At 45.6% G+C, this 120,384-nt stretch overlaps 1 protein-coding gene and 1 long non-coding RNA gene across 4 annotated transcripts; both read right to left on the reverse strand.

Annotated features, from left to right (window-relative positions):
* Window positions 1–9,310: 9,310 nt before the first annotated feature.
* PTGIS (prostaglandin I2 synthase) lies at window positions 9,311–97,965 on the reverse strand. Of its 3 annotated transcripts, none has more exons than XM_005304597.5 (10): window positions 97,785–97,965; window positions 37,517–37,640; window positions 36,383–36,561; window positions 31,452–31,595; window positions 28,039–28,193; window positions 26,227–26,408; window positions 21,121–21,289; window positions 18,814–18,995; window positions 10,338–10,489; window positions 9,311–9,485 (listed from the first exon to the last, which is right to left on the reverse strand). In XM_005304597.5, exons 1-10 carry the CDS (start codon window positions 97,829–97,831, stop codon window positions 9,341–9,343), a joined length of 1,479 nt encoding a protein of 492 aa, XP_005304654.3. In that variant the 5' UTR covers window positions 97,832–97,965; the 3' UTR covers window positions 9,311–9,340. The 3 variants fall into 3 exon arrangements, with proteins under 3 accessions (XP_005304654.3, XP_065422037.1, XP_005304652.2); XM_065565965.1 differs by lacking the exon at window positions 97,785–97,965 and adding an exon at window positions 42,510–42,541; XM_005304595.5 differs by lacking the exon at window positions 97,785–97,965 and adding an exon at window positions 40,937–41,586.
* Window positions 45,957–51,171, reverse strand: LOC101949349 (uncharacterized). Its single transcript, XR_010592273.1, has 2 exons — window positions 50,617–51,171; window positions 45,957–47,129 (listed from the first exon to the last, which is right to left on the reverse strand). It is a non-coding gene; the product is annotated as an uncharacterized LOC101949349 (long non-coding RNA).
* Window positions 97,966–120,384: the final 22,419 nt, after the last annotated feature.

Below are 120,384 nucleotides of genomic sequence, written 5' to 3' on the forward strand. Positions count from 1 at the left end.
CAACACCGGACGGACGTGCCGCCCCTTTCTATTGGCCGCCCCAGGCACCTGCTTCCTTCGCTTGTGCCTGGAACTGGCCCTGACTGTACCCCAGTTTCCTCTCCACATGCTCTTTATTCTTTCACCTGCTTCTCTTGGAGCCAGTCACCACTATTCTTTAATCAGACAGAGAGGTCACGGTTGAGCAGTATAAAGAAATTCAATTCTCCCAGGACTGAGTGCACTGTTTTCTGGGTAGAATTTGCATTGTTTTCCATTCCTAATGTGTGTATTTTATTAATCACATTTTAATTAATTGGAGCAAGAAGATCATTTTTAAAACAACTCATCTAACACTATTTCCCCCCACCCCCAAAGTGCCCCCTTCATTGTGTGATGTAGAAGACTAAAATAAACTATCTCTGAAGGTTGACTGGGATTACTTTGCATGGGACACCACCATTCCCCATGAATTCTAATGATTCCTTTTAAATGTGCCCATTTTTGTCACATGCACAAGGTAGCTGATGATGGTGTTCCCATTCTTGGCTCGAACAATATATATCATTAAACAATTCAAGATGTCATTAAACAATTTTTAAAAAATGAGGCCAGGGTTAAATAATATCAATTAAGCATCTGATTCTGAGCTCCTTACTCAAGCTATCGAGTGCCTACTCACACAAGTAGCTCCATTAATTACTATTGGGAATAACTGCTTATCAGTGTGAGTAAGAGGTGTGCAAACTGGCTCACAATAAAGTGAAATGGGATAAAAGGCAAAAGGAAAAACACCAAGAAAAGCAACATCACAGGCCAGATTCTGAAAGCCTTACGTGTGTAGTGTATCACTGCACTTCACTGATGTCAACAGGACCACTTGAGGAGTAAGGTGCTATCTATCAGGAGTAAGGGTATCAGGCTTTAGGCCAGGGCTAACAACACCAGGCCAAACAACACAAATCAAGTCAGTGGTGACTAGCTATAGACTTTAGTAACAAAAAGTGAGGACTGAAAAACAGGTCACATTTTATTAATTGGGACTAACAAAACATATGCCAGTCACCACACAGCTAAGGTGGGTTCTGTGTAGCTTGAAAGCTTGTCTCTCTCATCAACAGAAGTTGGTCCAGTAAAAGATATTACCTCACCTACCTCGGCTCTCTATTATCCTACGGCTACAACAACACTGCAAACAGGCATCACACAGATCACTGTTGTGTTGTGTTCTAGCTTTCCCCCATGCTTCATCTTCTTAAGGCTGCAAACTCTTCTGGGCAGAGATGATCTCTTCCTATTATTTGTACAGTGCCTACCACAAGGGGGCTCCCATCCTACCTGAGGCACTGCAGCAAGCAAAATAAAAATAGTAATGCACGTTTCTTAAGAAAAGCCATAAGGAGAAATTGTTATGGATTATTTTTTAAAAACTGGCATCTGTCTGCTTTTGTCTTTCACTGTGCATTAAATATTGACAATTGAGCAGATTGATGCAAAGGAAGAGTCTAATGTAGGAGGCCCTAAATTGAAATATTACAGTAGAATGGATAGATTGTCTCTAACAAACCCAGAAGCTCCTGATAGTGCATTTTGAATGCCTAATTAGGAGGCAATTTGAACAATCTATAATTGTCCTCTAAATGAAGTACTGTAGACTTTTGGTCACATTTTAGCGACTCTATCTCTAATGGAATCTGCACTATAGCAGGCTGTTTCAATACATACTTTAGCCACAAACCACATGAGCCATCTGGCTCTTGATATTTGGGTGACTTTTTATGGTAAATAAGAAGTCAAGCTTTCATACTTTCCCCTAGTAAAGGATCACTGCAACTGAAGCCCTTGACATAATCTTTCATGGCACAGAAAGAAACTTAGCATCATTATTCTTTCCTTGGGTCCCTGCAGCTGCTACCAATCCATACTAGTAGCATATTACTTCTCCTTCCATACCAGCTCAGCTATTCTGATTAGTTTATTTGTAGGGGCAGGAAGAACCCCCAGGCTCCATCCCTTCCCCCCACCCTCTAGCTATGTAGGAATGAAGGGGGTAGTGGCTTTGTTAAATCCGTTCTCCTCCATTTACCCCCACCCCGCCCTGCCCTGCCCTCATACACACATGCCCATGCACACTGGAGAAGCTTCCCAGAAGAGTAAGAGGTCTCCTTACATTCCACTATGTCCCAGCACAGCCACAAAGTTATTGGCCCTTAATAACTAGCAATGAGCGAACCTCATACATTTCAGTCTGAGGTTTGATTCTAATTTGATACACACCAGCTTGCCCATTCTACAAATTACGGCCATTTAGATCATATCTATAGCTTATCTATCTATCTATCTATAAACAAAGGTGGCTCCTGAGTGTCAGAATCAGGAATTCGGCATGTCTCAGCCCCATGCTAAGTACACGTAAAGTCTATCTTGATCAGTTCACTCAAAATTCAAACAACACCTGCTGAGATGCAGGGTAAGGCCAGTTCAATGTAATTTGTTCATAGAAAGATTTAGAGAAGCCTAACAGCTGTAATCCTTTTTAGAACCTGTAACAGAAGTATCCTCTCAATGTAATATTTTAAGCTTCATAATACAGCTATCATTTATTTATAATCTACCTGATTAACGGACTTGTATGCTTTTTTGCCAGAAATGTGCATTGTACAATGCTCATTAATTTTGGAGTATCACATACAGATGCAGGTTTATTCCTAATGACAGTTCCTTGCCATATCACACCTATAACATTATGAAAAATTACTGGGTTATCTTTTCATCCAAATACAAACGAAAAGCCTTCAGAAATTCAGAGGATTGTGTCACTGTGCAATCTCAGTTACCTTTTCTCATCTCTTGATTATTTTCGAATGTGAGCTTTTATCGGGGGAGGGGGGGTAAGAAGCAAACAGAATCTTAACTTTCTAGCTAAAGTGGCAAAAAAACTATACTGAAGCCACTTGCTTGACCCTGTGAGATGCTGAGCACTGCAGTTCCGTTACTTCACTGCATTGTTCCAGAGTTTTGAGCACCGAACACCTTGCAGAAATCACTCAGTGCCTTTCAGTATTGAGAATTTAATCTGCAAGGTTCTAAACAATAGTTTTCCTTGAAAAAAATGCCTTGTTTTCTTCCAATGCTCATGATTCATTTGCTTTTCACACCCTGAGCTTTTTCAACAGGATCATTCCATTAACTTAAAATAGCACTGGTCATATTAATGAAAGTTAAACACTTTTCTCCTTTTGCGACAGTGTCAGGCTCATCTCTGTTTTTGCAACGGTCAGATACATTTATATACAAGTTAGTTTTATCATTTATTTTTTAGAAGGATTACAGTAAGATGCTATGTACCATAGTTAATGTCCTGTAGGGAACATTCCTGAATGGACAGGGCACTGCCTAGATCAGCTAATCGTACTTTTCCATTTCTAACCACTCATATTGTAGGCAGTGCTGTGCTATACCATGGATACAGAATGTAGAGCAATTAGGCCAACCCAAAAGGGTGATTTCAAGCATCCTTGACTAAAGGAAGGCCTTACAGTTAAGGCAATGGACTGGGACTCGAGATCTATATAGCTCCTGATGCTGACACAGACTCCCTGTGGTCACCTAATCTTTCTGTGCCTCAGCTCCCCGTCTGTAAAATGGGGATAATGACACTTCTTGACTCAGTAGGGGGCGGTATGAGGATAAATCCATTAACACCCATGCTTAGATATTACGGTGATGAGGGCCATCTAAGGTCCTAGATAGAGTTGCAGCCTGATCTGGATCAGAAATTTGTGTCAGCTCAGCAGCTTACGTGACTCTCACCCTCTTGGTTCACCGTCCGTTATGGAATGGAATAATTTTCTCTTCTTTTTGGTCCCCTTGTTCTCACCCTGTTTTAAGTCATGAAGAATTTTACTTTATTACATTAAACTATATGTCAGGAGTGAGGGCTTGGCTACACTTGCGAGTTACAGCGCAATAAAGGAGCCCTGGGTGCCCTAGCTCACTCCCCGTCCACACTGGCAAGGCACATAGAGCGCTCTGACTCCGCGGCTACAGCGCGGCTGGTACTCCACCTCGGCGAGAGGAATAACGTTTGATGCACCCCCACTGGAGCGCCCCAGCGTCAGTGTGAACGAGGTGTTGCATTACTGCGCTCTGATCGGCCTCCGGAAACGTCCCATAATCCCCTTAAGTCAAGTGGCCACTCTTGTCTTTGTTTTGAATCGCAGCAGGAATGCGGATATGCCCTTTGAAAGCTCCGTGGCTGACACCCGGCTGCTTATCTGCCCCAAGACAAAGCAACCATTAGTGTGGAATGCTGTGAGTGAGAGAGAGTGAGGCGGGGGGAGAGGGGGGTTGCTGCTGTCTGAACTTACAAGACAGCATGCTGACATGCTCTCAGCCCCCCAAAACCCACTCTCTCTGCCCCCACATACACACAACACACTCCCTGTCACACTCCACCCCACCCCATTTGAAAAGCACGTTGCAGTCACTTGCATGCTGGGATAGCTGCCCATAATGCACTGCTCCCAATGTCGCCGCAAATGTGGCCACGCCAGTGTGCGTGAAGCTGTCAGTGTGGACAGACTGCAGCGCTTTCCCTACTGCACTCTCTGAAGGCTGGTTTAACTCACAGCACTCTACATCTGCAAATGTAGCCATGCCCTAAGTCCCAGGGCCAGATCACGGTCTGTGTTGAGCGGCTACGTTGGAGTGGAGCCTCTCCTCAAGTACACCAGGAAGATACAGCAATAGAGTAGTAGGCAGGCCTAGCAGCTTCCTGACAGCTAGGGAGGAGATCCAGACAGCTTGCTCAGTGACACACCCTGGCGCCAATGGAACAGGCTAATTGTTTGGGTGCATGTCCTGTTCCTATGCACCATTCTTTATGGAGCAGTAATAAAGTACACCCAACCCCCCTTCCTCTTTCCAGCCAGCACAGCCAGCCACCCTTAGCCATCCTGCCTGTGTGACCACAATGGCTAATGGCTCTCCAGTGTGCCCAGAAAGCGCTACAATCCATCTGTGCCCTTGCACCAATGAGACAGGACATTGCCTTAAAGAAGGGGATCCATTGTTTAAGGTCCTCTTGATCTCACTGCAGAAGCTACAGAGCTGACTATCGCTGCTGTGGTATCACGGTGGGCAAAGATAACCTGTTAGGTATTAGGCCCTAAACTACTTAGGAGCTTATAGGTCAAACATGGTCCTTTCTGGATCTGTGGTACCAGATGTGACAGAGCTCCTCCTTACCAGACTCTGGTGACTAAGAGCTGCTAGTTCTGGGATTCATCTGGTCAGCATAAACCTTATTCTTCTAAAGAAATTTGGATGTACTAACAATTTAAGAGAGAGATTATCAGCTCCATTCAAGTGCTTTTCCCAGCTGTAATTTAGACTCATTTCTCCAGCCAGCAGTTGCTGTGTTTAAAATGTAGATTTTTAAAGAGATTGCTTTAGGAAGGCAAAGGGCAGCAGGTAATAGGGCTATTACCAGGTTGAATATAATGAGTATTGTAATGTATATAACGCTAAAGGAAATATCCAAGCTACAATAATGTGTTATCTTAGTTAAGGTGGGTTGATATCCCCAGCCACACTGCAGAAGAGAGGTTTAAATAAACCTCTACTGTAATAGCAAGATTTTTAGGCTGTATATTGCTTTCAGGGCCATAAAGACAAGTGCTGTCTTCTGTAATGAAAAAGTTTTGTTAAAACTTCACTCACAAAGTTTTGAGGTAAAATGGTTGGTTCTTACAGTGCCACAGTGTCAAATGTTATCAGCTCTCTTTTGTGGATATGGCTGACTTGTAACCAGGGACACCCAGAGGATTCAGGGGGCCTGGGGCAAAGCAATTTTGGGGGCCCCTTCCATAAAAAAAAGTTGCAATACTATAGAATACTATATTCTCATGGGGGCCCCTGCGGCCCCAGGGCAAATTGCCCCACTTTTCCCCCTCCACGCTCCCTCCCCCCCCCCGGGGCAGCCCTGGGAAAAATAAATATTTAAAAACCTTCCGCATCTCGGTACAAACCCAGTTTTGAGAAAACTTCTTTTCAAGTCACCTTTACAAGGTATCACTGGTTCTCAGCATCAGCTAGTTCTAAAAGGCACTAAAGCTCATTAAAAGGGCTGGACAAATATTTTCCGTCAAAACTTTTTTTGGATCAAAAACTAGGGGTTTTTTAAAAGCAGAATAAACCACGGACAATGTCTGCTTTCCTTCAAAATTTGTTGTGGTTTTTTTAATTGAAAAGCTGAAATTAGTCTGCCAAAACCTGAACATGGTTTGGGGTTTCAGAAGTGTGTGGCCAAATATTTGCTGCTTGCTGTGTTTGATTGTTTAAAGAATTCTGGCTAATAGCCATTAATGGACTTAACCTCCATGAATGTATCTGTTTCCTAGAGACTGTCTCCATGGGGTCCCTCACAAACTGTACGGTTACTGTAGGTTTGTCTTTAGTATAGCTTATGTACATACTCCACAAACTTAGCATTTGAGCTTGTTCCAGAATCTGGGATGAGCCTATGTTGTGAAAACTGAAATGCTCAAAATAGCACATGCATATGAATGGACACAGGGTGCTAAAATCAAATTAACCCAGGGGTTCTCAAACTGGGGGTTGGGACCCCTCAGGGGGTCACAAGGTTATTACTGGGGGTCGCGAGCTGTCAGCCTCCACCTCAAACCCCGCTTTGCCTCCAGCATTTAGAATATGTTAAATATATATATATAAAGTGTTTTTAATTTATAAGGGGGGTCGCACTCAGAGGTTTGCTATGTGAAAGGGGTCACCAGTACAAACGTTTGAAAACCACTGAATTAACCCCTCTGGAGCCTCGGGGAATGCAGGGGAGGGGGGTCTCTCTTGGTAGGGTTGGGAAGGAGGTAGGTGGTGTATGATATTGCTCTTCTCATGTGATCCCTCCCCCATGGCTCTCTTGGCTCTATCACTGTTAATCTAAAGTGGCTAATTTTAAATGAGGCTACCCTCCACTGACATGAATCTCCCTATGGCACTGAAATTAAATGTAGACTATAATTTGGCATTTGAGAAGTGAAAGGGATGGTAGCCCTCAGGGAAAAGATAACAGCTTAGCTCTTTGTGTTAAATAGCTGTCTACAAGCCTCAAACTGCTGAATGAGCTTTAGGGTAGGGAAGGCTGTGCCTCCCCAAACAGCCTGGCCCTGCCCCCTATCTGACTCCCACCCACTTCCTGCCCCCCGAGTGCCCCCCTCAGAATCCCCGACCCATCCTGCTCCTTGCCCCCTGACCGCCCCCCAACCACCACCCCGGGACCCCCCTCCACCAACCTCCTCGTACCCCGCCTGCACCGACCCCTATCCACCCCTGCCGCCGAGTCCTGACAGACGCCTGGAATGCCCACGATCCAACCACCTGTTCCCCATCCCCTGACTGCCCCCAGCAGCACTGTCCAGGGCCACTCCTGGGTTACCGCCTCCTCTCCCCTCTCTTGGAGCCTCAGCGCACCTCGTCCAGGAGCTGCCCTGGCCCCTGGACAGCGCTGCAGTGGCGTGGTTCCGGCGGGACAGGAGCTCGCAGCCCCTCCCCCTTAACACGCGGCTCTGACTCAGTGGGAGGAGCTCAGGTCCCGCCGCTGCAGCGCTGTCCAGGGCCGCTCCTGACACGGCGCGCTGAGGCGCCGGGGGATGGGGGAAGGCGGAGGCGGGGCCAGGGGCCCCTGTGGGGGCCCGGGGCAAATTACCCCATTTGCCCCCTCTCCTCCCACCCCGGGCGGCCCTCCTTGTGACTGTCAGGATGGTATTGCCCATGAAAACTGAATATAAAAGTGTCTGATCATGTCAGTACGTATTGTATTTTAATGCATATGCACAAGGGGGCAAAATTAAAGTTGCATAGATAACTTTCATTCTAGCATTTCCAAACTTTGTGTCTGATTTTGCAACCTTACCATTCTCTTAATATAGCTTTTTGTCTAACTAAAAGAATAACTTTATTTATATGCATATGTGTTTGTGTGGGGGGGGAGATTCTTGGGTCGATGTGTATGCATATATCTTCTTTCTGCTAAAATAAACAAAACAGCATAACATTTCTCAATTCATAGACCTTAAATGGCATAGACCTGCTTATGTCTTTCTCAAAGCACCCAGGAGTAGATGAAAGATTTCCAGATATTTGTAGTCATTAAACAAAAAGATTAATGATTTTCCATTAGAAATTGAATTAAAAAATAAAGGATTCCAAGATATTTTCCTTACAAAAATAAATTGAGAGGAGAATATGTGCAAATTAAGCAGCTCTTGTTCAGAAATGATCCCAGGAACAGATGCAATGGCTTTGCACTGCACTGTCAGGGGATTCTGGACACAAACGAAGCATAAACAGACTCAGAAGGGTCAGCCTCATACAATGGGAATCCTTCAGTGGCATAGAGTCAGTGCAGAGGCTTCAATGTCAACTCTCCTTCTTGTTGCCTCTCCCTGCTACCAATGCAGTTGGTGTGGCTAGAGGAAAGGGGGCACAGGGCAGCAGCTCTTTGGAGCCATCAACATCTTCCATAAATTAGAACAGCCTGAAGGGACCAGCCTGCATTCAAGAGCTCCAAGATTAGGAGAGTGCAAATGGCAAACATTAGGTCACTTTCCAACATTCTCTTCTGCATCACACACCCCTCCTACCTACCTGTGTTGTGTGCAATTTGTCCAGGCAGCCCATAATCTGGGCCGTAAACCTATGATCTGGAATGCCCCCTTATCTGATTATTTTGACTGCTGAAGGTAATTCCACTAAGACACCATATGCTTAATGATGCTGACTCACTCAAGTGTATCTTCCTTTCCAAAGTTCTCTCTCATGCTGGGGTGCAGGAAGACCACTCCTCTGTATGGACGCCAAGGCCCAGCTACTCAGAAATAAAAATTCAGCTGTGTCATGACTCTGCTAGATATATTTAGTCGTACCCAAGGATTTGCCAGAAATTCCATGAATGTGCAAAATTGGTTGAGAGTTACACACAATAGCTTATGACAGCCATATTCTCCCTTGAAATGTGCTTCCATGACGTAAAGTTCGCTTTGACTATATCTAGTGATTAGTTACTAAAAATGACTGTATGGTATGTTGAAGCACCCCTATTAACTAGAGTCATTTAGCATTAAAGCTGTAGTCTAGCAGGTACAAAGCCAACATAATGGTGACTTTTTTTTTCTTCTAATGTTCTTTCTAACTGCTACCATTACCCCAGCCCAATGGATTAATTAATAAAGCCAAAATATACTACTTGGATCTAGAACCAGTTCGATGACAGTTCTCAGAAAAACCAGAGGAACACAGAGGAGACCAGTTGGATGATGGAAGGGAAGCCATTGCTATTTTACTAATCTTTCAATTTATATTGAATCATGATGTCATTCTCCGGCTGTAACATTCCGAAGCCGTATCTTCCCTTGTCAAACCCTGGGATTTTTGCTTCAGGATCTTTCAGTTCCAAGTCAAAATTGGTTAACAAGATGAAAACAAACCTAAAATGATAAAATGACCAGGTCAGTAAAGTATATGATATCGACAACCTACTAGTTGTTCTATGCTTAGAAGGCAAATATAGAGGGAATTGGTAATTCTGCCTATAGTTAAGGTTGCCTGATACTTCCTATTATTAACACCCAGTTTTCAGTTGCTTACGACTTTGCCAAACTTTAACCATTTGGATGGAACTTTTCCCTGCCAGGTGCCTGCCACAGGCTGAATTATTCTGGAAAATTTCAGAAAAGATGGTTTAGCCATTTCCAAGAATGACATTAGGGAAAAATACATTGTACAAAGTGAAGAAGTGCTATTGACAAATAGTATGTGATCATATCATTAAAGATTGTATCATAATGCATGCAATGGGGCCCAATGCAGGTTGCACGGGAAAACTTAATTCTGGACTTTCCGAAGTTTTGTATCCTTAATATAACTTTGACTTTACAACCTTCATGTAGTTTTGTGTGTGCAGTGTATGTATGAAGCTACAGTAGAATGGGAGACCTGGGAGCATTTCCTCTCTACCACCACAGTATACTATGCGGCATAACTAACTAATTCACAAGTCATTAGGAGATTTTGTTATCTATGGTGTTAAAAAAATACTTATTTAAAAAATAAATAAAATGTTTTCCCAAAGAGTTTATATGGGTTATTGAGGAGTAGATACAGAGTTTACAAATGGTCTCACCCTGTATTTATACAAAGTAGATGCAAAATATTATGTTTTGCTATTTTTTTTTAAATAGAGGTCCAAATTTTATAGAACAAGACGGTTCTTATCCTGGATATTAAAATTACAAGTGGCCAGAATAACTAAGTTTCATAGACTCTCTGCATTTACTTACTGTTTGATGCTATTGACTGCATGGAACTTTCCAATACATGTGTTAATTCCTGCTCCCCATGGCATGTTGTAATATTTGAGCCTTTCCCCTCCTTTATAGAAATCCCTTTTCTCTGTGTTGTCTGCATTGAGGAATCTGTCGTATTTAAATTTCTGAAAAATAAGAACACATTTTTCTCACAGTTATTCTCTGTCCCATGGGAGCAGATGGCTATCTCTGAACACAGAGGCGATCACTTGCTGTATATTTGTATTCTGATATCACCTGAAATGCTGTTGTAGGGAGATAATTAAAGGCTTTCTAATCACTGATTGGAAGACACTCTGAGAAGTAGGGGAGCCTATGATGAAACACCTGTCAGAGATGGTCTAGATAATACTTAATCCTGACATGAGTGCAGGGGATTGGACTAGATGACCTTTTGAGGTCACTTCCAGTCCTATGATTCCATGCTTTCCAAACGAAGATTGGAGAATATAGGTCAAAAGAGCAGTGTGCTGTGGAAAACACAGATATGGGCTTCCCTATCTAGGGAGACCTAACTAGGTTTTAGAGACATGAGAAGACTTTTCAAGGAACCCTGGTATGGACTGGGAGAGAGAGAGCAGAGCAAAGCACAACAGCATGGGTTCTGAGATGGGAGATTACCCCAACCTCTGACCTTCCAAATGTGTGTTCCCTACCCTGCAGTCGTTGGGTATGTATGAGCATAGGAAGAAATGGTTTTCTTCATTTTTTAATCTATTTTCTCTCATAAATAAGTTATACATTCTTTATCTTCAACTGTAACTTGGACGTGATTGTTAATGTGAAAGAGAACCATTGTTGACTGTCCTAAGGAGCTGGGGGAGCCTCTACCTTCTGAGTGTGAGTCCACCAACCCTGCAGTGCCAAGCTCCACTGGGGATGGCACAAACTGAGGCTTGGAAAGGGCCCGAGTTTCTCTCCATAAAGAGAAAGGTACAAAGGCTTATGCTGGCATATGTGGAGACCCTGAGCCATAGGTGTATGATGATCCACCATAACAGACACAATCAAGAGTTTCTTCCACACTGGCAAACAGCTTTGAAATGGGGAGTCTTCAATGATCTCATCCAGCTGGAAACAAACCCAATCATTCCCAGATGCTCACCTTTGAAATCATGCAAACATCTGTCCTGCTCTAAACCTTGCCTGCCTGCAGAACAAACACAATCATGAAGACTGCGTATTTTCAGCTTGGTGACTCATATGCTGAATCCTTTAGTCATGCAAAGTAATGCAAACACATAGTTCACTGGTCTATCATTCCTGCTCGGAATTCTGCTTTTTTGCCTATTTTAATGTAATGGTTAAAGGGCCTATAATCAACGAACATGAAAATCCACTATTGGGGCTGATCTTTCTCACCTATTAGGGCACCAGCTGATTGTCCTAGCATTGCTCATGTGGACCAAAACCTATTTCCTTAAAAGGGAGTTTCCCCTGAATAAAGACTGTGGGAATTAGCCCTGACTAACAAATACACTGAAGGATAGAGGAGTACAGAATAGCCTGAGTATGTTAAATTTGTGCACTTGTGTTGACAAATTCTGAAAAATCATTAGGAGAGGCAGCTTGGTCCAGTGTCGTGGGCACCAAACCAGGAATCAGGAGATGTGGGTTCTACTTCTCGCTCTACCAGTGACTGACTGTGTGGCCTCAAGCAAGTCACTTGACCTCTCTCTGTCTCCTTTCCCCATTTGTAACATGGCGATAGTGACACTTGCCTACATTGATGTGCCTACTAATACATATCTATCTCTGCAGAATGAAGGGCTTGAGGCAGCCCTGCTGGGAATCAAACCTGGAATTCCAGAGAGCCTGTTTCAAATATAGGTTCCTAAGTGATTCATTTAGTTGCACATGGGAAGTTTAATTAGTGCTAACTATCCACAGAGCAAGCAAACAAACTGTACTGGACACAACACCTCTCTGGTGTACGTACTTGGCTGCTGAACTACTCTGTGAGATTCCTAAGGACACTCAAAGCTCTGCAGTGTGCATTGGCAACATGAATGGTGTTTTTCACTATGGCTCCATGGCAGGGCTGTGTGCTGGATTGTGACATCAGCTCATATCTTTCACTTGGGCAGCCAGCAGGGTTCAGGCTTATCTTGGGGGGTAAGTGCATTTCAGCCAGAAAATAGTTGCAGGTGACAGCTGTTTACTTCCCTAGCAAGGCCAGTCTTTGGAGTAGCACTAGTCTTGGCCTCCTTGTATCTGCAGAGGCAGCACCAATATTCTGAGGCCATGTTCTGGGAGCTCAAATAGGAAAATATTGGTCCACAAGAAGAAGCAATAGGGAGCTGACAGGACCCAGCCTAGATGAGTTATCCAGCTGACAGGACCCAGCCTAGATGAGTTATCCAGCTGGAGCCAGGAATTGTCCTGTAGAATCAATGCACTGATACCTGAAGTGGGGGACACCATTACAGAAAGTGCTAAACATGCTGTGATCCTTTCCCATGTTTGGTCTCTAGGCTTTCAGTGTGCAGCAAAGCCTCTGGAATCAGACCTTTCTCTCACTTCATTTTCCAGCAATTACACGAGCTGTCTCTGCAACGGAAGTGTTTGCAGAACTAAGTAAGCTAGGTTGCTCTCGGCTTTTTCACTCCTCCAAGCTTTGTTGCCCCCTCTCCCTATGATAGTCAATGGTAGAGTCAGTAACGGTTCTTTTTGGTTCAGTTTTCCCTTGCAGTACTCTTGGCTAGCATCTCAACCCGCTGAATGTTTTCTCTGGCACGTTCTTCGGCAGGACTATTATATAATCCCAGCAAACACTGATTCCTAGATTTCAAGGCCAGAGGGGACCTTTATGATAATCTATGAAGATGTCCTGCATAACACAGGCCATAGGAGACTTCCCCCCCCCCCCCAGTAATTCTTGCATAGGGCCCATGAGGCAGACCCTCAGTTGTAAGTTGTCAAAGCTACAGTAAAGCTAATGGAGCTATGTTAATTTACACTAGCAGAAGATCTGTGCCCATAGCTTGTGGGTGAGCTATAGCATGTCTTTCAGCAAAATGTCCAGTGTGGATTTTTAAATAAAATAATCAAATAATAATAAATATGGAGATATACCTATCTCATAGAACTGGAAGGGACCCTGAAAGGTCATTGAGTCCAGCTACCCGCCTTCACTAGCAGGACCAATCACTGATTTTTTGCCCCAGATCCCTAAGTGGCTCCCTCAAGGATTGAACTCACAACCCTGGATTTAGCAGGCCAATGCTCAAACCACTGAGCTATCCCTGCCCCCCCATTTAAAGACTGTGAATGATGGAGGATCCACCACACCCCTAGGTCTTCAGCATGATCTTGTTATGCTTCATCTAATTATGCCTTTTTCTGCTCGATTAAAGAGCTGTTTGCGGTCAGAAATCTCTTTTCCGTGTAGGTACTTCTAGACTGTGATCAAATATTGTCTCGGAGCCAGCTGCAGCAGGGCCAGTCTCCTAGCAACACACTGGACACAGGGATCCTAATGGGGGCTGCCTGATTGACTTCACTTCCTGATTGATGGAGGGGCGGAGCTAGCTACTATTTAATCCAGCAACAGCCAGTGCTCGCTGGCTGCTCAACATGTTCCCTACCCACAGCTGGCTTGGTCCTGCTTCCTGCACTTACTACTTCTCTGCCTGCCCCTGTTCCCTCGTCAACTCATGCCCTTCTCCGTCGTTGACACCGCAGCTCTGCTCTCTGACCAGATCTCTGGCTCACCCATTGGTTCTGGCATTCAGCTTCTGATCCTTGGCCCTGACGCTCAGCTTTGTTCTTAATTATAGCTCCAGGTATTTTGTGGCCTCGAACCTTGACTCCAGTTCAGCTCCATTCTAACCTCCAGGACTGGCTAACCCTATGGCTCTGTCCATTAGGCCCAACTGCCCATGTCCTGGTCTTGTCCTTGACAAGTATAAAGGAACAAAAAGATTTTTGTAGCCTGGGAAGCATCTCAGCAACTCAGCGTCATAAATGGAGAAACACATTTCATGCTAGGAGAAGCTATAAATTCCCCCAGATTAATGGGCATAGACAGAAATCCACTAACAGCTTGAATTTAGTGCTGGTGGAAAGCGATGAATTGACAACCCTGGAGACTGAAGTCCTGAGTTTATCCACAAAACAGGAGCTGCATGTGCAACGATGGTGCAAGTTTTCCTCACCCTGTCCTATTGATGCACCTCAACTCTAAGCTATAGGACCTGTCTCTAGGGAGACAGACTTAGTTCACTGGAGCCCTTATGTGTGATTCAGCTGCAGGATTTGGAAGCAGGCAGGGCCGGCTCCAGGCACCAGCGAAGGAAGCAGGTGCCTGGGGCGGCCAATAGAAAGGGGCATCAGTGCGTCCGTTGTCAGGGCGGCACGTCCGGATCGGCAGTGGCGACATTTCAGCAGCAGCTCAATCGGCCCGCTCCGGGTCGGCAGTAATTTGGCGGCGGGTCCTTCACTCGCTGTCTTCCTCTTCAACAGCACTTCGGCAGCAGCTCGATCGGGTTCTTTTATTTATTTATTTTCACCGCTTGGGGCGGCAAAAAAGCTGGAGCCGGGACTGGGAGCAGGTCACTTTACCACACCAACAAACCAGTTCACTTGGGGTTTTTTTTCCAATGAACCCTTCAGTGGAAAAATGGCATCAGGTCCCTGTATACATTTGCATGGAATAAGCTCAACTTCAAATGACAACCGAGCTGCCAAGATTTGCTCCCTGCACACCACAACTTTGACTCTCTTCCAGCAGTATCGCGAGAGCATTAAAAACGACACAACGCGTCAAAGAGCCAGACATGACATACGGCGCTGAGCTGCTATTGCTATTGAGAAAGGAGTGGTGACTCGAGGGGGAAAATGAGTCCAATTTTCTCCAGTCTTGCCTGATGATCTTTCATCTTAAATCAACCTGTCATAGGGCTTTGTTGTGTTAAACTAATATTTGGAATCCGAACACTCTGTCTCTGAATGGAGCACAGTAACCTAACCAGTTATAAAAGGTCTTTTGACCTTGCAAACTGTATCTAATAGCATTTACATTGCTGTGATGCTGACATCATTTCTGACATTTTGGCCCACGGCAGACTACGTAGAGAAAGCAAAAACAGCTTGTTTCTTTGTTACCAAATACCCCTTAAGCCCCCTGCTAATTGCTAACACATGTTTCTATATTTAAAGATTGCATCAAGTTGTTATGGCAACTGGATAGTGGAATTCCAGTTGTCATAACAAGTCAGCCTTGTCCTCATGTACCATTGTTTCCACAATTTCATTTTTAGAGCTCAAGTTTACATAACTTACCAGCCTTTCCCATAACACTGAATCCGAAGGAGAAAAGTAAAGTAACTCATTTGATCTTTTTTCAAGGCAAGCTTTTCCCCTTAAAATGAGAAGCAGATTAAAGGAACATGATAGAAGGTGCTCTTAAACCTAAACAGCATTTATTAAAACAAAAGCCAATTGCAGAAATCCTTGGAACCCTCCAAGATGCTGGAGAACCAGGATCTAGATCCAGTTGGTAGCAACCAAATGTTGTTAGCCTCAGCTGGTCATTCTTGAATGGGCCATTTCAACTTGGTTCCAGCTGCAAACAGGACCACTATGGTAGTTGGTACCCATTGGCAGGAACAGCAGAGAAGGTACTGCCTGAACCGCCCATGTGGAATGAACTCTTTCATGCCCACTGGTCTCTCCCATCAGGTCAAGCCCGAGGCACTCTTACAGCATGGTAAGAGAAATCAGCACTGCTGTGGCCCATGCTGTACCTGTTCTGTTTGGCCAAAGGAGAGAAGACTTTGGTCTCTATACCTAGCTGTGTACTTTTATGATCTTCATGTCCATAGTATCCGAATCTCTAGGGGTGTCAGGCCAAATCTCACCTGAGCATTGAATATTCACACTGTTCTTAAAAAGAATACCTATAAAGCACAACAAGACACGTTAAAGAAACATCATGGTTGTGCTGCCCTCATTCAGATGCTGGCTACTATCCCTGCTGAAAGAAACCTCATTCCAGTTTGGCTTCTAACTACATTTTGTGCTGTAGAAACTGCATCGTATGTCCAAGTCTCTGATTTACAGTTGTAAGTTAATGGGACTCTTCACCCAGTCAACCAGAGTCTTGCCGTTAATTCCTGCTGAATTCTTGGTTTCATCTCTCAAAAGTGCCTGAAACGCTGGGCGTGCTCCACATAGTACTACCCCTTCTTCCAACACCAGCATCCCTGCTCTGCTGAGTTGCAGCAGACGTCCAGGACCTTCTAGGTCAGCTTCCCAGTAGAGAAGTCTAGTCACACAGAGTCTGGCATGCTCTAAGTGTAATGTGCTTTATTTACACACACACACAAGTCCTGAAATGAGATCACCCAAACAGCATGCAAGGCAATCCCCTCCTCCAGGACTCTCGGTCCTGGTTTACAGGGAGCGACTCTGCTTCAAGACTTAACTCTAGTCAGAGCCCAAGGCTGAAAGCAATCACTCCTGCTGCTCGCAAAGCATCCTCTCCCCAGGCTGACTTTACAAAAAACCTCACATAACCCTAAGCTAACAATACAACAACCTATCTTCCCAATTGCTCACAGTCTTCCAAAGTGTGTTTTTGAGCTTATATGTTACAGCACCACCTGGTGATGCCTGCCAAAACAAGAAATAAATAAATAAATTAAATAACAACAGGCAGGGCTGGCTCTAGGCACCAGCTAAGGAAGCAGGTGCGTGGGGAGGCAAATCTGAAGGGGCGGCACGCCGTCCATTCTTGGTGCGGCACTCCGCCTTTTTGTTTTGTTTTGTTTTCTTTCCCCACTTTGGCGGCAGCTTTTTCTTTTTTCCTTCCTCGGCAGCAGTTCGGTGGCAACTTATCCATTTTTTCTTCTTCGGTGGCACTGCTGCGGCTGTGTTTTTTTGTGTTTTTTTTTTTTTTGCTTCACCACTTGGGGCAGCAAAAAAGGTAAAGCCGGCCCTGATAAGAGGTGTTATAGTATTAATATTGGAATAGTGATTCTGATATTAAACTACTCTGCCACTGAACCCAGAGTAACTGAGTGATAGATTTTCAAGATGAAAGTGACAGTCAGAGAGTGAAGCAATACAGTTGGAACAGCAGCCATCGGATCCTTTGCAACCTGTCACTAAAGCAGCAGGTGGTTGTTATGGGAGGGGGAAGTCATTCGCCCACACTGGAAAGCACTAAACAGGATTCCCCCAAATCGGAGAGAAGATAGCCAGCAGTAATTACAGTGCTAGCAGTTTCTGAAGAAGTTAGAAGCCCATCTGGGGCATCGCCCAAAACGTGAATGTCTGGATTGTGCTAATATTCCTTTGTGATGTATCCAATCTCTACACATTCTGCAGGGAAGGTGTGGGGTTAGCGTTATAGGGACAGGAGGATGGGAATGGGAAATGGTCCATATAGCCTGTAGTAATTACTGAGATTGAACTGTAGAAGAGCCCTTTCCCTCTCCTATGCAGTGCTAACCACTATAAGGACCCCTTTGCATCCTACAGATGACAGGGAAAGAGATCCCTCTGTGCATTCCTATGTAATGGGATTATATTAAAACTGTTCTCTAGATCTGGTTACATATAACAGAGTTACAAATAACTCAGCCCTTTCTGCTCACAGTAGTTCCAATGTTCAGTACTGTACATTCAATGTTAAAGGAACTCAAGTACTTCACAAGAATTTGACCACACAAACTATAGATGAGGAGGATAAGCAGTCCAGCTTTTCAGAAAGGGGAGAGGACAGCTTCCACTAGACGAGTATGCAACCAGTACACAAACAACCATAGGAACTGCACTGAGATCCAGCTCTCAAATACTGGATTGTGGCAACATTAAATGAATCAGATGGAGCTTTTCTGAAATTTAATTTTAATCAGGGCAAAATAAAGTCCAGGCTATTTAAATACTAGCCATTTCAGGCCACATTTGCAGAGTTCAAGTGCAGAATTGCATGCACAGCTCAGGTAACTGCATGCACAAATGACCAGAATTGGTCCCTCTCACATGCTGTTGCCTCATTTGCCTGTGTTCTAGTTGGCCACAGTCAATGTGAGGATCAAACCCGAGACACCAAATGCACAAGACCCCACTACTTCAGCTAAAAGAGCAACCTTGCTAGCTGTCAAAAGGTAGCAGGCTCTTTGCTTGGTCAAGCCACTAGAGGGAAGCTTGAGCAAGTTCACTAAACCAGCATATCACCGTAGGCATGCATGCAAATTAGGCACACAAATGTCCACTTAAACTCTTTGAAAATCTAGTCCTTATTTTTAGAATTTAGTTAACCTAAAAGGGCATCTATTCAAACTGGCATGTTAAAGATGCCAAGTTCAGGTTCAATAATGCAGCCTCCTGCATTATATGCTCAGCTCAATCGTTTTAGATAAACCAATAAAGCTGGGACACTGAGAAGGAGCAGCACAGAATATTGTCACAAGAATTAAGAATCAGAATGACACAAAGTTACCTCTGGCTCCTCATAGATTTCGGAGTCCATCTGTGGGCTTAAATATGGAAAAAGACAGAGTCTGTCTTCTTTTCTCAGGCTGAACTTCCTGCCATCTGCCAGTCTCAGTTGCATGTCTGCAAGTACTTCTCTGCTGATAAAAGGGGCTGCTGTCAAACGCAGCGTTTCATTCAATACACTGTCTGCACAAGAGGAAAAGCAAAGAGAGAATTACTGCATGCAATAAACAGGAGTGAGCTAACTGCAGGCTGCTTGCTTTACATTTATGCATAATGAATGGAATTGAATACCTGCAAAAAATAAATTGCGTAATGAAGTTCTAATGAAGTGGATGGCAGAATTTACTGGGTCAAGTATCCAAGTATTCAAATGGCAGATATACGTTAGACTTAGAGGGTTTATATCTCCTTTCCCTGGGAAACTGAACTAGACATAAAGGAGAGACCACAGAAATACTAGCCATGTCTTCAAGGGCTTTCTCTGCAATTCTCCTGCAAAACATGTGAATCCAACTATTTCCTGCATCTCAGTCACTCAGGAGCTAACTGCTTTGTTACTGAATAATGTGTGCAGCTTTCTGATTACAGAGTGGCCTGTGCAGTTAACATATATATGGTCAAAACCAAGGAGAAATCCCTCTCTCATTTAAAATCCATGTTTGACTATGTAGGTTGCTCAGCCTATACAAATTCAAGGTAGAACCGCCCGTTAACATTACTCTGCTAGACACCAAAAATCATGGACAGAACAGAGATATTGTTGAAATAAACCATAAATCCAATCTGTAATCCACTAACCTCCCTCTTTTTGTCCTATGACTTCAGAGGTGTTAACGGGACCCTCTACCTTGAATGGTCCCTTACAATATATGCTAACTAGTTATGCTAAACAATCTGTTCCACCTTGCATTTTGCTGTGATGCTGGGAGTTCCTTTCTCAAGCTCTGTGTGTGGTGCGAAAGCTTGTCCCTCTCACCAACAGAAATTGGTTCAATAAAAGATATTGCCTCACCCGCCTTGTGTCTTTGTTATTAATACTAAGAATTAGAACGGTCAGAAATTTTTCACAAAATAATGTATTTATTGGAAAATCCTGATTTTGTTGAAATGGAACAAATTTCTTGTTTTGAAAGGTTTTGGAAAAAAAAAGTTTTGAAGTTGTCAAACTGTCTTGTTTCACCATTTTTAAAATGAAAAGGCTTGTTTCTTCAGTACAAAAGGATTTATTGTTTAGAAATTTAAATTAATTTATAGTAAAAATATGTAAAAATAAATTTTAAAAAAGGTCAAAAAGTGTTTAAAAATTTTAAAAATGCAACATTTCAATTGGTCCAATTAAAAAACTAGTTGGATTTTGTGTTTGTGGAAATTTTCAAGATTTCAGCTTTTTGCCCCAGTTCAGGATAGGAAAATGTTTCAAAATCTTGAAAATCCAGGAAAATCGTTTCCTTCTCACCTCTATAAGAATGTTCACTTTCATCAAAACCACAATTGAGTATTAAAATAGATTCAGATTTCTTCTCACTGCAGCCATTATATCCAGTCATTAACCCAATGTAAAAGATTATGCTTCATATACTAACACAGTGACTCCCACCTCTCTAACAACACTTCTTGAAAGAAGTTATCACTAAATCTGTTCAGTGTGGCTATTAAAACTGGGATGACAGCTCACAACAGCATTACTTACTCTCACTATGCAGAGAGCAGGTTAAAGATCAGAATGTATCATGTAGATGCATTTTATTTAATAGAAAAGAGGTGAGCAATGCACATGCTAGATAATAGAAAACATAACCAAGGCGAAGAGGTGTTCCCCAAAGTATGCAGAAAATAAGATTTACATTTCCCAAACGCTGTTTAAAAACCAGCTTCTATGGCTTAAATATTATATCTAGCTTTGTCACTGAAGAATGGTGTACAATGAAACTGTTTTACTTTGCAGTTAGCATCAGTCTAGTTAATTTAACACTTGTAAAACCTTGAATAGTACCTAGCAGGCTGTAGGCCAGGTTTTTAAATCTTTAAGGGGGACAATTGTGAGAGCAAAGTGAGAATGCCAGTTGCATGCCTACATTTTGACATTCATTTACTTGGGATTTCTTCTACAACAGCTAGACACAGCTGTATGCAGATTTTCTCTGATTTACATGAGCAAGCACGTTAACTGCATGTGCAAATTAGGGCCATGATTGCATACACATTTTGCGCCTGCAATTTTGGCCTAAACTCCTTGTAAATGGCCTAAACTACCAAAGAGAATTGGAGTCAAATGGTACACAGATGTCCCCGAAAGAGATGTACTAACCAAAAACAGGAGTGCTGTCCAGCATCTCTTGGCTAATGCCTTGCATCTGTTTCATTGTTCGTCCTCTGATTCTAATTACTTTTTCTAATTCACCTTGAACTGCTGCCATGGCTGCAGGGTGCTTTAGAAGAAACAGGAGAAGCCAAAAAACTGCAGGACCTGCATTACCCTAAAAACAAAAACGGCCAGAAGGAATCAGAGTTATCACAATTGTGAGCAGATGTATTGGAACAAACAGAATTTCCATTACATCACAAAAGGAAAACATAAGTCAATGTCAATTCAATTTTCATTACAAGCAAAATCTTTTCAGTCAATAAGTGAAAGGAATGTGTTGGCAACGCTGAAAATTAACATAAAACAGTTCTTGAAGGACTGATTTTAAAGGATAAGTATCCTTCAAGCTCTTGTACATTATTAATGAGAGTATCCCAGAACAAAATGGCTGCCTCAGAAATGTGAAAGATCTCACCATTCTGCCGTTAAAAAAGTGCATGGCAGAATTTACTGGGTCAAGTATCCTACAGTCAGCAAGGCAACCTAGTGTATGGCAGTAGCAGACAGCGAAAGCATAAAATGTAAGCCACTGTAGGAAACCTGTACTCATTTTAATAAGATTCTCTGAAGCAACAGGAGAAGTTTACAAAGACAATAATAGGCAAGGAGTTACCTATCAATGTTTCAGCTACTGTATAGAAAAGTACTTATATGCCCATGAGATAAATACTCTCACTCCCCTTTTCATCCAGTGAGGGGAAATCTATCATAGGAATCATGTCCCACCTATTGTATTGTGGTGAGTGGGATGTAATATAAACAGAGAATGATTTCAGAGAGCCTGCACAAAGCTTATGCACCAATTAAGTCCCACATAACCCTATTTTAGTGAGTTTGGTTCCATTTCATCTGCAGTCAGCAGCTCTCACTAAGTTATATTGTGTCTAAATCTATCCCAGGACCTGAAGAAGAACTCTGTGTAAGCTTAAAAACTTGTCTCTCTCACCAACAGAAGTTGTCCAATAAAATATATCACCTCACCCACCTTGTCTCTCTAATTTTAATTCATAAGTGTTGAACACTTGGGTTTGGTGATACTGTCTTTTGGCCTCCTAAAGTGTAGATTGTAAGATCCTCAGGGCAGGGGCTGTCTTTTCGTTCTGTGTTTATACAGCACCTAGTACACTGGAGTTCTGGTCCTTGACCGGGGTCCCTACGTGTTACCACAATACAAATAATAATCATCATAATAAAAGCCACTATTAAGTGAGAGCTCAGCTAGAGTGACATAGCTGTTCCAGAGTGCAAGAGGAAATATGCCCCCATGTCAAACCAGCAAAGAGAAGTACTTGATGGGCCAGCACTGTATATATTCATTCTTGTTTTTAAAACTATTGTGGTGATTAAGTGAAAAGCACAGTAGCATCGGTGTCAATATGGAGTGCAGATACAGTACATTAAACCTAAGTAATTTAAAGAGAAGAGTATACAATTTAATAATTCATTCTGTTTTGGTAAGTGCAATGACATTTTATCCTGCCTAATTTTCAAGCAGGGCAGTTTACTTTTTAATTAAAATAGAGGCATTTATAAATGCATATGACCATTTAATTATTCGTGTTGCAAGGGAACAGACATAGTCATGCATTAGAAAGAATAAAGTCTCTCTCCTCTTCCTGGAGATTATATTCCAGAAAACTACATGAGCTGAGTAAATTCTCCTTGTGATTAAAGAGAGTTTTGGCCCACTGCACAGTGCAATGTCATTGGAGGAAGAGTTGTTTGCTGAGATCAAACCAAAAAAAGAACAAAGCACTGAAAAGTCAAGTCAATGCTGAATTTATTTCAGTGACTGTTTTAAAGCAAATGCCTTCCCAGCAATTATGTATATTACTGAGGCAGATAACAGGAGCTCACTTCTCTTCCTAGTTCGCAGTGTTGTTGTAGCCGTGTTGGTCCCAGGATATTAGAGAGACAAGGAGGGTTAGGTAATATTTTTACTGGACCAACTTCTGTGGCTGAGAGAGACAAAGTACCGAGCTTACACAGAGCTCTTCTTCAGGTCAGTCCCAGATCCGTGTAAACTCGAAAGTTTGTCTCTCTCACCAACAGAAGTTGGTCCAATAAAAGATATTATCTCATCCACCTAGTCTCTCTAGTTCTCTTCTGTATTACTGCAGGCAAAATGCCCACTGGTGGGCCTGATCCGAAGCCCACTGAAGCCAATGAGAATCTTTCCATTGGCTTCCATGGCATTTGGATGAAGTCTTAAATGAGTGTAAAATTATCACTGTAACAAACAACAGAACTGAATTTTACAAAGCAAAGAAACGATTATTACACAAAAGAGAGGCTACCGATGGGATATTATCAGTTGATTAAGGCCCACAACTGCCATTTGTGCCTTTGAATCTCTCTCCCCATCATTTTTTTTTATTATTAAAAACTGAGCCCTACTTTTTCATTCAAATACACCACGCAATTTGTGGAGCAAGGCTAACTTTTTTCTAGAGCAAAAACACAGAGGTAACACTGCAGAAAACTGAATTAAGGAAAATCAGTATTACAGTGGGATTTTGAAGCTATATCCCTCTAAGATACAGACAGAAGGCCTGATCCAAGGGGACTTTCCATTAACTTCAATGGATTTTCAATCAGGCCCGTAAATAATAAACCATTTTGATAAACTGAGATCATTATAAGGAATGTATACACCATATCATAATATTAATACCTAACTCTTATCACTTTTGCCCAGTAGATCTGAAAGTGCTTTACCAAGGAGGTCAATACTATTGCCCCCATTTTACAGATGGGGGAAACTGAGGCACAGAGAGCTTAAAGTGACTTGTCCAAGGTCACTCGGCAGGCCGGTGGCAGAGCTGGGAACACAATCTAGGTCTCCTAAGTCCCAGTCCGGTGCACTACCCACTAAGCCACACTGTCTGTAGACAATTGTCAGGCTGATCCTCCATTCTTATACACCAGTGTTGTCAACATTTTCAAAAGTGGCCTCTGATTTTGGGTGTCCAATTTAAATAAATATTTGGTCCAGGGCCTGAATACAAATTTAGATGACTAGCCTCAAATACCCATTTTTGAAAATTCTGATCTAAATCTCTATTAAAAGTTTGCTCTATAACTCTCCCTTGTGTCATGAATAAGGCTATGAGTATGTCACAGAGGCACAGAAGTCAAGGCCGTGGCAGCGGGGGACTCCCTCCCAGCTCCCAGACTCCCCTCTCAGCTCCTGGTTCTGCAGGGCAGCGGGGGAATCCCCGGAGCTCCCCAGTCCCCTGCAGATAGCAGGGGATCCCTGAAGCTACCCAGCCCCTGCCACGGGAGCCACCATGGGAGGCGGTGGGATTCCCCGCCAGCTCCCCAGCTGCCTCCAAGCCTGCAGTGGGTGGGATACCCCCCCAACTTCCCAGCCAGTGGGAAGGGGTGAGGGGCCACAGCTCCCTGCCACTGCATGCAGTGGGGCAGGATGTTGGACCCTCCTCCCTCCCCATTTTGTCAGGGATGCTTTTAGTAAAAGTCAGGGACAGGTCATGGCTTCCGTGAATTTTTGGTCATTGCCCGTGACCTGTCCATGACCTTTACTAAAAATATCCATGACAAAATCATAGCCTTAGTCATGAAGAAACAAGACCCCCTACATATGGGTATTTTTTTTTTCTATCCTGGTTAGGATTCTATAGAAGTTATGCGGTGGTTTTCACTAGCTGCACAGTGAGCTGAAGTGTTGCCTGTTTGAGCGTCTCCAGTAAAATATCTGGATCTGGGATGTGAAAATGCTCCCTCAAACTGTTAGGTCACACACAGGAGAAAGTGTTTTTTTAAAAAGGTCTGAAACTACAGCTGCTTAGGAAAGGTCCTTGCTCAGGAAGTCAGATGTGATCAAATGTAAACTGGAAATGCCTGGGGATAGACTGTCATCTATGCCAGACAGTATAGATTACTTCTCCTGGGAAAGCAGCACCTTGGCCAAGGACACTAACACGTCTTAAAATAAGGCATACACCACCCCCTAGTGGTGATTTACATTATGTACCTGTCCAGCAGGTGCGTGAGGAAATGTGCACATAGAGGGACAATTTGTGAACTCCTACTTGTGTGTGTAATGAGTTAACACACACAGTCTTTGCACACTAGCACTTACACACAGAAAGAGGCAGCTCCTCAGCTGGTATAAATGATCACAACTCCACAGATATCAATGGCATTATGACAATTTACAGCAGTTGAGGATTTGCCCCATAGAATTTACATGCGCAGAACCGATTTAGGCTTAATTCGCATGACTTGTCTCAGTGCACACAAGTGATAATATTCAAACACCTCAGGCATAATTCTGTAAAAATCATGGTTAAAGTTTCATGGCAACTATCATTCACTATATTGGACTTGGGTATTGCAGCTCATATGGCCCTCGGTAAAAGGGCCTCAGAACAATGAATGATCACACACACAGAGTGAATGAAAGATGGCATGTCAGCTTTGCAGCTGATACGGTGCTGGATTCATGATCACTCACTGTCCTGAAACACTCTGCTGAAGGACCATACAATCTGCAGGTGAAATTTGCCACGCTGGGTACATTAAGGGCAGAGCCAAGTCCTTGCACTGCAGGAGTGGGACCTGCATCTTTGTGTTTGTGTCTCTAAGAAACTAAATGTTGTAATGAACAGACTCGACCTAGTGCATATGTTCACCACTGCCCTCAACTGGAGGGAATCAGAAGGGCTCCACTATGTGTCGCAGATCCTACACTGCTAACAATCCTACGATTCTCCTTTCTCTCAAGTGGTGTAGACCTGTGTTTTGGAGAAGGAAGCTCAATATTCTATTCCCACTGTTGTCTTCCAGTTCAGAACAACCACGAGGAAGTTCCCAGCTTGGCCCTCGCTTTGCCACAATATTACTTTAAATCAAGGTGGGTGTTTTATTTCCTTTGACGTTTTCCCCATGTGGTTAGAATTTCTTTGTTATTTTCCAGGGGCATCACAACCTCTCTAGTGGAATCAGTATCATTATTGTTAGTCCTAAGGCAATTTCTAGCTTTCTCTCCATCTTGTTATCTCCCTGAAAGAGCTAAGATGGTTTTACCTGTGTGGCCCAGAGCTGCATCAGCATGGCTCTGGGTTGCATATCCTCATCCACTCCCAGTTCCTCTAGGTGCTGCTTGTAGCTCTCTAGCCAAAGGCTTTTGTTGGCTTTGGAATTCAGTCTTTTTACAGACAGTAGCTTCCAGAGATGTCCCTTGAGGCTGGCAGCTTCCTTCTTTTCCGCTGCACATAAACAAAGGCAGAGATTTTGTTATTAATATAAATATTAAGAGACACTGCAGCTCACCAGTTCTAGTGACTCCTGGTCTAAAGTGTCAGTGACATGGATAGAAGGAAATTAAAACATTCACAATAGTGCCATCAACTGCCCATATTTGCTCTTCTAGAATAGCTCCTATGTAAAAGTAGGGCCCTGCTCAGAAATTGCTTCCAACCTAAATGGCTTAATTTCCAGGTGGTTTCCAGAGCAATGGTCCTTCCCTGTGTGCTCTCAGCAATCCCTGACAGTGAGACTCTACTTACGTGTGCTGGACCTTGGAAAGAGAGGTCAAAAGCAAATCCAGAAGAAGGCTGGGGATGAGGAACAGTTAGACCTCTCCATGGTGAGGTGTTCAACGTCTCCCTGCCAGAAATGCTCCTCCCATGTCTTGTCTACACTGGGAACTGAGTTGTATTAGAAAATGTGTTAATTAGCATGCTGTTGAACCCCATTTAGCCCTGGGTGTAGACAGTCATGTTTAAAAACACTTTAGCTACTTAGAAGCTTGGGATTGAGCACGCACAGCTAACACATTGCTAGACAAACCCTTATACTCCAGACTACTCCATGTGGACGTGCTGATATTCCAATGAGGCCGACATTCTCTTTTCCAGCAGAAAGCCTAGGTAACTGGGTTCCACGTGAGCTGGGGAAGTTTAACCCAAGCCCTATTGCAGGGGCAGAGCTGCAGTACAGCCCCATCTGGCCACTACTCCTGCCACACCATGGAGTGTTATGTGGATCTGGAGGCCCTTTTGCTGTCCTGCGCCATCACCACCTTCCACACCAGACTATGCAGGGCCAATGCAGACTTCTCCAAGTGTCACACAAAGGAAACACAATGGCCAATTTATCTGGTCCCATTCTTGCAATGCAGGGAAGGCCTCAGACGACCTCAGGCGCCTTCGTATCTCCTGGGAAAGAGGGGCAGGTTCCTGGGGTACTGAGGGTCTTAACCATTCAGGACTTTATTGGTTAAAGCCAGCATTTTAAATTGCACCTGGAAATGAACTGGAAGCAGATCAGGGAATACAGGCATAGTACAAATGGCCAGCTGCATTTGGAACTGGCCAAAGTGTCTGTGGTGCATGCAAATGGCATATTATATGATTTGATTACATGTGCAATTGCATGAACTGTATCTACAAATTAGGTGTATAATTGCATGCCTAACATGCTTGAATATGTGGCCTATGTCTATGTGGATGGTAGGGGGACCAGATATCCCGATTTTATAGGGACAGTCCCAATTTTTGAGTCTTTTATTTATATAGGCTCCAATTACCCCTCACCCCCTGTCCCAATTTTTCACATTTGCTGTCTGGTCACCCTAGTGCAGGGGTTCTCAAACTGGGGGTCGGGACCCCTCAGGGGGTCACGAGGTTATTTCCTGGGGGGTCGTGAGCTGTCAGCCTCCACCCCAAACCCCGCTTTGCTGCCAGCATTTATAATGGTGTTAAATTAAAAACACTTTTTTATATATTTATCAGGGGGGTCGCACTCAGAGGCATGCTATGTGAAAGGGGTCTCCATTACAAACGTTTGAGAACCACTGCCCTAGTGGATGGTTCTTTCTGGCCCACAGGCACTCACCTGCAGTTAGCATGGAGCGGGCAGCTCTCATTAACAGCTGGTCCAATTTATAAAATGCATTGTAGACCTCAGCAGAATGGGCCCGGTCTTTATCTTGGCAAGAAGGATCGTTGTAGTTTTCTTCTTCATTACCATACAGGGTCAGGTATCCAGCTCTGTTTGGAACAAAGAGGGCAAATACAGTTGTATTTAAAATGCAACGAGTGAAACCCTGGCTCCACTGAAGTCAAGGGCAAAACTCCCGTTGAGCTGAACAGGGGCCAGGATTTCACCCAATGTTTTTAGTATTTTAATCTTAATATAACATAGAATTAAAAGGCTCTGTGCAATGTATAGTGAAACCTTTTTAGATGACATATGCAACAACAGTTACTTCTTAAGACACGGGATAATGGCATAAATAGAGTTTTGATGTTTTATTTTGCATCTGTTTCCCTTTGCTTTCCATGGAAAGATTTGTCCTTAGAAAGTCCAACATTATATAGGATTTGTTGCATCTGATTATGCCTGTTTGCATATTTTTACTAGAGTTGAATCCAGCTCACACTAAAGTCCCCTGGTTTTTATATATTACATCCACACAAAAGGTTGTAAAGTCACACACTCAAAAGTTAGGAAACATCAGAATTAAGGTTGCCTCTGCAACCTTAATTTGCACACACACTCTCTTGTGAGTATGCCTTATTATACTGTGTTTAATTACATGATCACATTTATTTTTTCCACAGGCTCCCTGCCTCAGTCAGTGCACAAGACAAGATGGGAGGCCCTCACTTAATGAACAGCTATTCAACATTTTGTTTTTTCCTCATTGTTCAGTGTGTGGTCCCAGGCCTTATTTGCTGCATACTATTCAACCCCCTGCTCTGGAGGTAGAATTATTAATCTCCTCCTGGGCTTTTCTATGATGCGCATCACTATAGTATCTTAGTCCTCACAAACCTTAATTAACTTATCTTCACCATTGCCCAGTGAGGAGATTATCCCCATTTTATAGACTGGGAGCTGAGGCACAGAGATTATGGTCAAAAGTTTCTACTAATTTTGGGTTCCCAATCTGTGATGACTAGGACCTGATTTTTCAGAGTACTTAGCATCACATAGCACTTTATGTGTTCAAAGCACAGATCAACTGTATGTGCTCAGCTCTTCTGCAAATATAACCCCAGGTATCAAGATGGATCCTCAGAAAGAGAAGAACATATCACTAGTGACCACCTATGAACATCTGGGTTGAAGTGACTTGCCTAGGATCGCACAGGAACTCTTTGGCAGAGGCGGGGATAGAATCCAGTTCTCCAGGACAGCATTCAACGGTCTTAACCATGAGATTGTCCTTTCTCTTCCTGAAATCCCATCTCATTAATTATACACCTTCCAACTTCTGCAACAAGTGAGGCAGAGGTCCTAGACAACAGCCTGCTCAATGTACAACCCTAATTCATCCCCACACCAGGTCCAACCTATGTACTGAATGCGGGAGGGATCCCATGATAAAAATAGCATGTGATCAAGTAACTAAAGGCAGTATAATAATTCATACGCACAAGGGGGCCGAATTAACATTGCACAGGAAACCTTCATTCTGGTATTTCCTAACTTTTGAATGCTTGACTTTGCAACCTTAATAATATTCTCTTAATGTAGTTATTTTGTGTGTAATCTCCTAGGTTTTTTAAAAAGCAAACAGAAATTCTATCAGGTGGCATTGTGTGTGTGTAGTCTATTGGAGATAATTATTTTTAAACAAATAAATATTTCCCTCCACAGTTTACAATGCAAACATTGCCCGTGCTGTAAACTTGTAAGTGCCACTGAAATGTTTAATGCAGCACCAATGCCTTAGCTATGCTTTCTGACAGTGTAGGATGTCCAGTACAACGAATGTCCCTACTGCAGGTCAGTTCCATAGACCATTGGATGGATTTTGCATATCCTATGGCACACACAGGGGGTTAATTTAATGTTAGGTTTGCAAAATCAACCTTAATTGAACTGCTTTAAAAAAAAAAGTCACGAGCCAAATATGCCTTTTTTATAATGTCTCTTTTCTTGGGGTTTCAGTAAAGAGAAAACGTCACTGTTTCATTTCTCTGTTTGGAGCCCTCTCGGTGTTAATGTTACTGACACTAACTCCTGGAGTAAGATGCTATTAGGAGTAAAGCTGGCAGAAGCAGACCCTGGTTTTGTATTTCTATAGAACTTTCCATGTAAGCCCTCCCATTTGTTTTCTATAGGTCAATGAACACCACTTCTGTCAGGCAGGTAAGTGTTCTTATCCCCAATCGACAGATGGGCAAAGTGAAACACAGTTAAGACCAAGATTTCCAAACCTAGCTACCCAAAGGCCTTGGCTACACTTACCCGCTAGTTCGGCGACTGGCAATCAAACTTCTGGGTTCGACTTATCGCGTCTAGTCTGGACGCGATAAGTCGAACCCGGAAGTGCTCGCCGTCGACTGCGGTACTCCAGCTAGACGAGAGGAGTACCGCGGAGTCGACGGGGGAGCCTGCCTGCCGAGTGTGGACCAAGGTAAGTTCGAACTAAGGTACTTCGACTTCAGCTACGTTATTCACGTAGCTGAAGTTGCGTACCTTAGTTCGAATTAGGGGGGTAGTGTAGACCAAGCCAAAGGCAGGTAGAGCTGTGGGTACTCAGCACCTCTGAAAATCAAGCCCCATATTTAGGCTCCTAATTCTGGGCCTACAGTGACCTGTCCCAGGTCATGCTGCAAGTCAGAGGCAGAGCTGGAAAAGCAAACTCAAGTTTTCTTGACTTCTAGGCCAGAGTTTTAACTACTAGATCACTCTGCTTCTTCCCCATCCCTCCATGGGTAAAAAACCTCTCTCCATTTGCCCCTAAAACAGACTGTTGGAAAGAAGGCAGCGCAAAACCAGGCAGCAGTGACTAAAGTTTTAAAGTATTAGATATGCTCAAAAAAAATCAGTGTTCACAGTGATAAAATAACGATACCTGCACTTTTATAGCACGTTCCAGACCGGATTCTGTTCTTGCTGTATACCAGTGCCTCCTCACTGGTTCCAGTGCCATTGCTCCTTATTGACACCAGTGTGAGACAGGGCCGCGTCCCTGGGGGCAGGGAGGGAGGCAAGTGGGGCAATTTGCCCCAGGCCCCTGGCCCCGGAGGGGCCCCCACGAGAATATAGTATTCTATAATATTGCAACTTTTTTTTATGGAAGGGGTCCCCAAAATTGCTTTGCCCCCCAGGCTCCCAAATCCTCTGGGCGGCCCTGGTGTGAGAGCCACAGCAGGCCCTGCATCTTTAAAACCTGTGCAAACATCCATTCTTTTTTAAACAAGTCACAATTGTTAAAAAATGGAGTAGAGCTGACTGTGATGTCATTCCCCTTCCAGTCCCAAGGGACGAAAGCTTTATAGTGCAGCACTTACCTGAGCATCATACCGTAGGAGAGATGAAACAAGCCTTCGTCTGTCCACTGCCGGCTCAAATTGCTTGGGTCAGAAAGCAGAAGGGTCTGAAGGTTGAAGAACATCGCTTTGGTGAGGGATGGAAGGTTCTTGTTTTGCAGAGCCCTACAGAAGCAGAAGTTACTTTGTGAAACACCTTCATATAGAAGTCTTACTGTTCTATAATCAGTGTTTAGCTAGGGACAAGTCTCACCTATTTATAATCACACACATCCCTGGGTATCTGAACCTAGTCACTTGCACAGCCCAAGCACCTGTGTTCTGTGCAAAGGGGAAAGTGCTGGACAGAATTCTCCATGCTGCACTAGGGCACCGTAAAGTGGCCTGATCTGGATTCTGTTGTTGCCCATTATGGAGAGTGAAACCAGCTGCATAGTTCTAAGATACATTGGATGTTCCCCAACATTTGGGGGTGAAGCTGAAGGTTGGACTTGGATTTTTGCTTTGGGCCCATGTTCTGGGATAGAAGCCACTGAAAGGGAATAAGTGATGAACATGGAGATGCCATCTACACAGATTTATTTTAAGTGCCTTAACTGTTTTGTACTCCTGTGTGGAAAAGTGGCTGTTATAGACTTAACAAAAGAAAGGCCAGTTTGCTATGACATCTAGCAGGGATTTGCCTCTACTGGTAGCCACTGGTCAGATGAGAGGTTTGATTGCAACAGTACAACGTTTTTCCATGGAGGCTACTGGATTTCTTATGCTGTACTTCCAATGAACTGGAACTTGGGCATTGCATGACGCTAGTACATGGCGCGTGGTTTTTAAAATGAGCAGCTATTCTGTGACGTCATTAACCACATTGGAACCACTGCTCTTTTCCTGCTACTAAAATGGTTTCCAAGGGACCGATTATGGGCCATTCTCCTTAGCTTACTGTCAGCCTGGGACTTCCCACGTAGGACTCTCAGGGGGGCTTGCACAGCACTGCAGCAGCAATCCTTTCCGGGGAAGAAACTGTGCTTGTTCACACTGGCTGATTCAGAACACTACGCTGCTCAGACCAATTTACCTGAGGCGCACTGACAAATGAACCTGCCAACCTTCCAATCTCAGGGTGACCACCAGAGCGCTAACCTAGTGTAACATAATGTTAACATTCCCACAAGAGCACAATAAAGAAAGTGCATACCATAAAAGATCAGTGCCCTCAGCCAATGTGCAAATGCAATATTGCAGAATATATCATCTGAAACCAGCCTGGTTTTATTCAAACCCCATTTCCTTGTAAATTGCATCAGCACAATAAGGTCAAGCCACTCCCTCCTAGCAATTGAGACTCCAGCAATTTTTGAACCTATAGACTGGAGGGCGATGTCTGACTGAGGGTCACACGTCTGAACGATTCACATCAACATCTCCCAGGCCTTAAAACTTCCATTGGCAAATAAATAATCTGAAGGGAGGAGTGCACCTAAAGCTATTTTCAGCCATTCATGTCTCGGTGTGATGTATTTATTGGTGAAGCACAGATGTTCCCAGAAGGTCAGACCACAGACTGTCCTATTTTTATGCCATTCGAGTATAAACATGATGGTTCATTGCTTTCAGTCACGCTGCCAGTGCTCCATCAGATGTACACTCTCCCGCGGGCTTTGTTTACCACTGTAAACTATGTGGTCGGCGTATTTATCTCCAGCCAGGTTGCTTCCCCCGCTTTTATTTAAAGGTTTTAAACATGTCTCGCTGATATCACACAGCAAGAAGTCATTAAATCTCTCTAATATCTTAAAATATTAGATGTAAATATTGATCCCAGGGAGAGTAAAATAATGACAGCCCCAGGGCTCTGCTGCTTATTATCGTCTCCTGCCGAGTAACTGTAATTGCTTCAGGATGATTTTTACTGGTTTCAGGGCTGGGAACGCATTTGCTGGTGTACAAGTGTTGTGATGTCCAGACAATGTGAGACAGGCATGGCTAATTCGTAAGGTCTAAATCCTGCCCTAACTGGCAGGAGAGACCAGAAACTTTTCCTGATGTTGGCTCTACCACGTGAAGCTTGATATCCAGGGCAGGACACCATGGGGAGGGTTGGGGGCACTGCATTGTGGAGCCCACTTTGCTGCTACTCTGAGCAGCATTAAAGTGCAGCCCATCTGCTGCTGGCTAGCGCTTCCAGCTGACCGATGCACTCCCACTAGTCCCCATCAGCATATCTGCTGGCCATTGTGCCGAGAGTTCTCTTTAGTGCTATGAAGAGAAAGACCCTGTGCTGTTGCTTGTGCAAGAGACATGCTGGAACTCCCTATGTCCTCTCCTTCCACACACACATCGTGCATCGCCGTGCCCTGTGCAGCCGGAGTCAGCGCTGAGGGTCAACATGACATTTGCTGCCTGGCTGAAAAGCAAGACTGATATACAAGCGAGGTTTGTTCCCAGACATAATCTGCATGATCTTAGCCAAGTTATCTATATTCCCCGCCATGGTGTTAATTCTTCCTTATAAACTAATCCCTCTAGCCAGGCCCCTTATAACCTTTGTTGCTCTTCTTGAGCTCCCCTTCAGTTAACCCACATGATTCACATACTGATGTTAGCCAATACATATTTGTTGGTGTAGTACATACCACATTCATAGGTATTATGTGCATGGTATTAATATAATATATGTTTTATATACACACACATATATATATGGTTGTTGGGAAGTTATGGTAACTGAATGTACTACGCTCTTCCCACAATTCTGTTCACCCATGTCAAGCATCTTGCAGCACTTTGCAAAGCTGACATTAGCTTTGGCATTAGAAAATAGCAAACTTTTCACAGCAAAGATGCACGAATACTTTGTACCAAGTACAGCTAGGGAGTACTTGCATGGTTCATCAACGCTTGGAATGTAGTATTCAAAATGAGATACGAGAAAGTATAGCCAGGTATATTAGAATTGGAAAAGGTTCAGAAAAGGGCAACAAAAATGATTCGGGGTATAGAACAGCTGCCATATGAGGAGAGATTAATAAGACTGGTACTTTTCAGCTTGAAAAAGAGACGACTAAGGGGGGATATGATAGAGGTCTATAAAATCATGACTGATGTGGTGAAAGTAAATAAGGAAGGGTTATTTACTCCTTCTCATAACTCAAGGACTAGGGGTCACCAAATGAAATTAATAGGCAGTATGTTTAAAACAAACAAAAGGAAGTATTTTTTCACATAACACACAGTCAACCTGTGGAATTCCTTGCCAGAGGATGTTGTGAAGGCCAAAACTATAACAGGGTTCAAAAAAGAACTAGATAAGTTCATGGAGGATAGGTCCATCAATGGCTATTAGCCAGGATGGACCGGGATGGTGTCCCTAGCCTCTGTTTGCCAGAAGCTGGGAATGGGTGACAGGGGATGGATCACTTGATGATTACCTGTTCTGTTCATTCCCTCTGAAGCAGCTGGAAGTGGCTACTGTCAAAAGACAGGATACTGGGCTACATGGACCATTGGTCTGACCCAGTATGGCCGTTCTTATGTTCAGGTACCAAGGACAAAGCTGGCACAAACTAATGGGTTAAACTTAAACTTTAAATTGACATATAGGAGGCTTTTAGCTTGGAAACAACCATAATATAAACACAATCAAGTTTGAAGATGTATCTGTGAAGCACACCTTTTGTGCAAGGTGAACACACTGAAAGAATTTGCTTCCCAGAAGGAGGGGAATTTATATCTCCTTTTTGCATTGTACTGCTGTGTCTTTAGACAGCGAATTTGGCTACGTTTGGTAATTTGGTCTCTTGAACATTGTTAAGAATGGACAGGGTCAGTGCAAGGAAGTTTCGCGCCCTAGGCGAAACTTCCACCTTGCCCCAAGCCCTCACCCAGCCAACCCCGCCCCCCCCCCCCGCAACAGCAACCCCCCCCACCCAGGGAGCCTACCGTCCCGTCCCCCCCCCCCGCAGCAGCTACCCCCCCGTGCAGCTAACCCCACCTGGGGAGCCCTCCTCCACGGCAGCTAACCCCACCCACCGCCAATCCCACCTGGGGAGCCTCCCCACCCCCCCGCTCAGGGAGCCCGCCCCAGCTCACCTCCGCTCCACCTCCTCCGCTGAGCACGCCGGCTCCGCTCTAATTCTCCTCCCCTCCCAGGCTTGCGGCACCGATTGGAGAGATTTAGAGGGGGGGCTGTGTGCTCAGCGGAGGAGGCAGAGTGAAGGTGAACTGGAGCGGGGAGCGGTTCCCCTGTGCGCTCCCCCCTCGTTACTGTGGGTGGCCCTCCCCGCGCCCCCCCCCCCCCCGCCCCAGCTCATCTCCACTCCATCTCCTCACCTGAGCAGGCTTTTAGGCGCCCTCAACCACTAGGCGCCCTAGATGGTCACCTAGTTCGCCTAGTGGTTGCACCGGCCCTGAGAATGGACCACAAGTGTAGTCAAACAATTGTCTCTACCTTTTAGTCAATCCTGAGGTGCCCTCCCCTGAACCCAGTACATCAGGCATTGCTTCTCTAGAGCCGTAGTAGAGGGATTATCATCCCCTGCTCTGCATGTGCAACCCCAAGCCACATCAGCCTTTTTTTGCTGCCACACCATGTTACATTTTAAACCCACCAGGTCTATTATTGGCTATTTCTTTTTAAAGTTAACAACGATAGATTAAGATCTATCCATTTTCCTAGTGCACCCATCTCTAGTATTTAGAAGCCAGGCATCTAGGACAGTTAGCCCATTGTCATTTCATCCTTACTGAGTGACTCGCTGGGAAAATCTAGATAGACCTCAGGTCTTATCCCCTTCCATTTTGCTTTGTATTTACGCTGTAGTTAATATCCCTGTCCTGGATACCAGGAACGTCACCTCCTGGATACCAGGAACTGCCTGGCTCTCTCACTGGAAAATAATATCCCAAAACAAACTGGAGACATTGACACAAATTTTCTTTTGTATCATACTCACGATCTCAGCATGACCTTTTCCTCATTGGGGTCATAGTCAGGCAGTTTGACATCAAACATTCGATCCATTAAAAGGCGTGCATATTTGCTGAAATCTAGTTGACAACTTGACTCCCAAAGCACCGAATCATACGAGTGAGGGTCCAACAAGATGGTGATAAATTTCCCGGCAACCTGGATCTAAAGAAGGAAAACAATCCACAATACAAAATTAATGGGTCTATTAACTTAATGAACACAATAATACATTAAAAATGTGAAATATTACCAAACAGTGGGACGAACTGCAGTAATAAGTCCTATAACTCAGACACAGTTCTTTTCCTTCGTTATTCCCAGCTGAGCACCTATCCTCAGCTGGTGCAAAGTAGTGCAGGGCCTTTGACCTCAATGGAGGCACACTGATTTACACCAGCTGACGTGCAATAATCTGCAAATCATTCCAAAATGTTATTTTGGCTGCATATTTGATGGTCTGAAAAACTCCCATGCTCCCACGGAAACACAGAAACTCACTGGTCAAGATGGTAACATACCTGGACACTGTTACACATCTGGGCTCAGGATTCTTAGGACCTAAAATGTTATGACTCTGAACATCACCTGTAGTTATACAAGTTAAGGGACCCAACTTGCACTCCTCACTCAGGCAAAACTCCCACTGACTTTAACGGTGCTAAGGTCATTTCCCCTCACCCCTCAACACTGTACAACATTATAAGGGCACCCGCCTCCCTCTGAAGCATCAAGTTTTGGTCCCTACAGGTGGCAAAATGGACTGAAGACACCAATATGTAGTCTAATCCAGGTATGGGAAAAAAATCTGTCGTTATGAAAAACAAAGCTGCTCTGTGGCACGTCTGAAAGGTGATGTTAACACCTTCTAAAATAAAGCCACTCGTGCACTGTTTAGTTTAAAAGCAGCTCCAGGCTGACTTACTGTCAGTGGGGGAAGGAAGAGGCAGAGTGGCCAGGAGAGAAGAGGAAAGGTTTGTTGATATCTATGCTTAGCTGTGGCATACAATCAAAGCTGTTTCCACAAAGCTTTCTGGGCTACTTGTGGTTGAACAGCTGAACTGTGCACTCCGCAGGAGTTAAACCCAGACAGCACAGGCAATTCACAACTGGCACCTACTGTGAAAATATCGCCATGTTTTTGCTTCATTTTAGACAGGAAGCTGGCAGCATCTTTTCCAAATTCCACAGCATGTCCCAGCCAAGGAACAAAACCTCTGTCAAGTGGAGGTTCACTCGGTAGCCTGGAAAAAATATTAGTAAAAGCTCTTAAAGTCTGTGGAAGGATTGCCCTACAGTTGCTTAATAACCATTGGCACTTAAACACCTGCATTCCAGCATGCTATGGGTGTGTCAGTGTGAAACGACATTACCATCTGCACCTTGCTTTGTTTCATAGATCAACCATGCTTTATAACATCACATGAACAGAATGATATGGCCAAACTGCATTTGGGTTACCCCAGTCTGAATCTTTTACAGTCTCCAGGATTCCACAGGCATAGCCCAAAAAAGGATTTGTAATTACTATCCTGAGTCATAAAGGAGCAAAGACTAATTAGCAGTTCAAAGGAAGTGTTTGTGGGTTGTTGGGTTGTTGTTTTTTTTTCAGTGAAAGTGTCTCAGATTTATGCTGGCTAAACAGTACAATAGTGTACATAAGCGTTAGTGACAAAAAGATATTAATTTGGGGGGTTATTCTCTTTCTAATACAGCTAATATAAAGGAATAAATTAAATGGAAATACCTAAATGCATTAAAATAATCCTATGGGTCTTGCAAACTGACAAAAGACTGACATTTTAGGATTAAAAGCTGTCATGCTATTGCATCTGTAACTCACCATATTAAGGCTAGGTATGTCAATAACATACATACGAAAAAGGGTATGTCTACACAGCAAAGAAAAACCCACGGCAGGCCCATGCCAACCAACTTGGGCTCACAGGGCTTGGGCTACAGGGCTATTTCATTGCAGTGTAGATTTCTGGGCCTGGGTTCTAAGACCTCAGCCTGAATCAGCTGCCATGGGCGAGCCGCAGGTTTTTGTCTACACAGCAAAGGGTAAGCATGTTAAGGACAAGACAGAGATATACCGGGGCAAATGTTACATCCTTTCCCCTTACTTCTGCAGTTTTTGTTTTTGGAAAGTAAGTGCTTTAGACCAGGAATCTGCCATACACTGTTCTAAGAGAGACAAGATGGGCGAGGTAATATTTTGTACTGGACCAACTTCTGTTGGTGGAAAGTGGAAGCATTCAAGCTACACAGAGCTCTTCTTCAGGTCTACAGCACGGCTACAACAACACTGCAAACATGCTCTGTTCTGTAAAGACTCGAGCACATTTTTGGGTGTTGTAAAAATAATAAATCATAATTCTACAGCAACACGTATAGCGTACATTCTCAATCCTATGCAATACCAAGGCACAATGGGATGCAGTAAACTGAGCACCGTCAACCTTGAAAGATCGTGGAAAAACAATCCACAATTCCAAAGCGAGGACTGCAATACTGTTAAAATATCTGGGCATTCAGATTGCTCCATTGTCACAAACTCACTTGATGAGTCATTGCTCTGAGTAAATGAAAATTGGCAGGTTTCAGAGTAGCAGCCGTGTTAGTCTGTATCCGCAAAAAGAACAGGAGTACTTGTGGCACCTTAGAGACTAACAAATTGATTTGAGCATAAGCTTTCATGGGCTACAGCCCACTTCATCAGATGCATAGAATGGAACATATAGTAAGAATATATATATACATACAGAACATGAAAAGGTGAGAGTAGCCATACCAATTCTAAGAGGCTAATTAATTAATATGAGTTATAATCAGCAGGAGAAAAAAAAAACTTTTGTAGTGATAATCAAGATAGCCCATTTCAGACAGTTGACGAGAGGTCTTTTGGGAAGAAAATAGGAATCTTGTCCTTTTCATTCCCCTGCCAGTTCAAAGGGAACAGTGATGGCATGACTTGCCCATCTGTTCCCTGAGCAAGGCAAATCCAATACTGTACCCTCACTTGTTGTTGGGTCACCCACTCGAGGAGCTGGGATTTGAACACTGTTACAGCCTTCATTTTGAAGGGTCGGGATCACATTCCGATTTCATTATCACTGGTGTAAAAAAGTAAAGTCAATGGAATTACTCCAGATTCACACCACCAGTATCACCAAGAGCACAGTCTGGCCCAATGACAGTGAAATAACTACCCGGGGAACATTTTCAAAATGCCCAGTATTTGTTACGAGGCAAAGTGGTGTAAAGAAGGGGCTGTGTGGAGCCAAACGAACTTGAGATTGGGGTCTTTAGCAATTCAAACCACGCTCTGGGATCTTGCAGAGTGAGAGGATTTTACACAAAGCCCAATAAACAGGGAATCTGCGCTGATTTCGACCGATTACTGCGGTGTCCATCCTAATCAGCGGATTCAAATTGCCAATCGATGGTGCCCTGGCTCAATAACTGGCAGTGGGTGAATCTCACAGAGCTCAAGGTTTTGCAAACTTGAATTAATTCATAGCTCTGTCGAATGAGTTTGAGTTTGCAAACGTTTTTTTCCAGTCATTTAAACCCATGGGTCATACTCCTCCCCCGAGAATAATTCAGACTTGTTTTTAAAATGTGTTTTTCCTATCTAGAGGGAGTCCTGTGCAACCTATTAAGGACTAAATAACATTCCATAAAAGGGAGGCTCGCCCACGCTCATGCCCTATACATAGGGTGACCAGATGTCCTGATTTTATAGGGACAGTTCCAATTTGGGGGGCTTTTTCTTATCTAGGCACCTATTACCCTCCACCCCCATCCTGATTTTTTATACTTGCTATCTGGTCACCCTACCTATACATGTTATATGGACTGCCTTTAAGTTGTCAGTCGCTATTTTCCTTTCTCCCCTTCTCCTATGTTCACAGTTTCTCTGTATTCACATTTTCCTTCATCCATATTTTTTTCCACAGGATTCATTCCCGCTCCTCTTTTCACAGTGACCCCTAAGCAGAACCCGCTGGTTCCGGGCTAGAGATTTACATAAGTAGGGACTGCAGCGCCAGGGCCTGAATTTATCGAGCGAGGAGGTGGCAGCATTTGGTATATAAGAGAAATAATCCGCCCCCCATGCTGTATCCTGCAACTCCTCAGTGACTGGGGTTCTGGCCTATGATGGTTCAGTGGGGTTTGGAGAAGAGACCTGAGAACACCGTTCCCTCTTGTTAACCATCCCAGCTAAAGGAGGGCAGGGCAGCAGCCCGATGGAGGAAGGGGCTCCCCCCACACACCCATGCACGTGCAGCCACCCCACTCCCGGGACCACCTGCAGCTGCGGATGCTCAGCGATGGGCAGGATCAGAGCCGGCAAGGCAGGATCTCTGTTTACCTAGGTCCACACTGAGCCCGTCACCGTGGTCTCGGAGCCTGAGGTTGCTCCGCCGGGACCCCGATCACTGGAGCCGGGCGCTGGCTGGGGGACCCTCCCCCCGCGCCCGCAGACTCCTCGGGCTGCCCTGTCTCTGGGCACAGGTGCAGGCGGGTCACTCACCGCGTCCGCCGGGAGCGCAGCGCCAGCAGCAGCAGCAGCGTCGTCCCCAGCAAGGCGGCGGCCAGAGCCCAGCACATGGCGCGGCTGATCGCCGGGACCCCGCCGGAGGAGCCGAGTGGAGCTGCTGCTTCGGTCCCCGCCACTCTGGTCTGTCTGGCCGGCCGGCCGAGCCCCTCACTCTGGGCTGCCTTGGTCTCCTCCCCTTCCGTCCCTCCTGGCCGGGCCAGACCAGCCCCGCTGGACCCGTGGGAGGCTGCCCCCCTGCCGGCTACGTGCTGGCTCCAGCCCGGAGTGCGGGGGCAGAGCCCCCCGTCCCCACCGCTGGGGGAAGCTCTCCAGCCCGGTTCTCCCCGCTGCCATGGGGGTCTCAGGGAGCTGAAACCAGACATCTAGACCCTGGTCCCCGGATCCCCATTCCTCACTGGGAGCCCTAGAGAAACGGAAGGGCAAACCCAGCACCTCCTAGCCCTTCCCCTCCACGCCAGTTTCAGTTGGCACCCCCCGCCCCAACCGCCAAACTAGACTGTGCAAAACCAGGACGAGCGCACCCAAAATAGCGCCCCAGACACGGATCCCTGTGTAGAGGGAAAGCCCAGCAAATCCCTGTTGGAAAGAGCGCCCCCAAACCCCCATTTCCACTGTATTTTCTGTGCTCATCTCCTTCCCCACACGCTTCCCCATAGCGCCAAAACACTAACTAGCCTCTTGTTCGGAGAGCATCCTGCAGCCCACTAGCACTAGATAAATAACAGGCAACGACGGTCTCTGTTTATTCAGAAGCCTTTCCATGATACTCATCACTGTAGACTCAAGCGGTTTTCCTTGCCCCTCCGAAGGGAAATTCTAAGCAAGCAAACAGTGCAGCAGAGAAGAAGTGTGCCCATTGCTTCATCATTTACCTTGGTGGGATTCTGGGCACTTTAGCCAACTGTTTTTGCAAAACTCTTTTAAGTTAGAGACTAGTTATGCCGATTTTATTAATCATTTGAAGTATTTTATTACTTTTTTATAGCACCCACAAGTGTATGATGCACTTTACAAAAGACACTGAAAAGATTGACGGGGCTTCACATCTAATGAATGGCTATGACTGAGACATCATATAACCAAGGCCCTGTGAATGCCACAGCAAGATGGAGTGTGCTTAAAAGACCTGTGGTTACTCTGGCACACTGGCTATTCTAGAGCAACTTCAGGATTATGCATATCAGTTCTGGATATGCATATGTCTTGATGGTTCAAAACAATTTATATTATGTACAATACCATGAATACACCCATTTTTATAAGCAATTCTGCCAATGTGTCCATTATTATTTCTTATTAGTGTTTGGAGGCACCTCGGAGCCCATTCATAGATCAGAGCCCCTTTACGCAAATACATAACAAAGAGACAGGCCCTGCCCCAAAGAACTTGTCTCGGTAATCTGCAGGCAGTGCCCTTTTAAACAGCTCTCTAAGGTGCCATTATGTAAATAATTATTATTACTAATACATACACAAGAATGTGCCCTTAGGACCCAATACAACGACCATTCATCTCATGCCAAGGTACTGACCCTGCAGTACTTACTGAAGCAAAATTCTCATGGCAATCAGGAAGGGCGTAAGGACAGCAGGCTGGGTCCCCAAATGCCTGGTAGCTTTAATCAAGGACAAACTGGAAGTTACTGCAGCAAACTCTCAGTTGCTTGCTGAACTGTTAATGACCTCGTGAACACTGTTTGGGTTGGAGAACAGATCATTGATAACAAGACAGAAACTCTCTCTAAAACTAGGTTGTTGGGTTTTTTTAAGTCCTGTGACAAAGTTCCTCCTCTGCCTTGGTGGGTCCTGCACTTATTGGCGGATTTGCTCGCCTCAGAGATTCACGGCAGCCCTCAGTTTGGCCACTTTTGCTAGTGGCCCAAACCTGCCATTCACTCAGCTAACCCCATCACTGGCCAGCATGGGGAGAGGGAGGAGAATAATTCCCACAGTCTCTGCTGACCCACCTCGTGGGTCGGGGGACAGGCAAGAGACCTTCCACTCTGGTGGGACCCACAGTCCAGGTCAACTCCTTTTGTATCAAATAGGGAGTTGGGGGGATGGGAGAAACCTGGGCCTGCCCACTACTCCAGGTTCCAGCCCAGGGCCCTGCGAATCGCAGTTGTCTATAGTGTCTCCTGTAACAGCTGCGTGACAGCTATAACTCCCTGGGCTACTTCCCCATGGCCTCCTCCCAACACCTGCTTTATCCTCACTGCACGACCTTCCTCCTGATGCCTGATAATGCTTGTACTCCTCAGTCCGCCAGCAGTACGCCTTTTCACTCTCAGCTCCTTGCGTGCCTCTTGCTCCCAGCTCCTCGCACGCCCCTCACTAACTGAAGTGAGGTCCTTTTTAAACCAGGTGCTCTGATTAGCCTGCCTGTCTTAATTGATTCTAGTAGCTTCTTGATTGTTCTGGAACAGCCTATTATCTTACTCAGGGAAAAGGGACCTGCTTAATCTGGGGCTAATGTATCTACTTTCTCTCACCCTTCTGTAGCCATCTGGCCTGACCCTGTCACAGTCTATAGAAATAGGTGGTTTGTCATTGTCTGAAATATTCTTTGCTGAGCTGTTAAAATAGAAAGATGGTTTCCCAACCAGTACCTGCCTGGCAGAGACAAGTTCTTTTTAGTGTAATTTATACCCTGATGAGTTATTTTATAATCTGAGAGAACTGGAGTCCAATTCTGACCCCATACAGTGTGACCGCTGACATCAGTTGTCTTGCTTTGCATTTACACACATGGAAAAAAGGAAGAATCTTGTCCATGTTCTTTTTCTTTGGAATTAATACTTCTGTGTGTGTCTGGTGTGAAAGGTTCTTTCTTCTGTAAGAAACAGGTCCCAAGACATGGGAAAACATTAACAATTATATATATATATATATATATAATTATTATTTATTATTTAAATGACTATGAGCCTATTGCCTGGGGTGGAGAGAAAAATCTATTTCTCCCCATCATTCCACCCCTACCTAGCTGCAGATAATCAACTTTGTTTCTAACCAGAACTATATAAATGCATATATGTATGTTGTTATTATAGAGGTATACTAAAAAGGCAAAGGAAGAACAACAATTCCTACAGTAACCATAGCAGAAGCAATTATGACCCACAGGAAGGCATACAACTATTTTAAAACACATTTTTTTCAACAGGGAGAAAAGCTAATCAAAGAACTGGGTTTATATATATTATTGTGTTTTCTTCATCTGTTGTGAAAGATAGCCAGTATCTTTATCTGCAGAATGATATCATAATCAAAAATGTTCTATTTCAAAATGGTCAATATAGAATAAATGTATGTTGACAACAGCACTAGAGGCTTGTTTCTAACAAATAAATGAAAGGAATACATTACAGTTAATTTTGGTAGTTACTAAATGGTTTTTGGAAAGCATCTGAGACAGTAAAAGAGCTCCAGTTGAACTGAGCTTCAATGTGGATTGGATTCACATGGGGATCTTCCCAAGTTGTTAAAGAAAGACTTTTAGAATAAAATCTTCTAAATATCAGAATATGGTGCTTTTTAGGAGGGGGAGAATGGCAACAACATTACCTATTGCTTGTAAAAGGTGTTGTTCAATTAATTAACTGGGAAGCAAAACACAAAAAGAACCAGTGATTTGCAGAATCTGCCCAAGCTGAGTGAATATTAATAAAAAATGTACTACAGAAAAAGCATATTCAACTAAATTATTTCCCAACACATTTCCAGCATGGCTGTGCATTATGTCCTATGACGTCAAGTATCAGGAGGTAGCTGTGTTAGTCTGTATCCACAAAAACAACAAAGAATCCGGTGGCACCTTAAAGACTAACAGATTTATTTGAGCTTATGCCCAAATAAATCTGTTAGTCTTTAAGGTGCCACCGGACTCCTTGTTGCTTTTATGTCCTATGATGATGACTGAGTTTAACCTTAAGGCTAAACAGAACCCCCCAAAACTGAGTTTTACATGCAAATAGGCTGTAATCAGGTGAGCAGTCACCTGGCTCTTTGGGTTCAGGGACTGTCTTTTTGTTCTGTGCTTGTACAGCACCTAGGATAATAGGGAGCTTGTCTGTGACTGGACTCCTAGGCACTACTATACAGAATACCCACCCATGCAAACAAGGAGTCAGGTTTGTGTATATGGATGCACTTGTAAATATTTTGGGTACATTTTAGGAGACCCCTGAAAGTTAGGTCCCCAGCCCCTAAGATTCTATGCAAACACTGAAGAAGTTAATGTTTTCCTTCTGTGCTGAATGCTGCACTAAAACATAGTGAACACTATGTCCCAAACTCATCCCAGGTTTAACTCCACTGACGGTTGGAGAAAGTCTAAAAAATGCTTTGGAAAATAAAAGAAAGGCAGGATACCCGTTTGATGCTTTATATCAGGAGGGGATCCTGTTTTGCTGGCAGCAACCCACATACACTTATTTGCTACAAAGAAAACTGAACCACAGCAAATATAGAAGCCGAATCTGAAATAAAGTCAACTTTACTGGCATCTTTGAAAAGAAACAATGATACAAAATATGGAACAAATTCATCCTGGGCCTAACTCCATTGAACTCTCTTATCTCTTTACTTTTGTCTGACTTTCACTGCATTTTTAGCCAAAGAACCAACATATTTACCTGTATAAGGATTGTTATGGAGTAAATTGGGGAAGTGCCATTGACTTCAGTGGAGCGACGTCATTTTACACCAGCTGAGGATCCAGCCCTCTGTTAGCCACTGCTCGTAATTACTGTAAGCTGTTCCATGCAACAGATGTGTTTTCTCAACTGGTTGCTGGACAAACCATTTGATGTGAGTACACAGTAGAGAAATGGAATGGGTGGATTAAACTATCTGTATGAACAATGCTGAATGTATTTTGTTAGCATGCTTGCAAACAGCACCATGTGTGTTTACATTTATTCCAACTCTTTCCATATGTACCTAGTAGGGGAGAGAACAGTACCGAGACACAAACTCTAGAGCTGGAAGATTTCTTAACTTGGGATTTTAATAATGGGACAGATATCAGCTTGTGTGCTTTAGCATGGTTACACTCACTTCACCAGAGATACTCTGATTTACACCAGCTGAGCTGGCCCAATAAGTTAATACAGATCTTGTGCCCACGTTTCCCAAATGTATCAGCTGGTAGTCAGTCATTTTAAGTGCTGTACTAGGGATAACAGAGAACAACAGTAGAAAACGGAGACAAAAAAAATCACTAACAGTGTCAATAATAATTTGAAACTTAACAGGTGACGTAAAGGATGGTTCCCTGGTACTCTTCCCGCGGTATCATTTCATGCTTTGGGAGTGATGTTCACTGTCATGTTACGGTCTTCCAGAATGGCCTATACATGTATGGCTTTTGGAAAATGAAATTTAGCTTTGAAAGTGTAACATGAACGATTTTACAAAGGCAGATAAGCAGCATCAAAACAGGTTATCTCAAAAATATCAGCCTCAGGCAAGTAGCTCCAGGATAAGTAGAAACAGAATGATTAAAATTGCAAAATATTTTGGCACATGTGCCAGTGTCTGTGTACAAATAAGTGTCATTCTGGACCTTTTCAGCTTTGAATTGTAGGCTTTCATCTGTTTGAATGGGCAACAGGATTCCCTTGCTATCAGTAGATCGTAACACGATACAGGCTTTGGTATCACATCAGTATGTTGATGATACTCAGGTCTGCAATTCCTTTTCATTAGCCCCAGTCATAACCAGTGCCAGACTCCCCAAAAGATTTGGCAAGAACAAAGACCTGGATGAAAGCCAGTTGGCTAAAGTTCCACCTGGATAATAACAGAGGTGGTGCTGCTCTGCAGCGGAAAAGCTTTCAGAAGAGATGACAAAACGTACGACTGCTCCAGCAATTGAAGGCATCTGCCGAACCACTGTCGAAGTGAAGAGCTGTGCTGGGGCCTTACTAGAGGCATCCCTGCCCGTCAGTTCCCAGATTACATCAGTGGCTGTCACAAACACCTTCTGAAGCTTATGGCAATGAGCTCCATCTGGATCTAACCCCAAATGAACCTCAGAAGCTATGGTTAGCGCAAAGTATTGTTTCCCTCCAGAGTGAGGTAGGAGGGTAAGATCATCTCATACTGGTGCTCCATTCACTGCCAGGAGAATTCTAGATGACAGTCACGGTGCTCTCCTGAGCTGCACGAATAATTTCAAATATATTTAATAGGCAAAATTATTCACAATTTTTAATTCTCAGAGTGCAAATATTGCAATTTGTGCAACTAACTTAGGTGCCTTTTATAAATTACTTATGAAGTTATGGCATGGAATATGATTTTTATATTGGAACAGTCATTGTTTGGGCTGCACTGGTTAGTTACATCAGTAATCTAATCAGGGTACAGAAACAATACAATGGTACTTATGTAACTAACCAAGACAGTGTGGGCAGGAATAGGGTATTTTTATGCCAGAGTTTAGTTTATTGAGCACTCATAATGATATCTAAACATTGCTAAAAGTCTAGGAAGTCAATACAACTAAACTGCTTCACACTAGCTGAAGGTCTGGCACACACTCTGGAAAAACATAGTTATTGTGGTTATTATTTCTTGTGAATTGAGTCCACATGTGTGAGCTCAATATTTGTTACACAACTTTTCTTATAAAACTTGCAGGCGTGCTATAATTTAAATGAGCAAAAGAACTTCAGAATTATTAATCATTGGTTATCTAGTTTACATCAAACATAATAAGGTATAAGCAATGAAACAGTGTCAATTGGATTCGAATACAACATCTGTCTTCTCACAGGTGGATAGTGGCCAAAAGAAATGACATGTTCTGGAAGAACATGTGTGTCATGGAGTAGGGCCCTTTTCACTTGAGCAAGTGGAAACACTGTTGGTGACCCAAAATTCAACATGGATCCTGCCTGCCTGGGATACGGAATCCAGAATCTGTAGATGGTCAATGAAAGTTTTGTTCCAAACATTATCATGGTCCTATGCTTAGATAACTTCTGGATCCCTTTCAAGAGTTTTAATTCAGTTATCTGAGGAAGCTGCTCAAAGAGTATCCACTTGAGAATTCAGTATGTCTGTAGCTATCAACCAGGGTCTGATTGAAAGCCTATTCAACAGTATTTGGATGAGGCCCTTAAAGAGTAGTTTAGGATCTCCAATGGAAATCAATATTATACATTTCAAGTTAAAATCACCACAATCTCTCACGGTTTTACCTAACTCCTCTTCAGCAGGGCCGGCTCCAGGCACCAGCCCACCAAGCATGTGCTTGGGGCGGCGCCTGGAGGGGGGCGGCCCGGCGGGGCACTCCGGCCCGAGAGCGGGGCCGCAACTGGGCTCGCCGCCCTCCCCATGGCGCTTCGGCTGCCGGGGAGAGCGGAGCTGCAGCAGGCTCGCCGCCGGGGAGAGTGGAGAGCCCTGGCCGGGCTCTCTGCCCTGCTCCCGGCACTCTGGCCGCCGGGGGCTCTCCGCCCTGCTCCTGGCGCTCTGGGTGCCGGGGGCTCGCCACCGGGGAGAGCCCCGGCCGGGCTCTCTGCCCTGCTCCCGGCGCTCTGGCCGCCGGGGGCTCTCCGCCCTGCTCCTGGCGCTCTGGCCGCCAGGGGCTCTCTGCCCTGCTCCCGGCGCTCTGGCCGCCAGGGAGAGCGGAGAGCTTCGGCTGGGCTCTCTGCCCTCCTCCCAGTGCTTTGGCCACTGGGGGCTCGCCGCTGGGGAGAGCAGAGAGCCCTGGTCGGGCTCTCCGCCCTGATCCCAGCGCTCTGGTCGCTTGGGAGAGCGGAGAGCCCCAGCCAGGCTCTCCGCCCTGCTCCTGGCACTCTGGCCACCAGGGAGAGCGGAGAGCCCCAGCTGGGCTCTCCACCCTGCTCCCGGCACTCTGGCCACTGGGGAGAGCAGAAAGCCCCGGCCGGGCTCTCCGCCCTGCTCCCGGCACTCTGGCCACCGGGGGGAGAGTGGAGAGCCGCGGCGGGCTCGCCGCCCTCCCACCGGTGCTCTGGCCACCTAGGGCGGCAAAAAATCCAGAGCCGGCCCTGCTCTTCAGATACAAAACATCCAACAATTCAGGGCTTAACAGGAGGGTTCTGCTAGCAGGAGGGTTCTCTGCCAATTGAAGTCACCAAGACACAGGATTTGGGGACTTCATCAGCAGAGTCAAGGGAAGGGTAGGGACGGTTTTGTGGCCTGCAGCATGCAGGGGGTCAGACCAGATGATCATAATGGTCCCTTCTGACCTTAAAGTCTATGAGTCTATGAGGAGAAACTGCTAATAACTCTTAAATCCTAGTAATATTTCAATATTCTAAGTTAAAGCCAGTTTTAGTAATAAAGCCAGACTCACTGCTAGATCTGTGGACATGGATATATTTTTGCAGGACTAGAATAGCTTGCCAAAACCACTTGCCTTGTGTTTTTATATTGAGAAGCCTTTTTTTTTTTTTGGTTGAGAGGTTCTTCCTATGACCACAAACAAACAAACAAACAAACAGACAAGTACCACAAATATTTACCACCCCCCTTTAAAAACTTCAGGCTGTTTGCACACTATCAGCTCCGTGTACTCTTTCTGGCATAACAAGAAGGGCTTCCTGGATGAGAAAATGTTTAGGATACTTGGAATGGAAAAAATGACACTGGAAACTTAGTCATGTTCATTTACAGAGTATATACTCCCCTGACCAACTATTATGGCCACTCCTGGATGCACACTATGAAACTCTAGTAAAGTTTTATTGCTGTGGATTGTGTCGAAAGGGGAAAGTTATTTCTTCTTCTGTTTACGTATCTTTTTTTATTTCCTATGTGACGTACCCATGTAAAAAATTACACCGGAATAATCTATGCTCTAAACAGATATCTGGATAGTCAAAACACCTAATTGGAAACCAGTCCCATAAAATCTAGAGATCGTATAACCTAGTTAATCAGAAATGTTTTTAAAACTTAACATAAAAGAAGTAAATGGCAAACAAGTATACCAGAGCAAAGCTTTGACTGCAATGTTGTTTTTATAGATGTCAAACAAGAGAGAAATCCTTGCAAATAAAATAATCTTGGACCTCAGAGAAAGGGATTTAGCTACTTAAGAAAGAATTCTAGTCGCTATATGCAGAAATCCTCTGTATTAGTTTTGCTAATCTCTTAAAATTGAGAGATTGATCTGAATATTAAACCCAAGGCTGCCTCAGGGACACTCATGCAGCAGAAATTCTGTAAACTTCCAAACAATATGCTGACAAATGTACGTACAGAATTTTGTTCAAAGGAAATTGGTATTTTTCAGCTGTTTGGCTGGATTTATTCAACTGCATCCCACATAAAGCAGCCCACGTTACATGCCGTTACAGTGTATATATAGTGAATTAAGGCATGTTAGGGTTCAGTATCAAGCCGTGTAAATATTTATCAACACATTTGTTATTTTTAGCCGAACAAAATTTTAAAAGTTCACCTGGAAAAACTGCCCCCAATAAATAGTGTGTCATTTGGGTTCCCCTGATTCAAGTAAGAGATGCCTGAGTAGGCAAAGATGGTATAGCTGACAAGACGTCTTGCTGCCATTCTTCATCAGCCTTATTGGTGCACACAGCCCCATATACAGAGTATAGGCATTGTACAGAAAATACCACAAAACAGCTCCTTTCCTGAAATAATGTGACACTGACCTTCATCCTCCTGGTTACCTTCTCTCCATATAACTAGCCAGATGCCGACAGTTGCCTCTCCTGCTTCTGCTTTTAAGCCCTTTAGTCACAAGGGGATGAAGTTTAGCTTTGCTTGTTTTGCCCAGGTCCTGCCAGTGCTGTGATTTGGATTCAGGTGATTGTGTCAATTTCAATTCCTAACATCCTACGGATGCCCTGTGCAGCAAATCCATTGTTACCCACCTCTGCATGGGAGCAATAAGTCTTCCAGCCACTCTCACTGCAGGCTCCTAACAGAGCTAAACATTTACATTCAGCGGCCTCCACTGTTTACCTCCCCAATCACACTTTCTTCCTGTTTGTGTCATTGGTCCTGCTTCCTTCACTTTATGATCAGCTGAGTTTTGCAACAAGATTATTGACTCTCTAGTCTTCTACCATAGGAAGCTGCAATATACTGGTTCCCCTCCCTTCCCCCTCCAAATCTATTCTTGCTAAATTCTGGTGAAATTTGGAGATTAAAAGAAAACAAAAATTGGCCCCAGCTGGTATTCCAGAGAGAACTACATACTTATGGGGAACCCGCTCTCTTGGTCTGCACTAAGTGGAAAGGGTGGGCTACCAACCATTAGGCTTTGGAGAATCTTGTGCTTGCAGTGCCTGTAAATACCATGCATCTTTATACACTAGATATCCAAGGCAGTTTGGATGCAATGCCTGGGCTGAGGTCTCAGCTGAAACAGTGCAGGTTTCTCTATAATGGGTCAAACCCAAACACTAAAACCTGAACATCCTGACATTTGAAAAAGTAGAGATTTGATTCTGGTGTTTGAATCCCGGATTATTGAGTGTTTGAATGCAGGTCTTGGTGAAGACCATTATAAAGATATAAAATGTGGCCGGGAATTCAGGGTTCAGATCCAGAGTTTTGGTGTGGGTCCATCATTATTAGTAACATGCTGAATCCCAGGAGGATGGTCATACTTGATCGCAGCAGCTGACTTTGGCCTTCTTTGGGATTCCACAAATCTGCATCAGCTTGAGATTTGTGGATTCGGTAGGAAAACCAAAGTAGCATTGTGTTTGCCCCCGGTTCAAAGTTAGCAGAACCTGTGTGGGAATCACACACAGACAATAAACTGGTTGGGTCAATTATTTTAAGTGTACAAGCATCTAGGATAACTCCAGACTGTAATTTTACAGTACAAAGAGAACTTGTACATACAGGTCTGTTGCATCTTACGCGCATTTAACGTGCGCTATTTCAGCTTTACGTGGTCGGCAAAACAAAACAAAAAAACAAAAAAGAGAAAAATAACAATTTTAATACTGTACCTGTAGTGCGGGCGATTCCGCCCGCCATTACACTCAATGTAATTTTGACTATACACGATTTTTGTTTTACGCGCTGACTGCGGAACGTAACCCCAGCGTAAGATGCGACAGACCCGTATTCATTCGGATCACATGAGGCTACATCATCATCTGAAAGAAACAGACACAGCCTTCTAGCCATGCAAAGGAGAACAAAGGCTTTCTTTACACTGTGGCAATTTGCATGTCTAGGGGTAATAATGAGTCCATCCTGGCCTTATTACTTTGTGCCATCTTAACTGTGATCTGCTGTCCTCAGCTGCTGGTAAGTTTAGAGTATTAGCAAAGTCATCAACATTAAATTTCACCCTTGTCTTTCCGTGGAAGGAATTTGAGCCAGCTTCTCTTCACCCACCTTTTCAATGCAAACTGAACTCTTTTAGAATACAAGGGATGAGTGTGAATTTCAGTTTGCTGCTTTAATAAAACATTTAATGTTGCATTTCTTTGCTATGGGCTATTAAGTCCAGTCCACTCCACTAATAGGAATTCTGTATGGAATGCTCACTGAGTTCTGAAAATCAACCCCAAGCCCATACCAGGAAGCATGCATGTATGATGCAAGGACTCAAAGATTATCAATGGAATATGTAACCAGGAATCACCATGCATTAAACCCTGAATCTGAAGAAGTGAGGTTCTTACCCACGAAAGCTTATGCTCCCAATACTTCTGTTAGTCTCAAAGGTGCCACAGGACCCTCTGTTGCTTTTTACAGATTCAGACTAACACGGCTACCCCTCTGATACTAAACCCTGAATAATTTATCTCTATATGCCTTTGATGACCTGTGCATAATTCATCCCTTTGACCAGTCTAGGAAAAGTCCCTGCTAGAACTAAATCTGGCAGATGGAAACTAATGTGTTACCCATTATTTCACCAGTGATCTCCCCAGTCATACCTGTGGGGGGGAAGTCCTGGCCAAGAGCATCACAAAAAATTCTTTAACCAGCAAACAGTTAGATAAAATCGATTTGTCCTACCTTTCTTTGGGAATAATTGATGTTTCCTTACTCTTTCATTTCCACTACTAGACAGAAATCAACTGCTTTGCAGGAGGCAGTGTGGCCTAGTATCTAGAACACTGGACTGCCACTCAGGAACCCTCAGTTCTACTCCCAGATCTGCTACTGGCCTGCTGGGTGACCTTGGGCAAGTCACTGCCCTGCTGTATGCCTCAGTTTCCCCAATTGTAAAGCAAGGATAATTGTACTCACCTCCTTTGTTAAGTACTTGGAGATCTACTGATGAAGAGTGATGGGGATTATTGTATTTGAAATGGTTTGCACCTGCTTCTTATATCAATGCAGTTGTAGCTGAAAGTTTACAGGGCAGAAAATAGTTAGATTACATATCTAGGACTCTACCAAATTCACAGCCATGAAAAATGTGTCATGGACCGTGAAATCTGGTTTCCCCCCCATGAAATCTTGTGTGTGCTTTTACCCTATACTATACATATTTCACGGGGAGATCAGTGTTTCTCAAATTGGGGGTCCTGACTCAAAAGGGAGTCGCAGGGGAGTTATTTTAGGAGGGTTGCGGTATTGCCACCCTTACTTCTGCACTGCCTTCAGAGTCGGGAGACCAGAGAGTGGTGGCTGTTGGCCAGGAGCGCAGCGCTGAAGGCAGTGCCCAGACAGCAACAGCACAGAAGTAAGGGCGGCAATACCATACTGTTAGGTAAAAAAGCAAGTCCTCACTCACCTCTCCAGCACCCGAGTTCGTGCGGAGTTGGTATGGGGCTCACAATCTGTCAGAGACCAGACACCAATTCGTTGATCAACGGGCTCACACTATCCTTAGCTTGAAAAGCTTCAGAGTAAGTGTGGCAAGTTTATTAGGGGTGAGCATCAATATTTATACACAGAAGTAAACAAAGTGATTAACAGATCATAATGGTCATGTATAATCAATCAAGATTCTACAGGATAAAACAGGTTAAAATGTAAATTCAAAAAGAGATAAGGGGAGATGGCTACTTAAGGGGAGGGGGGGTGTCATGAGTAGTTCGCAGGTCAGAGTTTTGACTAAAAGTTCAGACAGAGACATCAAGTCTGGGTTAAGTTTAAGCTCATCAAAAGTTCACACTCAACATTCCTCCATTTGTAGCTTTGGGATAACTATTTACCAAAAGCTACACCCCATTTTAAGGAGCCAAGGGCCGCTTGGCAATTTCAGCCTGGGCCAACTCGAAGAGAGTAAGGCCCTTGGCTGAAGTAGGAAAAGAATAAACTGACTCACATGAGTCTATGAGGGAGAGGACACACTGAATACAGCAACACAGTATTATAAGGATTACTATGGCCCCAACAATACCCACCAAGAGTTTTTTAACCCACCCAAATCCAGGCAGCCAATTCCATAAGGCTCCTCACCAATCATAAGGTGGCTGGCAAGAGGAGTAGTTCTTAGCCATTTCCCTTAGATGTTTGGTATGTTGAAAAGTGTCAGAGTAGGTGTCATTTACAAAAACACAGCATTCTTCATTTATGAGGGCGCAAGTTCCTCCCTGGGCTGCTAACATTATGTCTAAAGCCATTCGGTTTTGCAAAGCTAACTGGCGCAGCTGGGACATTTCCCCGGCCTGATTCTCAAATAGGGTCGCAGTTTCATTGGTTAAAGATTCTAGTAGTCCCTGTAGACGGATGACACCACCCCTCAAGCTAATGAGACCAGCCCACTGCTGCCACGACAAACCATCACGGATATTAATATCTCTGAAGGTTTCACGGATGTTACGAACGTGGGGAAAATGAGGGGGAGTGAGGGAGATGCGAGAAGGCGGTGTTAGCCACGCTAAATAACATGACCCTGCCCAATCAGGGGAGAGAAAGTAATAAGCTTTGGGCCCGCACACCCAGTATGTTCCATACAATGAGTTTCGGGTATTCCATTTCTCAAAGTAGGAGGTAACCCACCACCCGTTGGACCACTGTTCCCCTGGTAACGCAGAGGGGTCGTTGTGCGAACTGCAGAGGCACAATTTGGTAGTGGTGTTTTCAAAGGGCAGGGTAGTACTGCTTGAGCAGTTGTAGAAGGCAATCGTATGTCCCTTAGCAATTAGTTGGACACCCTCGTGATCTGAGCAGGGCTTCTTAAAAGCTGGCTCTGAAGGCCTGCCCACCCATGAAAAAGTTGGATCGGGGTGAGGGATCCACATATGGGATAAGTGGGATGCGCAAGGCTTGAAGCCAAAATTTTTACTAAAGGCGGTGCCATTAAATACATGTTGCATTTACTTGTTCCCACAAAAGTTGACCCCTTTTCTTTAACAAAACACAGTGATCCTGTCTGATTGGTTACCCTGAGATATCTGTTAATTGGCACTCCTGTTTTGTCCCATGTAAGATTGTGTTGGACTGGATCTTTTACTCTAGCCGGTGGCATCCAAGTCATATTAGCAGTGGTCAGGGGAATGGGTGTGAAGGGGAGTCCCTGTTCTGCATTTACTGGAAATTGAGTACATACCCAGCAATTACTTCTATTTCCTAAAATACGAGTTTTAACCTCGTGGGAATATCTAATAAAAGCATTATCTTCATAAGCAGAAAATAAACTAAAAAGGCATAATAAAAAACATACAGTTGTCAGAATAAAAGGTCCTCTCATTTTTTCCGAGTCAACTTAAGTCTGATGTCTGAAAGAGGTAAGCTGGTCCACTGGTCGGAGGCAGTGTCCTCAGTGGTGGCAAGAGCTGCTGGTCCGTCACTGTGGTCCACTATGGCTGGCTTGACATGGGAGTGGTGGATCCAGGATTTGCGTCCTTCCAGGAACACTGCAGTCTGGGTTGTTAAAAGAACCTGGTGGGGTCCAGTAAACCTCGGCTGGAGGGTGTCACCACGAACGAACTTTTTGGCCCAGACGAAGTCCCCTGGTTGGAACGGGTGGATCTGTTCTTCCAGCGGCACGGTCTGGGAAAACTGCAAGGCTTTCCAAAGGATACGGAGGCGAGCCATCGATGCGGAGGGCAGCTTCTTCGCGGTTACCTAGTAGGATGTCATCTACGTATAGGACTAACGTGGATCCCTGCGGACTGGTGAAGCCTTCCAAGTCGTGGCGGAGGCATTGGCTGAAAATCGTGGGGCTGTCTCTGTAGCCTTGAGGAAGTCGTTGCCAGACATAACTTTGTCCCTCCCAGGTGAAACCAAAGAGATACTGAGAGTCTGGGTGCACAGGAATGCTGAAAAAGGCTGATTTTAAGTCAATAACAGTGAACCACTCAGCATCCCAGGGGATTTGGCTGATGATAGTAGCTGGATCAGGAACTACTGCATGAAGAGGGACCACATACTGATTAACAACCCGTAGATCCTGTACAAAGCGCCAACGAATAGGGTCTCCGTCCTTTTTAGGAGGCTTTTTGACAGGCAGTATAGGGGTGTTACAAGGAGTGCGCTGAGGGCGGACTAGCTTTTGTGCAATGAATCCCTCGATAATGGGGCGGATGCCCTCCCGGGCTTCCAACGACAGGGGGTATTGAGGGACTGACGGGGGGGTTAAGGAGGGCTTCACTTGAATCCTTACTGGCTCTGCTGAAAGGAGCAGGCCAACATCAGTGTCAGAAATTCCCCAGAGGGTTAAAGGCAAGTCAGTGAGGTCAGGGGAGAGAGGGGGGGGGGGTTTCCCAATTACCCTGAGTTGGGGCCGAATCTCCTAACACTGTCATCAATAATCCTACCCCTTCAGGAGTGCAGGTTAAAGTAGCCTCAAGCTTACAGAGTAAATCCCGGCCCATCAAAGGGATCGGACAAGCTGGGGAAAAAAGAAAACGGTGAGAAAAACATTTATCAGCATAAATAACATTTAGAGGCAAAGTGAGTCCCAGAGACTGTGGGTTGCCCTCCACCACAGTTGCAGTTTTAACCTCAGAGGATAGCCAGGGAGAGGGGGCATGATTTAAAAGAGAGAAAGTAGCTCCAGTATCAATGAGGAAGGAGACAGGCAGTCCCTGGACTGAAAGGGTTAGACGAGGCTCTTTGCTGGGAGGGGAGAAAGTGAGGAAGGAGCCGGCTAAAGATATTAAGGAAATAAGACCATCACATTGTTTGCCTTCGCCCCCGGGGTACCGTCATTGAGGAGGCTGAGTTTGCTGCAGCTGCTGCTGTTGCCCGTAGTTGATCCAGGCCTGGGAACGGGCTGAGCTGGTGGTGCAGGGGTGTATTCATCCCTGGTGTAAGTATCTGCGGATGCGACTGGACCCTCTGGGCGTCCCCAGGGGAGGGGTATGCAACCTGCTGCATCTGCTTGATCTTTTGCCTAGTAATTACTCCTCCCGAGGTGTGCCCTTCCATTTCCCCCTTATCCCTCTGCAGAGATTCCGATCTGGAGTCCTGCAGATTCCCCTCTGCGCCCTGGAGAGAGTCCCCCTACGGAGGAATAGGGGCAGGTGCAGTGGGGACCAACTGACGAGTCAAAACACGCCGTGGTTTACACCCTTCATCGAAATAACATGGAGGGGGTTCACTCTCGGGAGAATACCTGACTGCCATAATTTTTAAAGATTTCCACAGCTCTGCTGCTGTGTCCCAACAAAACCAGTAACATAACTGTCCCGGATGGTCTTTTTCGATCTGGCTCCTTACTCCTCTTAAGGCAGCCTGTTCGAAAGAGCCATACGAAGGCCACCTCATCTCCGGGTTGGCCAATACCGCGGTATACCCAGTCCAATTCCTTACACACAGTGTGTACAACTTCCTCCTAGACATTCCTGTCTGTACTGGGAGTTTCCCTTCGTTCCATAACTTATTTACAATCCCCAATGGACTCTCAAGAGGCACGCTAGTCCCTTGACCCATGGTGTCTGACAGGAGCCCTCCAACTGGCGTTTACCCTGCTGTCCAGTACACGACCCCTCAATATTGAATTGGCTGGGAGAAATCTCCCGTGGCGCCTGCCAATTCGTATATGAGTGGTCTGACCACTGGACAGAGGCACCGCACCAGAAGGAAATCCCGGACGAGCCCCCAAATTGTTAGGTAAAAAAGCAAGTCCTCACTCACCTCTCCAGCACCCGAGTTCGTGCGGAGTTGGTATGGGGCTCACAATCTGTCAGAGACCAGACACCAATTCGTTGATCAACGGGCTCACACTATCCTTAGCTTGAAAAGCTTCAGAGTAAGTGTGGCAAGTTTATTAGGGGTGAGCATCAATATTTATACACAGAAGTAAACAAAGTGATTAACAGATCATAATGGTCATGTATAATCAATCAAGATTCTACAGGATAAAACAGGTTAAAATGTAAATTCAAAAAGAGATAAGGGGAGATGGCTACTTAAGGGGAGGGGGGGTGTCATGAGTAGTTCGCAGGTCAGAGTTTTGACTAAAAGTTCAGACAGAGACATCAAGTCTGGGTTAAGTTTAAGCTCATCAAAAGTTCACACTCAACAATACCATGCCACTCTTACTTCTGCACTGCTGCCTTCAGAGCTGGGCGGGAGGAGAGTGGTGGCTGCTGACTGAGGGCCCTGCTCTGCAGGCAGCAGCGCAGAAATAAGGGTGGTAATACCATACCGTGCCATCCTTCCTTCTGCGCTGTGCTGGTGGCGGCTCTGCCTTCAGAGCTGGGATCCCGAGCAGCAGCTGCCGCTTTCCAGCTGCTGCTTTCCAGCTGCCCAACTCTGAAGGCAGCGGCACTGCCAGCAGCAGCGCAGAAGTAAGGGTAGCAGTACTGCACCCCCCCACAATAACCTTGCGACCCCCCCACAACTCCTTTTTGGGTCAGAATCCCTACAATTACACCACCATGAAATTTCAGATTTAAATAGCTGAAATCATGAAATTTGCTATTTTTAAAATCCTATGACTGTGAAATTGACCAAAATGGGCCGTGAATTTGGTAGGGCCCTACTCATATCCCAGGGGAAATATGCTTATTATTAAATATTTGTGCTACAGTAGAAACTTAAGGCATCAACCAAGATTGAGGCCCCATTTTGATCAGCATGATTTACACACCCCGTAAGGGTCCCAAAGAGTTTACACTCTAAATAGACAAGGGGTGACATTGGAAACAAAAGTGCAGAGAAGTAACTTGCCAAAGGTGACAGAAGTAGGAATAGAAGCAATGTCTCCTCAGTCCCCATTCCAGGGCCGGCTCCAGGTTTTTTTGCCGCCCCAACAAAAACAGAGTACCACCGCCGAAGCAAAGTGCCGCCCCCAAAGGGCTGGAATGCCGCCCCTTGAATAGTGCTACCCTAAGCACATGCTTGGAATGCTGGTGCCTAGAGCTGGCCCTGCCCCGTTCTGTGCCCCATCCTTTACCTGCAAGGAGGGAAAGGTGCCTCAAAGGAGGTGCTCCAGCAACCAAGCTGTGTGTTAATTTGGACAGGCAAAACACTGGTTGGGAAATCTTAATGGTCACAGGGCAAATCCCAGCCCTAAATCACTAGCAAGACTCTCACTAAAGTCAGCGGGGCCACAATTTGGAGAGGAGGATACTGTAAGAGGGGAAATGCTTTGCTCTTTATGTGGAAACAAGCACCAACCTATTCTGGGGATAGAAAACACTACGCTAGTTAGATGGTGTTTATTTGACTAAGATGTGTTGACGCTGATGTTCACAGCATCTTCCCTACAGCAAAGCAGCATCGTTAAACAACAGCCAGGAAAGATCACCTTGTCACGCTGCTATTGCATTCACTGCATGTGGGAGGCTTCTGTTCACACTGTGACAAGCTTGTAACAGCCAGCTGCTGAACTGTGCAGCAGTCATGAATCACAGCATGGTTTTCAAAATTCTTAAAACACGAAAAAACAGCTGTAGCTGGGAAGAAATTTAACATGGCCAAAAGCCTTCCCCAGTTACAGCTTTCATCCCTCCAGCAGCTCCTTTAATGCTACTTCCTTTCTTTCCTTTTTTTGGTTACAGTCTGGGTTTAGAACAGTACGCTACAAAGAGTAAGAAAAAAATTGGTTCTGTCGTTTCCTACTGACAAATCTCTTTGTAGGCGACTCTTCCAGTGTGCACTGGATAAGGCAAAGTCTACCAAAAGTTCAATCTCATTCATGCAACACTCCTGGGGTTGTTTGACACACTGTTTTTTTTAAACTATAACTTCCAGTTGCTTTGGCATACTATAAATAAACCTGGTAAGTCTGTAAGCTTGCTAAACCTTAACTAAATAATTAAACATTTTTAAAAATCCCTCACACACAATCCAGACTGTCTTAGGGGAAGAGAGAAAGAAAATTAGACTAGTATCTCATGCTATTTTTTCTTTCCTCTCTCTTTCCCAGGCTAACAGAAGGAAGCTGCCATCTGCTCTATCTAGTTAGCCCACAAGAGGTTTGAGATGTTAACTCTTAAAAAAGCTGCACCAGAAGTGATTTAAAATCTTTTCCACTCCAAGCTATAGGCATAGAGCTAGGATAGTAAGAACCACAATGCAGAAAGTACAAGAATCTTCCTTCCGGTGCAGAAATAGTACTGCCTAGACTTCAGATAGAGGAGGGAAGAGCAAATCATCAGACACAGAGGCTGCATTTAGTTAGGATGCATCTCCTATACCATGGACACTTCAGATCCCAGTGGACATTGCTAGCTGGCATAGAGAATCAAGTGTATCCAACTTGGAAGTGATGTGTGCATCAAACACAAGGGTAAAGGCAGAGCTTCCAAATCACAACGTTTAAGAGTTCAGAGTCTAGGCCCAGTTTTCAAACACAGACACCTTAACAGAAGATCCAGCTCTCCCATTCATATTAGCACTTAGGTGTTCAAACACTAGATCTGGTCACAAAGCAGGAAAAAATTCTTCATAAATAAAATTAATCCCCAATCAACAGCCAAAAAGTGAATAATATGATGAATATCGTTGAGCCATCTCTAGAAATTGTCAAATAACAGAAAACAGTCATACAATTTATCAGACATATATTGAAAAATTTCACTGAACTATCTGCAAATACTATTCATCCAGCACTTGCTCTACCATGTAGCTATTTTATGCCACTTTGAGAAGCAGAAAATGGATTTTATGAACCACAATACTTAGATCAGCACTTTTCTGAAATTTGAAACAGTTTTGATCCAGATCTGATCTATAGTATCAGATTCAAACCCCCTCAAATTTAAAAAGAGTTTGGATCCATATTCAAAATCTTTAGCCCAGGCTTGAAAAATCCTATAGAAACAATACAGCTTGGGCTCTCTAATGAGCTTGCCTAGGTTTGGAACCTGAGTTCTCATTTCCTGGAGGACATTTACTCCAAACTATGTGAAGGACATTGTTCTTTTAGAAAAACCCTCGGACACATTTCTGTGAGCGAGCTACAAGTTAGATGGGGAAGGAATTCCGTACTTCACTCTATGAGACAATCAATCCATCCCGCAGCCACTTAGTGTTTGAAAGGTGTTTAACCATCGTACTTCTCCATGGACAAATTAAAAGCATTCAGGCCACCGGGCCTGCCACTTGACATTTGTGCTGATGTGTTTTTCTAACAGTGCATTAGAAAACATTTGACCTATTACTGGAGTCTGAGTCAGTCATTTCTGCAACTAAACCAATATACAATGCCCTACTTCCTGTCAGGAGACCTTTTGGCTCTCATGAAACAATCAGGCAATGGCCATATTTCACTGACCTTTGTGGTCTCACCATCTGAGATGGCAAGGGAGTTTAAATATGAGAAAGAGGAGCACAGCCAGCTACTCAGCTTGCAAGGAAAACTGCTTTCTCTCAACAGAATGCCAGTGAGTGGGGGCTTGATTCTGCCCCCAATGAATTCAAACCACCATTGACTAGAATGGGGTAGGATCAAGCTCTAGGGGAAGAATGTGTGCATGACAGGGCAGAGTCAGAGCATGACCAAGGCATAGGGCAGGGGTCGGCAACCTTTCAGAAGGGGTGCCGAGTCTTCATTTATTCACTCTCATTTAAGGTTTCGCGTGCCAGTCATACATTTTAATGTTTATAGAAGGTCTCTTTCTATAAGTCTATAATATAGAACTAAACTGTTGTTGTATGTAAAGTAAATAAGGTTTTTAAAATGTTTAAGAAGCTTCATTAAAAATTAAATTAAAATGCAGAGCCCCCCGAACCGGTGGCTAGGACCCAGGCAGTGTGAGTGCCACTGAAAATCAGCTCGCGTGCCGCCTTCGGCACCCGTGCCATAGGTTGCCTACCCCTGGCATAGGGGCTGAGATGCAGTTGCGGATGATTCATTCAACAGACATTTTTAGGCTGTTCAGTTACTCCTCCTGCCAGCCAGGAGCAGTGGTTACTTCAAACTCATTACGAGCTGCTGTTAGAGGAAAGTGGCCATGAGGGGCAGATACTGACACAAAAATGTGTCTGGGATCGTCTACAAAAACAACATCCCTCACATCCACGGTATTTGCTGGGCACAATGTCCTTGCTGGCCTACAGCATCTGCTCCCTGCCTCTCACCAGCCCGTGATGGAAATAGATTGAGCCAAAACATTAGAGACAATTTCCCAGATGAGCATTAAAACAAAGCAACCAACAAAACAAACCGTGGGCTCGATCCTGAGTCAGGTGATGTAAATCAGAACAGCTCTATTGAAGGCAGTGGGTCAATGCCAATTTATACCACCTGACGATCTGACACTATATAGAACACATGAGCAGTAGCCTCTCAACATGACAGCTGCCCTGTGGGTGAATGTCCCAGCACTGATTTGATAAAGGGCTCACTGAATCCCAAACTGCACCTAGCCAGAGAGAAAATAATTTTGGAAGAGGAAAGGGGATTTTTGTAAAGGGTGTGCTCTGTTTTCTCTGTGTCCAGGCGGCTTTGAAAACTCCCCAGGAATGTGTGGGTTACACTTGCACTCACAAAGCTCAGTTTACGAAAGAGAACTTTATTTATTCTTGGAATCTACCTTTCTTGGAAGCTGCTTACAGGGAAAGAGCCAGGTTTCTAAAGGGATTTAGACATCTTAAGTTGCAAATAGATGCCCAGTGGGATTTTCAAAAGCACTTACACACCAAACAATGGACGTTAGATACCTAGGTCATTTTGAAAATCCCACTATATGCCTATCGGCAGCTACGGATGCCTACACAACTTTAAAAATCTGGCTCCAAGTCTTCCCCAGTGCTCGGCTACATGCCAATTTCCTCACAGAGCAATACACACATACTGCTCGCAGGCCTCTGCAAAGAACCACTCCAAGTTCTGCCTATTTTTAAAGGGGCAGGTTCCAGAGCTCTCATCAATATCGTTTATTCAGATCAAATTACTACCTTTAACAAGAAGAACCCTTCTCTAAAATTGTCTGTCCCAGGGTGCTTGCATATTACAGTTGGGCTCCCCTGGGCTAGGGCACAAGGACCACAGCCCAGAGGCAATGGCTTGACTTCACTGTGCACCCACTAGAGCCCAGCCATCTAGTCCTCTTTTACCACAGAAACCCCACAACAGAGCCCTGATCCTCCTTTCTTAATATCCCCCCTCTAGTTAATTAGCCTAGTTAAGCCCCTGCACTCCTTTGTTAGGCAATGGATTTCATAATGCACATTCCGTCAGGTCCATAGGCATTGAGATCGGTGATCTCTCGCTCACAGACTGTGACTATGCTGATGACATTGTTCTTTTAATACACAGCCCCGACAGGTTTTGTGAGGTACTCCAGTGTATGGAGGAGGAGTCAGCTAAAATTGGTCTCCATGTTTCATGGTCAAAGACAAAACTGCAAAATTTAGAAACAGGTCCCTCTGCGACTCCAATCTCTTCGTACAAAGAAACCGTCGAATCAGTTTCCAGCTTTTGCTTCCTAGGTTCTATACTTACCAGCTCCTTCAATTCTCACACAGAGGTGCTCCATTGGATTGGCATTGCAGCATCTGCCATGGGCTGTTTACAATGGATATGGAATCAACGTCATCTTAGTATGACAACCAAGTTCAGGATTTATTCAAGCTGCATCCTTCCCATACTGTTGTACAGCTGTGAAACATGGACACTACGCCACACAGACTGGACAAAGCTGGAGGCTTTCCACACAGAATGTCAACGTTGTATATTGGGCAGGAAGTGGAGTGACTTCATCTGTAATGCAGATGTTTATGGTCACTCGGGTCTACAGACTACTGGGGCCATTGTCCGCAGGCGGCACCTTACGCTTTTCGGACATGTCGCAAGGATGCCACAAGACGTTCCAGCGAACGCCATTCTCCGGGTGGCTTGTAACATCCGGGATAAAATTCCACTGACCGAGGGGTAGAGGCAGCCCAGAGGCAGAACCCCTATTACATGGGGTTATCAAGTCTGTTTCGATGTTGGACTCGGGCTGTCAAGCCTTTGCGGCTATGCAGGAACGGACCAAATGGCAAACGATCGCTACAGTCGACTGTCTGGCTAAGCGTTGACGAAGAAGAAGACTAGTTAAGTAACACCTGGTTAAAGTGCTTCAATGTAGGGACATTAGCCTCAGATCCCTTGGGCAAGAACCTCAAATGGTATAATTTGAGCGATGCCAATTTATACCGCCTGAGAATCTGACACGTTGACTGGCGCTGTTAATCCTTTCTTGCCCCTGAATTAGTCATTTAGGATTTTTGTTTGTTTTTATTTCTGCAGATGTGACATGAAGGGGTTGGCCTGTGAGCACACAGGAAACTCATGCCTCTTTCATGTGGCTCCAGCCTTATTATTGTTAATCAGGTCCCAAACAGTCACAAAGCAATTCTGGAATTTCAAAATGCGCTTCATTATGAGGCAGTAGCAACATGAGACCAAGAATAGCAACAGATGAGACATGCAGTATCCATCAGAACAACAAGAACGGCTGCTGGAATGGTGACTACAGGGGTTTTACTTAGTACAAAGCACTGCACGAGAAGGCATAAACACTCATTTAGATTAGAAAAAGAAACCCAAGCATATAGCAAGTGTATTCATATTAGCAACTCTCCGCTCAGTTATTAAAGCAGGCTGATCAAATGTTATTAAAGGGCCTGAGTCTGATCCTGTGTCAAAGTCAAGGGGAGTTGCAGGTGCTGAGCAGTTCCTCTACATTTCAGATCTTAATCTAGGTAAATTGGTATCCACAACACCACCACCAACCCTCAAAAAAACCACTCAGCCTTATGTTCTCCTGATTGATCTCTCTCGTATAACATATCAAACACAGGATGTCCAGGGCTTTACCTTCAGTATTAGAGCTGAATGGAAAATAGAGGGGGGGAAATCGTGAAAATGTTCATGACATTTTGGTCATGTTTTTCATACCTACTTTGCCATCAAAATTGAATTTTCACCAACGTTTTCTCGACAATTATAATCAGCACTATGCCCTCTGCCAATCAAACTTACAGTGACAACTGGAAGAGAACTCAGGCCAAATCTAATGAGGTTATCATGAATTTTGTGATATTTGATGGTTTTCTTAAAGCCCCAGTTCCTGGAGCCATGAGAAAATTTCAGTTTCATTAAAAAATTATGTTTCTAGGCCTTATGGTTGCAGAGAAAAGAATGAAAATGTGGGCCCTGTGTACCCTAAAAGATAAAAAAACAGAAGATAAATACAAAGAAATGTATATTTACTTATTAAAAATCTCATGCTTTTTAAGCCAATCTCATGATTTTTGAACCTTTGAGATTGAGGCCCCTACCACTTGAGCTATATAAGAAAATCTCCATGAGCATTATAGGGCCTAAGACATGAGGTAGAACCGTTCTGATTCCATCCAGCAAAGGGCAATGATACATATACACATAAGCCAGTGCATTACAGTGCTTTGCCCTATACATAGTTTTTGCACTCTATCTACGGTTATTCATTGAGCTACCACTCCCTGTTTTTCCACAGCTTCACATTCTCCAGTCCTGATCACTCTTTAGATCCTATTGTTTGATTTGTTCCCTGGCTTGTTTTAACTCGACTTTCCCTGTTGTTATTCTCATCTCTCTAACCCTTGAATCTGACTTGTCCCATTCCCAGACCTAACAATAGCATATTTTGCTATTTTCCTCCTTTCCACATTGTTTTTTATTCAGTGCCTGATTTCTTAACATTAGAGCTTGGGGAGGGGATTCCCCCCCCCAAAAAATCATGTCCACGGTTGCTGAAAAGAAAATGAAAAGGTTAATTAGCACCCCAATATTTTGCAAAATTCTAAGGCAAATTTGGCAGGCAAACATTTCTGATTTCTCCCATCTGCATGAACAGCTTGCTAGATGAAATGTGCATTCATATTATACATGAGAGACACTACTTTTCTTCAATTTTCAAATACTTTGCTGCTCCTGTTCTTATGGAACAAAACATCAACTATTGATAAAATATTAAGCAAATGCCATGTAAATTCCGGCTGATGTAATTAATCCTTCTGCAAGCAAAATAAGCGGGTATTTCCACAGACCCAGATTTGCTTTCTGTAGACCTCTGTGGTCTCTTTCTTTCTTTGGAGTCAAAGTCCTTATTTTTGCCTCTGAAAAGCATCTGGATTCAGTTTAAATAGTCATCCCGTAACCACACTGAAGGAATTGCTTTGGAATGCTGCACACTGTGATGTCAGTGTGCCAGGTACACTCAAAACAGCAGAAAAAGGAATGGGTTTTGCTTTGCAGCCTTCATCATGACGCTGTGGAACTGAGAGGAGAAAAAACGATTCCTGCTGTATTTTGTTGATCTAGGCAGGCCCCTATCCTGCAAATATTTATGCATAGGAATAACTTTATTCATCCCAGTAGTGCCAAGAAGACAACTCACGTGCAAAAAGTTCAGTTCTACTAGCTGAGGTTGTAGCAGACTCATCAAGATCTACCTATGGCCCAGCCTCTGCTGGAAGGGAAATAGCATGCTATGGTGAGTGGGTGTGGGTTACACAGGGGATGATACAAAATAGGGCTCTGCGATTTACACTCCAGTATATTTTATGTGCCAGATCCTGAGAGTTCAATGGGAGCTGCAAATGCTCAGCCCCTCGGACTATGATGCTAGTCTATTAGTTCCTATTTTGCTGTACCAGTGTGATTTGTCCCAGGATTTCTCCTGCACCGAGCTATTCTATCTTAGGGGTGACGGTTTTTTCAGTGCGGTTTAGTGGAGCGTGAGGCCTTAGCTCCCATTGCCCTGGGAGGTGTAATTGTGTGCTCAACTGAATGTGGTTTGGGTATAAATAGGGCCAGTTTTAAATAGGGCCACTTGTTTCTCATTCGTCGGGTTGTGGGAAGCCAAATGTCAACTTTTTTTTCTTCGGCCAAGTCTACTCTGGAAACTTTGCTGATATAGTGATGTCAGTTGGGGAGGAGGATTTTTTATAACGTCTTTATACTGGCAAAAGCCCTAGTGTTAGGGTGATCATACGTCCCGTTTTGGCCGGGACAGTCCCTTTTTTAAGCCCTAACCCGGCCGTCCTGACTTTTTTGGCAAAAGTGGGCGTTCGTCCCCTTTGCTCTTGCCAGCTTGATCAGTTGGCAAGAGCAAATGGGACAAAGACTCACTTTTGTCAAAAAAGTGGGGTGCAGGGGAATGTGTGTGTGTGGGGGGGGCATGCAGCAATGCCAGCCCCGTGCAAGGGGGAAGGTGGGCAGGGCTCGGACAAGCAGCAATGTCAACCCCGCGGGGTGGGGGGCTTGGATGAGCATCTCGGTGGGAGAGAGGGGGCTTGAGCTAGCCCCACACGGTGTCCCATTTTCCCTTTGGGAAATATGGTCACCCTACCTAGTGTAGACACAGCTTCTAGCTTGCAGCTAATCTCGTTCAGGGACTGGATATAAGGCGTACCGGGGAAAAGCAGTGGAAGTGTGTCTGCACTAGGAGCGTTTGCCAGTATAGCTATACAGGCAAACCTTTTCTACCATTGAGCCAGCCTCAGCCTCTGCCAAGTATTTCTCCTGCCCTATTGCCGGCATCTCACCCATCACGGGCACAGCCTGAGGCCTCATTTTTGTTTTAAAATCAAATATACAATGATGCTCTGACTAGACAGGATGTGGATTTAATTGACCAGCCAGACCCCATTGAAGTTACACTACATTGTACAGATGTCCGGGCAAAGATGACCGAAGTCAATGGGAAAGAATCCCGTTGGCTGAGCTACTGGGTTGAACATCCAGGAGGCACAAGAAAGAAGGTGTAGGCCAGGGGCAGGGAGGAAACTAAGGTGGCTTTCTGATACCTTTTCACCCTCCCAATTTTGGGCTGCTCAGGAGCCAAAATGGCCTCAAGGTTACTTAAGCAGCCATAGGGGTTGCTCTAAATTACAGCAGCCTCCCTGGTGCCCCCTCTGCAGCTTGCATGATGGCCCTGACCCCTCCCACTCCTGACATGACTTCTTCCACTTCTGGCCCCAACCCCAGTTTTCCCCTTGAATCTACAACAGCCCAACAGTGTCCCAGCACCAGAGGAGTTCTCCCAGAGTCACTTGTCACCTGTCTACAGCCCCTATATACTATAGGAGGGAGAGGGAGAGGCAGTGTTTCCCCCAGGAATTGAAATTTAGTGGGGGTGTTCAAATTTACGTGGGTAGAGGGGCGGGGGAGTCATGGCTGATGAGGGGTGAGACCATGAGGGTGAAGGTGGGCTGTATGGCACCATAGTAAAAACTGAAAAATGTTTCATTACCATTTTATTAGATTTAACTCATGTTTTAAAATCATCACACAAGTTAAAGTTGGCTACTCAAGCCTTCTATGAAGCGCTACATCTACATCCTTCTTGGTTCCTTGTTATAATTTTGCACAATTCTGTTAATGAACTTCTTGAATGCAATGTGTTCATTTTTGGTGGCTTCTCGTGTGTCCGGTACTTCCATTCCTTCAATTGAGATGCTCATTAGTTCATTCACATGATCAGGCAGAAGGCGACTTCTTTCAGAACACAAAATTCTATTCAATGACGAAAAAGAACACTCAACTGTAGCTGTAGTGACTGGGAGTAGCAAGAGATGAATTCCTATTTCTTTCATCCCAGGAAACATAGCATAAAGATCGGTTCGAGCCACTAATGATGATAAAAAAGAAGTTGAAGTCAAATCTTCATTCATTCGTCGTATGATATTCCACTCTGTGTTCAAATTCTCTATTCTGTCCTGAACACATGGCAGCCCCATTGCTGGTAGTGCCTCACTTCACCCAACTGTCAGTGTTTTATAGGACAAGGATCTGTAAAAGCTACGTAGAAGTTGAGTAGAATCTAGAAGTCGCTGTTGTAGATTTTTAAGAATCAAGTCTGTGTACTTTTTCAGTTGTCTTAACAAACACTTCTTGTCCTCATCACTTAAGGATTCAATATAAATGCCTTCATTAGTCAACTTCTGGACGGAAGTCTTTGCTTCTTCTAGTACTTTTTCAATGGATAGCTCTCTGATTGATCCAAATGTAGCTTCTATTGCTGGACAAAGATCTACTACTGTTGTAGCAGATGCCTGGATGGCATTGTTTAATGACTCAAGTGGTTTCAACGGTAGACTTACAAGAGAGAGAATGGCAATAGTCTTCTCTGAACATAGTAGCAAAAGTAATCCACCAGCCTCACTACTTAGATCCATCCCATCTTGGTAGATACTTTCCAAACCCAGTAATAACGCTGGAGTAATTTTAAGACAACAGCCAAGGATTGCTCCTGAGAAAGCCAGAGGGTTTTCCCAGGTTGGACTAATTTGAACTTCAGTCCCAGTGTATCTTCTATATTTTCCAAGGTATTCAGTCTTTTTTTACTCTTGCTGAAAAAAGAATATAACAAAGACATTAAATTTATAGCTTTTTAAATGTCTTTTGAAGAGTCTGCAGCTTGTACTAGTGCTAATTGGAGTAGATGGCCTCTGCAGTGTGTATAGGAGAGATTAGGGTTACACTTTTCTCTGAGCAAAGCTTGTACTCCACCATGTCTTCCAGAGAAGTTTACAGCTCCATCAAATGCACAAGCAGCCATCTGTTTGGGGTCCAATTGAAAAGCATTTAACACTTTGTGGGTTGTCACAGATGCAGCCGATGTGTCTTCTATAACTTGAAAATCTAGAAATGCATCTACTGGCCTACCACTGACATCAAGATAACGTACACAATGACTTAATACTTGATGCCCATTTGCATTGGAATGAGGAGTACTTGTGGCACCTTAGAGATGAAGTGGGTTTTAGCCCACGAAAGCTTATGCCCAAATAAATTTGTTAGTCTCTAAGGTGCCACAAGTACTCCTAGTTCTTTTTGCTGATACAGACTAACACGGCTACCACTCTGAAACCTGTCATTTGCACTGGTGCATTCATCAGCCATGTATGCAAATTTTTTGAATGTGGTGAGAGAGTTCCTCACTTTTTCAACTGTTGAGTCTTTCACTGTTGCACCACATGCTTCTAGCCAGTCAGTTGAGTTTCTTGCAGAAAGATAGTGAGCATTTGCTGGTCTTGTTCGGAACCAGTGTTCAACTTCAGGATGAACAAGTGACAATGCACTTAACATTGGCCTCCAGTTTGTAGTGTGTGATATCTCTTGCTTAAATAGAAAGTATGATGCCACAGCCATGTTTGTTTGCATGAACTGTTTTTTGTCTCCAGCATTCTTAACAGCCTCATTAACACTCACCGGTGTTGTGCTTGGTCAGTGGAGACTGAGAATTTAGAGGTGCTTTCAAATGAGTTCACCTCCCAGGTGGGGGGCAAGAAGGCACCTTACTCATTCCTCCAGCTGCTCACGGTTTGCTCTGGCCACTGTTGTTCGTTGTGCCACCGTTCACTCCATCGCTCTATTGCCAATGGCCCTGCGCTGTCACCTTCTGCTGCCACCTGCCACTGTGACCTCTATCAGGGGGTAGCCGTGTTAGTCTGTATCTACAAAAACAACAAGGAGTCTGGTGGCACCTTAAAGACTAACAGATTTATTTGGGCATAAGCTTTCGTGAGTAAAAACCTCACTTCTTCGGATGCAACTTGAGATCTTGGGGGGGAAGAGTTGGTCTCTTGAGGTTCCACCCAGCTCTCAGTGATTTCAGCTGAGCTCTCAGTGGGGGAACCTGCTACTCTGAAACCTTGCTGCTAGTGCAGACTGGGCCGTCTCTTCCACAGAAACACTGTCCCACAGCAGGTCTAAGCACTCAGACGGGATTATCAGTGATTTCAGCTGTAGTGGTCACTTAACAAAACAAAAGACTGTCTATGGAGCCTAATCAGCTCTGTCTTTAAACAGTGGAGAGGGGCAGGTCAAATAATACTTGTGTCTCAGGCAGACCATCAAGCAAAACACCTGTCCCCACCCTCTCTCTTGATGCCCTCAATCAGCACAGGCTAAGTACAGTTCTACTGCCCTTTACTCATACAATAAGAATAACAACATTTCATTACCCCCACATTCAAGTGATTTGTAACCCAACCCCAGCCAAAACCTTGGGCAACACAGCTCTGGTTGCTGGATACCTAGTAGATTAGGTGTGAATGTAAATACAATCTGGTCCTGAAGCCCTTCCCCCAGCCCGCAGCTCATCACTAGCTGTCAGGGAGAGCTCATTTAGATTTTGCTTACAAATCATAATCTGAAATTATTAGGTTGGCCAACATCACCGAAATGAATGCACTGACATTGTCATACAAACAACAGCTGTATAAGGAAGCTAGTCTATGTTCATACTTTTCAAATCTATTATACTTTTTCAGATACACGTATTTTATCATACACTTTATATGCATTTAAAGTGTGTATTAATGTTTCAATTTCAATTCAAATTTCCAAACAATCACTAAATTGGCAACACTGCATATAACTAGTTCACAAAATTGTGGGGGGAGGGTGTTGGGGAAATTTGGGGGGTGTAGGGAAATCCCTGGGGAGAGGGGCCTAACCATTCCCCCGCCCCCAGGACAAATTCTGCACCCCTTACGGAGTTATCTGCCAGGCTAAAGGCCTTTTGAAACTAATGGACAATTTCTCTCAGTAAAGACGACAGGATTCGGCCCATAAACACTCCCATGTGATTAAGACCCATATACTTTGTAATATAGTAGTTATGGTAATGGAATCTATAGTAAAATAGAAAGTCCTTCAGGATTAGGTAGAAACATTAACACAGGCAATGGACCTAATCCTGCTCCTATTCCAATCAATGGGAGCTTTGCCGTTGTCATCAGTGGGTGCAAGCTTTGACCCTAAATCTTTAAAGATATGTATTATTTTTAGTTCTTATTATTTTGACTCTTCCCCCCCAAGATCTCAAGTCCAAATTCAGGGGAAGGAGGACAAATGATCCCCTGGGGTTCTCTTTAAGGATCTGTTCAATACAACACATTGTTTTTTCCCCAATTTCCTCCTCTAATGGCTATTTAAACCAAAAGGGAAGGAAAAGGCGTGATGCTTTCTAATATTAACACAGTTCGCCTCCTGAACACCCATGTTGTTTTGCAGATTACAGTTCTGGGCCCTTCCCGTACCTAGGATTGCCAACATTGTATTTCAAAAATAAGGGACCGTTTTCTTAGCACCCCCACCCCATCCTCCTCCTGATGCTTTAAACATTAAATAAATAATAATAATTAATAATCGGTAATCACCTAAATTTGCCAGGGATATTTCTTGCTGTTTGTTGCAGCACTCAGCAATTCTCGATCTCGTTGGACAGAGATGAAACAATAACCTTGTAACCCTACTGATATTGCCTAATCTTTATTTGTTCAAGGACATTCTAAAGAGTCTTTTAGGAATCATGGGGAAACATCTTCTGGGTTTGTTTTAGCAGCTGCTCTCCACAAGGGCTGCCTCAGCCTTTTGCTGTACTTGCCAGAATTGTAAAATTAGTTTCATAACAAAACTTTCCCCATCACATGCACTGCTATACAAAGACAAAAATCAAACCCAGATCTTTTAAAGAGATACACTCAGATTATAAATCCAGGCCTCAAGTCTGATCTCATTTGCACCAGTTTTGTACCATGGTATTTCCATTGGCTTCCAGGAAGTTAATTCTGATTCGCACTAGTGTAAATGAGAGGAGAATCAGGCCATGCGGACTGGATCCTCAACTGTACCTTTCCACATTTGTGATTTTAGAGCTACAGGGTGTTTTAAATGATGCTGGCCGGAGCAGTCCACTAGGCACCACGCAACTGGCCAAGGACCAGCAGGAACAATATCAGCACAGCCCCCCCACGTGGTCAAAAGTCACGAGTTAGGCCTCCAAAAGTCACAAGATTAAAAACATCTCATGATTTGAAGCCAAAAATAATGATTTTGGGGTTCTTTTTATTTGCCTTCTGCTTTTTGAACACTTGGGTTATGTTTTCAAGTTTTTCTGCAACTATTAGAGCTAGAACCTTTTTGTTGTTATATAAATGAAAACTGAGATTCTTCTGTAATCACATGACTCCTGGAGCTGGGGCTTTAAAACCCCCCACCAACTATTACGGGGCACATCAGAAAACTGGGAGAGGTTGCCACACTGCACTGTGCACTGCATCCACTCCTCAACGTGACTCTCCTGCCTCCTGGAATGAGTCCTATGCCAAGGGGATTCTCAGCAGCCCCTTTAGTGCTCTGGGGGTACTAAGGGACCTTAACAGGAGCTGAGGATCTCACCCCATGTTTTACTGACCAAACAAAATTCCTTTGGCTAAACCCCTTGCCTGAATCACTTTGTCGCAGTTGGATTCATCAAGCCGAACCAGAAAAGATCCCATGGGCAAAATGACTGGTGAATGAATGTGTCAGATCTGAAAGGGCCCTATGACCTTCCACAGCCGATACATTCATCTGCCATAACCTATGTCTTTGAAAAAAAATATTTCCCTACTATTGTTCAGATCATCATTTCATCGAGACACACCTGATATTCATCTTTTCAAAGCTGTAGGTATGCAGACCAGACAGTTAACCCTTTGGCCTTCCCCTTTTTTAATACTCTTTGACAGCAGTGGTGTGCTGGAAATCAATGTAAGTTACAAAGCTTCTTAAAAGTCTGCTAAATTCATCTGAGTAAATGTCAAGAGTTCATCATTATTTCGAAGTGGACGGAGCAGAAATATTCCAGTGATCTATGTGAATCATGAGTAGCTAAAGGAAAATTAAGTATAGTACCAGGAAGTACGAACAAGAAATTTAGAGACAATCTGGACACTAAATAAGCAAAATCCACTTGGAGAAAACTAGTGTTTGTGGCTTGGTAATAGTTCTTTGCCCTGCCAAATTACCTTCCATTCATGGACGTCAAAGTCCTTTACAAACATTAATTAACCCCCCACAACACCATGCTGCCAGATAAATATTATCATCCTTTTTACAGACAAAGATACCGAGGCACAGAGCATTTTAGGGCTGTGTATGTACGAGACCACACAAATCTGCCCACTTGATTTGCCTTCATGGTTACTACAGCCAGGGCTGCAGTCACACTAAACACATCTGTGAATAACCAGTCAGAGGTCTACTAGAAAGACATGAACTGTTACATTCCAACAGGCTCACCTCCTCCTCCACCACCTCTTTTTAGAGGAGGATGGAGAAGTCAGGTTGCCACCACCACCTTGACCAGCTGCTCCTACCAGAGAGAGTGAAGAAGAGCCAGGTTAATCAGTTGACAGCTGTTCCCCACTGGGAGTCAAGCTATGACCTTCCTTAGACCCTTCACTGCTGACAATGCTGCTTGCAAGTGCAAGAGAAGCCCTGCACCATTCTGTAGAAGGAGGAGGAACTTTCTCCAGGAAGACATTCTCCTGTTGTAGCTACGGAAAAACAAACAAACTTGCTTCACTACCATATTATCTCCATCCAGATCAAGTGCCTGTTACCAGGACCATCCCTAGACATTTTGGTGCCTATGCAGCCCCCCCTGTGGGGGGGCTGTGGGGGGCCCCAGGCCTCTGTGGGGGTGGGGGGGTAGGGAGGAACCGCCCCCCGGCCTCAGCCTGCTCCGCTCCCCTGGCTCGCAGCCTTGAGGGGCAGTGGGGAACTGCCCCCCAGCACTCGCCAGGGAAGCAGAGCAGGCTGGGGCCAGGTCGCTCCACTTACCATGCGGTGAGAGCAGGCCCGTCCCCTGCAGCAGTCCTCAGGGGAGTGGGGGTGGGGCTGGGGCAGAGCAGGGGCGGGAAGAAGCAGGGCTAGGGCGAAGCAGGGGTGGGGGCCATGGGAAAGAGACGGAGCAGAGGCTGGAGCATTACACAGCTGTGCAGGGCACCAGGAAATGTGGTGCCCCAAATTCCCTGGTGCCCTACACAGCTGCATACTTTCGTATGGGTAAGGATGGCCCTGCCTGTTACCAGGTAGATCACCTCCATTTAGCAACCAGTCTGGGAAAGTTCTGCTGACAGCAGATTAGGCCTTTGTCTTCTAATCTGAGTCTGATGGCAATTTATCCAGCAAGGTGTAGAACAACAGATCCAAGGACAGAACTTGAGTTTTGATCCTCCTAATTGCCAAGCCTCACCCATGACCATAAGCAAAGGAGAATGGGGTAATGAAGAGAGCTGGTCAAAACATTTTCAGTAGAACCATTTTCCATCAGAAGATGCTGTTTTGCTGAGATTGAAATGTTTCGCAGGAACATGTCACTGTCAATGAATTTTTTAACGGAAAAGTTCTGAAATGTTTCCTTTTGACTTTCCCATTTCAACTTAGAATATAAAAGTTGAAGTGATAAAGTCGAAATGAAACGTTTCAATAAGGTCATTCCAATTGTTCCAACAGGAAATATTCTGGAATATTCTGTGAAAATTTTGAGATTTCCACGTTTCGTCTTGATTTGGGACAAAAACAAATTGCAAACTATCAGAATTTCCCACGTTATGGAAATTCCATTTTCGAGGCAGTTCTAATAATGAATGCTTGTTCTATGTATGCATGACTACGAGGAGGATGGCTGAACTGAGCTGTGTGCTGTGGGGTTCATGGAGGCCAAATATCTTGGCTACGTGGTAGAAAAAGGTCTGGTAAAACCTCAACTGAATAAGTTAGAGGCCATCCAAAATTGGCCACGACCAAGTTGTAAGAAGCAGGTCTGAGCATTCCTAGGGGTGGTGGGGTATTACCGGCGTTTCATCCCCCATTTTGCCACAAGGGCAAGTCCCCTAATGGACTTAGTGAAGGTCTGTGGTCCGGATCCAGTCAGATGGTCCGATGCAGCAGAGAGGGCATTTGCGGACCTACCTATTGATAGCCCCAGATTTCACCAAGGAATTCATCCTTCAGACAGATGCATCTGAGGTGGGGTTAGGGGCTGTCCTGTCACAGATGGTTGGGGAAGAAGAACACCCAATTCTCTACCTCAGCAGGAAACTCCTTCCAAGGGAACAAAAATACCCAGTGGTAGAGAGAGTGTGCCTCGCCGTAAAATGGGCCATGGAAACATTGCATTACTACCTGCTGGGGCGCAGATTTGTCCTTGTGACTGACCATGCCCCTCTTCAATGGATGCAACGGAACAAGGAAAAGAACACAAGGGTAACCAGGTGGTTCTTATCCCTCCAACCTTTCCAGTTCCAGATACAGCACAGAGTGGGCAGTTGCCATGGCAACGCCGATGGCTTATCACGGTGTACACTGTCTGGCATCCCAAGCTGCCCAACCCCTTGGTGTTAAGCAGGGGGGAGGGATATGTGATAGACCCAGACCAGTTGGGAACAGCAGAGTAGTAGAAAGCAGATATACTGGTCAATGGATAAGCAGTTTTCTGTTCCCTGATTGACCAGAGCAGGGGCTGCTCCAAGCTAATGAGAACACCTGACTCCAATTAACCTGCTAAGAGTCAGGTGAGGCTGTTAAGCACCTGGCTCTAATTAAGGCCCCTCTGATGCTATAAAAGGGCTCACTCCAGTCAGGCCAAAGAGAGCCAGGGGAGAGGAAGTATCAGAGGGGTAGCCGTGTTAGTCTGAATCTGTAAAAAGCAACAGAGGGTCCTGTGGCACCTTTGAGACTAACAGAAGTACTGGGAGCATAAGCTTTCGTGGGTAAGAACCTCACTTCTTCAGATGCAAGTCTTGCATCTGAAGAAGTGAGGTTCTTACCCACGAAATCTTATGCTCCCAGTACTTCTGTTAGTCTCAAAGGTGCCACAGGACCCTCTGTTGCTTTTTAGGGGAGAGGAAGTGCAGCTGAAGGGCTTATTAATGAAGACACCCTCAAGTCATTGGTAAGGGAGCCCTAAGGTAAGGGTGAAGAAGGGAGAAGCAGGAGAGCTGTAGGGAAGTGGCTCAGGGAAATGTAGAAACTCTGGCAATGAAAGGTTGGCTGCCAACAGATGCTACCATTAGGGTTCCTGGGCCGGAACCTGGAGTAGAGGGCGGGCCCGGGTTCCCCCCAACCCACCACTAGAGGAACACCTCCTGGAAGGGGGAGACAGGCCCCTGTCAGGACAGAAGGCTAAACTGTTTTGGTATGAGGCCGTAGGAGGTGGGAGTTCTCTCATTAACCTCCTTGCTGGCTTATGATGAAAAGGGCTCAGTAAACTGTATCCCTGGCCCTAGAGAGAGAAGGGCTACATGGAGGGTTGCAGTGAGCCTCTGAAGCTAGCATAAACCGCCTGGAAGCGCGGGACCCACGGGGATGAGGTCGGAGCTCTGCCACACCATGTACTGGGGATTGTTTTGAAAAAGCCTTTTGTGACTGACACAAACCGGGAGTGAGGTCTTTGCTAAAGGAAAAGCAGCAGCCAAAATAAACTCTTGGAAATGGATGAAGTCTGCAGTCTTTGGAAGACCACCAGGAACAAAGCTCCTTCATTATAAACAGCCCCACAATGAAGTTACACACACTCGGCTTTCCTAAAGGACAAGGTCTTGACCTTAGCCAGAGTCGGTTTTCATTTCAGAGCCTTTGTTTTAAACTCTAACTCGTTGGCCCACAGCAACCCCAAAAATATATGTGCAGTTCGGTTTTATCAAACGCCTCCTACATCCTGCTTTGGTTGGGAGCTTTAAACTTGTTTAAAAGCATTTGCAAAGATTGAGGTTTTAATCTATTTCAGAGAATTTATTTTGGCTGCTTTTCCTCCTTTACCTAAAAAACCAGTTCTGGTTTCCTTCATAAACACAATTGTTCTATCACAGCAGGATTCTGTGTGGACAATCTGCTAATCTTTAGTTGAAACAAACAAAATGCGTCTTTCTTTCGAGAAAGCGGTGGGATCCTCTGGCTCTGCATGGAGTCCAAATTTGATATTACCCAGACCAGTATTACTCCCTCCCCAGTGCCAAAGAGAATGAGCTGTTGGAGCAGATACTTGTTTGGGAAATCTTCACCATGTATTCTCACTGAATAAACATCCACTTGTGGGCCTTTCATACTGGGTCCTTCTGAACGGACATAGAGCAGAACTGAAACAATGACAGCATTTGTAATGATCTAGGGAAAGAGTTGTGCTAGTTCATCATCTTTTAATAACCAGATCCTGAGAGGGGCAGAGCACCTGCTATTCTCATTGATCCCAGAATGGGGCAGGAGGATGTTCATAAGAACAATATAAACATAAGAACGGCCATATTGGGTCAGACCAAAGGTCCATCTAACCCAGTGTCCTGTCTTCTGACTGTGACCAATGCCAGGTGCTTCAGAGGGAATGAACAGAACAGGAAATCATCAAGTGATCCATCCCGTCGCCCATTCCCAGCTTCTGGCAGACGGAGGTTAGGGACACCATCCTTGTCCATCCTGGCTAATAGCCATTGAGGGATCTATCTTCCATGAACTTATCTAGTTCTTTTTTGAACCCTGTTATAGTCTTGGCCTTCACAACATCCTCTGGCAAAGAGTTCCACAGATTGACTGTGCATTGTGTTGTGATGCTGTACCCCATAATGCTTTATAGAAATATGCTTATGAATATAAATATGACATAAGTGGAATATGTTTTATGCTACATATGCCATGTAACATATCTTTGCAAAGGTTATGTTCTACTGAATGTATTCATCCTATTTGTAGGCATGTATCATTTTTATATCTGAAGTTATGAGTGTTGGCTCTATGCTTGTATTTAAAGTGTTTGCTGTAGGAAGCACATAAGACAGATTTGGTCAACATAGTGTGAAGGGGTTATTCAAGTAATTGGGAGTACTTAACTAACAATGAACATTGAAAGATGCCAATCCATATCTGAGCTTTCCTGGGAACGTTCAAACTAACATGTAAACAATGGCGTTGGCCTGTAAAGAACTGAGTCATGCATAGACATGTGATTTGCCCATGTGACTCCAAAACTCCATATTGTAGCTGGGATTCTGCATAGGAGAACACAAGGGGTTTACACCCCCAAGAAAGTCTATATAAGACCCTGGGAAACCCCTCCATTTTGTCTTCCGCTTGCTCAAGAGATGCCTGAAAGAAACTGGAACAAAGGACACTAACTACAGGGGTGTGAGTGATTGCTGGACCCAGATTAAGAGGAAGTCTAGACTGTAAAAGAAGTTTATTGGAACATCTCTAAGGGTGAGAGTTATCTGTATTTAGTTTCTTACTGTATTAGGCTTAGACTTGCGTATTTTATTTTGCTTGGTAACTTACTTCGTTCTGTCTGTTATTACTTGGAACCACTTACATCCTACTTTTTATATTCAATAAAATATCTTTTACTTATTAATTAACCCAGAGCAAGTAATTAATTCCTGGGGGAGCAAACAGCTGTGCATCTCTCTCTCTGTCTCTATCAGTGTTAGATAGAGTGAACAATTTATGAATTTACCCTGTATAAACTTTATACAGAGTAAAACGGATTTATTTGGGGCTTGGACCCCACTGGTAGCTGGGTATCTGAGTGTTGGAGACAGGAGCACGTCTTAAGTTGTTTTCAGTTAAGCCTACAGCTTTTGGAAGACGTGGTTCAGATCTGGGCCTGTGTTTGTAGCAGGCTAGTGTGTCTGGCTCAACAAGGCAAGGTACTGAAGTCCCAAGCTGCCAAGGAAAACGGGCTCAGAGGTAGTCCCAGCACATCAGGTGGCAGTCCCAAAGGGGTTTCTGTGACTCGACCTGTCTCAGTATTGCGTGAAAAAATACTTCCTTTTGTTTGTTTTAAACCTGCTGCCTATTAATTTAATTTGTTGTACTCTAGTTCTTATGTTATGAGAAGGAGTAAATAACACTTCCTTATTTACTTTCTCCTCCACACCAGTCATGATTCTATAGACCTCAATCATATCCCCCCTTAGTCATCTCTTTTTCAAGTGGAAAAGTCCCAGTCTTATTAATTCAGTAGTTAGGGCACTAGCCTGCAACTCAAGAAACCTGGGTTCATTTCCCTGCTCTGCCACAGACTACCTGTGTGACCTGGGGCAAGTCACTTGGGTGCCTAAGTGGTCCTTTGTGGCTCTGGGCCTAAGTGCCAGATATAGATGCTACTGTGATCCACAAAACCCCTGCTTGGCTGCTGTCTAACTCATTGGAAGTTCAGGTGCCTAAATGCCTTTGAGGAACTGGGCCTAACTGACTTTCAATGAGACTTAGACTCCTAAGTGCTTAAGTCACTTTTGAAAATGGGACTTGCATGCTATTGAAAGGTCTCATTACCATTCTCTCTTATTTATGTCTAGGGGATTTTCAATGTTGATCCACAGATATATTCATAGACAAGATATGCTTATTAACTAATGTCAAATTCTATGTATAGTTGCACTGGCAGTCTTGGATCTGAGGTTTGTTTGCAATGGGCTCTTGAAAGAGGTTATATCTCCCTTCCAGATCCCAACAAGAATTAAAGAGCCAGATTTTTAAAGAGTTAAATTACACAAACATGTGCACACAGTTACTGCAGGTACACATGCAAATTAAGAAATTGCACAGGAAAATAGCCAGCTCTTCACGTGCACACACCTGATTTGTGAGCACAACCATAGTAATGGCAAGTGTAAATGAGACAGGCTTTGCACACTCAAACTCTTTGGGTGAAATCCTGATCCCCTTACTCACATTAAGGAGCACCTCAGTCCATAAGAACCTGTACTGAAATCAGTGGTATTGTTTGTGGCTTAAGGTACTACTCCACACAAGTGAGGATAGCAGAAGCTGGCCCTTTAAAAACATGACCCAAAATATTAGGAAGGAATCCTCAATGAACCAGAATTGCTACCAAATGGGTCTATTCCAACTGAAGGGGTAGGTGCAAGATATGTAAATTCACTTCCCTCCCATTCCCATCTTAACTCCGCTTTCTTTCCTCTCCCACCTTCCCCCTCCATCAGTCTTGGCAGGACAAGTTACTTTGTAGCATGGTTATTTGACAGCTCTGGTGTCACATCTAGATGCTCTTAAAATCTTGAGCTGTTTATTTGGTTCATTAAATCCCTCAGGATATTCCAGGGAGCTCTCGTAATGCTGTTTTATATGTAGGGCCCTACCAAATTCACGGTCCATTTTGGTCAATTTCCTAGTCACAGGGTTTTAAAAATAATAAATGTCATTATTTCAGCTATTTAAATCCTGAAATTTCACTGTTGTAATTGTAGGGGTCCTGACCCAAAAAGGAGTTGTGGGGTGGGGGGTTGCAAGGTTATTGTAGGGGGGTTGCAGTGCTGCTACTTCTGCAGTGCTGCTGGCGGCGGTGCTGCCTTCAGAGCTGTGCAGCTGGAGAGTGGCAGCTGCTGGCCGGGAGCCCAGCTCTGAAGGCAGAGCCACCGCCAATAGCAGCGCAGAAGTAAGGATGACATGGTATGGTATTGCAACCTTTACTTCTGCGATGCTGCCTGCAGAGCTGGGCCCTCAATAAGCAGCCGCCACTGTCCAGCCGCCCAGCTCTGAAGGCAGCAGCGCAGGAGTAAAGATGGCATGGTGTGGTATTGTCACCCTTATTTCACACTGCTGCTAGCGGGGCGCTGCGTTCAGAGCTGGGCACACAGCCAACAGCCGCTGCTCTCTGGCTGCCCAGCTCTGATGGCAGTGCAGAAGTAAGGGTGGCAATACCACAACCCCCCTAAAATAACCTTGCAAGCCCCCTGCACCTGTCTTTTGGGTCAGGACCCCCAGTTTGAGAAACACTGCTCTCCCCCATGAAATCTGTATAGTATAGGATAAAAGCACACAAAAGACCAGATTTCACAGTCTGTGCTGCATTTTTCATGGGCGTGACTTTGGTAGGGCCCTATTTATATGGTTTATCTGGAGATGCCAACTGGAGGGCCCAATCCTGCCTCTCACTCCAGTTTGAGAACTTTGGCAGTGACTTCAGGGAGATCAGGATCGGGCCCCTTAAAGGATGAAAATGTATCAAAAAAGCAGCAGCCTGTTAGCTTCCTATGTAACACGAGGGAAGGAAAGAGCTGGCTCCCACTCTGCGAGTGGGGTTAGAACTCAGCTAGGATGAACTAGAACAACCTTCCCATCCAGGCTTGAAGGCCAATGGGGATCCTTTCTGATTTAGCTTTCATTTCCTCTGACTCTATGGCACAAAAGAGAGTCAGCAGAGAACGTGAATGCAAAAGCTGAAGCCCTCAGTGGTGGTGAAGCATGGCGGGGCTGTGTGACCCAGTGTCTTTATTGAAAAGGAAAGATTTGATCCTGGGTGTCACCACATCCCTACAGAAGAGCTCCACAGAATCCTAGTCTATTAATCACCCTGAGTCCAGGTGAGCCCTGCTGGAAGAGATCAGTAGGGTCACATACCAGGGAAGGACCTGGCCCCATGTCTGGTGTAATATGATAATCAAAAAATAGCAAAACTTGGATTTCTTTTTCCTGCGTTGGAGGGGGTCAAGTTAACAGGAAATAGAAGAGAATCCATGGAAAATGCATCGTCCATGAGTCAGCATTTACAAAATCCAAACAATGGTAAAGAGGGAGAAGTTTTGCTAAGTGCACACATCTTAAGAACTACTGCCATGGTGATCATTTATAGCAGTGGGGCAGATTAGACTACAGAAAACAAACCAGAGTCATTTTTCTCCTCCGTGTGGCACAATGGACGTGTCTGATATTTTGCTTTTCAAGTCTTGATCTTGCTTCTAATGAAGTCACAGAGAGTTTTGCCAGTGACTTTAATGAGAGCAGGATCAGGTCCTATGAAAAGGAGATCTATTATTCCTATTAATGTCCAAATACTTTTGTCTATCCCCACATTCCAAGGAAATGACTGTTTCTTACTCAAACTTGAATTTAGATCTTGTCTGAACGAAAGCATCTCATGGACTCAATTCAATAAAAAGATGGTCACTGTTTGTCCTGCAAAGGCAGCTACCAGGACACAGAAATCCAGAAATGTTGCAGCTTCAAAAGCATAAAAGTTCTGACAGTTTTCTCCAAACCATGCTGTTATTATACATGAAAAGAACCACTCTAGGAGACGGACCTAGAGTTTCTGTGGGACCTTGAGCAAGTCACTTAGCATCTCTGGGCCTCAGTTTGCCCTCCTCTCCTATGAGGTGTAGTTTTCCTGAGCTGAAAGGTGCTGTGATTCTAGTGTAGCATTATACTCCAAATAGGGTTTGGGTTGAGATCAGTACAGTAGTGTAATAATGTTGTCATCCTCACTTCCAACACAAGTGTGCCATTCTGACACAAGTGTCAACTTGCTAACAAGTGGTGTCTTGCAGATCATCTTCCCAGTGGAAGAGAAATCAGTGACCTGGAGTCTTGGTATATTTAAATGTAACTTGTTTTATTTATACAAATACACCAGTCCTTGAACCGAGGTGGTCACAAACAGAATGCAGGCAATCCCCACTTTCTGGGATCTCAATGCAACATCAATGTCCAGGCCCCAAGAACTAATTCCAGTCAGAGACCAATCTCTCCTGCTGATCCCACAGCTCCTTCCACCACAACTTTTCAAAACAAAACACACAGCATGTCATCCCAAGACTTAACAATTGCTTGTACACTAATAAAGAACTAGGAAGGCTGTGTAATAGCATCACCTGCCATACTTATATAAAGAGGGAAAAATCATGAGGTCCCTATTCAGGCAATAGGTTTATTGACTAACTTTAGACACACACACACACACAACCATGTATATAATATGTTTATGAGTATGTGTAGACAACTCAATAAAGATAAACATCTTCTCCCACTAGTGGCAATATAATTTGAAAGATGAATTATGACGAAAATAAGTTTCTTTTTCCTTCCATATAGTAATATATTTTAAATTGTGATTCTATATTTATCATATTCATATTGCAGTAACATCTACAGGCCCCCATCAGGGATCAGGACCTCATTGTGCTGGGTGCTGTACAAACACAGAACAAAGAGGTGAGCCCTGACTCACAGAGCTTACAGTCTATATAAATATTACAAATTATTTTAATTTGGGCAGCAAACTCTACTTTATTTCACACATCAATGAAGAAGAGACTACACTACCCCATCTAAGTTTTTTTTGGAGTTATATTTTCTCTTTCAATATTTATAAACACAGAAATGGCCGTTTCACATTTTTTCCTGCATTTAAAAAAAAAACAAAACATTTTCTATTGTATTGCACTATTAATCTTTTGGCAGCACCAGAAACATTAATGACCAATAATGACCTAATATAAACAACATTAGGGAATAATGTTATCACCAGATTATAAATATTTGGGTATGTGACATGAAAACAATCCACCACTTAATATAAAAGAGCACAGAATACGACACTGACTCACAGGCACTCCCTAACTCCCCGAAGAAAGCAGTTTATTAAAGAACTTCTCCAGATCAGGGTGTTCTTTCTGTTCCTGAACTTCTGATCTTTTTTCTGACCCATTTGTCATTATAACCACCATTACATCATGTCTCCCACTCTGCAGTTACCTAAAGAATTGTTTAGGGCATTGCTTCAACTGCTTAAGTGTGCTATTCAACGTGATTCTGTATGACGGCAAGTTATGGCCAGCTTGATATGGGTCAGAGTACATCTGCTTCCACTTCACCCTGCGAAAGTCTCCATCAGAAAGCTAAGGAAGGGATGGGCTGTTTAACCGAAGTGCATGTACATTCATAGATATAACATGGCAATGTGTTTGCTGATTGTATCACTACTGAGTCCAATCGTTTATTATCTTTGAAGGGGTTGCAATGAACATCAAAGCTACCATTAACAACTTAACTTGCTACTATATATATATATAAAGCCACTAGCAATTGCAGGGAAGTTTAAAGAAAAAGCCTTTTGATTCACTTGATGAGGCCTAATTTAACCCAGGCCCTATCATCCCTTATCAAATTCAAACTGGCTGGTACAATTTACTTGCATACAGAAAGTAAGAATGCCCCAAACTGAACCCACTACAGGAACTTCCAGGACAAGCCAGTTTATTTAAGGGCAAAACTGTCCCATCACAGTGGTAGGCAGATCAAGAAAGCACACAAAATGACAAGGAACAGTAGAGAAATGTGATTTATGCAGATGCTTTGAATGTCCAACTAAGGTTTTCTGCAGCCTATGTACAACATCAGATTGCCTCCAAGGAATCTATAAAGGGGGCTTGCTCCATCTAAACAGGGGTGCTTTTAACAGCACAAATATGGGAACTACTCTATATTACTACAAAAATCCCATCCAGCATAAGAGGCACTGCATGCTTTAGGTGGAGTAAGTATGATACACAGCAGCCAGATGTAATGCAATGACACTGCACAGATGGATAGACATATGTATGCCTATACATGCACAGAAGCCAATATAAACATCACAAAGCCAGCATTAGCCAATCCAGATGGTTATGGGCAATCTTTTGAGCATCCTAGAGTGGACACTGAAACCTACAATGATTTTAATAAAATAAAAAGAAAAGGCACCAGTCCTAAGAAGTTCCCTACTCATTAAATCTATTAGTCTATTTCACGTTGACTCTTTTAGGGCAACACTTCAGTAGATGTCATTCAATTTGAATTGCACAGACTTCAGTTGTCAGTTAGACAATGCAAATGCATCTTGCGGATCACAGCAGGCTACGAAATCCAAAGAAAGGTTTCAGTCTTTTACGTGGGCATCAGTAACAAACAACACTGTGTGTGTATTCTGTGTAGCAGGTAGGCTCTATTCCTCCCACTCTGAGTATTTTTCCTTTGTGTTGCATTAGACTTAAGTGGAGGAAGGGAAAAAAGCCACTGTAGCTTGCCGAATGATAAATACAGTGCACTCCTTGCTAGATCCGTGCTCACACTACACTTTGGGTTTGTTTGCTCATTTATTTCAGTTGCACAGACAATGCCATCAGCCAAAGGTTCTGTTCCATGGAGACACTGTTGTTCACTGCCACAGGTCTGGCTTGAACTAGCTATGCAGAAGGAATCAGTACATAGAGGGAGGGATTGTGCCTAGACTAGGACCTAGGAGTCAGGACTTCTAGGGTATGTCTACATTGCAATAAAAAACCCATGGCACCGAGTCTGGGTCAGCTGACTCAGGCTAGCAGGGCTCAGGTTGTAGGGCTACAAATCGCAATTTGGGACAGGGGTCTCAGAGCCCAGGCTGCAACCTGAGCCCAAACACCTCTATGGCAATTTTATAGCCTTGCAGCCTGAGCCCGAGTCAGCTGATTCAGGCCCGCTGCGGGTCTTTTACTGCAGTGTAGACATAGCCCTAGGTTCTAATCCCAGCTCTAACAGGTGGGAAAGTAACTTCACTGCTCTGTGCCTCAGGTTATCCAGCTGTAAAACGTGGACATCACATTACCTACCTTAGTGAAGTATTGAGAGAGCTGATTTAAAGTTTCCAAAGAGTCTGGAAATCCTCAGATGAAAAGTGCCAAGTGCCATTATTAAAAATTATACAGCGCTGGAGGAAATGGGCTACGTCTTTGCCAAAAGAGAGCAGAAAAGGCTCCGTGCTCTTAAATAACTACTTCTGCTATGGATTATCAACAAAGTTTCAGATTACAAAGTACCATGCTTTAGATATTTAAGTGAATTACTTTTTAAGACCGTAAAATATCGTTTTAAGCCAATAAAACACCATATTAAAGCCTCTTGAAATGCTTATTGCTCAAGTTTCTCAAACTAGAATTTCTGAAACTCCATCTCTTGAAAAACTAGCATTTTACCAAACTTCAGCTGAGGTGACAGACCCAGCACAGGAAGTATGGGATGAAATCAGATGCAGGATGTTACTCTGCAGGGAATTTGTAATGAATCATTTGGCACCATCTTGAAGAAGGAATGACAGAATCAGATCCTTAACTGGAGTAAGCTGACACTGAAGTCAATGGACCCATTTAAACCTGCTGCGAATGTGGCCCTGAATTTCCATAATATGGCCATTCCAATGGTGTGCTCTCTGATATGCACAAGATTATCTAGTCAGGAAGTTTTAAAAAAGCATATGTAGCACTGAGAGCTCACGGGTATTTAGGGGCATGGGATACCACAAAAACAGCACTGACAGCGCTCAGGTGAATTCCTAATGCTGGATCATTTCCATTGTGTCATCTCATGCCCCTTCACGAACAGGTTTCTGTTCTATAAACAGTCCTGCAGTCTGCACAGGAATACACCAGAGATCGAGGATAGGGGCTTGAGTAGGACTCTCCTCTTGAGAGATGTGGGAGCTCATTGTATTCTTGGGAATCATAGGCGTTCAGCACCTTTCACGGTCATGTCAGAATGGAAGAGGAATTCTGCCCAAATGGAGCTTTCCATTACAGAACACCATCCCTAGGAAAGCAAATACATTATTTTTTTAAAGCAAACAAACCAACCAACCCTCACTGTTCCTTCTTGGTATCAAGCAATGTCCTCAAGAGCAGAAACAAGCCGGCCAACAAAATGTTCAAGAAAGCAAAGTAGTTCAGGAAATGGCTCAAGAGCAAGACCACATCACCGTGCAAGTAAACAAAGATCATTAGCTACCAACTCATTAGGATCAGTCTCCTGCTTCCTTACCGCAGCTTTTGATGCTTTTCAGAACTCAGGCCGCGAGTGTCATAGTACCATCTGAATGCAGCCTATGTGCTTTCCTGCCTCGAGTCCATGGGCTTCTAAAACCGCAATGAAAATAACGTACAAGGAAAGATGTTGGGACCATCATCTGCAGCATGTGGTCTCCTGCCCAAGCCCATGTCTGACATAATGGTGCAGTGGTTCAAATACAGAGACCTATCTTTTCAAAAGTAACTAGTGGTTTTGGATGCATCACGTTTTAGGTGCCATCTTAAACACCAGAGAGGGACCTGGATTTTGTGAGGGAGGGGGCTCAGATTTTTCCAAAAAAACAGGCCTCATTAGAGCGTCTCAAGTTGGGCACTCAGAAATCGAGGAAACCAAAAATCACTCATTATTTTGGAAGCTCAGGCCAGAATAACTCGGATGAAGACAATGAGTCATACACCCATTTCACTGAGAGCAGAATTATTCCTCTTCTGTTTGGACAGAAAAGAAACTGTAAATGTGGCACCTCCCCGTTAGCAGACCTTCTCCCTGTGCACTTAGGGTCAGATCATCTTATTTTCCTGACAAAGACACTTTTATCGTTGTCCTCTCCTGCTAGCTTTACAGAACCACCATCGCTCTGGGGAGGCAGCTGGATTCTGTTCTGAATTTGTAACTAAATTCTAAACATAGACTAGTCCCTGAGAGGATTGCACCTGAGCCCAGCTTGGCAGTCAGGTCCTGGGCAGGGCTGGCTCCAGCATTTCTGCCGCCCCAAGCAAAAAAAAAAAAAAAAAAGCAGCGCTCGGCAGCAGCAGTTCGGCGGCAGGTCCTTTGCTCCTAGAGGGAGTGAGGGACCTGCCGCCCCCGAATTGCCGCACATGCCGCCCCTTTCCCTTGGCCGCCCCAAGCACCTGCTTGTTAAGCTGCTGCCTGGAGCCGGCCCTGGTCCTGGGGCAGTATGCAGGACCGGTAGGTAGAAACTAGCCAGATTTGCCCAACTCTTCTCCTAAATCGCCTTGTCCTTCTTGGGGACCCGGCCCCGTTTTGCGGTAGAAGAACACGTTACTGTTGTAACCTTTCTGCAAGGGGGTTCATGGCAGCTACAAGGGGCAGGTTCAAGTAGCTAGGGGTCTCTCTGAAAACTAAAACGCCAACTGCTCAAGCCCCCCGCCTCCAAATTTCTGAGATCATGACATGGGCACCCTTACTAGGCAATACTTTCCCTTTCAGGAGCACCAAGGAACAAGAAAAGAATTGTTAGTGGGAAAGAGGACAGCATCGTCTAGGGAAAACATAGCAACAATGTCTTTCTTTCTCTTACCTCTTCCTCCTAGCCTGGCAAGTTTGACTGGGGTCCTTGGGCCAGATTTTTAAAGATTTTTAGGCACCTAAAGATGCAGATGGGCCCCCAATTTTTATTGATTTCAATGGGAGTTCAGTGTCTGCCTTGCTTAGGCTGTTTTGAAAATCCCACTAGGCACCTATATATCTTTGAAACTCTGGACCTTTCTCTCTGTCTCTGGGCACTTGCCACAGTTAATCCCAAACAAGCCTCTGCTGAACTCCTTATTCATGCTTCAATCACTTCCCATCTCCTCCTTTCACCATCTCCTCGTCTGTGACTGCCAGGTAGTTCAAAATCCCCTGGCCAGCCTCAGCTTTCACTGTTCAAAGCTGAAAATGAAGCATATCACTCACTTCCCCAGGCACCGTCACTGACTTCCTCTCCACCCCCATTGTGGCCTGGTTTTCAAATCTACTTTCCCCAGGACCGCCTCTCCGCCCACTCATGGTATTCTTCTAGTCTTGGCCCTTCTCCACTTCCCAGCACCTCACACCTCTGCATTTGTGTCTGGAACACCCTCCCTCTTCTTCCCTGGGAGTCACTTCCTCCCGGTTCCCACTGTCCTTGCTAATAATTATGGGTCTCAGCCCATGTGTCAGTCAGGCCCTTGGTATCTAACTGTCTGATTATGGGCTCAGTTCAGGTCATTAGATATGCAGATATTAAAATTAGCACCTACATTTCATTAGCAGGTGCATTTTTTGTGCCAGGATCAGGGTCAGCCTGGCTGCATGTTTTTTTCCCCCTTTACATTTTGCCTTTAAGCTAGTGATGGGGCCCAGCTGCTGAATTCAGATCCAGTTTTCAAGCCCCACTTTGGAGGTATCTGGATCCAGATAACGGTTTGGCCCATTCTAGAGCTAGGAACCAGCTTCAAGCTGAGGTCTGGATCCAGGGTCAGATTCTGAATTCCCCAAAGCCCGGGAGGATGAAGTTTGGTTCAAGCCCATTTCTATATGGGGACCACCAGTTGCAGCAGTCGGGCTCGGACCTGCGGGCTTGACACGAGGAATGTTTTAAAATCCTTCCACAGCCTCTCGCTAGATAAGTGATTGATGGTGTTTACCAGCTCCTGGAATGTGCCTGCCTGCGCCCAGAATTGGGCATGCTATCCTGGCACACGGTGCAGGGATCGTGGAGGTTTGCATGCTGAACGATCTCTCCCAGGCATGTGCTTTTGGCACTGGGGAAGCCACTTAGAGCGGAAAAAAGAACCCACAAAAAGCTGTTTTCTGTTGCTTGCTCAGCTCAGCTTCCTATTTCCTATACAGTTATGAAAGGGAGCACTCCCGAATCACGCTCTGGTCCAAACTCTCATGGCTCAGCCTGTACCAGACCCTGCAGTGACCAGGAGGAAGCTGGATAGAGTTCTAGCCTTCTACTCTTTTACGCCCATGCAGAGGAATGTGGCTGGTTGCTATTAACGCACTCTCTTCAGATTTCATTGCTCTGTTGCCATTTCCAGTCCCGGTCATGCTGTAAAGCCCTAGAATTCTCCTGCCACTGGAGACTTTTGGTATCGGTGGCTAATCATACCCAGGATACAAACCTCACGGAGATGAAGCTTGCAGACTGGATAGGAATTCCAGATGCTCAGCCTCATTACTCTGCTCAGTACCTCTGTGCTGCGCATTGTTACTTGAGTTCACACATTATTTTTCTGCTGTAAATCTTCTGGTACGTCTACGCTGCAATGGCGGCATGTGACTGCCACACTCCAGCTAGCTGCAAACCTGGCTTGGGCAACAAGAGCAGTGAAGCCGCAACCACATGGGCCTCAGCACAGGCTGCGTATGCCTTGTGCTGATGCTGCCGCAGTGTCACTGCTATCCACTCGCTTGAGTGCATCTACACACGCTGCAGCAACCTCCCAGGACTGCAGTGTAGACACACCCAAGGTCTCACTTTGGAGACATGGAATCAGAGACTGGGCCAAGCCCCAAGTTGCAAACAGTCTTGAACTTCCAAATGGGTTTTGGTTCAACATGGATAATGGCCAGCTTCAAACCTTGGAGAGAGGCAAACTTCTTCAAAGCTCCGGTGTGTCCACACAGTCTCTAGCACTAAGCAATCGCCAGCCCTGTCTTCCCATTCCAAATCCCGTAAAGCAATCCATGCACTGTCCCACCTTCGTACTACAGCATCAGCTCTAACCCCACCTCAGCAGAGAAAGGAGACTGCAACATTTGGGCGCCCTCTTCCTTAGGAGGGTCTTGGACCCAACTCACTATTTCTGGAGACTTCCTCACTGTGTGGAGAGAAAAGGGATTCCCTATTCACAAACAGAGCCTGTGTTGGGGGGAAAAAAAAAAGTGGCCAGACTTAGAAACATACGTGAAATTCCCAGCCCATTAAAAACGTGATCCATGGTACACGAGGACAAATCCCTGTTGCTCATTCACAAACCGATTATTGTCAGTACTCAAAAACTGAGCCATTTTGATTGGACACAAGTCAATGGTTTTGTTTTTACTCCCTGATTGGATGAGCCGTAACTCTTAGAATTAGGTTCCCAGAGTGAATCCTCATGATTACAAATTCATCGGTCACTTTCTCCACAGATTCTGCCAGGGTCACTTTAAATTCACTGTTTCTGCAAAACATTCCTGCCAGCAATTGCACTCACCTCTGCGACCCATCGATCTCAAGATGTTTGTCAAGGCCCCAAAGGGCCCTGAACTCAAGAGAAGGGAATTCATTTACAAATTCAAACAAATATTCCTCAATATTTTGTATTATTTCCTCCAGGCTCCCCTGGAATCCCTCCCCCAGGGAATGATCAGAGTTTTCCTTTGCTACTACACAGGCAGTTTGGTTGACATCATACGGCAGCAGCAGCATTTTCACAGAATGCACTAACTTCTGTGTACTGTAACTCCTCACTTAAAGTCGTCCCGGTTAACGTTGTTTCGTTGCTGATCAATTAGAGAACATGCTTGTTTAAAGTTGTGCATTGCTCCCTTGGCAGCCGTCTGCTTTGTCCACTACTTGCAGAAAGAGCAGCTCGTTGGAGCTAGCTGGTGGGGGCTTGGAACCAGGGTGGACTGGCAGCCCCCCTATCAGCTGCCCGCTCCCCTAAGTTCCCTGTGCGGCAGCCACCCAGCAGGCTATCAATTGTCTGGCAGTTCAGCTGTGCCTCCCCCCACTGCCATGTGCTGCTCCTGCCCTCTGCCTTGGAGCTGCTCCCGAGAGCCTCCTGCTTGCTGTGCAAAGGAGGGAAGTGAGGGGCTGTCCCCTCTCCCCTCTCCCCTCTCCCCCTGCCCCCCCACTTACCCCATCTCCATAGAGCGGGGCTGGGGGACACGACAGGGCTCAGGATGGAGGGAGCTTGCTGGCAGAAGCTGCTGTCTCAACTTGCTGATCTACTTAAAAAGGCAATGTACTTAGACTGGGGTCAGCGTACTGAAAAGGGCAATGCACATCTCTCTCTCTCTGCCATGCTGTCTCCCCTCCCTCCATTCGTGCTGCCTTGTAGAGTGTGAGGCTACATTAACAACCATGTGTTAACGCTTGAGGACTCAGCTGTTCTAGTTCATCATTTAGCAACAAGGCATTCCCTGGGAAATATCCCACCCTCTGACTTCACCACCTCAACCAAGCTTCACAATCATCATTGCTGTGTACAGTATTACATTGTTTGTTTAAAACTTATACTGTGTATATATAGATATATAGTTTTTTGTCTGGTGAAAAAAATTTCCCTGGAACCTAACCCCCCCATTGACATTAATTCTTATGGGGAAATTGGATTCGCTTAACAACATTTTGCTTAAAGTCGCATTTTTCAGGAACATAACAACAACGTTAAGCGCACAGTTACTGTATAGCAAATCAATCTAGGCCAACAGGACAAACCAATTAGAGCGGCATAGTCTAACCTGCACAGTACTTAGTATGGTGGGAGATATCCCTATGTGCAAGTCATTGACAAGGTGTGAGGAAGACCCAGCTATTCAGAGGTATTTAAGCACCTAACTCCCATTGATTTCTAGCTTCTTATTCTTCCCCCTTTTTAAAAGACGGGCAGGATTTTGTCAGAGAAACTGGGTGGAGAAACAGAACCAACACGCTGGCCTTTACAGCTGCTAATTATTTCTCCTAGCTCCAGGGCTATCTAATGTCTCCATCTTCTGTTGGGTTTATTCAGTAACAGCTTGGAATTTATAAGCGCCAAATGCTTTTCAGGAGTGCTTTTTAACCCCCCATTAAAGGCTGAGCGGCAGTGTTGATTATCTCAGTATTCTTATGGCATAAATGTAGAATGTTTTGGTCATCTTTGATTGATAGATATTGTTTTTATTATGACCTAAATGTGGGTGCAATTGCTCACTTACCAGTTCCAGGATTACATTTGCAAACTGGTAACTGTGCATGCAATTGACCAGTTAGTCAGAATGACCAGCACTGATGTACAATGTGTATGTGGAGTTCTGGTAACTGTAGGTATGCTTCTCTGAAAACTCAGGCATTGTGTACTACAAACAGCATAATTATGGGCCAGATTTCAAACTAGCATCAATTATGGTAAAATGGATAGCTAGCCATTGCACATACAGTTACTGCAATTACCTCTACCAAAGTAGCTGTGCTTACAAATTCAGTGTGAACCTTTTTGACTGTGCAATTCTGAAAATCCAGGGGCCAAAATATAAGGGATAGGAGCTACGTTTTCAGAAAAAAAACCCCACATAATTAGATGTACAGTTAACATGAAATTACTGCCATTGGGTCTGAAACTCAGAATAATGCACTACTTAAATCAATGCTTGTGAAAGTTGTCCCCCAGCTACGGTAGCATACATACAGGTCTTTGCTCCTGGGGAGCAGATAGAAGATGCTACATGGTTGACCCTGACTTTGTAGTCCCTGCATATGCTCACTCCACTGTCTGATTTCAACAATAGAACAGGAGCAGCCCAGCCTGAGAACTTGGCAGGCCCAATAACACCAGCTGCTTGTAATTGGACCATTTCTTGGTTTGCCCTATGGCACATGGCATCGTTTCGAATAGTTTCCTCCACAGTCAGGAGGGCTAGAAACTTACTTTTTTAAAAAAATGAGTGTCCTGTCATCGCAAGACTCCAGGAGGTGGGGCTTGAAGAAAAACACCACGGGTAACATTTTCAAAACCACCTCGGTGACTTCAGAGTCTAAGACCATAGTCAAAAGTGATTTAGGACCTTAAATTGTAGTGATTTAGGACCATTGACTTTTGGAGACTTGGAGAATAAGTGACTTAGGCACTTTTCATCCCAGCTATTGTAAGACTTTCAGTAAAATCATGAGTGTTGGCAATGATGGGCATCACAATGGGGGTCCCCAATACTGCAGGGCTACACCATGCAAGCATTTGGATTCTTTCTGTAAAGTTTCTGGCCCAGAGTCTTAGCTATGTCCAGTATGCACTGGTTCCTGGAATAGCATTAGAATAGCCTTTGGGCTGCAGTAAACTATGCTGGCTGGCTATCGCCCCTATGCAACCAGTGAAGATCACTAAAGTGTACTGGTGCTCTGGCCACATTTCTCCTGGACCCACTCCTCACACCAAGGGCAAGGAAGGGGTGTAGCTCTACATGCAGTTCCGGTTGCCCCATCTCAAAAAAAGATATTAGAATGGGAAAAGATAGAGAGAAAGGCAATGAAAATGCTGAGGGGGCTGGAACAGCTTCCATACAAACAGAGATTAAAAAGACGGGCCGTGTTCAGCTTAAACAAAGAGACAACTAAGGAGGGATATGCTAGACGTGTATAAAATCATGAATGGTGTGGAAAGGGTGACTAGGGAAGTGGTATTTATCCCTTCACATAATAGGTCAAAAGTGTAAATGGGTTAAAAAAAGAATCAGATAAGTTCATGGAGGATAGGTCCATCAGTGGCTGCTAGCCAAGATGCTCAGGGACACCCATGCCCTGGGTATCCCTGAACCTCTGAATGCCAGAAAATGGGAGTGGACAACAGGAGATGGATCACGTGATGATTGCCCTGTTCTGTTCATTCCCTCTGAGGCATCTGGCACCAACCATTGTCAGAAGACAGGGTACTGGGCAAGACAGCGTACTAGCAGGGACGGCTTTAGGCACCAGCGTCCCAAGCCTGTGCTTGGGGTGGCACTTTTCAAGGGGAGGCATTCCAGCCCCCCCCCTTTTTTCTTTTTTTTTGCTTGGGGTGGCAAAAAACCTGGAGCCGGCCCTGCGAACTAGGCAAGACAGGGTACTGGGCATTGTTCTGACTCAGTATGGCCATTCTTCTGATCTTAAGAAAAGCAGAAGCAAGTCATTCTAGCTCTACACTCCCCAGGGATTCCCACATGCTGGGGGAATCCCCAGATAGCTAGGAAAACAAGCCTTCTGGAGCCAGGGCCAAGGATCTGTCCCACTCTATGCTTTGTACAAGAGGTAATATTGGCAGGTTTTTGTTCCTTCTCCAATGCAGTTTTTACTAGGCTGCCATAGCACTGTTTTGCCAGCAGGTGGTGCTTTCGGACTGTTTTAACGAAGCTTGTGTTGCATGATGAAAAATAAAGATTCCAGCTTTGCTCGCTCTCCTGTGTGGGGCTTGTTTAGCTATGAACACAGGTCCTGGCCACACAGCCCACAGTTAGGAACCAGTGAAAACGAGCCATGCACTGCCCTTGCCATAGGCCTGGGTTGCCCATATGGATCGTTTCCCATAAGCAATTAGGCAGCTCATTTGCTATGTGGATGGGCACTCGAACCAGCCCATTGTAGGTGGTAAATCCAGTCCTCCCATAGCTGTGCTGGGTAGACACTTCCCCGCACGTGGTGAGTGACCCGAGGGGGCTGGATCCCACATGAAGGAGGAGAATCAGGCCCCCTAACTTGTGGTTGTTTGTTTGACTGCAACTGTCCGATTTGCCTCTTGCTACTCTCCACATGCTCAGAATGGCAGGGAACCTGCTGCCAATCCACTACTCCTTATCCTCTGCCAACACCGCTCTGCTCAGCCTCCCACCTCCCCTGCTGCTGCTTGCTTGCTTTATAGCAGCCTGACAAGTGTGAACTTCCCAGCTCTCTGAATTCAAACCCACCGGCAGGCTGATGTTCATAGAGATTGAGGCCAGAAGGGAACACCAGATCATCTAGTCTGACTTGCTGTATAGCAAGGGCCACCAACACGGCACAGTATCCCCCTACTAAACCCAGCAACCCAAAGGAGACCAAACATTACAGCCCAAAGGAGACTAGACTGTTATGTGCCACCCAGGTGCCCCAGGAATGGCTGGGAAATGATTAGATGTGATACACCCAGCTAATCCTGGCAAGTGTCCCACACCCACACGCTGCAGGGGATGATAGAATCATAGAAGATTAGGGTTGGAAGAGACTTCAGGAGGTCATCTAGTCCAACCCCCTGCTCAAAGCAGGACCAACCCAACTAAATCATCCCAGCCAGGGTTTTGTCAAGCCGGGCCTTAAAAACCTCTAAGGATGGAGATTCCACCACCTCCCTAGGTAACCTATTCCAGTGCTTCACCACCCTCCTAGTGAAATAGTGTTTCCTAATATCCAACCTAGATCTCCCCCACTGCAACTTAAGACCATTGCTTCTTGTTCTGTCATCTGCCACCACTGAGAACAGGCGAGCTCCACACCCTTTGAAACCCCCCTTCAGGTAGTTGAAGGCTGCTATCAAATCCCCCCTCACTCTTCTCTTCTGCAGACTAAATAACCCCAGTTCCCTCAGCCTCTCCTCGTAAGTTATGTGCCCCAGACCCTGTAATCATTTTCGTTGTCCTCCGCTGCACTCTCTCCAATTTGTCCACATCCCTTCTGTAGTGGGGGGACCAAAACTGAACACAATACTCCAGGTGTGGCTTCACCAGTGCCAAAGAGAGGGGAATAATCACTTCCCTCGATCTGCTGGCAATGCTCCTACTAATACAGCCCAATATGCCATTGGCCTTCTTGGCAACAAGGGCACAGTGCTGACTCATAACCAGCTTCTCGTCCACTGTAATCCCTAGGTCCTTTTCTGCAGAATTGCTGCTTAGCCAGTCGGTCCCCAGCCTGTAGCAGCACATGGGATTTTTCCTTCCCAAGTGCAGGACTCTGAACTTGTCCTTGTTGAACCTCATCAAATTTCTTTTGGCCCAATCCTCCAATTTGTCTAGGTCACTCTGGACCCTATCCCTACTGTCCAGCGTATCTACCTCTCCCCCCAGCTTAGTGTCATCTGTGAACTTGCTGAGGGTGCAATTCATCCCATCATCCAGACCATTAATAAAGATGTTGAACAAAATTGGACCCAGGACCGACCCTTGGGCACTCCACTTGATACCAGCTGCCAACTAGACATCGAGCCATTGATCACTACCTGTTGAGACCAACAATCTAGCCAGCTTTCTATCCACCTTATAGTCCATTCATCCAATCCATACTTCTTTAACTTGCTGGCAAGAATACTGTGGGAGACAGTATCAGAGGGGTAGCCGTGTTAGTCTGAATCTGTAAAAAGCAACAGAGGGTCCTGTGGCACCTTTGAGACTAACAGAAGTATTGGGAGCATAAGCTTTTGTGGGTAAGAACCTCACTTCTTCAGATGCAAGAGACAGTATCAAAAGCTTTGCTAAGTCAAGATATCTCACATCCACCGCTTTCCCCATATCCACAGAGCCAGTTATCTCATCATAGAAGGCAATCAGGATGGTGAAAAAAACCAACAACCCAGGTCACTGCCAATGGGCCATGGGGGGAAATTCCTTCCTGGCCCCACATGGTTATCAGTGAGCAAGCCAGCCAGCCATTTCAGTGATGTTGAATCATCCATTACTCACCGAGGAAGCCCTCTGGGAGGCATACTCCACATTCTTCTGGAGGGCATGGATCACGCTGACAGGTTGCCAGTGCTGTAAAGCTATTCAGGGCCACATCCCCAGCTGGCACACGTCAGCATAACTTCGTGGATGCATGCAGCACAGAGCGTCGTCCCTGGTCTTCTGCCCTGTTTAACTGCCTCACGCCACCCCCACCGCTCTCCTAGAAACTATCCCTGGCTCGTTCATCGTGGGAGGTGAGGCAGGCAATTCCGCTGTTCTCAAAGGCCTACTCAGTCCCGTTAATCTGGCAAAAGTGAAAATCTCCAGCTACTTCCCTCCTTTGTGCCAGACTCTGTGCTGGTTGTTTCTATTCCCCTTGTGGTGCGAACGAGGAAACTGAGCCCTTCCTGCCAACTGTCCCCTTCATCGCCTCAAGGCTCCGAAAAGGAAACAGCTGAGCACTATGGGCCAGAGTCTATGCTTCGCTGCGGTGCCTTTAGCCACTCTGACAGCATACAGCACAGCAGCCATATTGCTAGAGAAACCAGCCTGAGGGAATAATCTCAGCCTAAGAGGGTTCCCAGGGCAGCACAGAGCTCTGGGAATGGCTCTCTAGCCCCTGCCCCCTTCGTTCCTAGCATAAGGGGCATGCTGAGGAAGAGGGCATGGGCAAAGCATGCTGCCCTCCAGCTATTCTCGGCCTACATGAGAGCCCCCTGGGGAGGCTGTGCGTAGCTGGCTCAGCAAAGAGCAGCCCGGACGCTGCTCTAAGAAGCACCAGTGGCCAAAGTGGCTCCCAGATGGCCTCAAAGTATGAGCGGAGGCACAGAGGTGGCTTAGGCACCTTTGCCCAGCCCTTCTCCATTCCTGTGCTGAACAGAGCATCTGGCCTTTGCATAGCGCCTTTATGCACTATGGGGACATCTAATCAATAGTCCTTCCCTGTCCTGACAGCGCAGGCTCCCACCTGATCCAGCTCCTGACCAGATTTCATGTAACTCCAATACCACCTGGCACCCGCACCTGAGCAAAGCAGCATGGTCATCTCATCCTCATCTGCAAACACTTCTCCCTCCCTGCTCACTTGGGGATCCACTTCCAAATGACTCTGTTTTCAAGGCCTTCCAGGGGCTCATTCTGCAGAGACCTCATGTCCTCTGCTCCTGTCCCCACTCCCTGGGCTTCCTTAGCAGCAGGCTCCCCTCCGTCTGTGTGCAGCACTGCCCCCTGCACTTTAATGGCTGCAATGATTGTTCTAATACAGTGGTTCCCAAAGTGGGGTTCACAAACCCCTGGGGGTTCACAGAATGTTACAGGGGGTTCGCCAGAACAATTTCACTAATGGCGGCCAGAGGACTCCAGGCATTGGAGGCAGCAGGTGGGACCTGGTTGCAGGGCAAACAGTCTTCCGAGCCCCAGGGATAGCGGGGCAGAGCAGTTTGGGCTGGCAGCCCAAGCCCTGCCCCTGTCAGCGGGGGAGCCGACAGCCCGAACCCCAGGGAGAGCGGGGCCAGATGCTGAACCAGACCTGAGATTTTATCTTTCTCCAGTGGTTCTGGACTTCCAAGAGCTATGCAGAGCAAAGCAAGCGCATCCATCACACTGAGGAAATTTTAAACTTAAATCCCTGGAAATATTCATTTTTAGGAGGGGGTTCATGAGATTTCACAATTTAGTGAAAGGGGTTCGCGGGCTGTTAAAGTTTTGGAACCACTGTTCTAATAGATGCTGAATTGCCCATTTTTGAAATGGTTTGGATGGACAGGAACCGGTCAGTCCCCTTTGAAGACCGATATCAGAGGTCGTGAATGGCATTCCAATTCATTTACTGCTCTTAGAGTCTCAGTGTCTCTTCAGCTGAAAAGACACAATCATTTAGTAGTTCCAGCCAGCAGCACCGACCTATGGGGGCCTCTTAGTGCTACGGGCTCTGCAGCCATAGGACTCCCTGCCCCAATGAGCTTACAGTCCAAGAGACATTGGTAAAAGGCAACATTTTACATGCTGATGCATCACTGAATGTGAATACCTGTTATTTGGACTCAGTGTGTTGTTGATTATGAAGGAGACAGTCTTGTCTCGGTACTTGCTACCTCTCTGTGCAGTAAGATTAGGGTGACCAGATAGCAACTGTAAAAAATCGGGACAGGGGGTGGGGGGTAATAGGAGCCTATATAAGAAAAAAAACCCAAAATTGGGACTGTCCCTATAAAATCGGGACATCTGGTCACCCTAAGTAAGATTGGGAATATGCCCCCATGTGTGGGTTTCTGGCCTCCGGGTTATCAGGATCTTCTCTCTTTTTAACATGGGAATCTATATAGCTATCTACATTAGGCATACTTCAAATCTCTGCTCCCCACCAAAATCTCTTTTCCTTTATCACTGCCTAGTTTTACTACAGACTTTGGACCAGATTTTCAAAACAGTTAAATTCACATATGTATATTGTGTGTTTGAGAGTGCAAGGCAGATAGTTGTGTAAATCTGCCCAATGAACCCCTCACACACTCAGTTGCCTGAATTGGTTGTGCACTCATCATGATAACAATGAGCATTAATTAGACACAAATTTGCCTCACACAGCTGCACACCTAACTCGTTTGAAAAACAGGACCCTTTGAATTAATGGTTCCTGTTCCCAGCTGTGGGGATGATTTCAGAACAGGACAGCTCAGTGTGGTTACATACCTGTAGATTTCTCAGTGAAATACTAGATGCTTTTCAGTACCTGAGAACCTGAGTCACTTGTGCTTAGGGAATTCCAGCAGAATTTGTTTTCTGTTCCCAATAGACTCACATTGTCAGAAGGCACATCCCTCTGCAGGCTTAGCTGTCAGGGTGATTTGTGGTTATGGAGCCTGGCTGCTGTGGAGGACAGTTTCTTGGTGCACAGACTGCACCATACATTGGTCAACCTCACAGCAGTTCTGGAAATTTCCTGGGCTACACCTATACTTAGTGACGAGACCATTTCACGAACACTGATTGCATGAAATAATGAGCTCCCGTTTAGTGCATCCACCGAGCAACACAGTTTGCAATAGCACCAGTGTGTTGCATCCACACACCAGGTGCCTTACAATCATTGGACCAGTGCATTCTGGAACACCAGAAGCCCCACCCCAGGTACCACCCAGCATTTTCACTGGGAGCAGTGGGTTTGGGATTATTTCCACAGACACAGCCCTGCATGCTGGGATGGATTTAGAGCGACTGGCTGAAATGGTTGCATCTGCAGTGCTTTCTGCTTCCTGTTCATAATGAGAGAAGCCTTTACTACAGTCTGCATCAGAGCCAGAGACCTTGACCCAGGCATTGCAACTAATTGGCACAACCAGTGCTTGTAAAATGCCTTGGATGGTTGTTGCTTACACTTGGCACAGCTAGAAGAGAGGTGGCTTTAAACTATCTTTCTGCTGCTCTAATCCTGGGACTGGGGTGGGGGGGTGTCATAAAAAGCCCCTGCATAATTTAAAGCAGTCTAAAGGCTGCTCTAAATTACGTTGGCGAGAGTGGTCCCATAGGAAACACACTATCACCTGAGGATTGACTGGAATATATAGTGCACCCCTTCCTAGCTTGCTCTACAACCTGCAATATACCTACCCTGCTACTTCCTGCACACTACATGCCCCCTATGCCAGGTGGGGAAGTAGGTGACAAGAACAGCTTTCTGCAAGGTAGAGATTCTGCCAAACAACAGGAAGCCTCTGTGGCCTCTTAGAGCTGGTTTCAGGTCCTGTTGTGCCACTCCAATAGGTCAAACCGTAGCAGGGCTGCCCCAAAGACATCATAGCCTTGGCCATTCTCAATCCCCCCTAACTCCAATGGGAGTTGGGGACACTTGTATCCCACAGGAGCAGGCCATCTATGTACCCCGACAGTGCTCAATGGCACCTGATAACAGCATAAGGTACCTCAAGAACAGGAAACCCCCACTGATCCTTTTCTGTAGGTCTAATACTTCCATTTGATGGTTTAAAAGGCCTTGCCAGCAATGAATAATTAATTACACCTGACAACACCCTCCACAATAGGGATGCATCATTAACCCCCTTTAACCACTAGGGAAACTGACACATGGCCAGGTGATGTGAATTGTGCAAGGTCAGAGAGTGTGTTGGTGCTGGAGGCAGGAATAGAACCCAGAAGTCCTGCTTGCCAATCTCCAGCTCTAAATACTAGCCAGCACCTCCTCCTTACTGTAGGGATATAGAATCATAGAATATCAGGGTTGGAAGGGACCTCAAGAGGTCATCTAGTCCAACCTCCTGCTCAAAGCAGGACCAATTCCCAACTAAATCATCCCAGCCAAGGCTTTGTCAAGCCGGGCCTTAAAAACCTCCAAGGAAGGAGACTCCACCTCCTCCCTAGGTAACACATTCCAGTGCTTCACCACCCTCCTAGTGAAATAGTGTTTCCTAATATCCAACCTGGACCTCCCCCACTGCAACTTGAGACCATTGCTCCTTGTTCTGTCATCTGCCACCACTGAGAACAGCCGAGCTCCATCCTCTTTGGAACCCCCCTTCAGGTAGTTGAAGGCTGCTATCAAATCCCCCCTCATTCTTCTCTTCTGGAGACTAAACAATCCCAGTTCCCTCAGCCTCTCCTCATAAGTCATGTGCTTCAGACCCCTAATCATTTTTGTTGCCCTCCGCTGGACTCTTTCCAATTTTTCCATATGATGTGGGTTTTAAAGCACTGTATTAGAGCTAGGTATTCTTATGTTTGATTGCCTACTTTCTCTCTTGTGCCATAGCCGGGGGGGGGGGGGGGGAGGGGAGGGGAGGGAGGAAATAGCCTTTTCAAGAAAGAGGCTCTGGTGAGATTTTATTGTAGCAGGCACTCCCCAGAGCGTAACTTCTATTATCTCTAATTTCCACTTTTATTTAGACAGGGGACCACACCTAGTTGCACAGGAGGAATGTGTGTGTAGGTGTTCAAAAGATTTACTCCTGTGTGGGTAAGAAACTCTTGTAACACAATTAAAAGCTGATAAAAACCCTACAAATCCTTATTGTGGAGGGTTCTAGCCATTTCTTCGGCTGAGAGGCTCAAACAACATGTAGGTCCCAGTGGCCATTTGACAGGCCTTGGATGGTGCCCACTTGCAGCTGGCTATTGGAAGGGCTCGCTGTCCATGGTCTGGCCTGAAGAGCTTTGTAATCCAGTGATTAGCACCAGCAGTGAGTTCCCACTTCACACACAGGCAGGTAGAAAGGCTTAGGAGATGTCAATACTGCAACTGAGAGTGGGCCTCCCAGCCTGGAGACAGACACTCGCTAGCTCAGCTTGAACTAATGTGCTAAAAATAGCAAGGGTGGCTGTGGCTGTGGAGGCTAGGCACCTGAACGGGGACCTGGCCAGCCAGGCAGCCGTGGACTTGTCCTGAGCCACCCCCATGTTGCAATGTCTACACTTCTGTAGCATGCTAGCTCCCGTAGCAGAGCTCATGAGTCTGCTTACGTAGGCTGGGAGGCCTGCTCCCAGCTACAGTGTACACGTCCCCATAGGCTGTGGCTGTGATACTGGGCAGGGGTCCTCACTAGCTAAGGCAGGAGCTAAAAGCAGTGACGGGTAGGAGATCAGAGATTAGCAGGGATCTGGCTAATAGGATCCTGGGAGAAGGTAGCCGGGGAGACTAGTTTGGTTTAAGCCCAGGCAGGCCTATTTTTCTGTCAGTGCTAAAGGTAGCTCTCCGTTCCAGGGAAGGTGTTTGCGCATGTTTTGCTGGCACGCCTGGAGCCTTTGCTACACCAGAAGCGTCGTCCCCAACAGTCAGGCTTTATGAGGAACAGGTCCACATTAGACACCATTTTGGCCCTTCGCTTGTTGTCAGAGATACATCGCGAGTTCAGGAAGCCCCTGCACGTAGCGTTTGTTGATCTTAAGGCTGCATTTGATTCAGTAGGCCGTGTTGCGTTTTGGAAGGCCTTAAAGGGCGTAGGTGCAGGGCCGGCTTTAGGAAGTGTGGGGCCCAATTCGAACATTTTCGGCGGGGCCCCGGCAGGGATGACTAAAAAAAAAAGCTTTTCATTTCTTCCATGTATTATTTACTTTCCATAACTAGATAAATAATAAAATTAGATATTATGCACATTGCATCATATATGCTGTTGATCAGTTATTAATGAGCTCCATTTCACATGTGTGGGTCCCCGCCACTCCTTGGGGGGGGGGGTGCACATGTGTGGGTCCCAGCTGCTCCCTGCCCCGCCCCCCCCTCCCCCCCATTGAAGCAGGTGTGCAGGGTTACTGCCCGGGGAACTGCAGGGCACCACTGGACATGGGGCTGGCTGGAGGCAGGGCAGGGGCTCACTGGAGGTAGGGTCTGGCTGCAGGCAGAGCAAGGGGTGCTGGGCTGGCTGGAGACAGGGTGTGTGGGACAGGCTGGCTGGCTTCAGGCAGGGCCGCAGGGGGGTGCGGCAGGGGTTGGCAGGGGACAGGGCAGGGGGTGCAGGGCTGGTGCGGGCAGGAGGGTGTGTGGGGCTGGCTGGCTTCGGGCAGGGCCGCAGGGGGGTGCGGCAGGGGCTGGCTGGAGACAGGGCAGAGGGTGCGGGGCTGGTGCAGGCAGGGGGTGCAGCAGAGGCAGCTGGAGCCCCGGCCCTTTAAATAGCCGAGGGAGCCCTGGGGAAGCGGCGGGGCTCCGGCGGCTATTTAAAGGACCGGGGCAGTAGAAGCAACAGGAGCCCCGGACTTTTTAAATAGCCCCCAGAGCCCTACCCCAGGGCTCCAGCAGTGGAGCTCTGGTGGCAATTTAAAGGGCCTGGGGCTCCAGCCCCTGCTGGGAGTCCCAGGCCCTTTAAATTGGCCCCTGGGGCCAGGTCCAGCGCTTCCACTAGGTGACCCTAGGTGGTCACCTAGGGCAGCAGGATTTGGGGGGTGGCATTTTGCCGCCCTCGGCGCAAATTCGGCGGTGGGTCCTTCACTCGCTCTGGGACCCGCCGCCAAAGTGTTCTGAAGACACGGAGTGGAAGGACCCCTGCCGCCGAATGCTCAGAGAAGGAGGGCTGCTGCCTAGGGCTGCAAAAACCCCGGCGCCACTTCTGCCTGGGGAAGCCAGGCCACCCCGGTACAGCGCACTGGCTCTTGCCGGTACGCCGTACTGGGGCTTGGGCGCGGGGCCTGATTCAGGGGAATCAGTTGAATCGGCCTAAAGCCGGCCCTGCCGCCACCCCTCATTTGGTGGAATTTTTTCCTGGATGTTACAAGCCACCCGGAGAACGGCGTTCGCTGGAACGTCTTGTGGCATCCTTGCGACATGTCCGAAAAGCGTAAGGTGCCGCCTGCGGACAATAGCCCCAGTAGTCCGTAGACCTGAGTGACCATAAACATCTGCATTACAGATGAAGTCACTCCACTTCCTGCCCAATATACGACGTTGACATTTTGTGTGGAAAGCCTCCAGCTTTGTCCAGTCTCTGCGGCGTAGTGTCCATGTTTTGCAGCTGTACAACAGTATGGGAAGGATGCAGCTTGAATAAATCCTGAACTTGGTTGTCATACTAAGATGACGTTGATTCCATATCCGTTGTAAACAGCCCATGGCAGATGCCGCAATGCCAATCCAATGGAGCACCTTGTGTGAGAATTGAAGGAGCTGGTAAGTATAGAACCCAGGTAGCAAAAGCTGGAAACTGATTCGACGGTTTCGTTGTACAAAGAGATTGGAGATTGGTCCTAGATTTTGGAATTTTTGTCTTTGACCATGAAATATGGAGACCAATCTTAGCTGACTCCTCCTTCATACACTGGAGTGCCTCACAAAACCTGTCGGGGCTCTGTCCTAAAAGAACAACATCATCAGCGTAGTCAAGGTCTGTGAGCGAGAAATCACCAATCTCAATGCCTATGGACCTGACGGAATGTGCATTATGAAATCCATTGCCCGACAAAGGAGTGCAGAGACCAGCCCTGCCTAACACCAGATACTGATTTAAAAGGCGCTGACATCCGGTTCCCCAGCCGAACACGGGCAGTTGTTCCATTATGAAGCTCCCTAATCAAGTCCAGCAGAGTGGTAGGCACACCTAGGCGGCCCAGAGGCAGAACCCCTATTACATGGGTTCATCGAGTCTGTTCCGACGTTGGACTCTCAGGCTGTCAAGCCTTTGCAGTTGTGCAGGAACGGACCAAATGGCGAACGGTCGCTACGCCCAACTGTCTAGCTAAGCGTTGAAGAAGAAGCCAGGAAAGCATCAAACTTTTAATCTGAGGGTCCTGGGTTCAAGTCCCGCATCAGGCACTAAGCCTTTCCCCCTGTTGCATGCCCCAGGAGCTTCAAAAGGCATCTCTTCAGAGCCCTCCTTGAGTGTTAAAGCTCTTGCTGTTTAACTAAAGCTTCCTGACAATACGCAGAAGCTCCCTGTAAGTGAGGCTGCCACTGGGCCATGGGGAAGGGGGAGAATGACCCTGAAGGTTTATTTGGAGGGAACCCATCTCTCAGCTGTTCTTTCCCTAACACATGGTACTGCTGTGAATGAGCTCTTGCCTGTCTCCAAAACAGCATGGAGCAGACTGTAATAAACACTGGGAACAGTGTTTGATTTCCAATGTAATGTGACGGGGGGAGTTGCAAAGGAGACTGAGACACTGACTCGCTGTGTGGCCCTGCCCCCTAAAGTCTTCCTGCCTTAGCTCCCTAGAGTGTAAAATGGAGAGAACAAGCTGGCCTCCCTTTGTAAATCCGCCTCCCATGGCAGGTGCTGCTGTAGAAGAGCACAGTATTCGTATGGATTTGCACAAAGAGTTGGGGGCCACCTGCTTAAAGGTAGGTGCTCTGGGGAGTCACATGGTTGTGGGGGCACAGCCCTCTTGCACCTGAAAAAACTGTACATTCGCTGGTGAACTGAGCTGACCTGGCAAGAACAATTTCCAGGGGTCTGCATCTCTCCAGCATTGGCTTGAGCCTGCAAGCACTATATGTGCTGGTCCCTCACTGGCATAACAGTTAAAGGCCCAGTCCTGCATCCACTGAAGTCAGTGGGAGGAGTGGGGACGTTGTTACTGATTTCATTGGGAACAACATGCTCAGGCTCTAAAGCAGAGGGAGGGCTTTAGGAGGGGGAATCAGTTTTTGCAAAAGCAAAGCTGGTTTGGATTTAGCTCCCGCTTATCTGAACACTCCTTCCAAATTGCAGCCGAAGAGAGACAGGCTCTTGCACTCCAGTCATGGCAAGTGAACAAAGGAGTTACTGATGGTTCAGCGCTTCTTTTGGATTAGCGGGACTTCCATGAATTCAATCACCGGTTAGTCTGCCCATCCTTTAAATCTGATCAAAACCTTCGGAACAGAAATGCTTTCTATTAAACATAGCCTCCATCACCTGCCTTTCTTTGCACTGATTGCTTTGGACACAGGTATTATTGGATCTTTCAATCACTGGCTATAGAAAGTGGCCATCTAACTAATAAGGAAGTTCCAAGTTGTGAATGGCAGAGAGAAAAGAAGGATGCAATGAATCTCAGCTAATAGCAGAGGATTAGGACTCAGTTGGAACTGAGACACTGTTATTGACAACAGAGCCCTCCCATGTGCATGCCCTCTGGGACTGGTTCCCTGGTGATCACACAGCTAACAAGATTAGCTGCTTAATTCAATCAGAGTGAGAGAAGAGCACTGGATTACAATAAAGGCAAAGTATGTATAATGTGACAGACCCCGGTCGTCAGCAGGCAGGATTGAACCGGGGACCGGCAGGATTGAACCGGGGACCTCTAGAGTTTAGTGCGTGAGCCTCTGCCACATGCTAAGGCTGTAAAGCAGACTCATTTTTCTAAGTGGTCTCGGTGCCACTAGATGGGACAGAACACCACACCCAGAAGGTGTGTGGGTTACACATGCATCGGGCACACTCAGCGTCAGCAGTGACGGAAGCTGGCCACATGTTAGGGTTATTTTCATGCTTCCCTTGCGGCGTGTCATCTGCAGGTCAGGGCTGCTACTGGAAAGAGTAGCTGCAAATTACTTGATGTGGTTATGGCCAATCAATCAGTTCAGCAAACATTAATTCACACCACACATGGCCTTTTCCCCCTGATGATTCAAGTGCACTTTCTTCTCTGTACTTTCACATGAAACCATTTAAAAATACGTAATAGAGGCAAAGAGCCAGTGCCTACTCAGGGCTGCTCAGATGTCAGGGACAATCTGAAGACCTCTGGTTTGAGGACCCAATGCTTGGGGGAGCTGAGCTCGGCTCAGCACAAGTATACATGGCTTTATTTCTCCTTTAGGCACACACCCCGTACTGCCACCAGCTTCAAGGCTGTTCTAATTTGCATTGGCTGGTAACCAGCCCCCAAGGGGCTGTTACATCAGCTGAGAATCATCAGAGCACAGGGACAGCTGGCTATGCCCCCACTCCTACCCCCCCCCCCAAGCACATTCCCTATACTGAGAACTACCAGTTTGTACCAGTTTGACTTTAGCCAGCTATTTAGGCCAGTATTCCAGCACACACCATAATGGGAGTCAGGATGTGGCCTATATGTTATTACTAAAACCATTTGGGAACAGACTGTGCCTAAGATTCAGAGAGCAACAGTGCATAAAACACCACAAGTCTATCTTCCAGTGGTTTTATATTGCTACGTATCACTTTACCGTCTGAGGAGGTGTGCAATCGCACATGTAACTGGCATGGCTGTGCAGTTACCACAATGAGATTTGCATTTCCATGCACAAAGGAGCAGTTTTGCATTGTCATTTTTACAAGCAAATAGTCACTTTTGGGCATGCAGCCACACTAAATGGGCATGCATCTTGGGGGGTGCAGTTAATGTCCGACCTTTTGAAATTCATCTCCTTTGAAGCTACACCGATATTCCTTTACTAACTTGGGAGGGATTTGCAGGGCTGCCCAGAGGATTCAGGGGGCCTGGGGCAAAGCAATATCAGGGGCCCCTTCCATAAAAAAAAAAAGTTGCAATACTATAGAATACTATATTCTCGTGGGAGCCCCTGTGGGACTCGGGGCCTGGGGCAAATTACCCCACTTGCCCCTGTGGGCAGCCCGGGGGATTTGAAAGGGTTTATTTCCCAACCATATTTCAATGCGTCCTTCAGTAATCAGAGGCAGGCCGGATGTGTGTGTTTGCCAGAGCTACCTCCGCACACACAATCCACCCACACATCAAGGATGCATTGTTTTCCTAAATTTCAAGTATAGTGAAATTGATGTGGCATTGCAGATCTGAGGAAATCGCACTAGGAATGTCAATACTGGTAAATGAATAGCTCTGTTCTCCAGGAGCTGCTGAGCAGCATGTGTTCTCACTTCACCAAGCTGAGCTGCGGAGGGTTATTGGTTTTGCTCTTTTTCTTTTTTTTTTTTTCCCTAAGCCAAAAGCAATTAAGCATGAGTGCAAACCTTCTGCTATTGTCTGAAAGCTTGGGAACAAGGATGCCTACAGTTTGTGAGCCCAGTTATTGCTTCTTAAATAGTACAGCTTTAAAACCCAGATACATTTTTATCAATCTCTGAGTCAGAGTCGCAGGTGCACCTAAGCTGTGCTGGGGAGGAGGGCCACCTGGAGAAAGCTTGAATAGAAGGAGACTTTCCATTACTTCCCTATTCCTTCCCCATCCTGGGGGCAGTTTGTCTTCAGCTCAAATTAGAATAGCCTCAAGGCTGCTCTGACTGACACCATCGTGAACAGTTCCAACAACCACACAACAAAAATATTAACCCAGGAACCTATCCTTGCAACAAAGCCCGATTCACCAGCAACCACACAACAAAAACACTAACCCAGGAACCTATCTTTGCAACAAAGCCCGATGCCAATTCTGTCCACATATCTATTGAAGTGACACCATCACTGGACTTAATCACATCAGCCACGCCATCAGGGGCTCTTTCACCTGCACATCTACCAATGTGATATATGCCATCATGTGCCAGCAATGCCCCTCTGCCATGTACATTGGCCAAACCAGACAGTCTCTACGCAAAAGAATAAACAGACACAAATCTGACATCAGGAATCATAACAATCAAAAACCAGTAGGAGAACACTTCAACCTCTCCGGCCACTCAGTAACAGACCTGAAGGTGGCAATTTTGCAACAGAAAGACTTCAAAAACAGACTCCAACGAGAAACTGCTGAGCTTGAATTGATTTGCAAATTAGATACCATTAACTCTGGCTTGAATAGAGACTGGGAATGGCGGAGTCATTACACTACTTGAATCTATTTCCTTATGATAACTATCCGTACACCTCTTGTCAACTGTCTGTAATTGACCATCTTGATTATCACTACAAAAGTTTTTTTCCTGCTGATAATAGGTCATCTTAATTAATTAGCCTCTTAGAGTTGGTATGGCATCTTCTCCGTATGTGTGTGTGTGTGTGTATGTACACACACACACACACACACACACACACACTTGTTATATGTTCCATTCTATGCATCCCATGAAGTGGGCTGTAGCCCAAGAAAGCTTATGCTCAAATAAATTTGTTAGTCACTAAATCTGTTAGTCTTTAAGGTGCCACCAGACTCTTTGTTGTTTTTGTAGATACAGACTAACACGGCTACCCCCTGATACTTAGTCACTAAGGTGTCACAAGTACTCCAGTTCCTTAAGGGCTCTCCTAAAAGGCCAGAATTGTTAGAGCACAACGCACTCCAGCCCCATCTTGGCACACTCACAGCTATATTGGAGGGCCAGGAGCAGGTGGTATAGAGCCATCTGTACAAGCTTTACATCACCCAGGGTTCTCCCAATGCAACAGGAAACCCCACCTGTTACATGTGGGCTGCTCTCTATCCCCTTTGAGCTGCTGCCAAGGATCTAGTCCTAAACTATTCCCTAGCACTGGGTGAAATAGCTGCTTCAATTCACCCCCAACTTGGCTGCATTTCAGTGGTGGAGGGAAGAATGGATTCTTTCGTATTCAGATAGTCATAGATTGTAGGCTTTACATTTTTTGGCATGCAGAGTTACAGAGCTTGCACCTACAAATCAGGTAATTGTGTGCCAGTGATGAGAACTGACCCCTGGCACATCCAGTCATGGTAGCAGCACACCTGAAGTCTTTGAAAATGTGGCCCATACAGCTCGTGAAGTGCTTTTGGGAGCTTTGGACTGAAAGGCACTAGAGGCATTTGTCGCATGAGTTTGTATGGTGACAGTACTCAGATTCCCTTCCACCAGAGCTCCCAGCACCATTGTGTTAGGCGCTGCTCACCTCCTTCCCCCTCCAGGAAAAGACAGCCCCGTCTTGCAGAGCTCACAGTCAAGACAGACAACTTTCCATTGAGCCTGCCAAGATGGACACCACTTGCAGTGGTGGTTTTTGTAATGTGGCCACTGTGTAGAGATCAAGATATAGGAAACTGTATTGGAACCTGCAGACAATTAGTAAACAGCACCAGATCTGGCTTCCTTAAAAGTAAGTATGGCCTAGAGGTTAGAGCACAAGACTCTCCTACAGTTGTCGGCCTTTCCCCCTTTCTACCATGTGCCCCATATGGCCCCTGAGAATTCAGCTACACATTATTTTTAAAGGGCATCTGGGAAAGCAATGAATAGCGGAGATAAGCAAAGGGCCAGGGCCGTTCAAACGTCAGGGACAAGCTGAAGGGGGGAGAGGCGCGGGGAGGGTTTCAAACCCAGGGCAAGGTCTCCTGCCAGAAGCTGAGAGAGACCATGAAAGCGTCCTGCCCCCACTCCACAGGACTGAGACGAGACTTTGCCACTTTGCTTCCGTCAGAGCACAGGCAGGTGCCAGCTCAGCTCCAAACGATGGAGCTGGTCTGTTTGCTGAGCATGGAGGAAGGAACAAAGACTAGAGAACACAAGCCAGGGCAGGCTGAGTGTTTGTTTAAACTGTAAAAGCAACAAGAGAAAGGATTTCTTTGGACACCTCCCCAGGACAGGAGTTGCAAGGAGACGTCGCAGAGAACCAGACCTCTCCTTTCCCGTTGCCGTGGGTGCCTCGTGTTGCCTCTTGACTCACAAGTGCCTTCCCTTAAATAACAGTCGATGCCAATGAGCAGTGCCAGCCCAGGAGGAGGAATAAATACATGGGAACAAAACCACCCTCCACTCCCCAAGCAATCCCAGTTTCCAGTAGCAGTAAGCACCCAGAAAAGGCTCTTCACTCTCTCAGTGCACACAATGAGCATAGCACTGCTTAGCTAGGCTGTTGTCCCCTACCTTTGGTCTGGTTAAGGTCAGTCCAGTCTGCAACACATTGCAGCCAGGCAGGTAACCAGGTTAGGAGACATCAGGTTCCCTGAACGGGTTGTGGGATAGCCAGGCCTTAACTCTGTAGCTTGATTGCCAACACTGGGACTCTAACAAGGACCAGTATCATTTGCAGCATCTCTAGAAGGTGAACCAAAAAGACAAGCCCCCGCCATTAGCTATACTAAACTCCTCTCAACTGGAAGTTGAGAATTACCTTTCATCCTTTTTGCCCTGTTGTCCTTACAGTAATCCATCTCACATAGGATGCTGAATGGAGGGCTCAAGCTAAGTAGTATGCTACTGGGGTTGAAAGGAAAGCCAGGCCACATCTTTCTAACACAGCATCTCATTATAACCACCACCCTGGCTGGATCAAGCCCCAGCTACCCTGAAGATTGAATTTCAATCTATGAACCACTGCCACAGCTCCAGCTCCTCTGGAACAATACAGATAAAGCCCAGGACTCAGTGTGAGAGAGCTGGTGACAAAGCATGGTTGGTAAAGGGGATCTGGCTATGGAACAAACAGAGGAATTCAGACAAATCCAGAGTCTGAGCATCTTTAGGAAATGCTGCAAAATCTTCCCCTGCATAAAGCCCTTGCCACCGTAAGAATGACACTCTCAGCACAGACATCCGCTTCAGCCCAGGAAATTGCACCCCCTCCAAAATAGAGGAAATTAACAATAATAATAAAAAAAATCAAACAAGCCCTGGCCCCAGGCAGAGATTTTATCTCAAAGAGGGTGAAGTGCCAGAGAATTCAAGAAGTCCACTAGGGACTTCACAGTTGCTATTGATTGGATGTCAGAGGAGCTGATACTATCACATGGGCAGCCGTATAAAACCCTCAGATAAATAGCCAGATCCTACAAAGGAAAACATATGGCTCCAACTGGGTTGTGTGCAGCTGGAACACAGCAAGCAACTGGATTGCGCTAAGGTTCCTTAGCACTTTGATTTGTGACATCAGCCTTCCATCACTCTGCCCAGCGTGAGCCCAGGCAAATCACTTAATTCCTCCATACCCAAATGTCCTAGTCTGAACAATGAGGATGCTACTCCCCTTCTTCTGGGGGAACGGGGTGGGGATGAGGACTAGTAGGTGCAAAGCCCTTGTCTCACTCCAATGATTTGGGATGGTATCTCCTTTGGGAAGCATCACTTCTATACTGTTGAAGGTGCTACTGTAGGCAGCAATACAAGAAACACTATCAGCTGTAGGATGTGATAGAGAGGGGAGAATTCACATGCCATCTCTCTCCGCAGGGCCGGCTCTAGGCACCAGCAAAACAAGCTGGTGCTTGGGGCGGCATATTTTTAGGGGCGGCATGGCCGGCGCCAGAATGCCGCCCCTAAAAATGTGCCCCTGCCGCCCTAGCTCACCTCCGCTGCTGCTGCCACGGCGCGCGAAACAGCTGATTTGCGCGCCGCTACTCGCCCTCCCTCCCAGGCTTGGGAGCAGCGGCGCGCGAATCAGCTGTTCTGCGCGCCGCAGCGGCTCGGGGTCTCCCCCTCCCTCCCAGGCTCTCAAACCTGGGAGGGAGGGGGAGATCCCGAGCGGCCATTTCGCTTGCCGCTGCTCCCCCTCCCTCCCAGGCTTGAGAGCCTGGGAGGGAGGAGGCAGGGCTGGGGATTTGGGGAAGGGGCGGAGTTGAGGCAGAGCTGGGGGTGGGGTAATTAAAGAACCAGGGGCGGCCAAAATGGTTTTTGCTTTGGGCGGCAAAAATCCTAGAGCCAGCCCTGTCTCTCCGCCTTCTGGATTACAGAGCCTGGGGTATTTCTAATCTCTTCTCCTTTACTGGTAGGAGCTGCATGTTTCTTTTCAGTTTCCCGATGCTCTTTAAGGCACAGAAATGTCCCAATTTTTCCCAGGTTACAAAGGGAGCATCCACCAGCTGAATCAGAAATCCATGGTGAGCCACCCGTGGCAGGAAGCAGTCACGCTCCAGCTGTCTTGGAGGAGAAAGTCATTACAATTTAGTGTGATACCAGTTGTTAGGGGAGTCTAATTTCTAGCCCACACATTGCAAAGGGCAGGAGCCCGAGATTATTCACTAAGCATTACTGTCACTTGATTATTACAGCTGCTCTGACGGTACGGCCAGACGTCATCCTACCCTGGACCGTTCTTGTGTCTGTGTTTGTGGTAAAACCCAGCCTAACAATTCTTTGCTAAGACTTCAAAAACCAGCAGTGATTTCTCCCTCCTGCAAAAGCAGATACACCATGAAAATACGGGTAAAGAACCAGAAAAACAATTTCTGCATTTTCTTTACAATATTTTCATTACCAGTCCCCCATTTGCGAATATTTTCAAAGTATCTCTATGCAGTTAATCAAGGCTCATCTCAGAAAACTGCTCCCAGGGCTAGTCTGCACCGGTAATGAATCAGGCATAGCAAGACAAGGCCATTATAGTATGATTTATTGTGCCTAGAAAAAGCAAGGTACCCCAAACTTGATGAAATACGACTAACTCAGACGCTGCAGGCTTCAAGGACATTTTATTTAGGGCCATTCAGGGGAAAGTTGGACAATGTTAGACATTTTGTAGAAGGAAAAATAACCCAACATTTATGGAAGATGTGTCAGGATGCAAAAAAACTTTCACCCAAACGAGCCTGTTGTCACTAACAGGAAGTTGACTTGAGAGATTCTGCATCTCTCTTGTTTCAGAGATAGACATAAGACAGCCTCAGAGATTTAGGGGGGAGGGATAGCTCAGTGGTTTGAGCATTGGCCTGCTAAACCCAGGGTTGTGAGTTCAATCCTTGAGGGGGCCACTTAGGGATCTGGGGCAAAATCAGTACTTGGTCCTGCTAGTGAAGGCAGGGGGCTGGACTCGTATGACCTTTCAAGGTCCCTTCCAGTTCTAGGAGATAGGATATCTCCATTAATGTAATTAAACTTTACCCCCTCCACTCCCAAAGCACAGGGAAATCAGGACTGAAATTCACTGCGTGGTCCCTCTGTCCAGAAGAGAGCTATTCATATGCTTGTCCTACTCAAAGGTTAATCAGCACCAAGATACCTTTTCCCCCCTTCCATGCAAAACCCTTTGAAGATGTAAATGGAAGAATCACAGGCAATAACCCTGTCCCTAACAGAAAGGCAGTTGTTATTTAGTCCAGATTATCTGGCTGATCTGTCAGCAGCATCTGAATGGAATGCTTCCTGGCCTTTGCAACTGGCAGACAGAGAAGCACATATGCAGAGCACACTGCTCCATGACTTCCCATGTGATCTGATAAAGAAAGATATAATCAGCCAGAAGGCAACATCTCTTGTGGAACTTTGCCACCTGAGTTGGGCAGGCACCGAATCACATTTCAATCTACCTCACACCTTCTTGGATTTCCTCATGTCCAATCCTGATGACAAGGAGGAGAAAGATACTGCCAGATACAAATGCCGCACTGAGTGGCATAACCAGCCGCAGGTACCTGGGCACCGTACCTTTCTTCTGATACTCTGGCTATTGACTCCAAGGGGGTAGGGCAGGATGTGGGCCCAAGGCTTCACTACTAAGCTGGTCTGTCTTCTGTAGGATCAATGAAACCTCTTGAGTTTCCCCAGGAGATCATGTTTCCTTTGGTGGAGCAGTTTGCTAGGCCAGTGAACAAATAGTTATTCATGATTCAGTGATGAATCAATAGGACAGCCCCTACTCTGAGAAAGGCCGGAATGGCTTCTCTATTGTGTATCCTCCCATAGGTTTAAAGTTGTATTTTGTGCACATGAAAGGTGCTGGATAGCCAAGCCTGGATCCTCTTTAGCGACAGAGCATATAGACCCCGGGCAGCAGCAGCTTCCTTATATATGCTCTTCTTCCACCCTGCCTTCTATCTCCATGGCCCAGTCCAAGCCTTGGTTTCCCTGAGACTGCCAACCAAGCGGCTGATGAGTGACACCTGTTGGTCTAGTTCATGGGATATGGACACTTGTCTACTGAGAACTGGACTGAGACCCACACGCTCAGCCAGCTGGCAGTAACTGTCACCTTCCTAACTTCGGCCCTGGTTGGAAGAGGTGATGGAGGGGGATAGACTGCATCCTCGCATCACTATTCTGTCTCTTGCAACTAACTTTCTCCCTTCTCTGATGTTATGCCAGTAAAAAGCTTTCACCACAACCAGACTAGTCAGTGCCTAGGAATGATCAATTACCTCACCTGCTCAATTCCACTTGAAATATGTAGAAACTGATACCGAGAGATTAAGGCACAAAGGGAGAACATTTCCATTACTACACCAGTCCCACGGGATCATGGTCAGAAGCTCAGTGGAGAACAGAGAATGTAGTTTCAAAACTAACTTTAATCTGAACAAAACCCTTGAGAGACTGGTTCCCCGGAGCAGGCCAGCAACAACATGAAGTGGGTGGATAACAAAACATACTTCTAATCTGACTCAGTAACTTTAAAAGCATCACTTTCGATAACAGGATTAAAGTTATTGTAAGCTTGAAGAAGCACATTACCCCATAGCCAAGAGTTACATGCACAATGAGTGGGAGGAAACTGCAGTGAAGGAAAGGGAATGAAAGAAAAAAAACCAGTTAATTATCTGTACAGTAACTGTTTTCCAGGAGATGTTGTGCACACATACCTTCCCCTCTAGGTGCATGTGCCCAGTACACTTGAGTCGGAGACTTTTGCCAGCAGTACCTCTAGGTGGCGCACGAGCCCCTGCTCCTTTTGCTCTCAGGTGAGGGGTAAGTGGGGTATGTTTGCTTCCTCCCTCTCTAACTTCTCATCACTGTAACCAGAGGCAGATTAAGATTTACTGGGGCCCTGGGTACAAAACATTTGGGCCCCCCACATCATTCCCAACCATGGAGCCCTGTCCCCTGCTCCTTCCCTTCCCCCAAGGCCCCTCCCCCAAAGCCGGGGCCATCATAAGAACTGCCCAGGGAACCTGGGCCACTATGGGGAACCCTGGACCTCCCCCCACCCCATCTGCCCTGGGCAGCAGCATCCTAGGGCAGGGACACAGGCAGGGGCTGCTCTCAGGCACGCCGGTCCGCCACCCAGGGAGGGGTCTTGGGCCAGCTCTGAGCAGGGGGCAGAAGGGAAAGGGAGGCTTGAGCCAGCTCCATGTGTGGGGCAGGAGGATAAAGGGAGAGGGAGCTTGGCCAGCTCTGTGCGTGGGAGAGTGCGGGGGGAATATACTCAAGCTAGACAGGTTCAGTCTTCTGACCTGGCCGGGGCCTCAGGGGGAAAAGGAGAAGCAGAGCGGAGGAGCAGGGCTTATTGGGGGCGGGAGGGGGGAGGGGGTGAAGAGCGAGTGAAGGACCTGCTGCCGAACTGCCGAAGACCTGGAGCGCTGCCCCGTCAGTAAAAGTGCCACCGGGTGAGTAAAAGTGCCACAGCAGGTGGTGCCTTTTTTTTTGTGATCGCTCCCTGTTTGCTACACCTGGCTACGTCACTGACACCTGGTTGAGAACCACTGGCCTAAGGGAAATCTGGTTTTCTTGGAAGACCATGAAAGGAGGGTCCATCCAGGAGAGCCTGAAGTTCTGAAACCCTCCTTGTAACCAGAAATGCCATCTTCATTAGACAATAAAGGTAATGATGATGTAGACATAGGTTCAAAGAGGGGTCTTATGAGTTTGGAGATGACTGGATTTGAGATCCCATACAGGTACAGACACAGAAGGGTAAATGTTTTAGGGTTCTTGTAAGGGCTACTCAACAAAAGAGTGAGAGAGAAAATGGAAAAACCCATCTACTTGGGGATATAATGCAAAAAACTGGAAGCCAGGTGGACTCTCACTGAACTAATCAAAAGGCCTGGGGATTTCAGGTGCAACAGATAGTCTAGCACATCTGTAACCTCGGTCTGATGGGGTGATAAATATTCTGCTTAAACTGAAAATCTCTTCCACTTTGCTGTGTATGTGGCTCTAGTGGATTTCATTTCTGAACTTCTTGGGAGCACAAGAGACCATCCATGCTGTGAGGTGGAGATACTGGCAGTTGAGATGTTGAGACTTCCCTTGGTTTTGACACAGGAGATCCTTGACTAGTGGTAAAGTTATCGGCGACCAGATGGGAGAATTGATGCATGTGTGTGAACTAATACTGTTTAATCCTTACTGCACTGATGTGGCCTAATGTTGTTTTATCTCTTTTCCATTTCCTGAGTACGCTTGGAATGCAAGGAACTGGAGGGGATGCATATAAGATGACTGGATCAAGGGAGAATGTGATGGAACCCAAGCGGCAGCCCACCCTGAAGCAAAGTCTCATGCACTTGTTCAGGTTGGTTGTGAACAAGTCTATTGCTGGAAACCCCTAGCAGTGGAAAAACTGAAGGAAAATGTCCTTTCTGATTGACAACTTGTGTTGGTCTAAGAAAACCCTGCTGAGAGAATCCACAACTGTGCTCCTCACTCCTGGAAAGTGGAAGGCCCCCGAGGAAACGTTGTGACATATACATAGATTCCATAGGAGGGTAGCTTTCTGGCATAGTTGAGATTATCGAGTGCATTGGACACATATACCTGTAGCAGAATGTGCCTTCACAAAATCTCGCAAAGGAGAAGGCAGGATTCTGTCTTGAAACTAGAATGTCAGCTGTTTATTCCAGTGTGTTGGCACTTTAGGCCTGAAAGAAAGAAGGGTTAAAGCTGCAGTAGATAAATTTGTCCTGGTTTGCTAATTGAAACTGATCTCTCCCTTCCCTCTGAAAACAGATGACTAAAGCCCGTTTAGAGAACGATGAGAGCTCTGGTGTGGCTAAAACCCAACAATACTTTTATTTTAATCTCAAACTGCACTAAAATCCAACAGCAAAATGGCAAGAACCAATCCAGAGCAAAGCTGTTCTCGTCCAAAGCAGTCAGAGGTCAACTTCAGTTACAGCCCAAGAGCATCAGACTCACGTATGCATGTCAAAGGATAATGTTTAATAAACTCTGCTAATGTTGAAGGCCACCTCCCCCTGAGCGGATGCAGACAACGGCAGCTTGTGAGAAGGGCAATCAAACACCTACAGTTCCAATCTTCATAACACCCACAATCTTTATAACACCTCTTATCACTAGATAATCTGATTAGTGAAACTCCTTATGTATTACACACCCAAGGACCTGCCCAGACCATCTGAACACACACTGCATCAGAGCCAGAGTATAAAGCAAGCACAGGACAGCGCTAGGAACTGCAAGTATGACCCCCAGCTCTGGGACACTCCACCTGTAGCTTTTGCCGTGTCACTTCAACTCTGCCTTCAAAGTTCCCTCCACAGGTGCATGAGATGCATAATTAGCGTTTAATATAAGCTTTTTGGAAAGATACATTACAAAGGTGCCATCTGTCAAACATACTCTGCTCTTTCTCCAGAGATTACAGACAGCTGACCACTATGGGAGCGAGTAAACAAAAAGGTTCAGATGGGCAGTCTCTGGGACATTTTGCTGCAGTAGAAAAAGATCTTGGTGAATCCAGCTCTAACGTGGGGTGGGCAAAATCCATCTTGAGGAGCTTCCTCTTTAAGTTTAGAGAAAACTGGATGCTCATGAGGCTTTGAAGGATCTCTTCCATACACAGATGACGACATGAGAAGCTGCCCCATAGTGTCCCCCACCAATTCAGTCCTATTCTAATCACAGCTACCTCTCTTAAGGAGGTGGGGTAGTCAGGTAGTTGCCTTGGACCTGTGCCAATTTGGGTGGTGGTAGGCAGTAGACCAGGGGTCTCAAACTCAAATGACGACGAGGGCCACATGAGAACTAGTACATTGGCCCAAGGGCCGCATTACTGACACCTCCCCCCATGCCGCCCTCGGCCCCGCCCCCACTCTACCCCTTCTATGAGGGCCCCGCCCATTCCCTACCCCCATTCCAACCTCTTCCCCAAAATCCCAACCCCAGGGGGTACAAGAGGGGTGTGGGGTGTGGCAGGGGCTCAGGGCAGGGAGTTGGTCTGGGATGCAGGAGGGGTGAGGGGTGCGGCAGGGGGTCAGGGTGCAGGAGGGGTGCGGCAGGGGGCTCAGGGCAGTGGAGGGAGCTGTGCGGGGTGGAGCAGGGGGTTCAGGGCATGGGGCTCAGGGCAGACAGGGAGCCTGCCCTGCCCCCGCTGCACGTCAGGCCCGAGCTGCTCTAGGTAAATGTGGGGGGGGGGGTGTGAGGAGCTCGCGGGCCACAAAAAATAACCCTGCAGGCCGCGTGTTTGAGACCCCTGCAGTAGACGTAGGTACCTGCCCACAAATCACTAAATACTCAACTCATTTCACCAGGTCATCAGCCAATCGTAAGTTGGTGGTGGCAACATCAACCAAATCTAATCCAGACGGCTAACCTTCTGACTGGCAACCTGGCATGCACAAGTCTTTCCCACGTGCAATTGCTGCATTTGAATCACAAAAAGGCAAAGAATCTTCTATTCTTTTTCTTTGGGGCCT

The sequence above is a fragment of the Chrysemys picta genome, chromosome 13 (genome assembly GCF_011386835.1).
Source record: "Chrysemys picta bellii isolate R12L10 chromosome 13, ASM1138683v2, whole genome shotgun sequence".
NCBI classification, from domain to species: Eukaryota; Metazoa; Chordata; order Testudines; family Emydidae; genus Chrysemys; species Chrysemys picta.

Excerpts from the sequence above, each read along its gene's own strand:
- PTGIS (XM_005304595.5), bottom strand. The coding sequence starts at position 41,325 with ATGTCTGGTTTCAGCTCCCTGAGACCCCCATGGCAGCGGGGAGAACCG. Across the intron at positions 37,641-40,936 it reads CTGCGCTCCCGGCGGACGCG|GCTACCGAGTGAACCTCCAC; the intron begins GTGAGTGACCCG and ends TATTTTTTCCAG. Across the intron at positions 10,490-18,813 it reads AAATCTATGAGGAGCCAGAG|AAATTTAAATACGACAGATT; the intron begins GTAACTTTGTGT and ends CTTATTTTTCAG.